This window comes from Candida oxycetoniae, assembly GCF_023343755.2.
Source record: "Candida oxycetoniae strain CBS 10844 chromosome Unknown scaffold25, whole genome shotgun sequence".
NCBI lineage: Eukaryota > Fungi > Ascomycota > Pichiomycetes > Serinales > Debaryomycetaceae > Lodderomyces > Lodderomyces oxycetoniae.
This window is the reverse complement of record NW_026055447.1, coordinates 1-103,025: the sequence shown is the minus strand read 5'-3', so window position 1 is coordinate 103,025 and position 103,025 is coordinate 1. Positions and strand designations below refer to the sequence as shown.

General features: G+C 37.5%; 36 protein-coding genes across 36 annotated transcripts; 16 read left to right on the top strand and 20 right to left on the bottom strand. All coding sequences in view use genetic code 12, as the record gives it.

Moving 5' to 3' along the window:
- Nucleotides 1-549: 549 nt before the first annotated feature.
- On the top strand, nt 550-3,441 carry ATG9 (autophagy protein; the record flags this gene model as incomplete). Its single annotated transcript, XM_049324207.1, has 1 exon — nt 550-3,441. The coding sequence occupies one exon, from the start codon at nt 550-552 to the stop codon at nt 3,439-3,441; it is 2,892 nt and encodes a 963-aa protein (XP_049180033.1).
- Nucleotides 3,442-3,680: 239 nt separating this feature from the next.
- Nucleotides 3,681-7,250, bottom strand: KGF56_002926 (SLN1; the record flags this gene model as incomplete). Its single annotated transcript, XM_049324206.1, has 1 exon — nt 3,681-7,250. The coding sequence occupies one exon, from the start codon at nt 7,248-7,250 to the stop codon at nt 3,681-3,683; it is 3,570 nt and encodes a 1,189-aa protein (XP_049180032.1).
- A 1,992-nt stretch (nt 7,251-9,242) lies between these two features.
- Nucleotides 9,243-11,699, top strand: NOP14 (snoRNA-binding rRNA-processing protein; the record flags this gene model as incomplete). Its single annotated transcript, XM_049324205.1, has 1 exon — nt 9,243-11,699. One exon carries the CDS (start codon nt 9,243-9,245, stop codon nt 11,697-11,699), a length of 2,457 nt encoding a protein of 818 aa, XP_049180031.1.
- Nucleotides 11,700-12,925: 1,226 nt separating this feature from the next.
- Nucleotides 12,926-13,441, bottom strand: NCE102 (Nce102p; the record flags this gene model as incomplete). Its single annotated transcript, XM_049324204.1, has 1 exon — nt 12,926-13,441. One exon carries the CDS (start codon nt 13,439-13,441, stop codon nt 12,926-12,928), a length of 516 nt encoding a protein of 171 aa, XP_049180030.1.
- Nucleotides 13,442-16,236: 2,795 nt separating this feature from the next.
- On the bottom strand, nt 16,237-16,962 carry KGF56_002923 (uncharacterized protein; the record flags this gene model as incomplete). Its single annotated transcript, XM_049324202.1, has 1 exon — nt 16,237-16,962. The coding sequence occupies one exon, from the start codon at nt 16,960-16,962 to the stop codon at nt 16,237-16,239; it is 726 nt and encodes a 241-aa protein (XP_049180029.1).
- Nucleotides 16,963-17,407: 445 nt separating this feature from the next.
- On the bottom strand, nt 17,408-19,624 carry HGT4 (glucose sensor; the record flags this gene model as incomplete). The annotated part of the gene is made up of 1 exon (XM_049324201.1): nt 17,408-19,624. The coding sequence occupies one exon, from the start codon at nt 19,622-19,624 to the stop codon at nt 17,408-17,410; it is 2,217 nt and encodes a 738-aa protein (XP_049180028.1).
- A 2,206-nt stretch (nt 19,625-21,830) lies between these two features.
- KGF56_002921 (ditrans,polycis-polyprenyl diphosphate synthase) lies at nt 21,831-22,907 on the top strand (the record flags this gene model as incomplete). The annotated part of the gene is made up of 1 exon (XM_049324200.1): nt 21,831-22,907. The coding sequence occupies one exon, from the start codon at nt 21,831-21,833 to the stop codon at nt 22,905-22,907; it is 1,077 nt and encodes a 358-aa protein (XP_049180027.1).
- A 1,823-nt stretch (nt 22,908-24,730) lies between these two features.
- ARF2 (Arf family GTPase) lies at nt 24,731-25,276 on the top strand (the record flags this gene model as incomplete). The annotated part of the gene is made up of 1 exon (XM_049324199.1): nt 24,731-25,276. The coding sequence occupies one exon, from the start codon at nt 24,731-24,733 to the stop codon at nt 25,274-25,276; it is 546 nt and encodes a 181-aa protein (XP_049180026.1).
- Nucleotides 25,277-26,419: 1,143 nt separating this feature from the next.
- Nucleotides 26,420-27,207, top strand: RPL35 (60S ribosomal protein uL29; the record flags this gene model as incomplete). The annotated part of the gene is made up of 2 exons (XM_049324198.1): nt 26,420-26,422; nt 26,848-27,207. 2 exons carry the CDS (start codon nt 26,420-26,422, stop codon nt 27,205-27,207), a joined length of 363 nt encoding a protein of 120 aa, XP_049180025.1.
- Nucleotides 27,208-27,439: 232 nt separating this feature from the next.
- KGF56_002918 (ubiquitin-ubiquitin ligase) lies at nt 27,440-30,632 on the bottom strand (the record flags this gene model as incomplete). Its single annotated transcript, XM_049324197.1, has 2 exons — nt 27,440-30,520; nt 30,615-30,632. 2 exons carry the CDS (start codon nt 30,630-30,632, stop codon nt 27,440-27,442), a joined length of 3,099 nt encoding a protein of 1,032 aa, XP_049180024.1.
- A 1,583-nt stretch (nt 30,633-32,215) lies between these two features.
- On the top strand, nt 32,216-33,859 carry FGR44 (Fgr44p; the record flags this gene model as incomplete). The annotated part of the gene is made up of 1 exon (XM_049324196.1): nt 32,216-33,859. One exon carries the CDS (start codon nt 32,216-32,218, stop codon nt 33,857-33,859), a length of 1,644 nt encoding a protein of 547 aa, XP_049180023.1.
- A 564-nt stretch (nt 33,860-34,423) lies between these two features.
- RDI1 (Rdi1p) lies at nt 34,424-35,032 on the top strand (the record flags this gene model as incomplete). The annotated part of the gene is made up of 1 exon (XM_049324195.1): nt 34,424-35,032. The coding sequence occupies one exon, from the start codon at nt 34,424-34,426 to the stop codon at nt 35,030-35,032; it is 609 nt and encodes a 202-aa protein (XP_049180022.1).
- Nucleotides 35,033-35,290: 258 nt separating this feature from the next.
- KGF56_002915 (DNA helicase) lies at nt 35,291-38,023 on the bottom strand (the record flags this gene model as incomplete). Its single annotated transcript, XM_049324194.1, has 1 exon — nt 35,291-38,023. One exon carries the CDS (start codon nt 38,021-38,023, stop codon nt 35,291-35,293), a length of 2,733 nt encoding a protein of 910 aa, XP_049180021.1.
- A 1,331-nt stretch (nt 38,024-39,354) lies between these two features.
- KGF56_002914 (uncharacterized protein) lies at nt 39,355-41,115 on the top strand (the record flags this gene model as incomplete). The annotated part of the gene is made up of 1 exon (XM_049324193.1): nt 39,355-41,115. One exon carries the CDS (start codon nt 39,355-39,357, stop codon nt 41,113-41,115), a length of 1,761 nt encoding a protein of 586 aa, XP_049180020.1.
- A 315-nt stretch (nt 41,116-41,430) lies between these two features.
- Nucleotides 41,431-42,342, top strand: PHB2 (prohibitin subunit; the record flags this gene model as incomplete). The annotated part of the gene is made up of 1 exon (XM_049324191.1): nt 41,431-42,342. One exon carries the CDS (start codon nt 41,431-41,433, stop codon nt 42,340-42,342), a length of 912 nt encoding a protein of 303 aa, XP_049180019.1.
- Nucleotides 42,343-42,548: 206 nt separating this feature from the next.
- PIN3 (Pin3p) lies at nt 42,549-43,415 on the bottom strand (the record flags this gene model as incomplete). Its single annotated transcript, XM_049324190.1, has 1 exon — nt 42,549-43,415. The coding sequence occupies one exon, from the start codon at nt 43,413-43,415 to the stop codon at nt 42,549-42,551; it is 867 nt and encodes a 288-aa protein (XP_049180018.1).
- Nucleotides 43,416-44,068: 653 nt separating this feature from the next.
- On the bottom strand, nt 44,069-45,696 carry KGF56_002911 (uncharacterized protein; the record flags this gene model as incomplete). Its single annotated transcript, XM_049324189.1, has 2 exons — nt 44,069-44,634; nt 44,766-45,696. 2 exons carry the CDS (start codon nt 45,694-45,696, stop codon nt 44,069-44,071), a joined length of 1,497 nt encoding a protein of 498 aa, XP_049180017.1.
- A 2,000-nt stretch (nt 45,697-47,696) lies between these two features.
- SMI1B (Smi1bp) lies at nt 47,697-49,433 on the bottom strand (the record flags this gene model as incomplete). The annotated part of the gene is made up of 1 exon (XM_049324188.1): nt 47,697-49,433. One exon carries the CDS (start codon nt 49,431-49,433, stop codon nt 47,697-47,699), a length of 1,737 nt encoding a protein of 578 aa, XP_049180016.1.
- Nucleotides 49,434-50,877: 1,444 nt separating this feature from the next.
- On the bottom strand, nt 50,878-51,663 carry YST1 (40S ribosomal protein uS2; the record flags this gene model as incomplete). Its single annotated transcript, XM_049324187.1, has 1 exon — nt 50,878-51,663. The coding sequence occupies one exon, from the start codon at nt 51,661-51,663 to the stop codon at nt 50,878-50,880; it is 786 nt and encodes a 261-aa protein (XP_049180015.1).
- Nucleotides 51,664-52,433: 770 nt separating this feature from the next.
- On the bottom strand, nt 52,434-54,657 carry GPI1 (phosphatidylinositol N-acetylglucosaminyltransferase; the record flags this gene model as incomplete). Its single annotated transcript, XM_049324186.1, has 2 exons — nt 52,434-54,380; nt 54,619-54,657. The coding sequence occupies 2 exons, from the start codon at nt 54,655-54,657 to the stop codon at nt 52,434-52,436; spliced, it is 1,986 nt and encodes a 661-aa protein (XP_049180014.1).
- Nucleotides 54,658-55,800: 1,143 nt separating this feature from the next.
- On the top strand, nt 55,801-58,149 carry KGF56_002907 (uncharacterized protein; the record flags this gene model as incomplete). Its single annotated transcript, XM_049324185.1, has 1 exon — nt 55,801-58,149. The coding sequence occupies one exon, from the start codon at nt 55,801-55,803 to the stop codon at nt 58,147-58,149; it is 2,349 nt and encodes a 782-aa protein (XP_049180013.1).
- A 1,200-nt stretch (nt 58,150-59,349) lies between these two features.
- Nucleotides 59,350-60,881, top strand: KGF56_002906 (uncharacterized protein; the record flags this gene model as incomplete). The annotated part of the gene is made up of 2 exons (XM_049324184.1): nt 59,350-60,496; nt 60,625-60,881. The coding sequence occupies 2 exons, from the start codon at nt 59,350-59,352 to the stop codon at nt 60,879-60,881; spliced, it is 1,404 nt and encodes a 467-aa protein (XP_049180012.1).
- Nucleotides 60,882-60,960: 79 nt separating this feature from the next.
- KGF56_002905 (uncharacterized protein) lies at nt 60,961-61,185 on the top strand (the record flags this gene model as incomplete). The annotated part of the gene is made up of 1 exon (XM_049324183.1): nt 60,961-61,185. The coding sequence occupies one exon, from the start codon at nt 60,961-60,963 to the stop codon at nt 61,183-61,185; it is 225 nt and encodes a 74-aa protein (XP_049180011.1).
- An 801-nt stretch (nt 61,186-61,986) lies between these two features.
- Nucleotides 61,987-63,273, top strand: KGF56_002904 (uncharacterized protein; the record flags this gene model as incomplete). Its single annotated transcript, XM_049324182.1, has 1 exon — nt 61,987-63,273. The coding sequence occupies one exon, from the start codon at nt 61,987-61,989 to the stop codon at nt 63,271-63,273; it is 1,287 nt and encodes a 428-aa protein (XP_049180010.1).
- A 98-nt stretch (nt 63,274-63,371) lies between these two features.
- Nucleotides 63,372-64,526, bottom strand: KGF56_002903 (uncharacterized protein; the record flags this gene model as incomplete). The annotated part of the gene is made up of 2 exons (XM_049324180.1): nt 63,372-64,371; nt 64,438-64,526. The coding sequence occupies 2 exons, from the start codon at nt 64,524-64,526 to the stop codon at nt 63,372-63,374; spliced, it is 1,089 nt and encodes a 362-aa protein (XP_049180009.1).
- Nucleotides 64,527-67,301: 2,775 nt separating this feature from the next.
- Nucleotides 67,302-68,177, bottom strand: KGF56_002902 (uncharacterized protein; the record flags this gene model as incomplete). Its single annotated transcript, XM_049324179.1, has 1 exon — nt 67,302-68,177. The coding sequence occupies one exon, from the start codon at nt 68,175-68,177 to the stop codon at nt 67,302-67,304; it is 876 nt and encodes a 291-aa protein (XP_049180008.1).
- Nucleotides 68,178-71,648: 3,471 nt separating this feature from the next.
- Nucleotides 71,649-77,162, top strand: KGF56_002901 (uncharacterized protein; the record flags this gene model as incomplete). The annotated part of the gene is made up of 3 exons (XM_049324178.1): nt 71,649-71,704; nt 72,085-74,108; nt 74,725-77,162. The coding sequence occupies 3 exons, from the start codon at nt 71,649-71,651 to the stop codon at nt 77,160-77,162; spliced, it is 4,518 nt and encodes a 1,505-aa protein (XP_049180007.1).
- Nucleotides 77,163-77,277: 115 nt separating this feature from the next.
- On the bottom strand, nt 77,278-79,020 carry KGF56_002900 (alpha-keto acid decarboxylase family protein; the record flags this gene model as incomplete). Its single annotated transcript, XM_049324177.1, has 1 exon — nt 77,278-79,020. One exon carries the CDS (start codon nt 79,018-79,020, stop codon nt 77,278-77,280), a length of 1,743 nt encoding a protein of 580 aa, XP_049180006.1.
- Nucleotides 79,021-80,086: 1,066 nt separating this feature from the next.
- ALG8 (dolichyl-P-Glc:Glc1Man(9)GlcNAc(2)-PP-dolichol alpha-1,3-glucosyltransferase) lies at nt 80,087-81,745 on the bottom strand (the record flags this gene model as incomplete). Its single annotated transcript, XM_049324176.1, has 1 exon — nt 80,087-81,745. The coding sequence occupies one exon, from the start codon at nt 81,743-81,745 to the stop codon at nt 80,087-80,089; it is 1,659 nt and encodes a 552-aa protein (XP_049180005.1).
- A 480-nt stretch (nt 81,746-82,225) lies between these two features.
- Nucleotides 82,226-87,636, bottom strand: REV3 (Rev3p; the record flags this gene model as incomplete). Its single annotated transcript, XM_049324175.1, has 3 exons — nt 82,226-86,591; nt 86,718-87,529; nt 87,625-87,636. 3 exons carry the CDS (start codon nt 87,634-87,636, stop codon nt 82,226-82,228), a joined length of 5,190 nt encoding a protein of 1,729 aa, XP_049180004.1.
- Nucleotides 87,637-87,916: 280 nt separating this feature from the next.
- KGF56_002897 (uncharacterized protein) lies at nt 87,917-89,092 on the bottom strand (the record flags this gene model as incomplete). Its single annotated transcript, XM_049324174.1, has 1 exon — nt 87,917-89,092. The coding sequence occupies one exon, from the start codon at nt 89,090-89,092 to the stop codon at nt 87,917-87,919; it is 1,176 nt and encodes a 391-aa protein (XP_049180003.1).
- A 1,862-nt stretch (nt 89,093-90,954) lies between these two features.
- On the top strand, nt 90,955-93,210 carry PBS2 (mitogen-activated protein kinase kinase; the record flags this gene model as incomplete). The annotated part of the gene is made up of 1 exon (XM_049324173.1): nt 90,955-93,210. The coding sequence occupies one exon, from the start codon at nt 90,955-90,957 to the stop codon at nt 93,208-93,210; it is 2,256 nt and encodes a 751-aa protein (XP_049180002.1).
- Nucleotides 93,211-93,313: 103 nt separating this feature from the next.
- On the bottom strand, nt 93,314-94,963 carry ELP3 (Elongator subunit; the record flags this gene model as incomplete). Its single annotated transcript, XM_049324172.1, has 1 exon — nt 93,314-94,963. One exon carries the CDS (start codon nt 94,961-94,963, stop codon nt 93,314-93,316), a length of 1,650 nt encoding a protein of 549 aa, XP_049180001.1.
- A 576-nt stretch (nt 94,964-95,539) lies between these two features.
- KGF56_002894 (uncharacterized protein) lies at nt 95,540-96,274 on the top strand (the record flags this gene model as incomplete). The annotated part of the gene is made up of 1 exon (XM_049324171.1): nt 95,540-96,274. One exon carries the CDS (start codon nt 95,540-95,542, stop codon nt 96,272-96,274), a length of 735 nt encoding a protein of 244 aa, XP_049180000.1.
- A 594-nt stretch (nt 96,275-96,868) lies between these two features.
- KGF56_002893 (uncharacterized protein) lies at nt 96,869-98,671 on the bottom strand (the record flags this gene model as incomplete). Its single annotated transcript, XM_049324169.1, has 1 exon — nt 96,869-98,671. The coding sequence occupies one exon, from the start codon at nt 98,669-98,671 to the stop codon at nt 96,869-96,871; it is 1,803 nt and encodes a 600-aa protein (XP_049179999.1).
- A 1,589-nt stretch (nt 98,672-100,260) lies between these two features.
- NOG1 (putative GTPase) lies at nt 100,261-102,216 on the bottom strand (the record flags this gene model as incomplete). Its single annotated transcript, XM_049324168.1, has 1 exon — nt 100,261-102,216. One exon carries the CDS (start codon nt 102,214-102,216, stop codon nt 100,261-100,263), a length of 1,956 nt encoding a protein of 651 aa, XP_049179998.1.
- Nucleotides 102,217-103,025: the final 809 nt, after the last annotated feature.

The window sequence follows — 103,025 nt, the reverse complement described above, 5'->3', positions numbered from 1 at the left end:
GATCTCCATTATTCAACAGGCATTGGAAGCAAAAGAGGTATAGCTCCTCGACAAAGGATCCCATTACTCAACAGGTATAGCTGCTCGACTAAGGATCTCCATTACTCAACAGGCATAGCTGCTCGACAAAGGATCCCATTACTCAACAGGCATTGGAAGCAAAAGAGGTATAGCTGCTCGACCAAGGATCCCATTACTCGACAGGCATTGGAAGCAAAAGAGGTATAGCTGCTCGACTAAGGATCACATCACTCAACAGACATTGGAAGCAAAAGAGGTATAGCTGCTCGATCAAGGATCCCATTACTCAACAGGCATAGCTGCTCGACCAAGGATCCCATTACTCAACAGGCATTGGAAGCAAAAGAGGTATAGCTGCTCGACAAAGAATCTCCATTATTCAACAGGCATTGGAAGCAAAAGAGGTATAGCTGCTCGACAAAGGATCCCATTACTCAACAGGTATAGCTGCTCGACTAAGGATTTCCATTATTCAACAGGCATTGGAAGCAAACGAGGTATAGCTGCTAAGGCCAATGAGTAGTTGTCATGTCTTCGAATCCATATGAAGGTTCTGATGCTGATGCTGGTGCTGGTGCTGGTATTGGTGCACCTTATGACAATGAAGCTAATGACAATATTCATAATCAAGATACATTTTTATCTCGCATATTTGGCTTAAACTCGATATATAACCAACTACAGGATAATTATCAATATTACGACCCTGAGTATGATAGTGCTTATCAACAGGGTCTTTCTAGGAGTATAAATCAACAGGAGGAGGAAGAGGAGCAAAGATTGGGAATGTTGATGCCAATGGTTAATGACCAAAAAGAAGGGTTGTTGTCTTCATCACCAAAGGAAACTTTTCCCTTGGAGAATTTGGTAAATAATGACGAGTCTAAAAGAAAAATGGATACCAACTCAACCAGTCTCCTTGACTCGGAGTCAGACTCAGATCTATCATCTAGCTCAGAGTCGTTGGTAACAAGAGCTAAGCTTCGTGATAAGCCACAGCTTGTAACAAAGCAACCCCAACTGCACTTGGATCCAGAGCCATTAGAGCTGCGACCGAGTATAAAGTTTCAAATCCCTCAACGGGCAAAATCTATAATGCACAAATTCAAAGATCCGGGTTTACCCTTGTACAACAAAACAGAACTGTACAGAAAACCACAACAGAAGCCATACGTGAATACAAATTATAAACCATCTACAACCCCAAGATCCGTAAGAGTGGTTATTCCGCCAAAGGAACGAGCATTATACCTTTGGGCAAATATAACAAATATGGATGAATTCTTATGTGATGTTTATTACTATTACCGTGGTCGAGGATTGTTGAATATTGTATTGACTAGAGTAGTTGATTTATTGATTCTTATATTCATTATCACTTTCACCATTTTCCTCAAATGGGGTATTGATTATTCCAAATTTGTTGAAAATTATCATGAAGAACATCACCTTGTATTATCAGATTTAATTATCCCACGATATTACCATACTGTTCCATTTTTGGTCAAGTTTTTGGTATTTGGGTTCTCCATATACGTTGTGCTACGATCAGTCCAATTATATTTTGATTACAACTACAAATTAAAAGAGATCAAGAATTTCTACCATTATTTGTTGAATGTTGGTGATACTGAATTAATGACAATTAGTTGGAAAACAATTGTTGAGAGACTCATGCTATTGAAAGATTACAATAGCCTAACATCAACTCATCCTATAGAAAATCACTACATTAATGATTTGTCGTCCAAAGTTAGATTGAATGCACATGACATTGCGAATAGGATAATGAGAAGAGAAAATTATATGATTTCATTAATAAACAAGGATATTTTAGACTTGTCAGTGTTATTTATGAATGAGAAATCGGTATTAACTAGAACACTTGAGTGGAACTTGAAATTGTGTATTGATAATTTTGTCTTCAACAAACAGGGACAAATCAACGGCAGTATTTTAAAAGATTACAATCGAAATCAGCTAGCTAGAGAACTCACATCTCGACTCAAACTAGCAGCAATGATAAATGTCGTGTTATGTCCCTTTATTGTCATCTACTTTGTCCTTTTATCCTTCTTTAGATACTTTAACGAGTATAAATCAAATCCAAGTTCACTTATTGGGTTGAGACAATATACGCCTTTTGCAAGATGGAAATTAAGAGAGTTCAATGAATTGCCACATTTTTTCAACAAAAGGCTACAAATGTCACAAGCTGCTGCAAATACGTATATTGACCAGTTCCCCAAGGGATTCTTTGTCATTAATGCAATGAAATTAGCCAATTTCATATCTGGGTCCATATTAGCCATTTTGGTTATCTTGGGATTATTATTGGAAAACGAACTGCACTCATTTTGGTCATTTGAAATCACCGACGGAAGGTCAACTTTATTTTATATTAGTATATTTGGTACTTTGTGGGCTATGACTTCGGCATCATCAAGTCCAGAACAGATACAACTGGGCCAAAATTATAATCAAAATACATACATATATGACCCTGAAGCTAACATTCGATATGTTTCTCAATTCACTCATTATTTACCAAGTTCATGGAATAAAAAGCTTCATACTATTCAAGTCAAGAATGAGTTTTGCCAATTGTACTCACTCAAAATAATCATTATCATGAATGAAATATTGAGTCTCATCTTGACTCCGTTCATACTTTGGTTTAAAGTATCCAAAAACAGCGGGGCCATTATTGATTTTTTTAGGGAGTACAGCATACATGTTGACGGACTAGGTTATGTTTGTTATTTTGCAATGTTCAATTTCGAAGAGAAAGATAAGAATATGATGCTGGGTAAACAGAGACGTCGTCGTCAAAAGAAGAAGAAGAATAAAAAGAGCAAGAAAACATTAAATAAAATATCTAGTAAACCAAAGAGTAAGGTCTCCAAGAGTGACGACGAAGAAGAGGAGCATGGTGATATTGGGGGAAAGTTCAACAATACAATACATTCTTTATCAGAAGATTCTAATTGCGATTCCGATTCCGATTCCGATTCAGATTCCGATTCAGATGACGCATTGGCATACTTGCAAAACGATGACAAGATGATAAAGTCGTACATGTACTTTCTTAAATCATATGGTGGAAGTGCCGAACAACCAACTGCGTCTTCCTCACATCATCACCGTATCCATCATCATCGTCGTACACCTCAAACACAGCCTGCTATATATCAACAATTATCCAAGGTGAACCAACAGCAAACTACCGATCTACTTTTATCTCAAGATGCAGCAAGTTTAAGTGATTCAATATATAAAGCCGATTACAAAATCGATGATTCAGAAATATTCAATACTGTGGATCCCAACTTTAAGGATAAATCTAAAAGGAAAGGTGGTGTTTTGGGAATGTTGAATCAATTTTACAAACAAGAAATTGGCCAAAACGCTCGTGTTTAGAGAACAACCTTAGAGGGCTAAAGAGAGATGTAGTTTTTCTATCAAATTAAATTATGTCTATAATGATACCCCCCCATTTAGTCTTTTTGTTTATTTTTTTTTATTCTTCCATTTGATTTTTGAAATAAAAATCTTGAATTTTTATAGTACAAATACGAAAGGAGTCAAGTCAAACTGTGGAAGCTTGGTTGTTTACGTTATTTGGTGATTCTTTTGCTTTCTTGTTAATGCTACTCCCGTTATTGTATCCATTCGACGTCTTTCCCCTTGTCAGTTATCGTCTCCTCCTTTTTATGCTTTAATATCTCATCCAATAAAATAGGCCCAAATTCCTGGAAAACCTTTTTCAAACCATTCCTCTTGATTGGCTTTGCTAAAAATCCATTCATACCTGAATTATAGCACTCTTTAACATTACTTTCATCTGCAAAAGCCGTGAGAGCAATTATCGGTCTAGTGTATTGCAAATCCTGCCTTATTATCTTTGTTGCTAATAGTCCATCAATCTGTGGCATTTGAACATCCATAAATATCATATCAAATGGTTGTTCTTCCGATTGAGCCTTTTTAAGGAGCTCAATTGCTTCAGCTCCATTACATGCCATGGTGGTATCGGTGAATCCTTCGAGTCGTAGCATTCTTTTGATGACTTCTTGATTCACCTTGTTGTCTTCTGCAACTAGTATCCTTGCACTTGTCAAGCAAAAAGAATTCTCGTCTGATGAAACTGTTGTGTTTTGGTTGGCTATTAGTCCAGGATCCGCAGTACCTGTTGAGGTTTGATGCAATAGTTCCGGCTTATCAATGAATGACGATTTCTTAAAACTCTTATTCACAGAGCCATTGGAATCAGATGAGAATAAAGATGCTCCCAGAGTTGGTATGGTCTTTTTATTGTCATCACCCAGGTTGACCATATTTTTCACTTTTATCTTGTCTGTTTCGGTATTAGTTTCACCAAGAACAACCACAGCATTATCATCAAAAGCAACTTTTCTATTTACCTTGGAATTGGGGTTAAATTCGTCATTACAAAACTCTTCAAAGTCTTGAGGAGGAACCACAATTTCTCCAGTCTGTGGTAATGGCAAAGTCAACGTAAATGTAGATCCTTGTCCGAGTTCCGATTTTAGTACTAGTGTTCCATTCATCATCTTCGCAAGTTGTCTACATATACTCAATCCCAATCCAGTACCTCCATAACTTCGACTCAAGGTTTGGTCTCCCTGTATAAACGGTTCAAATACTTTCTCTTGTAACAGAGGTTCTATTCCGGAACCCGTGTCCTTAACTTCTACTTGTATAACCCATGTTTTTGGCTCATACATGTTTCTAACCTTAAAAACTTTATCATTTTTGATGATTTCATTATTGGCTAAGCTAGAGTTAAGATCTAACTTTTTGTCTAAATTGGGGTACCCTTTGTATTCACTCGTAGATGGAGTTAACGTGAGTCTATTCACGCTTGATTGATCGTTATTTATCGTAGTCACCGATGATGTTCTGCTAACTTTAAGTGAAACCCCCTCCAGTAAAGTCCTGTAACACGCACTAAGTGTATTGGAATTTGGTTTTTTAAATTGAGATTCCTGTATTTTCTTTTCGTATTGTGCAGATGAAATGGTCGTCATACTTTGTGAATCGTAATCGTTATTGTTATTGTTATTGTTATTGCTATTGTTATTCTTATTCTTATTGTCACTGTCTTTGTTGTTTTTCTTGTTGTTCGTTAAGTCGTCAATGTTCTCTTGTTGTTTGGATGTTGGTGTAATGTTAGGTGCAAAATAATCTGTTCGTCGGTCAGACTCCAAAACAGGTGAGAGTGGTTCTGTTTTTGTTATGACTTTGTTGTTGTTGGTCGATGGCATCGCATAAACTTGTTCAAATTTACTTTTTTCAGATCTCACAGAATCATAATCACCCAATAGTCTAAACGATACATCAACAAATCCATCAACCGGGGTGAATTTAAGTGCATTTGAAACGAGATTCATTATGATTTGTATGATCCTATTGGAATCGCCATATAGAATCAACTTTCTAAAGATATTTGGTCTTACCAGGATCTTGAAATTTACTCTTTGGTCTTGTGCCAATTTGCTGAATATTGATTGTATTTGGTATGTGATTTCGAGAATTTGGAAATTCGATTTTTCCAATTTTGATCTATTTAATGTGTTTTTTGAATATGTCAATAATTCGGTCAAAATTTGTAACAACAATTCCCCTGACCGATAAATTAATTTCAAGGAATCCTTCATTCTATCCCGGTCGTTTTCCTCTATTGCTATAGACGCCATTCCCAAAATACCATTGAGTGGTGTTCGCAATTCATGAGATATGTTTGCAATAAATACTGTTTTCGCTTCATTTGCCGACTCTGCTTCAATTTTTGAAGCTTCAAGTTCTTTAGTTCTTAAGCGAACTCTATCTTCCAAGTGGGTGTACTGCTTCTCCAATTCTTCAGTCATTATGTTGAACGCTTCTGTCAATTCTGTTAATTCATCCTTGAAAAGCATCTTCGATGGCGGTATCCGTGGTGGCACCCGAAACCCAGTTGAATAAACAGATCCTGATCCTGTCGAGATAGAATGTACACTATTGCGTTTGTCAAACTTTTCCATAGTTGGCGTATCGTTCGAGGGTGAAGGACTAGTACCGCTCTCCATAGTTCTTCCCTTTTTGAATCGCGTTATTGATATGGTTGCCTCCTTCAACCTAGTAATCGGTCGAATAAACCAAAAGGCAAGGGAAAACGTCAACATACACATAAAAGCTCCAACTCCAATGACAACACCAATAATGATCTTTTTTAGTTTTGTTACAGGGGCATTAAAAGTTGACTTTTTTTGTACCGTTACGATTAACCAATTCCAATTACTAAATGTTGCTTTTCTATACCCAACCGCCAATTTATCACCATTTACCGACCTTACATTAGTCAGAACGCCATTTGATGCTTTGGAGTTGAATGCTTTTTTAACAAAACTATTTCGGTTAATTTGGTAGACTACACCAGGTCTAATAACGCCTCTATTGTTGAAAAACACTGTTTGGAATGCTGTTATGTTCAGCGTCTCATTTTTCAAATGATCTATTGCGTTTCCTTCATAAAAGGGTCTAATGGCCAATGTCCAATAGTCTGTTGTTGTAGTATTCAATGCCTGGTAGATTGAGTTAGCTGAGGATATAACAGATATGTATCCGATTAAAGTCCTGTTGGAACTTGGGTCATTTTGATCGTAAATGGCCGCAGTGGTTCCTGCAAAGTAGGACAGATTATAGCTATCGGTATTATTGGGGTAGGGCCCGGTATAATAAAATGAATCAGATGTGTATTCCTGTACTACGAATGGGAGTGGTCCTCCTGACGGAATCGGGTACAATCTATCTTTCAAACCTTGTGATAAAATTATTGGTTCGTTTTTAGTGGACATGACTATTTCTAGTTGACGGTTATATAGCCTTGCAGATAAAAAGATATCTGTTGATAAATACTGTTGAAACAAACTTTCGACATCCTTGTATAAGAGGGACAGGGTGTTCCCATTCAAGTCACTTTTCAATGGCGATATTATTGTATCCACTTGCGATAATGAGTCTACTGTTATATCTAGAAAAGCCATTGCTTGCTGTACTTGAACTATTTTCAATTGTGAAATCACCAGTAACCTTTCCGATCGTAGACTCTTTAAGTTATCACTAAAGTAGATACCTGTTACCAAGCCCAATATCAAAAGGGATACTAGACATGCAAACCCCACCAAGAATATCAATTGCGGTCGAATTCCAATTTTTAATCTTTTCATTTCAGAACAAGCTGTATTTGTTTATTCTTTGACGGGGGGGAGGGGGAGAAGGGAAACAACGGGTAAAGTAGTTGAATAGCTAGATACCACAATTGTACGATCCCAAATCTCACAAATTTGAACGGCTAAAATGGGGATGAGGGGAGGATAACACAGTTTCAATAATTATTAAAAGTCTTCAAGAAAATGTTTTGTTAGCCATATGAACTTTTTAGTGTATGTGTAAAGCCTGAGCTTCGGTATAGGAATATTATTCAATAAAAGAATCCTGTAGGAACGAAAATCCTTTAAAGACTGATATGTATATGGTTATGAAATTATAGTTGAAAAAAAAAAAAATAACCGAAAGAAGAGTTGTGCCTTCCTTCCTTAGATTTTAAATTGCTGGTATCTTTTACTATTGTTCTTATTGTTATGTTTGGCTATTGTTTCATACGTCAAATTTTCTCATTCACACATCCCATAGAAACTCACATATATCCACTCTTTTTTGGTAATCTCTCTGCATTTCTCTTTTCCTCTCCCTCGAATTTCTTTTCTTTTTAGATCTCAGATCTCAGTTAATCAATCACAGATTGGAAACTTAACCCTTGTCAAAAAATAAAAATTATAATAATAATTAAAAAAAATAGAACAAAAGTTCAACTAGGGCGGGGAGGGCAGGGATGAACTAAGCATTTTGAAGGCCCAGATTTGGTATTTGGTGTAAGGCGCTGAGCTTTTGTGTAGGCGTAGACTAAAACAATAAATTTTCAAAATAGCGGTTAGCCACGAATGGTGAATTGGCTCGTTTCTTAATAGTTTGGGTGCCTAGTTTTGTGAAACATATTTAGTTGCGGAGAAGATGATGGGGATGGTCTGGACTATTTTTGTTGTCAACTTTGAAATTAGCTGAATCAAACAAAACTAAAATTGGTCCTTGGGGCGGCACTATCGACACTATCGACACTATCGACACTATCGACACTATCGACACTATCGAGCGGAGCGAGATAGTGGAGCAGCACTTAGTAGCAACACTTAGTAGCAACACTGTCGACACTATCGATACTAGCGACACTATCTCGTTCTGTTCTGCTCGATAGTGTCGGACCTGACAATTCATTTACCTCCTCTTTACCAAGCTGGACGTGACAATTCACCTACCTCCTCTCTACCAAGATACTAGCTGGATCTGACAATTCACCCACCTCCTCTCTACCAAGCTGGACCTGACAATTCACCCACCACCTCTCTACCTATCAAGCAGTGCGACACAGTTTCGTTGGCAGCTAGTGTTGCTCCACTATCTCGCTCTGCTCGACAGTGTCGGACCTGACAATTCACACACCTCCTCTCTACCAAGATACTAGCTGGACCTGACAATTCACCCACCTCCTCTCTACCAAGCTGGACCTGACGGTTCACCCACCTCCTCTCTACCAAGATACCAGCTGGACCTGACGGTTCACTCACCTCTTCTCTACCTATCAAGCAGTGCGACACAGCTTCGTTGACAGTTAGTGTTGCTCCACTATCTCGCTCTGCTCGATAGTAGAGCGTTAGCAGCTAGTTTTGCTCCACTATCTCGCTCTGCTCGACAGTGTCGGACCTGACAATTCACCCACCTCCACTCTACCAAGCTGGACCTGACCGTTTACCTACCACCTCTCTACCTATCAAGCAGTGCGACACAGTTTCGTTGGCAGCTAGTGTTGCTCCACTATCTCGCTCTGCTCGATAGTAGAGCGTTAGCAGCTAATGTTGCTCCACTATCGAGCAGAGCGAGATAGTGGAGCAGTAGCTCGCTTCGCTCGCTAGTGTCCTCAATGTTTTGCAGCCGCTTGAAAAAGGCCAAAGTTGGCTCTTCGATGACACAGCCGCACAATATACCCCTTTAGGAAATTCAAGCGATGGCTGAAAAAAATGAAAAAAAAAATTAAAGATTGCAGAGATTTCCACCCATTTGAAGTTGAACAAGAAGGATTCTTTTGAGCTCTATTTTCATATGGGATGGCCGGGTCGCAGTTGAAACGGTTGAAGTTAGCTCTTAAGGAGAAAGGTTTGATAGGGCAAACCAACTCTGCTTCCAAAAAGGCCAAGAAATCTAAAACGAGTAGAAGGAATGAAGTAGATAGAGATGAGCGGCAAGCTAATCTTTCGGATATTAGGCTGCAGTTTAATACCTTTGACCTGAAAATCAATAGGACTAAGCATGATATAACTATTACACAAGGTGGTGAATTTGTCACTGTTGGTTCGAAGCAGCACAATGCTTATACGGCGAAAAATGGTGCGATGCAAAGGCAAATGAAGATGCAATATGATTTGGAAAAAAAGAAACGGAACAAGACTGGTGGGGTATTGGATAGACGATTTGGTGAGAATGATTCTCATTTGTCGCAGGAGGAGAAAATGTTGGCTCGGTTTACGCGGGAGAGACAAGCTGCGTTGGGCAAAAAACGCGGTTTATACTCATTAGAAAGTGATGATGATAATGATGAAGGTGAGGACAATGGGCAAGATTCTGGATTTCAACTAACACATAGTGGACAGGCATTGTCATTGGACGATGACAGTGATAATATTGTTAGGTACGTTGACGAGGATCAAGCTATAGAAGAGCCCAAGAGGAAGAAGAGTAAAAATGAAGTAATGAAGGAAATTATTGCAAAGTCCAAGTATTATAAACAACAGAGACAACAAAATCTTGCAAAAACACATGAACAAATAGACGAATTGAATGAGGATTTTGATAGTATCATGGATGATCTAAGGGAATCCCAGCCTAAGAAACTGCAGTTTTCTACAAAAACACCCGAAAATATCGAATATGATAGCAAGGTGAGGGAGTTGGTTTATGATAGAAGAGCCGTGCCCGCTGATAGGACCAAGACCGAGGAGGAACTACTCAAGGAACATGAAGAAAAGAAAAAGAAATTAGAACAGGATAGACTAAAGAGAATGGAAGGGTTTGTTACCGACCGAGACGCTGAAGGGGATGATTTGGATGATGTTGAGAAGGTGTTCTGGGGTAGTGGTGATAGTGAGGATGAAGGAGAAGGAGAAGGAGAAGGAGAAGACGAAGGCGAAGGATTTACTATTGAAGAGGATGGTGCAAAGAAGGAACTAGAAGAGGGAGGAAAGGTGGATACGGAAGGCCAAGCTAGGCCAGGATCTAAAAAAACACCTCCTATGATTATGCCAACATCCAGTGAGGAGTTCATAGGTCATATGTCTACTCTCCCATTTGAACAACAATTAACCTACATCAAAGGGATTTGTGATACGTATAAACCAAATTTGGCTATTGGCAACAAGGAGAAAATGAATCAATTTGTTAGTATATTATTTGAATATGTGCTTCATTTATCTAACCAATTCCAGCCATTTCAACCGATTTTGAAAATTTTGAAAAAATTGAGTTTGTCATATAATGAGCAATTGGTAGAAACAATGAGACAATATATACTGGAGATTGAATTGAGAACCAAAAGCGATTTGGATGCGTTGAGGCCATCAGATTTGGTATTTTTCTTAATTGTTGCTTACTTGTTCTCGACATCCGATCATTACCATTTGATAGTTACGCCTTGTCTTATCTTGATGAATCAAATCTTGAGTCACATCATGTATAATCTGGACATTCGTTTAGAGGACTTGGCAAAGGGAGTATTTTTAGTCGACGTACTACTCACGTACCAAAGGTTTAGTAAGAGATTTGATCCTGAAGTTGTCAACTATATTGAATTTTCCATGGTTAATTTAATTCCAGAACCAGAATTATTCAATTTTGAAGACTCTTTATCATTGCAAAAATCCACGGGGAAATTGAATATTGCCAAATCACATAAATATCAAGTAGGAGAAGGAGAAGGAGAAGACCACCAAATTTCACTTTCGGAAATCTTTAACAATTGCGACTCGCTTCAACTAAAATCCAAGCTCATTGTTAAACTTGTCACAATAATTGATAAATGCATATCATTGTGGCGAGACAAGAGTTCCTCGATTGAACTTCTTGAATCATTCATACAGCTTCTTAAACATTTTTCAAGATATACTTCACTAACATCGCCATTCCTCGTGAAGTCATCTAAGCTCCTCAAAGCAGCTCTTGACTCAAGACGTCCACTTGAATTACAACACCATAGATCTTTAGGTATTGCAACTTATGCGCCTAAATTCGAAGAGAATTTCAACCCCGACAAGAAATCTTATGATACTAATATCGAACGCCAACAACTCGCCAAAGTTAAGTCACAATTGAAGAAGGAACAGAAAGCAGCACTTAAGGATATACGATACGAGAACAGGTTTCTTGCAAGAGAACAAATTGAAGAGAAAAAATCAATGTATGATGAATATCATCGGAAAATGGCCAAGATTGTTAATTCTATTCAATCTGAAGAAGGAGCAGAAAGAAACCAATATGAAAGAGAAAAGAAACAGAGGAAGAATAAAAAGTAAATTTGTCATGGCCAGTGAAAACAACCAGTATCTTTTCGTTTCTGTACCACACTTGATATTGGTACTGGTATATCTGGAGTATGTAAGTTTTTTTTTAATAGCCACAGCTTGAAGAAAGACATTGTAGGTGATGGTAATGTCAGTATCTCTTTCTGTCTGTGTTTTTATTTTTCTTTTTCTTTTTTTTTTTTTTTTTTTTTTTTTTTTCTCTTTTTTTTTTTTTTTTTTTTTTTTTTTTGTTTTGTTTTTGAGAGAAGTAGGGGGTGAATACAGAAGGAGGAAACTAGAGTNTTTTTTTTTTTTTTTTTTTTTTTTTTTTTTTTTTTTTTTTTTTTTTTTTTGTCTGCCCTGTCTATTTATCTGTTTGTCTGCATTTGTCTGCCTGATTTTATCTCTTGTACCAAGTGAACATTGCTTTCCTGTTTTGAGAGGTAAAATCATTTAGAGAGGTGTCGATTCAAAGCACCCCCCGGTTTTAAAAATTCCGGAGTTCATGTTGCAAGCAAATAAAGAGGTTTTTTTACCAACCCTTACACAAAACTGGAAAACTCGGAACTGAAGTACATGGGCAGAATATACACCACTTGATAATTTGCAAGTGGTGTTGATGGTGATAATGATGCTAAGTAAGGCACTTGAAGAATTTGTTAAAGTATCAACTTATAGAGTGATAGTTACAAAGTGATAAAATCGTCAAAAAAAGCTTCAAAAACAAGAATTAAAAAAACGGTTAAATAGATAATACTAATAATAAATTATAAAGTAACAACACATATGCCAACATCACAAGCATCACAAACTTTTGTACATGAAAACACACACATATACTCATCCACCCTCTCTCTCTCTCTCTCTCTCGTTGCAAGTAATTGGGGTATCGGGAATGGCAGCAATGGCAGCCCTATTCATAGATGGTTAAAAATTAGATGGTTATTATTCTGGGTATAGTATACTTGACCTGAAATAAAAAATAAAAAAAAGACGTGTCAAATGTAGTTTAACTTTCATCGTGTGCGGTCAACAACAGGGGTAAGTGAAGAGCATTTCCCCATTGTTGGTTTCATATGGATTCTCATTAGTGTGATTAAATGATGAAGAACTCGAGTAATTAGGTATGAATGTAAAAACTTGTTTTTTATTTTTATTTTTATTTTTTTTTCTTCTTCTTCAATTTCCTTCGGTTAAACCAATAATGCTAGGGGTATTCAAAAAAAAACCTAATGGGTTTAAGCTTGAGACATTGATGGAACACCTGTTCTTGGAGCAGATCTTCTTGCCGATCCACCAAACAATCCACCTCTAACCAAACTAACCGCACTAAAGATACCTGAAAAGATGAAAATAAAAGCTGAAAAGTACAAGAATGCAGTTGAAGCTTGAGCTTTTCTACATCTTGCTCCTGAGCCTTGGTTAACCTTGTTTCTCTCAAGGTATTCATGGTTACCACATGAGTGAACTCTGATAGCTGCGGCTATAGCAGTTGCACCGGCAAATGTGAATACGAAATTCAAGAAATCAAAAGTGAACAAAATGAGCGGCCATGCCAAAGCTTCAATGAAAAAGGCAAAGATACCGTAAATTGATGAAGTTAACAAACCGAAAGCGGCTGCAAAAACGGCAAAGTTCACCTGTGGGTTGTGTTGACGAATAGTGGTTGCTGCTAGAGAGCCTGTCAAACCCAAGGCAACAGCCAAAAATACAAAATTGAAAGCTCTTAAAATAACGTCTCCAATAGCCAACATTGAAAATAGTAGATTATTTAATTATAGGGTTGTAGTAGTAACAGATACTGAGGGTATTTTAGATTATAGGTCACTTTTTGAATATATACTCCTCAAAACAAACAATTGAGTCAATATCAATTCAACTTTTTTCTCTCTTATATATATATATATATATTTATATAAAAATAAATAGAAAAGAAGCAGTATAGAAAAGAAGAAGAGAGCTTTAAAGGATTTTATATAGGTTATATACTTTGTCTTTTATAGCTAGTCTTAATAGTGAGAGAAAAAAAGTAATGAAAATTAAAGTCATCTATTTTATAGAGAGAAGAAATGACTGAAGGAAAGGAAGGTAAGAGGGGTGGCATTATGCCCAGTAGCAATTATATTGATTAAGGCTAAATGAAATCGGGTACTATAAGTGATGTCGATTTTTAGTATTGGTGTATTGGTTTTTTTTTGTGGAACATTTTCAAAACGCAATAGAATAAGGGAACGTGCACAATGGCCAAACTTTTCCGTTCCATCTTTGTTTTGGTTGAAAGCCAAAAGGGAAAGTAAAGCATTTCAAGAGGAAAAGCAGGACAATGGAAGAGTCGACAATAATAGAGGGACAGAAAGGGTAGAAGAAAGAGCAACGGATTATCTGTAATCAACTGTAGTCTAGCGAGCAAAGCGAGCTAGAGAGGAAGGCGGGAAAATGTCTAATAATATCGACATACATCAGATTACACCATACATGGCAATACTTTTCCCGTAGAGCTGCAGGGATAAGGAAGATGGAAAAGTGTCAAGAAAGGTGCCAAAGGAGGTGTGCAAGATAGGTGTGGAATGCGACTAGAGACAGATTCCCTCCAATTGTCACCTTTTTTCTTCTCTTTCCGCTATTGGCAGACGTGATACTTCCGAACTTAGGTCTTAGCTCGGTGAATCAACACAGGGATTTCTTTCCATAAGAAATGAGTCGGTTTTTTTTTTTTTTTTTTTTTTTTTTTTTTTTTTTTTTTTTTTTTTTTTTTATCTTTTTTTTTTATTGCCGTGTTAATCCAGGGAAAACGATCGAAAAAATAGAATAAATTAAAAACACTCATATTCCCGCCGTTTGTAATCATCCCTCAATTGATATTGTAGTCACGTCTCTAGCGAGAAAGGGGAAAAATGTCCGTCACGTCACTTGAATCTGCTATATCAGCTCTAATTGGGGATCTAGCTTCAATACTCGTTATCAAAGCTCATCTTGTTATCAAAGCTCATCTTGTTATCCTTTTACCTTTGCTTCCACTATTTTTACCTTTACTTCCTCACTATTTTTTCCTTTTATATTTGCTCTGTTCATTATCTAATCATCTCCATAGGAATATTTCTTGAAAGTCATTGGGGTCTAAAAACTGTGCATGGTTGGTATTTGTCAGTTATAGCTGTGAATAGGATACTTTGTGTCACCAAACACCAACGTCAAACCCGTGTCTAGGTCACTTTTGTTTTTATCTACTTTACTCCTTGTAAGTCTATTTAGTTTTCTCTCAAAAATTGTATTTACTTAATTACCTAGTTGGGATGAAATAGACCAAATTGGGAATGGAAAAATTTCACGACACAACAAATGTCCTACATTAACTACGTAAAATGTCGCTAGACAGAAAAGACATCTTAGTAATGCCACCTTCACAACAAAATACACACGGCTTAAGAGGTTCTTGTTATTCAAAACTCCCGTTGATTTGATGCCTGAACCATTTCCCAATCTACGAGGTTCAACATGTCCGCTCGCAATCTAAAAGTTGTTTCCATTCAAACAGCTCTTGTCTGAGACCACATTTTTTGCGTCATCTTTTTTTTCTAAACTTGCTTAATTTTTCTTAACCAATAGAAATAAATGATCCCCAGAATTTCCGACTATAGAAAAACTGAAATAATCATCAACTATGTCGTCTATTGGTAGCGTTTGTGACATGATATGGGGGGAGAGACCCGACACAATCGGTACCACAGTTTGTCACAATGCCATATCGCATGTTAGCCAAACTAGTTTCAATTGCGTTTTTATTCGTAAATTCTATTTTTCATCTAGTGACTGCACTTTTCATCCACGGCAAGAGCAGTAGCAACTTTAACTATATCAACAATAGCAACAGCAACAGCAATGAACAATCTCATGAATTTTGCTAATAAAACCGTTCTGCCCCATTTTGTGCTCTTCCTATCTAAATTAATTTTTTTTTCTTCCTTTCCTTTCCTTTAGAACACTATCGAGCAGAGCGAGATAGTGTTGTAACAAGCTACTGAGCTACTAAGTGTTGCTCCACTATCGACCAGAGCGGCCGCGATCCTAATCTTGAAGCTCACTATTCTCTCTTATCACTCCCACCAGAGAGATCTTCTCGAAACATATACATTTTACACCCCCTCCAAATGGGGCCAGTTCCAAAACAAAACAAAAAAAATATTCTCTGTCTGCACATCACAAACAAGTGTATTATAAGGGGGCGTATGTCGCTTATTCGATGCAATTAATTAATCAAGTTTGACAACTCCTCTCTTATCGGGAATACTTTTTCCACTTTTCATTTTAGAAAGGTTCTTGGAAACAGAATTCCTCTCCCTCCCCCCCCCCCCTTCTTTATACATTTAGCTCTTATCACATAAAGATCTCACGCAAACTTTCTTTTACAAGGAAGGGCTTACTTTTCAAAGAGAAAGCCTCGTTGAAACACTTCAAAGTTTATCTTCTTTTGTAACATTCAATTACACATATGTAATCTATCTCTTAAGATCTAAAGAGGTGTCTCTTTTTTTTCTTCTTCTTCTTCTTCTTACTGCTCAATCAGTTGTTTGAAGAACCTTGCAACTTTCTCATCAACACTTACTTGAATAGGCTTCAACCCTTCATTATTAACAACCAATGGATCTGCTTTGCCCACCTTGACTAGTAAAACAGCCACATCTCCATTCCCCTCGGCCAATGCGTGATGCAACGCAGTCCACCCTTCATTATCCTTGGCATTAACATTGACTAGTTTGCCCTTGGTGATTATCTCCCTGCACAGTCCCATCGACCCCATAGCTGCAGCACGATGAAGCGGCGTATACCCTAATTTATCCTTCTTTCTGCAATTTGCACCAAACTCTTCAATCAACACACGTACAAATGGCAAATGGTCTTTTGAAATCGACAAATGTAATGCCGTTGTCCCCAGATTAGTAGTTTGGTTCACATCAGGTATTGGATCACGATGCATTAATAAATTCAAAATCTCAACATTCCCTATTGAAGAAGCAATATGTATTGGTGTCCAGCCACTAGAATCTCTAACGTCATCGAGATCAATATTCGATGGCGTATGCGAGAGTATATATTCAACAAGGGCAATGTTGTTCATCGAACAGGCCCAATGCAATGGACTTCGTTCATCTTCATCCTTAGCATAAAGGAGGTTGGGTGACTCTGTTAGGAGTTGTTCGGCTAAATTTGACTTGTTTTCTTTGATGGCATCGTTTATCACTTGTAGTTTCTCATCACGAACTGACTCGGTGCTCATGACAATGTTATTACAGTTATATAAAACTTATCGTTTTAGGTTCTAGTTGGTTCTCGCTAGTTCCTTGTCCTAATTGGTATATATATATTTTATTTTTTTTGATGACGCAATAAACTTTTACGAAATTAGATTAAATCTCTACTGGACAAAGAGAATCTAAACCACCATCAAAAAAGGAGACCACTTTCACCAACCACCTAACTTCACTAATTGTAATGTATATTTATTTTTCTAAAAAAAAGGGAAAAGAAAAAAGAAATCGACCAATCTTGTCTTAGTCTTTTTTTTTTCATTTTCTTTCTCTTATTGTTTACGAAGAATTGAAAACTCGGTTGAACAACTAATGTCTCATCACTCATTTCTATGCCTCTCAAATGAAGACACACGGGTTTGAAAATAGTCTTTTTCCTCCTTAATAGTCTTTTTCCTTCCTTCTTTTCCTTTCTCATTCATTCTCGGTTATACCAGACCCAGAATCAGAATCGGAATCAGAAGGTGGTTCGTTAAAAAATGGAGCCGCAATAATTGTGGTAGGGATCTTATCAAGACCATCTTCACCCACATACACCTTCTCCTGTTGCTGCCGCTGCTGCTGCTGTTGCTGTTGCTGTTGTTGTTGTTGTTGTTGCTGCTGTAGATTATTCTGCTGAATCTCATCAACATATTCCAAACCTGGCTTGTACTCCTCCATCGGTATTTGACAGTCGCCTAAAATATTATTCTCCAGTGATCCATTCGACAATATATGCTCATTCATACATTGTGATTTATTGTAATTCTGAAAGTACTGCTGCTTAAGTGACTCAAGATAGATCTGGTAATCATTACTTACTTGAGACGTAGCTTGTTTTGTTGCATTTGATGAGTTGATGGATGTGATATTGGAGTTGAGCGACAGTTTGCGCCTCGATATACCCATACCTCCTCTGCGCTCTTCGTCGTCATCATCATCATCCAGTGAATACGTTGTGCTTGATGTTGGTGAGATATTATTATTATATGGTATTATCATTAAATCATTGGTATTATTGTCTTGGAAATTGATTCTTTCATTATGGATTGATGGGTTACTTTCTTCATGATCCTGGTCTTTTTCATTCGGCGATAAGTCATTTGACGAAGCGGACATGGGTGCAGGAGCTGGAGGAGGAACTGGGACAGGGATAATTGGATTGTAGTCAGCATCTAATTGGTTATAATTTATCTTTGTTGATTTGAACTTTGATGATGTTCTTGGATTATTACAATGTGCATACATGTAATCCACCTCCTCCAATTTCAAGCCCTTTGTTTCGTAAACTGTTAAATAAACAAATAAAGTACCAAAGATATTCAAGCCTCCCCACATGAAAAATATCTTGCTTCCCAATGCAGCAGTATGTGCTCCTGTATCAATCAAATAGGGAGTAATATATGCAAAAACAAAGTTGACCAACCAGTTCGTGGCAGCTGTAATGGAGACGGCTTTTTGTCTAATGGAAATACTGTAAATATCCGAACACAAGGCCCATGTACAACCACCCCAAGTGCTGGCAAAAAATAATATAAAGACACATGAAAATGAAACACACAATGCACCATTAACGTGTTTATTTTCGACACTTACTCCAGCAATGGCAATTATGAAGTTTGAGACTGCCATTCCTATACCACCCCAAAACAATAAAGGCCGTCGACCTACTGTATCAATTAGTATAATACCGGGAATCGTGAAAATCACATTTACAACATAAGTAATCAACGACATGATATAATAGTTCAGAATCCCCGTTGAACTAAAGAAGTTGACACCGTAATAAAAAATAAAATTAACTCCTGAACATTGCTGGAAGAACTGTACTCCCATTCCCGTCAACATTCGCAACTGTTGTTTATGTCGCCCACCTCCGTTTCGGAAACAGTCCCAAATTGTAGTCTTACCAAAGGATAGTTCATAATCATAGTTTGCCTTGATCTCAACTAACTCTTCGATCAAATCATCATCGTCTTCGGGTAATCGTCGTAGTTTGCTCAATGACTCTAACGCTTTTGGTATATTATTTTTTTGTGCAAAATATCGAGGACTTTCTGGTAAAAACAGCATACCAATAATCAAAGTTGAAGACCATAGAAATTGTACACCAATAGGTATCCTATATGACCCCGAGTTTGTCATTTTCCTAGTTCCCTGACAAATAGCACTTGCAATTAAAAAACCCCAAGTAATAGCCCACTGGTATGTGAAAACAACTGAACCTCTAACCCATTTCGGCGATGCCTCTGCTTGATACAACGGGACAATAGCAGATAGTATACCAACAGCAATACCGACAACAAATCTCCCCACACATAACAAGGTAATCTCACTCGAACATATCTGTAAAATACAACCAATATTGAAAATTATTCCTCCACTAATAATAATCGAGAATTTACGCCCATAATTATCTGAGGTCAAGGGCGCTATTAGTGCACCTATGAACGTGCCTAGCGATAGCGAGGCAACTGTGATGGCTCTCTCGTGTGTCGTGAAACTGTAACCATTGCGTGGGAAATTCGTATAGACATACTTCATTTCTAATAAATCATTGATGAGCCCCGTATCGTACCCGTACATGAACCCACCAACGGCTGCAACCAAACCGACAACAATAGCTGAGTTGGAAGAGCTCTTTTGTCGCATCTTGCGATAGTACTCTTCCTCTATTGTATTGTCATAAAATAGTTGATCTATATACGACCAGAGTCCCATGATGTTTCTCTCTCTCTCTCTCTCTCTCTCTCTCTCTCTCTCTCTTTCTCTCTCTTTTATTTGTCTCTGTGTGTGTGAAAAATATTACTGGTTTCTTCTAGATAGCATCAGATCTAGGGCTCGGGAATGTGCAGGCGTGGTAGATGTTAGATAAAATGCAAGATTCCCCTTTATATAGCGACTTCCTATCCCCAAAGAAGATGTATATTTGGGGTTTGGTAAATTTTATGATGCGTGGGTTTTTCCTTCTCCTCTTTAGTCCTTTATCAAATGCATAATAAAATTTTCACTTGGTCAAGCCACTTTATACGGGGCGTTTTTCAAGAAAAGTGGATCTACACACGGGTTTTACACGCTACAGCCTAGAAGTAAGATCGCTGAGTCCAAGCTCCTTTTGTAGAGAAACTACTATCTGCTGAAGGGGGGGGGGATTGGAAATACCCCATCAAGGATATCCTATTCTCGGATTTAGTTGTTCTTTTTGTTGGTTATCGCCTTGCCCCAGAAATGGAATTTTTTTTTTTAAAAAGACTCAACAGTACAATGGAAAAAGAAACGCTATTGTTAAATGAAATATGCTTTGCATTAGCTGACAATGTTAGACTATCGAGCACAGCGAGATAGTCTATATTGTTCCTATTGAGCACAGCAAGATGGTCTATATTGTTCCTATCGAGCACATCGAAATGGTCTATATTCTTTAGATGTAAAACAAATCTGAATCTTTTGATTATGGTGCTTATTTACTCAATTTCCAATCACATTTTATAATTTTGTTTTCGTTTGTTTTGTTCGTTGTAATTACGATACTCATTCATCGACACTATTGAGCACCACTATCGAGCAACACTATCGAGCAACACTATCGAGCAACACTATCGAGCAACACTATCGAGCAACACTATCGAGCAACACTATCGAGCAGAGCGAGATAGTGGAGCAGCACTAACTACTTTTTACTATTATCTGCTGGTCTCTTTCTCTACTCTCCTCTACTCTACTCTAATCTCTACTATATTCTACTAGACTCTACTTCATTGGATTCTACTCCATTGGATTCTACTCGATTAGATTCTACTCGATTAGATTCCACTCGATTAGATTCCACTCGATTAGATTCCACTCGGTTACTCTCTTTCACTAGTTTCTACTCTATTCTGTTATAATCTGCTATAATCTATACTGATTAGCCTGTTACAACACTATCGACACTAGCGAGCGAAGCGAGATAGTGGAGCACACTAGTTACAACACTATCGACACTAGCGAGCGAAGCGAGATAGTGGAGCACACTAGTTACAACACTATCGACACTAGCGAGCGAAGCGAGATAGTGGAGCACACTAGTTACAACACTATCGACACTAGCGAGCGAAGCGAGATAGTGGAGCACACTAGTTACAACACTATCTCGCTCTGCTCTCACTTTATTCCTATGCTATCACTCATTTCTATGCTATCACTCATTCCTATACTATCACTCTGCTCGAGCCGGTCTACATCTCACCGCGTACATCACATTGACCAATTCCATCTTACTCTTTCTAGTCTACGTCACCACCAGTCTACATCCCATCCCTTTGCAGCTCATCCTTTTGCAGCTTATTCCTCTACATCACATCCCTCTACATCACATCCCTTTGCAGCTCATCCCTCTACATCCCACTGTCTTAAACCACTCTATATCTAGCTTTACATCTAACCACTTACATCGCTCTGACCATTTCTGTACTGCTCTTACTACCCTACATCACCAGCCTACCTACATCACTCTCACCCTTCTACATCTCACCCTTCTACATCTCACCCTTCTACATCTCACCCTTCTACATCTCACCCTTCTACATTTCACTACACGACTCTACATTTCACCCCTTTACATTGGTCTCGCCACGCTAATTCAGTCTCGCTCTGCTCATTAATGGAGCAGCAACGCACGGGAAAGTTGATTGTCGGTGGCAGCTAGTGTGCTCCACTATCTCGCTCTTCTCGATAGTGTCGCCCACTTACAATTTACGCCACCTACCATCTCAGTCGCACTTGCTCATAAAGCACCCTGCTCATAAAGCACACTAAAAAACAAATTACCACACGCAATCATTTTCTCTTTTTTACAACCAAATAGAGGGGGGCCCCAATGACGGATATATTGAAATCACCTAGGATTGTTGAGGACGTGAGAATAAACAACGATGGAGAAGCTAAGCTAAAGAATATAACGCATGAGGTTCATCAGAGACAAAGAGCTTATGATAATAAGCCAACTAGCTCACCACCACACTCTACTCGTACTCTCAACATCTTGAGAATACTGCTACAATTATCACAAAGGTTATTTACCACAAAGGTCCAACCTGGTACCACTTCTATACCGGAAATGCTATTCTTCTTTATGAACCATCTAATATTGCTCAACTTGTTCTTTGTGATTGCTATTTACAAAAACTTTCTATTCATTTATCGCAAAAGTTATTTAAAGTTTCTTTCCTTAACTTATTATCCCAATAAATCGCCCCAGGTTATTAGAGATGACGTTAACAAATTGAGCAAGATTCCCAAGTCTGTGTCGTGCATTTTAGATTTGAAGGATGATGATGATGAGAATGGTGGTAAAGATGGATTTATCAACCAAATTAGTGAGTTGGCTGCATGGACTGTTAGTGCAGGCATTGGCAAATTGATTATTTACGAATATACTGGTGCATTAAACCAAAGCCATGAGATTTTGATTGACCTCAACAAATCTATAATTAAGAACCTAATTTCCTATTTTGGTACTGAAACAATACCGAAATTTTCCATCAAGGTGCCTCACAAGAACTTGATCTTGTATAGTCACGATGACAATTCGGTTGGTGAGGAAAACGGTACAAGAGACGAGATCAACTTGGAGATTGATTTGTTGAGTAGAGTCGATGGTAAGCCAACAATAATTGAATTAACCAAGACAATGAGTGAATTGGCGTGTAATGGAGAGTTATCAGTTGATGATATTACGATAGATTTGATCAATGAAGAGTTGATTGAGTTAGTAGGACCCGAACCTGATTTGTTGATTTGTTTTGCGCCATCTTTGAATTTAGAGGATTATCCTCCGTGGCACATTCGACTAACTGAGATATTCTATGAACCTGAAAATAAGGATGTCAGTTATGCTGTTTTTATTCGGGCATTGAAGCAATTTTCAAACAGTAAAGTTAATGTTGGTAGGTGATAACTTATCCAATAGAATGATTTAGAGAAGAAGAAGAAGAAGAAGAAGAGAGAGCATATATAAAGTAGAGAAACTACACACGGGTTTGCTAGCTTTTTAGAGATGTGATTGCATATTAAGTTGTATAAAATGTCTCTCACACTATCCAGCAGAGCGAGATAGGAGCACGCTGATTGACACTATCGACATTATCGACATTATCGACATTATCAACACTATCAAGCAGAGCGAGATAGTGGGGCGCGACATTATCGACACTATCGACACCATCTCGCTCTGCTCGATAGTGGGGCGCGCTGACCAGCTTATTACAACTCCATCTCGCTCTGCTCGATAGTGGAGCATTAAGCTCTAGTGCTAACGCTAGTGCCATTGAGTTACTAAGCTCTACTCCTATGGCTCTAGTGCTGTAGCTTTACTTATACAGGTATAGTCCTATTGCTAGTGCCACTGAGTTATTAAGCTTTACTCCTAGCCCTAGTACCAACACTATCAAGCAGAGTCAGATAGTGGAGCACGCTGAATGACACTATCGACACTATCGACACTATCGTTCTGCTCGAGATCACTACCTCCCTTTGCTCGATAGCGGTGCACAATTAAATATTAATAATATATAGTTAATATAGCTTACACTGACTAGCTGCCCGCTATCTCGCTCTGCTCAATAGTTGAGCAAGACTTTGTAGCCTTTTACAACACCATCTCGCTCTGGTCGATAGTGGAGCATTAAGCTCTAGTGCTAACGCTAGTGCCATTGAGTTACTAAGCTCTACTCCTATAGGTCTACTCCCATGGCTAGTGCTATTGAATTATTAAGCTTTACCTATATACATCTACTCCTATGGCTAACTAGCCTATTAAGAAGAGCGAGATAGTGTTGTAATAAACTAGTCAATGTGCTCCACTATTGAGCAGAGCGAGATTACTGAGATTATAGTAGTATTGCTGAGACTCGATTGGTATAGTAAAGACTAGATTACTTGGTTGTTATTGCCGAGAGAGACTAGAGTGGTATTGCTGAGGCTCGATTGCTGAGACTCGATTGGTATCAAGCAGAGCGATACAATACAGCTAGTGTTGCTCGATAGTGTTGCTCGATAGTGTTGTTCGATAGTGTTGTTCGATAGTGTTGTTCGATAGTGGAGCAGTGTCATAAATTTCAGGTAAAAAAAGACAATAGACAGCGGCGTTAAGGCGAATAAAAATTATCATCCAACAGCGTCAAGTGAATCAAAAGATTGAAAAGAAAGAGAAGGAAAAAAAAACTGATTTGTTGTTATTTTCTCCTATTTGATTTCACACCTCAAGAGCCTAGAGTACATAAGTTCGAGCAACGTTAATCGTATATATATCAGTCTTATCACTTATTACTTGAAATTGCTTTTTTACTGAAAAAAAAGCACCAAGAGAGAAGAAGTAACAAAAAAGAACTGATCCTGATCCATTGGATAGTTTAAAGAAAAAACTCGTGTTTTTTTTTCTTCCACTTTTAAATTTCACTGTCATTATATAATTTTGATCTAGAGTGGGTATATCTTCAATCAGAGTCTATATATCTACATTCAAGTAAGGCTGATCAATTAGGCATTAGAACCTGACACTTAATTTGCATTAGACTTCCCCCCCCCCCCCCCCAAATAAAAAAAAAAGTCTTTGGTAACTTAATTTATTTGTCAATTAAATATTTAAGTTCGATATTTTTTTTTTTCCTTTATCAACAAAATTACTACTACTACTACAACAACAACACTAACCAGGTAAAATTACCATAGCTATACCTCATATCCTTTAACTTTCACAGTTCATACAAAGTATATATCATGGGTTTATCATTTTCAAAACTATTCGCCAATCTCTTTGGTAATAAAGAGATGAGAATCTTAATGGTTGGTTTAGATGCCGCCGGTAAAACTACAATTTTATATAAGTTGAAATTGGGTGAAATCGTTACAACCATCCCAACAATTGGTTTCAACGTCGAAACAGTTGAATATAAGAATATTTCATTCACAGTCTGGGATGTTGGTGGACAAGACAAGATTAGACCATTATGGCGTTATTATTTCCAAAATACTCAAGGTATCATTTTCGTGGTTGACTCAAATGATAGAGACCGTATTGCTGAAGCAAGAGAAGAATTACAACAAATGCTTAATGAAGACGAGTTGAGAGACGCTTTATTGTTGGTTTTTGCTAATAAACAAGATTTGCCAAATGCTATGAATGCTGCTGAAATCACCGAAAAATTAGGTTTACATTCTATTAGACAAAGACCATGGTATATTCAAGCTACTTGTGCTACTACTGGTGATGGTTTATACGAAGGTTTAGAATGGTTATCTACCAATTTGAAAAATTCATCTTAAGAAGATAAGAATTGGAGGGTTTTTTTTAAACTTGTGAAAAGATGAACATAAATTAATAAATGAAATACTTTTCTTTTAGTAATTGCAAACTTGTACTCTAATTACGGGGGAGGGGAGTAAGAAAGGAGGCGAGGAAAAGAATGGAGAGGATGCAATCAAACCCGTGTTGCTAGTGTCGATGTAGTTAGAACTGCTCCACTATCGAGACAACACTATCGAGACAACACTATCGAGACAACACTATCGAGACAACACTATCGAGACAACACTATCGAGACAACACTATCGAGACAACACTATCGAGACAACACTATCGAGCAGAGCGAGATAGTGTTGCTAGTGTCGATGTAGTTAGAACTGCTTCACTATCTCGCTTCGCTCGATAGTGTCGATGTAGTCAGTATGCTCCACTATCTCGCTTCGCTCGATAGTGTCGATAGTGTCGATAGTGTCGATAGTGTCGATAGTGTCGATAGTGTCGAAGTACAATACATTACCCCAGAAATCTTTCCACTACAAAACACTTTTGTTCCAGAAAAAGGAGTGTATACGTAGTACATACATAGTAGTGTACTGGCAGCTAGTGTACTCCACTATCTCGCTTTGCTCAATGGTGTCGGCACATTTTTGGAAAACTACAATACCAAAGAAAGAGGTAGAACAAAATTTTGATATTCTTGCTTTGCAATTTACTACAACCCTCTCACAACATTCTTCAAACCCGTGTGTCAAGCTTCTCTCGAAAAATGCTTAATAGAGTTAAATTAAAGGCCCTTCATTTTTCTCGAGATTTCCTCATATGAAAGCAATCTGCACCCTATTAAACTACAATCCTCTCTTACTATCCTCGGGAAATAGATTCCATTCTTTATGCGGCTGTAAAAAAGAAAATGCAACTCACTAAAGAGAAAAGAAAAAAAAATAAAGTAAAATAAAAAGAAAATAAAATAAAAAAAGAAGTTATGTAAACTCAAAGTCACGTGTATATAAGTTGCATTGGGGGTATGCCCTACACGCACATCTCAATCAATTGCGCACCTCTTCACACCAAACTATGGAACCAAACAAAAATTCAAATTTTTCAGTCTAAGATTGTAAAACTAGTCTCTTATCAACGCTCAGTTCATTACATATACATACACAATGGTATGTTTGCTCTATAGATATATGTCAACGGTTTGCCAATATGATCATTTTAGTAGCATCAGAAAGAATAGAGGCGCAAGAAAATGCATTATAGAAGACAGGGACGATCAAGGCTATAAAAAAAAGCCATTTCCTTTATGAGACACGAACTGGGGTGCAGAGTTCCAAGATATACGTCCAGGGAGTCAGTATCGCTAGCGAGTCATACCCAGAATAAAAAATGTCTCTGGGAATGCCCGCTGCCAAACCTTATATTTTAGTGCTAAAAAAGTAGTTCAGTTCATTTGTGACTAGCTCATACCCCTATACTTTATGAGCTACTCAAACTTGTGCTCATACTCATGGATCAGACAAACCGGCTTGAATACCACATCTACTTCCCCCCCCCCCTTCCTGAATACTAACAATCAACTTTTTCTTTTTAGGTCGCTATCAAAACATACGAATTGAGAACTAAATCCAAGGAAGAGTTGGAAAACCAATTGGTTGAATTGAAAAAAGAGTTGGCCAACTTGAAAGTTCAAAAAATACAAAGACCAAGTTTACCAAGAATCCACATTGTTAGAAAAAATATTGCTAGAGTGTTGACCGTTATAAACTTGAACCAAAGAGACAATGTTAAAGCTTTCTACGAGGGTAAGAAATACCAACCAAAGGACTTGAGAGCTAAAAAGACCAGAGCATTGAGAAGAAGATTGACAAAATATGAAAGATCACAGGAAACTGATAAGGCCAGAAAACAAAGAATCAGTTTCCCACAAAGAAAATTCACCATCAAAGCTTAAAAGTAATATCTTCGAGTTGTTTGAAACATGAAAGTCAGCATGAAAAGTTTAGTGGTGTAATTTTTGTATAATAAAATATAATGTTTTTTTATTTCGATATCATACATATATATATATATATACTTTGTACTTTTTCGATGAAGAGGATTGAAACAAGTTCTTAAGGAAACAAAAAGTAATATGATGGAAAGAAAGAATATACCATGACATTTTCACATACTTACTTTTACCTTTAACTAGACATTGTTACATCCCCATTATTCTGTTTCGCTTCTTTCTTTTGCTTTTTGAATGCATTTATCTTCTCCTTTAATTCAACATCATCAATTACATTTTCCAATTTCAAAGGCATCCTGTTGAAAGGATCAGTTGCATCACTCAACAAATGGGCTTTTATGGTTGACCTATCAATACTAATCTTTGATGAAGGCAAGATGACAGGATCTTCCATTAATGTAAACATCAACGGGTCAAGGAATTCGTCGGGTACTTCTCCTAATTCCAATTCTTCATTCTCTTCAACTTTTCGGTTTTCCTCTGCCTTTTGAGAGAATTTCCTTAATCGGTCGATTATCTTATTATCAACAAACGTTCTTGTTGTTAAAATGTTTTCTGCTTTTTCAAAATATGAGATATTAAAAGATCTTCCATCTCTAGATACAGCAACAACAAACTCCTTTTGCGATGAAAGATTCACATAAACTTCACAAATGTCACTAAGAACCTTTTTTGGTTCAAAATCGTACTTCTCAGGAGCTTCAACTTTTAAATTTGAACATTTGGGACCAACCAAAACGGACAAATTAAAGTCCAACATACCTGCTAGTCTATCTACGAGTTCTGGCAATACAAAACCTTGGGGTACTTCTCTAGTAAACAATTTAAACAACTCAATTGTTTTGTTTGATAAGCTCATTAATGATTTGGCTCTTTTCTCCGCAGATTCCAAATTATTACTCAATTCCTCTGTGCTCCCCATCTCTTCGTTAGTTGGTTCTCCAACTAAACGACGCTTCATTTCAACTTGGTAGTCATGAATCGAATTCAACAAGTTGAACGATTCATCTAATAAGTAAGTTGTATCGTTGAGCATTCTCGCAATAAATCGAATGAAAAACTCAACATTATTCTCTGAGTAATCTTTTAGTTGAAATCTATAGTGTGGCGTTTTCCATAATTCCTCAAGAATTACTGAGATATAATACCTGCTATTAAACTTATCATAAAATTGAGATGATGCACCTGTTTTCTCAACCATAACGTAGAAATCGAGTAATGAATACAACAAATTGCTCAAAATTAGCTCATCACTACGGAATATGGATGCACTGAAACCTTCTTGACCATTTGGTCCTGGTAATGATCCAATAAACAAAATTTCAACCAAATTTGCTTTCATGTGGGGATTTCCTATTAGCTCTGGACACCTGAGCAATATAGTGGTGAATTCAACAAAATGAATCAACTTCTCCTCATTTCCAACTAATGGACATCCTCTGAAATTAACGGAAAACTTACAATAGTTGATAAGCCCTTCAAGTAGAAACTCGGGGTAATATTTCCACGGTTCTGGTGTCTTTGTCTTTAGGAAATCATGATCGTCCAATTGTGAAACATCTGTGATTCTAAAAATTGGAATGGACAACTTCTTTTGAGGATATGCGTGGTTTGGATCAATCATTCTGGTTATAAAAACAGTTGCGCCAATAACGAAATCAAAAATTTCCAACTGTAATCCCCGGAGACTGAAAATTGCTTGAATGGCGTATTTTTCAGAAATAAATTCTCCTACTGCCTTTTTCATTCTCGGCAACCCTGCTCTCAATGCATTTGCTTGTAATGGGGTCGTTCCCGGTAGCTCTCCGGACTCTATCATTGCTATCCTTTGCTCACTTTGTTTAATGTTTTGTTTGAGCCTATCAAATTTTATATATATCCCACCCATACCATAATGTACATAAGCTAAAGTTAAGTTGAAACAGTCGGAAATGAAATTTGGCTTAGAAATGGTACCGGAACCGTTTTCTTCCTGTTTCTGTTTACTATAGGTATTGGCTTCATCTATCAGCGAATTGACTCTTGCTTCTTCCAGGATATCCAATAATTTACTTTTTGCAAAATAATCAACGTCAATTTTGTTGATTTTGGCATAAACTGGATAATCCAAAAACGGCTGGCTTAATTTTATTAATATCACGGTAATATTCAACATTAGACCATCACTTGGAAGCTTTGTAAAATCAGCATGACTTCCTCTCCTCAAATGGCTTAGGTTTACTAGGTCAGCGAGCCACTTTAAGACATCCTCTCTGGTTTTTGTTGAGCCACGAATTAATTTATCAACAATGGTGAACAAATGGTCAATTATTATCCTGTACTCGCTTTGTGCTAACTCGAATGCACTATTAAGTTGCGGTTGTGACATTTCCTTTGGATTTGTACCAAAGTACTGTTCGGAAGAGGCATCTAAAGGAGAAAGTCTTAATACCGGCCCCAATAATGAGTGCCACTCAAACTCTAGTCCCGTTTGCTTCAGGCTTGGGAAAAATCCATCAACTTGTGAAAAAATAGCCGCAACTGGTTTCAACAGGACCAAAGCTTCAAACATCCTCATATAGCCAAGGTGTTTCCCACTAGTGATAGACTCTTTTCGTATCAACTTAACGCTAAGTGTTGGAAAAATCAAGTTCAACAAGGTTAACACGCCATCGTCTTCTATTGCCTCCTGAATAATTTGCATTAAAAACGGCGATATTTCAGAGAATTTTTCAATGAGGAAATTGACTGATTCCTTCAAATTGGACTTTGCAAACATATCGGGGAACTGTAAGGCCATATTTGCGTATCTTACAGCATGCTTTAGTATTGTTGATAGGAATGCAATCTTTTCATTGTAAAAATGTGACTTTACCGGCAATTCACGTTTTTCATAATATGCACGTTGATAGATGGGATATATATAGCTTAGTGGGTCTGGCTGAGTGTAGTCTGAGTTCAAGAGCTCCATGAACACCTCGTCAAGGTAGTTTTCATCAAGTTTGCCTATTTCATTTTCAGCAACTTGGTGAGCAGTAGTGACAATATCACTTGATGGTGGGAGATTGAAGATACTTGATACTTTATTTGCCGCCCAATCGAAATGTTCTTCATTTGGTTTGGGCCTAGGAGTGGGGGATGGAGCTGCCTCTGTATGTGCAGCTGCCCCTTTATTTGTAGCTTCCCCTTTATTTGTTTCTTTCTCTGTTGACGACAGTTTCTCAGTTGCATTACTAGAACTTAACGCGGCTAACTTTGCTAGCCTTTTGGACCTAATCTAATAAATTCCATTAGTATTCATCAAAGGAAAAAAGGTGCTTAAAAGCATAAAAGGACAAGCTTTATTTGAGTGAAGAGATGACTATACATACTTCATCTGCACTGGACATGGTGTTATACAAGACTTGAGCCTATATATTGTGTTTATGTCCTAATTGCCAGTTATTTTACACCCTTTAGAACTACTTGTAATGCACTGGTATAGTACAGTGGCAAGAATACTCTTTGTTGTTATAGTTGAATCAAGTTTACTTATTATCTTTTCTCTCAATACGAGAAAGCAAAAGCAAAGAAAAAAAATGTGTGTGTGCGAGAAAAAGACACAGACTATCGACCAGTGCAAGATAGTCTCTACTCGACAGCTCGACAGTTTCTAGTCTCTACTCTACTCTCTTTCGATTTCGCTCTGCTCGACAGTTTCTAGTCTCTACTCTACTCTCTTTCGATTTCGCTCTGCTCGACAGTTTCTAGTCTCTACTCTACTCTCGTTCTCGACAGTTTCTAGTCTCTACTCTACTCTCTTTCTCGACAGTTTCTAGTCTCTCCTCTACTCTCTTTCTCGACAGTTTCTAGTCTCTCCTCTACTCTCTTTCTCGACAGTTTCTAGTCTCTCCTCTACTCTCTTTCTCGACAGTTTCTAGTCTCGCTTTGCTCGATAGTGGAGCTATCATTGATATATATCCCATTTCCTCGAGACTAAAAAGGTTGAGAGGAAAAGAAAAAGGCGACACTATCGAGCAAAGCGAGATATTGATACACATCCCATTTCCTCGAGACTACTAGAGGGAATAAAATAGGAAAAGAAAAAGGTCAAGAGAAAAAGAAAACGAAAGCGACAAAACGGCAAAACGGTAAAGCGACAAGACGACAAGACGACAAAGCGACAAGACGACAAAACGGCAAAACGACAAAACGAGAGTAAGAAAAGTGTGAGAAAAGTGTGAGTGCGAGAAGTGTTAGTGCGAGAAAAGAGTGCGAGAGTGTGTGAGTAAATGTCAGATTAAGTGTCATAGAAATAGTACAAGTGTCATAGAAAAAACTACACCTGTTGGAAAAGACTACAACTGTTGGAAAAGACTACATTTGTTAGAAAAGACTACATTTGTGAGAAAAGAAAGCAAGCGATAAGCCAAGCCCATCAGTTTTTGACTACAACTGTGAGAAAAAACTTTTACTGTGAGAAAACAAACACTAAGAAAAGGTAAATCAAAGAAACAAGGTAAATCGAAACCGATTAACTTTCCATAGTATACAAATTTCGTGTTAACAAAATTTCCTTCACCTTTAATTTTTTATTTCACATTAAAAAAAAAAAATCCACTACTGGCGATTAGGATTATATACTTGTTATAAGAGGAAAGGAACACATAAAAGGAAAGAGTCACGGTGGGAATTTCATATTCTAAAGAGTTTTCGGTTTTAGTTTCCAGTTGGTGTGTTTCCTAGTCCCGTGCTTATTGGTGGTTTTTGGTTTATTGATATTGATTTGTTTTTCGAGTTTCATATTTTATTTATATACCAAAAAATTTTAATATCAGGATTAAAACATAATCCTGAAAAAGCAAGAAGAGATACAAAAGAGGACCCCTTAATTATTGAGGGAAGTGAATTGAGACTGTCGCCCATCTATACCATTGAGACTGTCGCCCATCTATTCCATTGACTGTCGCCCATCTATACCATCTAAAGCATAATGACGGAAATTCCTCAATCGATAATCACGGCTTTGAAAAAATATCAAGATCGACCATTCATCTTGTACCTTGAAAAAGACTTGATCAAGTTTATCAAAAACTCGATATTGGGCAATATCAAACAACCAGAGTATGTCATTCAGGCTCAATACTTGAAAAACTCATATTATAGGCTTTTAAGTCATCAATTATGTCAATATTATAGTCTACAGCATTGGAACAACCAGTCAAACGAAATAGTTGTAACCCCAAACGATAACTTTGATTACGAATCTTTGAGAAGAGAAATTGACGATGAGTCTAGTGGCTTTGTCAAAATTATTGATATAGCCCCTCAATATCAAGCTGAGCATTCCCCACCACCACCACCACAAGCACAACCACATTCTGCTCCCCTTCAACAACGGCTACAGCAGCAACATCAGCAACTCCATTCTCGAGATAACAACTGTTCAGAGTATGTTCACACGGAAAATACTCGACAAATAATAAAGCCAAAACTCATTGTAAAGAAAATCATTAATAAACTGTCAACGCCTGAAAGCGACATCGACGAGCAACTAGGCAAAGAGAATTTTTCAAAGCTAAAACTTGAGGAGATAACAACCGAGCTGCCAGCATCGGAGGCAGAGGCATCCGAATCGACAAGCACAACTGTTTCGTCATCAATTGAGAGCCAACGAGCCTCTAAAGAAGCTTTGTATAAGAAATTGAGAGAAGAGATATTTCTTAAGGAGGATGAAGATCAAGTAGAAGAAGGTGAAAAAGAGGAAGAAGAAGAAGAAGAAGAAGAAGAGGCAGAAGAAGAAGCAGAGGAGGGAAAGGAAGGGGAGGAAGAAGAAGAAAAAGAAGAAAAAGAAAAAGAAAAATTGGAGAATGGAACAATAGAAAGTGCAGATATGTACAGGCATAATTGGTCACTGAAACTTAAAGGTTACGATAGAGATTACAGAATGAAGTATAAGCCCCGTAATCATTACTATTATCATCAACAGCAGCAGCAGCAACAACAACAATTACAACCACAACCACAACTACCACATCATCATCATCATCAACAACAGAATATGCAACAATTTCAGCAATATGGTCTTCCCCAGCAAGTGCCAATGCAATTTTCTTATCAGCAAATGTACCCTCCAGGTGGTTTATCCCCAACGATTCCACAAACTGGCCCGGTTCCTGTGTTGTACAATCCTTACTACCCAAGCCAACCTCTCATTCCTCAAACTTATGGGTACTCCACGTATCCCGGAATTCCCATATACGATAAGGAGACCGAGAGAAGAATTTTGAATAATCCATATATTATTCTTCCTAGAGACAATGGGTATAATGAGAGGTATAAACCAGTAAAGCTGCAGAGGAACAAGAGGCAGTATAACAACAACAACAACAACAACAACAACTACAACAACAACAGCAGCAACTACAACAACTACAACAACAGTAACAACAACTACAACAACAGTAACAACAACTACAACAACAGTAACAACAACTACAACAACAGTAACAACAACTACAACAACAGTAACAACAACAGTAACAACAGTAACAGTAACAGTAACAACAATAATACTAATAACTTGAGAGGTGCATCGCCTCTGAATGGAAATGTCAAAGAGTCAAACAAACTGTAGCCCTAAGGCTAAAGAGTTTCAACCTGAGAGGTGCATCGCCTCTGAATGGAAATGTCAAAGAGTCAAACAAACTGTAGCCCTAAGGCTAAAGAGTTTCAACCTGAGAGGTGCATCGCCTCTGAATGGAAATGTCAAAGAGTCAAACAAATCTGTAGTCCTAAGACTAAAAAGTTTTATAAAAGTTTCACAAGAAGGAGAGGGGTTCAAATTAACATTTGTTATAAATTGGAAAAATGAAGATGCATAATAGAGATTTGTGGCTTAATCCTTGTCTAATTTCTTAGTTTCTCTTTCGTCAACCATGACCCTATTTTTTTTCCCTCTTTCGCTAAAACGTTCTCTCGCTCATTAGAACAAGTCTCTTACAACTAGTTGGTTAAACGAACCGAGTATATCACAGGGAACAAATTGCAATTTTTCTATTATATTCATTAATTTTTCCTTTTTTTTTTTTTTTTTTTTCTTCCATTTTGCCATGTAACATATTAACCCACACAGATCTTCACCCTTTCCCCCCCTTGCTTTTGTTACGTACCTCGAATTTTTTTTCAAATCAAGATAAAAATGTCAAACCAAGTTGATGATGACTTAGTGCCAGAAGAAGTAGAAGGATACAATGTGGGAGAGAAGAAGACAATTGAAGAATACAACAAATTAGACGCTGAGGATGAAAGTTTAGCGAAATGGAAAGCATCGTTGGGTTTAGCCACGGATTCGACCCCATACCCGGTGAAGCCAGGGGACAAACGTAAAGTAGTTGTTACCGAACTTGCATTGGAATTCCCAGAACAGCCAGAATTGGAACCTATAAGAATAAAATTAGAAGACGCGCACGGTAATACGATTGTCGATAAGGAAGTCAAGTTTAGTATAAAGGAGAAAAGCATTTACCAGCTCGTGGTCAAATTCAGAGTTCAACATGAGATAATCACTGGTTTGAAGTATTTGCACTCGGTTAAAAGAGGCGGTTTGAGAGTCGACAAAGTCGAAGAACCATTGGGCAGTTATGCTCCAAATACAATAGAAACCCCATTTTATGAAAGGAGATTTACCGAAGTAGAAGCTCCTTCTGGAATTCTTGCTCGAGGCACTTATTCTGCTCTCTCAAAATTCATCGATGACGATAAAACGGTCCACTTGACTGTTCCTTGGAGTTTTTCGATTGTCAAATAATAATATACAATCGTGATCTATAAGTAAATATTAAACAAAATATATATATATATATATATATAACAGTTTCTTTTTTTTTTCTTTGTTTTTTTTCCCCCCTTTTAAAGAAATATGGGGTAAGAAAGCCCACGATATAATCTTTTATTAAGGTGTAAGGTAAGGTAAGGTAATTATGACTCTTGTGGATTTTTATTATGGCTTTTGTCAATTTTTATTATGGCTTTTGTTAATTTTTATTATGGCTCTTGTAGGTTTTTATTATGGCTCTTGTAGGTTTTTATTGTATGGATGCTTATGTAGACTCTTGTGTAGAGGCTTAAACCTTTTCAGAGCGTGCTTCCTTTCTGGAAAATATGCTGGTGCTTTATTAGAGTTTCGGTGGTTGAGATTTGGTACTGCAGCAAACTTTTTAACTTCTTCTTTTCCCACCTTGTGAAATTTCCCAATATTCGCCTTTGGCGAATCCCCTAGTGGTGCACGGAAATGTATTCTATTTAGTTTGTTATTTTGAACACTTAAAGTATTGTTGATATCCAGAGCCCGTGAAAATGTCCCGCTTTGGCTCTTTGATGTTGTAGTTGTTGTATATGGTCCGCCGCGTTCATAGGATGGCCAGTTTTTCTCATAGGCATCAAAGTACTCATCTATATTAAAAGTACTCAAATCACCAGGGTTCTTGTCTAATTGTTTGTACAAACTTTCCAATTTCTCAACCTGTCTGAAATCAAATTTGGAACAGCTTGATAATGACCCCTCATTGTCATTGAAAACTTGCAAGAATCTGGAAACGCTATCTATATCTCTCTTCCAAAAATCGGTGGATTTCAGCTCCACAAAGGATGATATAAGTAACAATGTCTTTGCCCGAGTACTAGCAACATAAAAACACCTTCGCTCTTCATCTATTGCATTGGTATCCTCCTTATTGCCTAATGCAAACCCAGCAGGAAGCAAGCCTTCTGACAACCCTGGAATGAAAACAACGGGCCATTCCAATCCCTTAGAGCCATGAATGGTACTTATAGCTACTGCCAGTTTTTTTTTCTCGTTATCGTCTTCGCTTTTATCATCTGCGTCGTATAAACCAACCGACTCAACAAATTTGATTATAAAGTTGTCTCTTTCTGCCACTTCTTCTTCTTCTCCTTCCTCTGCTACTTTATCTTCTTCTTCTTCTTTTTCTTCTTCTTCTTCTTTTTCTTCTTCTTCTTTTTCTTCTTCATTTGCTTCCTCATCCGCCATAAACAAATCTTCCAGTGGTTGGAATTGGCAAAATTGACCTCCAACTTCTTCAACGTTGAGCCTCATCTCCTCCTCATTTTCAAACTCTTTCTTGAGGCCAGAGTCAGAATATACTTGGTCAAACAAGGTTCGCACGATAGGACTATTCTTTGTATTGGTATCGCTATCTGCTATCTGTGATAAAAACTTTTCGGCATTATCGATAATACTTACATACGCAGAAACACTTGCTTGCGCTTTGGAGGCCAATTTTAGGTGGTTACACGAACCCGTTGCCAACGACCGAAGAACGCCATGCGCGCTAAGGCCATCACTTTTCCCTCGAAGAATCTGCTCTTCAATTGCTTGCACCGTTTTTGGTCCCAATCCACGTTTAGGATAATTCAAGGTTCGAAGTATTGAAATCCTATCATTTTTATCACCACAAACTTTCAAGTAATCCATTATGGCCACGACTTCTTTACGTTCCCAAAACGCTCTACCGCGAACCATATGGTATGCAATTTTCCTCCTAACCAATTCCGTTTCAATTACTCTGGTCTGAAAGCCGGCTCTTACTAGGATAGCTATATCCTCAAGCTCTACCGGCGAATTAGGCAAATTTAATAGAAACTCAATTTGATAAGCAATCCATTTGGCCTCCTGTCCCGCTGATTCTAAATTCTTATAAATTGGTGCAAAAGATTCCTTGTATTGAGACGTTAAGTTTTTTGCAAGCCGGTCACTCTGTTGCTTCATGAGCCTCTCTGAAAATTCCAAAATGTCCGTTGTTGACCGGTAGTTCTCTGTGAGAGGAACTATTGTACACCCAACCCCAATCTTTGTATAGTAATCATGCATTTTCTGAAAGTTTTTGGATTGTGCTTCTCTAAAGGCGTATATGCTTTGGTCGGGATCTCCAACAATAGTGACATTATGTTGGTACTCAGGATAGGAGATGTGGCCCTTTGCAAACATGTACATCAATTGCAATTGAATCTCATTGGTATCTTGAAACTCATCCACTAGGACGTGTCTCATGTGGTGTAGAATGGGTACTTTTGTGATTAAATCGTAGCACAACAACAAGCAATCATCAAAATCGAGTTTCTGTTCATCTGCAAGCTTTTTCTGATATGCACGGTACAAATAGCCCAAACACGCATTATGATTAGGTTGTCGCAAATAATCCTCGGGAAGTATGCCCTGTGCCTTAAGTTTGCCTATTTGCCGTTTAAAGTTCTTAACGTTGATTCCGTGGTTTTTGTCACAACCAGGGCTATTCTCTTTGAAAAGGGACGTGTCTTGTTCTTTAGATGATGATTTCCAAAGCTTGTCGATAACTTCTTTAGATAAATCCTTATCAACCATCTCTTTTATCAATTGATCCTTATACCTTTCATCTGCAATGGTGTATCCTTCTAGTCCAACTTTACTGCCGTATTTTTTTATAATTCTATAACATATGCTATGAAATGTTCCAATTAATAATCGATTTACCGCGATCTCAGAAGTACCTAGTAATTGTTCCAACCTTTTATACATCTCCTGAGCCGCCTTTTTAGTGAACGTGGTGACTATGATATTCTCTGGCTTTATCTTTTCGTGTACTAGCAAGTAAGCTACTCGCGATACAAGTACTTTTGTTTTGCCAGTACCTGGACCTGCAATAATTTGCAATCGGCCATTACCAGGAAATGTGACTGCTTTGCATTGGTTCTCATTGAGACCTCGCAATATTAACTCTGTATTCAAAGCAGAAATTGACATCAATTGTTTTCTAATAGCAGAGGAAAGTAAACGCGCGTGTTTGGTGATAATCATTCATTGGGTAAGAGAGGAGAATGGGCGGATTTGAATCTATAATTTCAAGTTTTTTGCAATAATTTCAAAAGTTAAACAAGAAAAAAAAAAAAAAAAAAAAAAAGAAGAGGAAATTCTGAAAACACCATCGGGACATTTGGTAAAGAATAGGTTTACTATTGGTAAAAAACCATCCTATTCTTCTCTTTACGGTCTTCTCTTGCATCTAAGTACGAGGAGTAGCCATATATTTGATTTCTGAACCACGTTCAAAAATTCCAAATTGGCATTCTCTTTACCAAAAAAAAGAGATAAAGTGACGTAGAGAACCACAGACAAATGGGTCAGATTGCCAGTCGGTCGTTCTAAGTTATTCCGCAGAAGGTCAAGAGCTCCGATGATATATTTTAGCGAACGATTTTTCTTTCAAAAGTTTAATCCTGTAAGGAGGTTTATTGAACAAATTAACCGAAAAGCACGGGTCGCCTAGGCCAACAATAAAAAAAACACGAAAAGTTGCGAAAAAAAAAAAAAAATTTGCAACATATATCGCTACCAAACGTGCTCACTATGGAGCTGCCACCAACACTATCGAGCGAAGCGAGATAGTGGAGCAGTACTAACTACATTGACACTATCTGGCGAAGCGAGATAGTGGAGCAGTACTAACTACATCGACACTATCGAGCGAAGCGAGATAGTGGAGCAGTACTAACTACATCAACACTATCGAGCGAAGCGAGATAGTGGAGCAGTACTAACTACATCGACACTAGCAATACTATCTCGCTCTGCTCGATAGTATTGCTCTATAGTATTGCTCGATAGTATTGCTCGATAGTATTGTTCGATAGTATCGCACTAGAGGCAACCAGCATCCTAAATTCGTATCGACCGAAAAATTTAGTCACTAAGTTTGACTCTCATTTTCAGGCCTAAGATTTCAAATCGGTGTGTACTACGCATCGGTCTTTTTTAAAGAGTAGAAGAAGATATTTACAACTAGAAATCCATACTTTCTCTACTTATCCTCTTCTCCCTATTCACCTCAAATACCCCCCCTTTCTCCCAAGCCCTATCTTTCTTCTCTCTTTATACCATGTTTCCTATTGTAATTATTCACGTCAATTTTTAACTTAGCTTTTCTTTTTTTCTTTTTGTAAACTTTAACAAAACTACTTTTTCTACCCATATTATATTCCTTTATATCAGTGGTTTTGATAATTTTGTCTACACCAGACTTATTTTCTCAGACAAGAAGAGACAAAGAGAGACAAAGAGATAAAGAGAGATGCTAGATGCAAGTGTACATTAAGTTTTTACTTATATTGAGCTTTGCCTTGAATTTGGCTTTTTGTGATTTATCACCACAGGAAACAAGTACAACAAATCGATCGTTGGATATTGCATATAGAGCACAAAGAGATGTCTCGCGTCCAATACCCATAGATCAGCAATCATCTCCCGGGTTTTCATTAAATTCATTATTTGAAAATAAAGGCTATACGATGGAAAGCGTTTCTAATTTAACAGAGTTGCTTCAGTTGGGTGCAAGGACTATCTCAATCGATCTATACTGGAATGAGTTTACTTCAATATGGCAGCTCTGTCCAGCGCCGTTCCCCAAAAATATGACATATGATATGAACAATGTGATGAACTTGACTTGGGAGAATAAGACATACACATGCCAAGTAGGTCTCACGACGAACAATATCATGTCCAGTCTATACAACTTTATCTCATCAACAAACACAAAATTTGATGCCAACTTTTTCCACTTGATATTGAACTTAAAGTCGATTCACTATGAAAAATCAAACAGAACTATGGCCCTAGAGAACATCTATTTCCCTAATTCCGAAATCAATCTAATGGGTAATTCTACACTTGGTGATATATTAGCGCCAATTTCTTCCTACATTTTCACCCCGGAAGTCCTCGCATCTTATAGAGAGCGCAAGCTGGCAGAGGTAGACAATTCAGAATCCCAAGTATTTTATGCTCAATCGAACTTTACAATGCCATCATTGAACACTGTGCTATTTGGAGAATACAAACGACTTTTGGTGAATGTTTTATCAAACGAATTGGTCGATTCGCGCAGAGTATACAAGACAAATAGTCAAGATGAAAAAACAATTTTTCTAAAAGGCACCTTGCCTTCTACAGTTTTCAGTTCTGCAGAAGCGGACGCATTCTGTGCTAAAGTTTTACCGGACCACAATAGCAGGAGTGTAATCCCATTCAACGACACGATTTCCTTTTACAACAACATCTCATTATCTACACACTTTCGTTATGTGATTGACAGTGATGCAAAACCGTTTGCTTTGGAAGATTTGAGCCGTTATGTGAGGTGTGGGTTGTCGCCAATTTTGAATGCCAAATCATACCACACAACAGAGGAGACGTTGTTGGATGTTGAACATGTATATCGAGATTTCGCTTCGTACTTCTTTTGGTCATGGAAATCAGGCGAGCCAAGAATCCTGCTGGAATCTACTGACTTAAGCAGACTGTCAAGTGATGGAAGCAATGTGGCGTATAAGTGTGTCGTTTTGAACGTAGAAGGTTGGGATGTTGCAGATTGCTACACTGAGTATCAGATAGCATGCCAAAATCAAACAGGACCCAACGATTGGTATATTCCGCCTCACAATAGAAAGAACTATTTTGAAATAGACAAAGATGATTGTCCCCCGGGCTATTCCCTCGGCGTCCCGAGGCTGAGCTTTGAAATGGCAGCTTTGTACAGTGCGATTTTGGATCACGATGCGACTATACCAGTGTGGATTGACTTGAATGACATTACAGTTTCATCATGTTTTGTTTCTGGTGGACCCTATGCTCAGTGTCCTTACCAAAGAACAGTCACCACTACAAAGTTTGCAAGAATGATTGCACCGAGTTCGATAGTCAGCTTAGTGATATTAATCTTGATATTTTTAGAGAAGATTCTCCGCAAGAACACCCTTCAAACTAATCGAAAAAAGTATTGGAAGAAAGTAATAGCAGAACATTATCTGAAACATGAATATGAAGGAGTGCCGTCATAGAAAACAGGTTCTCCTTATATATATATATATATTCTCTTTCATAAATTATAGACAATTACATAGATTTGGTAAGGTTTCTTCTTTCTCTTTGGCAATTATTTCATAGAGAATGCAATTCCACTTCGAATCTCAGCTGGAGCAAAAAAAAAAAAAAAAGACGAATAAACCTAAAATCGCGACAGCTACCGCAATCTTTCATTAAAGGCTGGAATGAGGTTCTATGGGTTTTTTTTTTTCACTCTCTTTCCCATTATATTTGTCTTTCCAAGCCAAGGGATATCTTCATTACATTTATAGTATCAGCTTTATATCCAAATGAACAATCCTAACTGGAAGAGTTTATCCAATGAGTTGAGACGTAGGGCTCAACAAGCAGGTGGAAACAGAAGTCCCAAAAGTCCGCTTGCACTCTTTGGTGGTATTGGAGGGCTATTAGCTCTTGGTGGTGTTGTTCTTTTTGCCCAGAATGCATTGTTTAATGTGGAAGGTGGACAGAGAGGAATTTTGTACTCGAGAATTGGAGGAATTCAGGAGAAGATTTACCCCGAGGGTACCCATTTTGTGATTCCATGGTTACAAAGACCTATCATATATGATGTTCGTGCAAAGCCAAAAGAAATTGCATCGTTGACAGGAACCAAGGATTTGCAAATGGTCAATATTACGTGCAGAGTGTTGTACAAGCCAGATATTTTCAAATTGCCCAGAATCTTTGTAACTTTGGGACAAAATTATGAAGAAAGAGTTTTACCATCTATTGTGAATGAGGTGTTGAAATCGGTTGTGGCACAATTCAATGCGGCACAATTAATAACCCAGAGAGAAAAAGTTTCGAGATTGGTGCGTGAGAACTTGGTACGTCGTGCTGCTAAATTTGACATTGCTTTGGATGATGTCTCCTTGACCTATATGACATTTTCACCCGAGTTTAGCGCTGCAGTTGAAGCCAAGCAGATTGCTCAGCAAGACGCACAAAGAGCTGCATTCATTGTAGATAAAGCAATACAGGAGAAACAACAATTGGTGGTAAAGGCTCAGGGTGAAGCCAAATCTGCGGAATTGATTGGTGAAGCCATTAAGAAATCAAGAGATTACGTAGAATTGAAAAGATTAGATACCGCAAGAGAGATTGCAAACATTTTATCATCATCTCCAAATAGAATTTTATTGGACAATGATACCTTGTTATTGAACACCGTGATTGACAGCCGTAATAGCCGTAAATAGGGTTAAGTTTATCAGATTATGTTTTTCTTCTTCTTCTTCTTCTTCTTCTTTTCTTTCTTAGATGTATATATATAGTTGAAGAGAATAAAATATAGTTTTTGAAAACACTTTTGGGGCATGACAGGGCAAGTTGAAGAGTACAAATAAACATTATAATTCAAATCCAATAAACATTTATCAAAAAATCCAATACGTTAAAAATTAAACTAGAAAATAGAGTTTACAATATTTGCACCCACCGAGGCACCAGCACCAAATAATGCCGCCTCACCAAAACGACTACCAAACTTTTTCACCTTTTCATGCCCTGACGAGTGTGGCTGCTGCTGCTGTACAACAGCTTGTGGTTGTGGTTCTACTACTTGGTACTGTTGAGGGGGCTGGTAAGTGGAGCTTGGAGGAGGGAATTGTGCATAGCCACCACCGTAAGAGGGCTGTTGTTGAATAGGGGCTTGACCGTATTGAGCTTGTGGTCCATATGAGGCATACGAATTTTGTGACGATAAAGATGGAGCTGCCGGCACACGCGTTGTTTCACTAAACTCCTGTTCGGATATAATTTCCACATAATTTGATGGGAATACTCCCATCTTATCACGGCTCTCTCCTGACTTGAAGCCTTTCCACCAATCTTCTGATAAATGTTCCACAACTCCTAGTTTATCTCCCTTATAAAGAGTCAAATCGTCTGCTTCCTGGGCTTTATAGTCATACATTGCAACACAGTAACCAACTAGTGGTTCTTCTTTGCGAACAGGTGTGGGCGGGTACGCTGGAGGTTTTAGTGATGTGTTGGCAAAAGCTTCAGTTAATTTATTCGTTTTTTCCTCATAAGAAGAAGGGTTTCGGTTTGGTTGTGAAACTTTCACATCATTGCTTGCATAGTTGACGGGACCTTTCTTGGAGGGGTTCAATACATCTATACCCCATGGCTCTTTGTCTTTTTGGTATTTCAAAGGTATGGCCTGGACAAGTGCATCATATAGTTCTTCGGTTATAACATCAGAGTCCTTTAAAAATTCCAACTCTGTTCTCACCGTGGTCAAGGAGCGATTAACTAAAGCCGCCGACATTTTCAGATATACTATTCAGTTCCTTATAAAATTCTTCCGTATCAGCGTCTCTTTTTATCTAGCCTGATCTAATGACAATAATCGGTTACTGAAAAATCTGTGAAAGGAAAGAATTACTTAAAGGGGGAAGGAAGGATATCACCTTCTTTTTCTTTTTTCCTTCACGCTACCACAGCCTATATGATCTACAAAAAAGAATAAGAAAAATAATACGGGTTATGCGATGAACAATCGACACTATCGAGCGACACTATCGAGCAGAGCGAGATAGTGGAGCACACTACCTGCCACAGACACTATCGAGCACACTACCTGCTACAGACACTATCGAGCACACTACCTGCTACAGACACTATCGAGCACACTACCTGCCACAGACACTATCGGGCACACTACCTGCCACAGACACTATCTCGCTTCGCTCGATAGTGCCTATAACTGTAGAGCACTGCTTAATTTGCACACTAGTATTCACAACTTGCCTTTACGAATAATTTGACAACTATTCCGAATATTAACCGGATAAGGAGTATGCCAAACTCAAAAAAAAAAAAAAAAAAAAAAAAAAAAAAACTGTGCAACCCTCTTTTTATCTCTTTGATCTTTTTTCTTAAATTTTCGCAGTCATTTCATCAAAAGAAACATGTTGTTTTTCATCTTATTATAGGGCACGATTTCTGTATTCCTTCAACTAACTCAATTATATCGCTTCCAAATGCACCTGCAAGTCTGCAACTTGGATTTGAAGCAATCTCCGAAGAAATGTGCCATAGTTCGTAAATTCTAATAGTTGAATCATTCGAAGCAACGCAAATTGAACAAAAATCCGGACTCGTAGCAGCGCTAAGAATCCTTAAATTACAAGCAGAGTTTACCTCAACTGTAGGAGTCATATCGGGATAGGAATAAACGCGCATCAAATTGGATTTTGTTGAACCGCCGAAACCAAAGGTGGCCACTATTTCCTTTTTGTATTTAGACCAAATTAATGATGTGATTTGACCATCGGTGTAAAATTCATTTAGTAAGGTACCGCTTGTAGTGTGCCAAAATCTTATCTTACGGTCCTTGGAACCACCACCAGTAGCTAGCAACGAGTTTGTCCATGGACAATAAGAAAGTGCTTTTATGGCGGCATTGTGAGGCAAAACAAACTTAAGTACAGGCGCTTTCAAATCCTGCAAGTTCCAAATCGTGCAACAATTATCATTTGCACCCACTGCAACTTCATTATTCTGCATATTCAATGCGAGGCCTATTGTAGATACATATAATAGAAAGAAAAAGAAAAAGAAAAAGGTTAGCAAAAGTTCTTTTCATCAAAGGAGAAGCAGTTTATCTTGTACTTACCACATATTTGTTGTTGGTGACATTTGAAACTGTTTACCACTTCTATTTTGACGCCGCCGTATGTTAGTACTGTGATTTTGAAAATGAATACTTCGCCGCTGTCGTCGCCACCTAAAAAATGTCGTTCGTTATCAAACCATGCAAAACAAAACAAGCATTTACCATCGCCTAATTGGTATTCCCCAACAACCTTATTTCTATCGTTTTTTTGATCAACTACAAATATCTTGCCATTTGCCGTGCCAACCAAGACCAAGAATCCAACTGGACCACAGCTGATTGCCGTTATGAGCTCATCATTATCGCAACTGACTAACTTGACGTAATCGTCGCCTCCCCAAACGTATATTTTTGTGCTAAGCCCAACAATGACTCTATTTGTTCTGCTTGACCAACTTACTAAATTTGAATAATAATCATTTCTTAATCCTGGAGCTTGCAAGATATCGTTTGCTAAAATAGAACGCACCCACGGCTCCTTTTTTTTACCTCCATTCAATTTGTTTATCAATTTAGAAATTTGGTCTGAGTCTTGGCGAGGTTTGGTGGGTCTGTTACCGAGTTGCTTCTTATAGGTATAGTGGGTGTTAAATTTCAACACGCTTGAGGAATACTTGAAATCCAATGCTTCAGCAACTACTTCTTGATGTAGATCCATAGGACTCCAAAATGACGACGAGTTTGCATTTTTCACAGACGAACACGCCGAATTCTGCGATGCTAGGGAAGAGTTGGGATCCGGTTGCAAAATTGACCTCCCGTAGAAGGAATCGTCTCGAAGTGACAAGTCAACTTGGCTCACTTCTAGAAGGTCTAAGTTAGTAGTATTCATCACTGTGTTTGATGCATTCGAGCTCACTTTATAAGCCAGTAATGAAGATGAAATTGGGATAAACCTATCCCCCATGAACGCAGCACCAGTAACTGCCATTTTTTTCCACCTAATCTTCTTTAATTCACAGGCACTGGAATATATGTCTACTGGAAACCCCCCTAAAAGACTCTCACAACAACTTTCAAATAAAGTTTTTTTTATTGAATAACTAGCAATAAATTAGTTTAGCAGAAAAAGCCTAACTAACTTCCCTTTTTCAACTTGCTGAACCTTCTTCTTCTTCTTCTTCTTCTTCTTTTTCTTCTTCTTCTTCTTCTCCTTCTTCTTCTTCCTCTTTAATTTTTTTTTTAATTATGCTGTGTTATTTGTGTGATGGATCTTTATCTTTCCCCGTGTTCTGAAATACCGCTTCCTTGGCTGGCCCCACTTGACGTCCCTTTCTCGCTGTGTGTGCCCCTCTCCCCCTCGCCGTTTTCCGTTTTCTGTTTCTTTTTGCAACCAAACAAAAGAATGCGCGCATACCATCGATTTGCAAAAACTGCTACCAAGTGTTTATTAGAATTTAGTGAACAATTATCATCATTATCATTACTATCATAATCAATGTCATTAGAGGAGGTAAAAAGGTTTGTATGGTTTTGTTGGTATTGACCCGTGAAGCGTATATGAAGGGCATAGTAAAATACACAAGTGGAATACTTTTTTACACTTTTTCAGGTGTCGTGTTCTACAACATTGTCAAACACGTCAAAGACCCATTTATTGATGAAATCTTTCATCTTCGACAGTGTCAAGTGTATTGTTCTTTGAACTTCAAGCACTGGGACAATAAGATAACCACGCCGCCAGGACTATATATTTTGGGGTTTTTGTACTCAAAGCTTTTAGATTTCATTACTGCCCAAAAGAACCTTTGCCAAAGCTATAATGTATTGCGTTCATTGAATTTATTTGGCGGATTGATTATCTTACCAATTGTGCTAAAAAATTTCAAACGGTCAAATTACAATCAGTTTTGGACTGTAAACGTCATTGCTCAGCCATTGATATTTACATACTATTTTTTGTTTTACACCGATACTTGGTCTGCTATCTTTGTGTTGATTTCACTCACGTTGATAAATACAAGATCAAGCCAAAGACCGTACTGGAGTGCAGGTTTTGGATTCCTAAGTCTATGGATGAGACAAACAAATATAATTTGGCTTGCATTTATCGCTGCTGTCTACATCGATCGTCAAATCCTTAGAGACAGTGGCGTCCCCAACAGGATATCTCAATTTGTTAAAAAATGTTTCCAGAACTGGACCAATATGTCAGGATATATTACCTGCTTTGGTATTTTTGCTGTTTTCCTTGTAGTCAACAAAGGAATTACTTTCGGCGACAAGGACAATCATCAAATGCAGTTGCATCTTGTTCAATTATTCTATTGTTTTGCATTTATCAACTTTTTTACATGGCCCGTTTGGCTTACTAAACGATCCGTTCAAAGCTACATACGCTTTTGGAAAACAAATCATGGCGTGAATTTTGCAATAAATGGTTTGTGCTTAGGTTGTATCTACTACATTATTCAAAACTATACCGTTGTGCACCCTTTCTTACTTGCAGATAATAGGCACTACACTTTTTATATCTTCAAGAGACTCCTTCTGCACAAATTGAGCGCAATAATAGCTGCACCAGTGTATCATTTTTCAATATGTAATATGGTCAGGTCATTTTATAGAACCAAAAAACTAAACCTATCGCCAATAACAATACTTGCTTATTTCACCGCTGCAGTATTAACACTTGTCCCATCACCACTATTTGAACCAAGATATTACCTCATCCCATTGCTTGTTTTCAGGTTGCATATCCATTCTGCGTATGAATATGCCAACTTGATTGAATTTTTTTGGCTAAACATAATAAACTTAACTACCAGCTATATTTTCTTCCATTACGAATTCACCTGGTTAAGTGAGCCAAATAGAATACAAAGGATTATCTGGTGAAAGTAAAAAAAGAAAAGAAAAGAAAAGAAAAAATACTATAGGTATAAAGCCGTAATGTTGTATATGTAAAGTATATGTAAAATGTCATATATTTTAATCCTTGATGTCTATATCTTGAAGCTCCCGGATGGGGTTTTCTGACGCCAGGCCCTGTTCTTTTTTCTCCTCCTCCTCCTCCTCCTCCTCCTCCTGCTTCCCATCGTCATCATTAACCTCTTTTTCTTTGGCTTCTCTCTCCTCTTCTTCCCTGTCCTCCCTCTCTCCCTCCTCCTCCTCCTCCTCTTCCTCCTCCTCATCTTCTTCTTCCCTTCCTGTCACCACTTGTGACAATGGGCTTTTGTTTGAAACTTTTCCTGTTCTTTTTGGCAATAGTGAGGACTTGCTGTCATTCACGCTTTTCGGTAGTGATGTTGTCCGCCCATTTTTAACAACAATCTTTTCCAGACCCTTTAGACTATCAATAAGGTTCAAATTGTTTGTTATGAAAGTATCAATAGATTGCGAACTTTTGTTCTGCAACAGGAGAATGGAGACTTGATTACTTTTCAACTCAGCAAGTAAATCTTGATTGATTGTGTCTTTATTTTCCTCGGATTCTAAAGTGAGCATCCATTTCTTTAGAGCTCTTCTTTTCAACATTTCCAAATATGGTATTTCCAAAGTAGACTCCTTATCAACAAATACCAACTCTCCTTCATTACCAATGAATAAATCTCCGTCATTATTCTTTTTGTTTAGTTTAATGTCCCAATTACCGATTTCCAAGTCATTAGCAAAAATAAGCAAAAAATCTCCCCATGTTTCAGCAATTCGAAATTTAAAATCAAAATCCCTTCCAAATAGTATAACTTGTCCCCAAGTTCCTTCAGAAGCGGGCGAGAGATCAATACCAATGTAATTTCCAACTTCATCGGTGATCATAGGAATCCACATTGGGTGAGCAAATGTCTCATGTATGGTGCCTGGCGGAATAGACCTTTGTTTGGGCATCTTGTGATAACTTGAAACATGGTGGTGGTGGTGGTTGTGATGGTGGTTGCTGCTACTGGATGACGATTCATATGAAGATATGGAGGCTTTTCTTGCAAACATGTCTTCTGTTATATCAAAAGATGTTTTCTCGGGTGAAATGTTGTTGGCTACATTTACACCCAAGCCAAGGGTTTTCTTGTGCTGGATCATATTTGCATGCGATATAGGCAATTTATCTAGCTCATTTGTCTTATAGTTTTGTTGCCTTATTTCATTGTTTATGAAATCCGAGACTTTTCTCCAATTCTCTGTTTGTATCATTATTTCATCAAGAGACATCAACTTTAATCCAAATATCAATCCGTTTGTTTCCATGTTTAAACTGCTACTAAAGTTCAGCTGTCCGTCTGTAATCTTAAAGAACTCAGAAACACAAAGCGGTAACCTTATATTCAAATCTTTTTGAAAATCCACCAAGTCATCTGATGTGCATTTACTAAGTAGCGAACTATTCATATCTGGGGCATTTTTAATTAGCCAATGTTTAATATGTCTCCAGGCTAGTTTCATCTCATGAACACCGGCAATAGAGCTTATTTGATCACTACTACTACTGCTGCTGCTACCACTAGGACCACCGCCGATGTCATTCATTCGGTTACTCCCATTAGTATTTGTATAATTGTGATTAGTGACCATTTCCAATGAAGACTGATTATGGTGAGTGTAAACACCGAGTAAATTCTCGGTATCTGGTTTATTCACTCTATTGAAGGACTTTCTAGAGTCGTATTCCGAGTACTTATCATCTGTACTAAGCAAGTAAATAAATTCTTGCAACTTTTGTCCTAGTTTCATCAGTTTCCAGTCCAGCTTTCTCCAACTTTTTGGAAGTATCGGGTTAAAAAAAAAAAAAAAAAAAAAAAAAAAAAAAATTTGGGAGAAACTGGGGCTTAAACAGGTGTCAATGCTAGCCTGTTCTGTAAAAGCAATGCCTTTAACGAAAGTGGGTAAGATTTTATGAAACCGGCAGATGGCGCAATAGTGCAATGTCTTACAAGTGTTCTCAGCTTACAAACAGTAACCATAAATGTATTGTAAACCCATTAAAGTTTTACAATTGATTCGTATTCTACTTTTTCTAGCCGATGCAAGTGGAGTAAGGAAGATCAATGTCAAAAACAAAGCTAAAAAAATTACGCGACTAGAAAAGAGTGCTAGACTTCCGTATGGGGAAATATACGGCAATAAAAGGCTATATAAAATTAAAGAAAAGAGAATACTGAGAAACTAATAAGAGAAGAGAATACTGAGAAACAAGTATAAGAGAAGAGAATACTGAGAATATAAGAGAAAATCAATAAAGACTATAAAGAGAGTGAGAAATATAAAGGGTGAGAAATATAAAGGGTGAGAATCTAGTATAAGAAAAAAATTATAGAGGGTGAAAAAAATTATAGAGGGGAAAAAACTAGAGTGAGAAACTAGTGAGAAACTAGTGAGAACTAGTGAGAAACTATAGAGGGTGAGGAAAACTATAGATAGAATGAGTGCAATTCAGCATTCAAGTGAGAGACTGCAAATAGCGTGAGTGCAATTCAGCATCAAAGTGCAAATCGAGTGCAACTTGATCTGCAACATGCCTCACAAAATGTAACCAGTGCATGAAGTACAGATCTCATCAAAAAAAATGGAGAAAATGTACGATATAAAAACTGGTTCTTTTCGCTTTGGAAAGGGCTATCATATAGTGATGAACGTCGAGGCAAGTAAACCTAAAACAGGAAATTTGACTGTTTTCATAAGAATCCAGTCGTTGCTCACCATCAAAAGTAATGATAACCACGATTCGTGGTAAACAAATTAAAGAAAAGAAGAAGAAGTAAAAAGTGAAAAATTTAAATTGGAAAAAAAAAATATTTGTACTCTATGAAAAATTATCGCGAACTACAATGCTAGGGATTAGGTTGGACTTTTTTTCTACAAATCTAAGGATTAAGTAGGGACTTTTTTAACCAGCTTTTATCATGGACAAACTTGCAAGTGTACGGGAGCATTTACAAATCTAGATCGTATGATTTGATATTATTGAAAATATACGTAAAATACACTTTACCCCCCTAAAATATATAAACACACTTTTATATACCTTTGCCATTTGATGCATCACCCAATAGTATATACATCTCCGACTTCTTTATGAATTGTTTTCTTTATTAAAAAATTTATCCCTTCATTCATTCTTTCATTCTTTCTTCCATTCTTTCTCTCCTTCTCTCTTATTTTAGAGTTCAAAACAGCATTACCAATTCGAAGCAGCAGCATCTTCAGCAGCTGGGGTAACTCCTGATTCAGCCCAGTCAACTTCTTCAGTTTCACCATTCCATTCAGTTTCACCTTCAGTAGCTTGAACTTCTTCAACTTCTTCACCCTTTTGTTCCTCATTAGCATTTTGCTCAATCTCTTCTGGATCTCTGTAAAAGTATAAATCTGGCATAACTGACCATTCGGTTGTTCTGTCAGCAATGATACCTCTCAATCTCAAGACTTCTCTGGCCAATAACCACCAAATCAAACCAATAGAGTGTTTACCCTTGTTATTACATGGGATAGCAACATCCACATATTCAGATGGTGAATCCATATCGGTTAATGCAATAACTGGAATGTTGACGTATGATGATTCTTTGATAGCTTGAGAATCGGTTCTTGGGTCAGTAACAATAACTAATCTTGGCTCCTTGAATGAACGGGTGATATAATTGGTAAAGTTACCAGGAGTGAATCTACCAGCAATGGCAGTGGCTCCAGTGTGAGCAGCAAATTTCAAAACGGCTCTTTGACCAAAAGTTCTCGATGAACAAACAGCAACATCTGATGGGTTTGGTACTGCGGCAATGATTCTTGCTGCCAAAACAATTTTTTCCCAAGTCTTACCAATGTTGATAATGTTAACACCGTCTGGTCTAGTCTTGTAAACGTATGGCTTGTTGTGTACTTGAACATTCTTTGATCCCAAATGAACATTGGCTGCTAACAATAACTTAGCATCTTCTGGAGTTAAGTCAAATGAGGCTGGTAATGACATCTTGAATGAAACTGTATGACCTTGTTCGTTATTAAGTATATATCAAGAGACTGAGTTTTTTCAGAAAAATTTGAAAAATTGGTTTTTTTTTTTTTTCCTCCTCCTATAGAAGAAAATAAAAAAAAATTGTATAGAGCTTGTAGTATTGACTTGTACTACGAAGAGGAAAAAAAAAAATCCGTGGGCAGGGGAAGAAATGTAGAGTTGTACTAGACTTTTGCGCGACCACGTCGCACTGCTCGGGACGAGGTCCGTCTTTTTCGCACGACGATGGCATTAAAATCGACAGTTTAAGGTCGTCCCTAGTAGTTTTTCAGTTGTGAGAAAGAATGAAAAAATGAAATTACATTCTTGAATTTTGCACTACTTTAGAAATTGTACATAGGTGTGAGGAAAGCCCTATCCTTATACACGTGATACACTATCGAACAGAACGACACTATCAAGCGACACGAGATAGTGGAGCACACTAGCTGCCACCAATACTTACAAATATACTTAAATTTGTATAGTATACGGCACTGGCACTATCAAGCGACGCTATCAAGCGACACGAGATAGTGGCGCACACTAGCTGCCACCGACACTTACAAATATACTTAAATTTGGTTTTTCTTCTAATATGTGTATAAGTTAGTAACTACCAAACTCTGGTAAGACCTAGTTGTGTAGATTGATAAATCTATTTAGATGTTGTCTGCGGTTGCACCCTTTATTCGTGTGTCGGTGGCAGTCAATGCTCCACTATCTCGCTTCGCTCGATAGTGTATCTATATATACTTCCAAACATTGATGGTTTCTCTATACTCTTCGGGAAGCATCAAATATAAAAACTTCAAACTGTGGTCGTACCTAATCAAAATAATATCACCACTTATAAAGTTCCATATGATGGAATCTCGAAAATTCTTTGCCCTTTTGGTCAACGTAACAAAATTGACAAAAATCTCCGTATATGTGAGCGACTTGTTAGACATGCAAACTTCTGTTACTTTACTTTCCTTGTTATACTTGACAAATTCAAAAGTTATACCACCTTGTAGCCGTCGAGAATTTTTCAATTTTAGTAAACAAACAAATATTGGAGTGAAATTAAGCACAATCTGTAAGTTTTCCAACAAGTTGTGAACCATCAATGTTGAGATATGAAGTGTAGAAAACGTTATGTAAAATGCAAATACTGTTGGAAGTAGGAGAATCATAATCATGAACAAAAGGGTTCCTACTAGCAACTGGTCAACTTCAAAACCATCAGCACAAGACTCCTCTTCGTAGTTATTCAAGTTGTCTATTCTTTGACGTAACACATTATACTTTTTGCCTCTAAAAAGCTGAAACAATGATTTAATGACTAGTACTTGGCGCTTGTATACCTTGGCTGCACAATAATAAAATGCATAAATGTGAAAAGTGAGTATATTGATTATATCGAGAACAAAACTGATAAGAAAAGAACACCCTCCAAAAGTAGATAAAATTCGAACAATGCAAAGTATAAGGTTTCTGTTCTCAGTTAGTTGTAACTTGTCCATCATCGACTTCCAAAACACTACCGTCCACACGTATAAATCTCCGAGAAACCTCCCCAAATCAGTGTTCAATTTGAATCCCGCTGGATGCTTGGTTGAAACCCAATTGATCAATGATACCATATCTGAAAAAAGATACTTTTCTAAAAGCAGAGATTGAATAAAATCAAATATTCGATATTGATTATTTGCAATAATTGAATGAATGGTGATTCCTATAAGAATGTCATTGAAAATGAGCCAAATTGAGTTGTATAAATTGATGTAGTTTGAGTTGTTTATATTGAGATTGCTGTTGAATATAGGCAATTTCAAGTCATGTACAATAAGCGAGTTGTTCTCCTGGTACAATATGCTTTTATTGTAATAGCACAAAAACTGGATTGGAAAGTAATTCAACTGTTTTAGTCGTAAATCTAGTTGACGACATACTTTCGACATCTTGACTAGTGAATAACTGTACACATCATAATTGATAATGTCAATGAAAAGAATGAGCACTTTTTGAAATATTTGGATAAAAGGAACGAGCCAATAGATAATGGCAGGTTTCACAAAGCTCTTGATTGTTCTTGCAAATGGAAGCATTGATGTTGGCTCCCTATATTTCAATCGCGTTCTATATATTTGATTAATCTTTTCCAACACTGTATCATTAGATATGCACATCTGAACTGACTGGGAGTCAAAATGTGGCTTATAGTACTCCTCCATTTTAAGACTGAGACTCAATACTTTCAGTTTTCGCCCTATTGGTCCCATTGATTGTAACAAGATAGGTTCAATTGAAAAATATTCCAAATTGGTGAAATTGGGTGGATTAAAGTAGATGATAGTAGCAGTTCTACCGCACTTGATATCACCTGTCTTTGTGTCAACATGTAAATTCAACATCTGGGAAGATTCACTCGTGCTGTTGCTGCTGTTGCTGTTGCTGCTGTTGCTGCTGTTGCAGTTAAGCGTACCTATTTCTTGCAAACCTGGAAACTCAGCGCTCGGTAATTTGACGTCCTTGCTTTTCAAGTCAAAGATAATCAATATATTTGACATCTTGTAACCTAGGAGAACAACATTATTGCTCCTGAACCTGCTCTTCAAATCAATAGGAATGAATATTTGAATGTGAAGCGGCTCTTCATGCTGATGCTGATGCTGTTGCTGATTATGACGATTGTGGTCTAGACTCATCTATTAGGAACGAGTCGCGTCTCAAGTATTGGGAGCTATTGTTCAATTGCTTATAGAATGCTTTATCCTTATAAAGCCGGATTGTTGTTTGCTTCCCCAATTGAGAAATCTTGGTAGACGGCTGAGCGACAAAGGAGCCGTCGATAAATGGATATGTTTGAACCACTAGTTTGTCAACCAACCAGAATACCAAAACAAAGAGAGACGTGGCTAATACGAGAACTATAGACAATCTTACCAGAACAAGATCAGGCCATTGGAATGAATCTAATGCCATAAACTTTAATGATGGTGTAAAGAGTTAATTTGTAAGGAGAAGAGTTTTTGTTAGATACTTGATGATAATTTGGTAGCGACACTATCGAGCAGAACGACACTATCGAGCAGAGCGAGATAGTGGAGCAGCACACTAGCTGCCACCACTAGCTGCCATCACCAGCTATAGTAATTTTGCAAGCGACACCTTCCCTATAGTCTCCTCCTCCTCCTCCTCCTCCTTCTTCTTCTTCTTCTTCTTTTTCTTCTTCTTCTCCTCCTTCTTCTCCTTCTTCTCAATCGACACTTCTGCCACCTACTTCTTCCCAATTGGCTCCTCCTCCTTCTTCTTCTTTACTTCACAACCACGCAGCCAAATTCCTTATCTAGTGACTTAAACGTAGACTTTTTTTACACCAAGTTGAAAATTTTAAACGAAATGGATTAGAATGGTTCAGAATGGTTCAGAATGGTTACGGTTCAGAATGGTTCAGAATGGTTACGGTTCAGAATGGTTCAGAATGGTTACGGTTCAGAATGGTTCAGAGATGGATCATTTAAAGGGAAACACCTTGTGCAAATCATCGTCAGTGTTGTAACAAGCTACAAAGTATCGCTCCACTATCTCGCTCTCGACAGTGTTGTAGCTAGTGCTGCAACAAGCTACAAAGTATCGCTCCACTATCTCGCTCTCGACAGTGTTGTAGCTAGTGCTGCAACAAGCTACAAAGTATCGCTCCACTATCTCGCTCTCGACAGTGTTGTAGCTAGTGTCGCTCGATAGTGCTGTAACAACCTACAAAGTATCGCGACACTATGGAGCGGAGCGAGATAGTGTCGCTCGGTAGTGTCGCTCGGTAGTGTAGCTCTCGATGTCTTGGCGGGGTGGCGCAGTCGCGGGGGAGGGGAAAAAAAATAATCGTTTCGGCCCTGCCCTTAAAACGTGCAAAGGAAAAAGTTGGGCGGTGGCTCAAAGGAAGCTCTCTCTTTTGCGTCTCGCAGCTGTTAACAAAATTGAGAAAGACACATTCTTTTCAATTTTTCCAATCCATTATCATTAAACTTTTTCATTAACTCCTATTTACTAATAAGAAGCCGAATTCCAGAATAGACGTTGGACGTTATTTTTTTTTTTTCCTCCTATACAGGTGTTTCATAAACATATATGACAAAAAGCAAACTATCCTTAAAAAGGAATTATGGTACTACCGTCTCTTTAAATGCTGCTAATAATAATGCAATAACTAAGGTTATCTTGGTTATCACCAATTTGGTCAAATTAGTGCAATCTATCCCTATCAACGGGGCGCGTCGCGATGACAACAATTACTATTCTTCACAGGGTGAACGAAGCGAGCTCACTCCAAGAGAGTATTACTTGAATTTGTTTGTTTCCATGTTGCTAGTATTGGCAGGTGGTGTTTTTGCAGGTTTAACCTTGGGTTTGATGGGCCAAGACGAAGTTTATCTCAAAGTCATCTCAACTAGTGGTGACCGCAATGAGCGCAAATACGCTAAAAAGGTGTTGAGTTTGATTGGAAGAGGAAAACATTGGGTCTTGGTCACTTTGCTTCTATCAAACGTTATCACAAATGAAACTTTGCCTATCGTTTTGGACCGTTGTCTTGGTGGTGGCTGGCCTGCCGTTGTTACTTCAACTGTTTCTATTGTTATTTTTGGTGAGATCATCCCCCAATCAATCTGTGTCAGATACGGATTACAAGTCGGTGCTTTGTTTGCTCCATTTGTGTTGGTGTTGATGTACATTATGTACCCCGTGGCATTTCCCTGTGCTATGTTATTGGACCACATCTTGGGTGAAGATCATGGTACAGTTTATAAGAAATCGGGGCTAAAAACATTGGTTACATTGCATAAGACAATGGGTGTCGAGAGGTTGAATCAAGATGAAGTTACAATCATTAGTGCAGTTTTAGACTTGAAAGAAAAGTCCGTTAGTAGTATCATGACACCAATGGATAGAGTCTACACCATGAGTGCAGATACTTTGCTAGATGAGAAAACAGTTGAAGAAATTTTTAACGCTGGTTTTTCACGAATCCCAATTCACTTACCTAAGGAACCAAACAACTTTATTGGAATGTTGTTGGTGAGAGTATTGATCAGCTATGATCCCGAAGATGCCTTACCAGTGGCGTCTTTCCCATTAGCTACTCTTCCGGAAACAGGCGTTGATACTTCTTGTTTGAACATTTTGAACTATTTTCAAGAAGGTAAGTCTCACATGATCATAGTTAGTGAAACGCCGGGCGAGCCAACTGGTGCACTTGGTGTCTTGACGTTGGAGGATGTTATTGAAGAGTTAATTGGGGAAGAAATTGTTGATGAATCGGATGTGTATATTGATATTAACAAAAATATCAAGAGAAAACATCCGGGCCCTTTATCAAAAAGAAACTTGACTGCATACTTGCACAGTTTATACCAGAGATCCGGCGATGCTCCTTCTAATAGAAACTCCTTGGAGTCGGCTGAACCTCCCGCAGATTTAAGAGAAAGGTTGATAGGTCACAATGGTGAAGCTACAATTATTTCCTCGACGCCAAACAATTGCAACTCAAAGAATGACACTGTTGCGGAAGCTCGCACTGGAGGTGGAGGTGGCGGTGGAGGACATGGTGTACCGAGTGGCACAACTACAAAATGGAAGATTAAAAATCCTGCATTGAATCCACTAGAAACATCTAAGAAATTCGTTACTATAAAAAGACCCGATCAAGGCGCTATTGATTCATTTACAAAAGCTGTTTCACCAACTCCTAATCATTCTGACCACGTAGAACGTGAACCATCTCAACAAATTGGAGAGGTTTTTCCAACCGAGCAGGGTGCTATTGATGAAGCACAAAGAAGATCAAGTGAGATGAAATCTCCATCACCATTATCACCGCAATATCATTTTCATCATTATCATCAACAACATCATCATCATCAACAACATCATCAACATCATCAACAACAAAAGGAAGCTGATGTTTCTGAAATTCAAGGTGGTGAATCATACTACCATACAGGTGACCATGGAGCTATTTCTATACCGTCAAGAAAGTCTGACTTGATCCAAGGACCGGGATCCGAGGGAGCTCTTGATATAGAGCATCAGGAATCTAGATCCTATAGAACTGGTGGTATCATTGAATCGGTTGTAAATGTTGATGGAGTTCATAAAACTATTATTGAAAATGTCAGTGATGGAGATGATGGGGATGAAGACGACGATCAATTGCTAGTTGACGGGACGGTACTGAGTAAAGATAAACACAAGAAAAAGAAGAAGAAAAAGACAACGACGATGATGATGAAGAAAAACGGTAAGCACAAAACTAAGAGGGCAGAATCGTTTAGTATGAACAAAATGAGTGACGAAGAAAGTGAAGAAAGTAGACCATTGTTGAATGGATCTGGTTCGAAGCATTCTTCAATTAGTAGTGCCACTTCAAAAAGAAAGTCAAGCGTTACTACTGGTAGAAATAAGCAGCCCATTGGCAAGTAGCTTCTTTTTTTTTTTTCCGCTTTTTTTCAAAATTGTTTTGTCGTTGTAACAAATTGAAATTGTAGTTTGATATAAAGTTTTACAATTATATATATATAAATACCTGAAACTGCATGGTTGTCTATTGTTCTAGGATGAAAAATACCACCAGAAAGGAAAAAGAATAGTTGGTGCAAGGAGAGAATAGTTGGTGCAAGGAAAAAGAATAGTTGGTCCAAGGAATTACACATTTTAACAGCTTTTCTTATCGAGTAATGAAACTGTGTCTCTGGGTAACAAAACCTTAAACTTAAATTTGTCCTTTTTTAGTATTTTAAATAAAGTTTCGGTAATAAAGAGAAAAAAGCCTTTGAGCCGATTCCACTGATACCACACTACACCGTCACTTTCCTTTGCCCCTCTCCCGCCTTGTCTTTCTTCTAGTACTATTTCTACATTCCCCGCGTTTTAAAACCAGGCCCCTCAGTGACAATTAATGCGTCAGTGGCAATTAATCCCTAATCAAATTCTTCTTGGACAAAGTCATGTTCTCTGCGGTTCTGTAACGGTTATAGGGGTTTTTATCGGAAATATAGATGGGAAGAAAAACCCGAGACTATGACACTATGACACTATCGAGCGAAGCGAGATGGTGGGGCATTGACTGCTACGACACTATGACACTATGACACTATCTCGCTTCGCTCGATAGTGGTTTCGATAGTGGGTCTCTCTTTATTATCTGCGCACGATGGTTTTGCGCACTACAGTTGAAATTACAAGAGGGATTTAGGCACCGAGACATTGATATTAAGGCATTAGGGCATTAAGGCACTGAGGCATTGAGGCATTGAGGCATTGAAATCATGCTGTAATAAATTATTTCCGATAGCAACTCTTTTTGTCTATAGACCAGTTCTTGTTCCCTCGAGTGAATCTTTGCAGAACTTTGCACTTTGAAACTCGCTCAAAATTGCACGATATTATACATCAAAATTTTAATACAACACGAGGCACAGAACTGTTATTTGATATATTCAAACATACGCTGAAAAATTGACAGATTCAATTTCACACTACATACAAGACTAAAAAATAAACTACTACTTTTACTTACAAAAAGTTTCAATAAAAAAACTTTGCTTTGAGGGTACCCAGCATCAAGTTAAGTGACTGCTTTTCCTTTATAGCTTACCATACACTCCTTCGCTCCATTTCTCCATGCCGTTCAAGAACTTGTTTAGCTCATCCTCGTCGCTAGCAGATGATCGACATTCTTCAACGTCACATCGATCTTTTTTGAAGAAGAAGGATTCACCAAGGCTGATGTCTTCACTGCTGACTACTAGCTCATTGAATTCTAAAAGAGCGTTACAAAATGGACAAGCAGCAGCAATAGCAGCATCTCCACAGCAGCAGCAGCCTGTACCGCAGCAACATGTCAATAACGGTATTAGTGCCGCCTCCCCCGCAGTCACAGCCGCTAGTACCGAAAGTAAACCCAAGTCGCCAATTCCCAATACGTCGCCAATTTCTTCCATCAGTGATGTGTCAAGTCAAAAAGAGCATCATCATTCCCTATCACTTACAAGGTTTCTCAAAAAGTTCAAAAATAGCGGCTCGTCGTCAAAAAAACTCAGGCAAATAAGTGCTGGTCGGCCAGACCCCATTAACGCAACTGCCGACTTGTTTAAGAAATACGGAGAGCCAGGTAAGTTGTTGGGAACAGGTGCAAGCGGCTCGGTCAATTTACTTTCGTCAAAGAGCGATCCACTGAAAATATATGCGGTAAAAAAATTTAGAAGTAGACTACCATCAGAACAAGAAGCTGATTATAAAACTAAAGTTCAAAATGAATACAAAGTTGGAGACTATTTGACACATGTTAATATAATCCACACTTATGAGCTCATAAAGGACTATTCAAACACAAATTCCAAGGTTGTAGATCCTGATTATTTCATTGTTATGGAGTATTGTCCATATGATTTTTTCAATTTAGTAATGAGTGAATTGATGGACCAAAATGAAGTGTACTGTTATTTTAAGCAGATTGTTCAAGGTGTTGCTTTTTTGCACGAGAATGGGTTAGCTCATCGTGACTTGAAATTGGACAATTGTGTGGTTACTAGTCATGGGATATTGAAGTTGATTGATTTTGGCTCTGCAGTACAATTTAGAAAAGAAGTTCCACTGGGCTATTTTGTTACTGAAGACGATATAATGTTGAGTCCGAAGCACAAATTGATCAAAGCTAGAGGTGTTGTTGGCTCTGATCCTTATTTATCGCCAGAAGTATTTGAGCCCATGGGTCTTGGCTACGACCCAAGAGTAGCTGATGTTTGGTCGATTGCAATCATCTATTGTTGTATGATACTAAGACGATTTCCTTGGAAAATCCCAAAGATGACCGATCCCTCATATAAATCATTTGCCGGTCCTCAATTGGATGGATCAATAGAGGACGGTGTGAGCAATATGCACATAGATGGACAGTCTCAGCACCTGCAAAAGCAAAAGCAAAAGCAAAAGCACCAGGACCTGAACCTGAACCTGAACCTGAACCTGAACCTGGACCTGAACTTGAACCTGAACCTGGACCTGAACTTGAACCTGGACCTGAACCAGAACCAGAACCAGCACCAACATCAGCACCAGCACCAACACCAACACCAACACCAACACCAACACCAGCACCAGCACCAGCACCAGCACCAGCACCAGCACCAGCACCAGCACCAGCACCAAGATAGACACTCGCACCATCCTTCTTCTGGTCCAGAGAAATTATTCCGCTTACTACCACTGAGTTCACGCCCATTGATCAAAAATATGTTGATCTTGGATCCCAAGAAAAGGTATCTAATGCCAGATGTTGTCAATGATCCATTCATGCAATCTATAAAAAACTGTACTGTTATAAATCTACATCAACCTGATGAACAATCCGTTCCTGGTGATGACCATCAACATCATTTGGTTTCAGAACAAGATTTGAAGAAAATATCCCAGGAAAAAGATCGAGTAAAGAGATTGAAAGAAGCAGGAATTGCTTGAGAGTGAAAGCGACACTATCGAGCAGCACATTGACTAGCCCCACCCCTGCTCTCTCTCTCTCTCTCTCTCTCCCTTCCTCTTCATTTATAAGTAACTTAAAACATTGTAAAAATTCAATTCATTTCCATTTTAGTATTCAACTCCGCTCTATGAATAACAACAATACAGTGAGGCACACAAACGAAAAAAAAAAAAAAAACAAAGATGTATGGAATTACGATTAAACATAGTTATCTTTTCCTTTTAGGCCAACAGTAGGAAAGAACGGCCCGCCGCTTGAAGCAGGTAAATTCGACCGATTTAGCTCACGCGGGGTTGGGAACAACATTTCAACACGCTATAAGGCTTTGTTGTTTCTTTTTTTTTGCACGGTTATACATGCTATAGAGAGTGATGTTTACTGATGCTTTTACCAGCAATGGCCACAACAACAACAATAACGGTAGCTATTTGAGGAGCGTTTTTCTTCAAAATGAAGGCGCCACGCCCATTCCAAAACTTCCAACTTGGGTGATCACCGTGTCATTCTATTGTTCCTTGACATCGGCGATAATTATCTTTTTGAGCATCTTGCTTCATTTATTCAACTATAGAAAACCGTTTCAGCAGAGATTAATGATTCGTATTCAATTGATTGTGCCGCTTTTTGCAATTTCTTGCTACTCGATGTTGGTTAATCAAAAGTCCCTTTTTAACAGATTTGTCTTGGAACCGTTGAGGGAAGTATACGAGGCATTTGTTATTTATACTTTTTTTTCTTTATTGACAGATATGCTTGGTGGAGAAAGGAATATAATTATCATGACAAGTGGGCGCAGGCCAGTGCAACATCCGGGAATAATGAAGTATATCATGCCTCCATTAGACATCTCTGATTCAAGGACATTTCTTAACATTAAAAGGGGTATATTACAATATGTGTGGCTCAAGCCAATCATATGTTTTGCTACTTTATTTTTTGAAATAATCGGTTGGTACAATGTAAATGATATGACATGGGGATCAATTTACTTGTGGTTGACTTTGATTTACAATGCCAGTGTTACTTTATCATTATACAGCTTGGCTATATTTTGGAAAGTATTATGGGATGATTTGAAGCCGTTTAAACCAGGTGGAAAATTTCTTTGTGTTAAATTGATAATTTTTGCATCTTATTGGCAAGGTGTCATATTGGCAATTTTAAATTTCTTTCAAGTATTACCTGGAAGTGGCGACGATACAAACGAAGGGGGCAGTATTGGAGTCTCGATTCAGAGTGCGCTACTTTGTATTGAGTTGATTGCATTTGCTATTGGTCACTGGTACTCTTTTTCTTATCATCCATTTACCGTATCGCAATTGCCCTGGGGAAGATATAAGTTCAAATATGCATTAAAAGATTGGCTTGGCTTTAAAGATTTAATAATTGATTTTCAAAAGACATTCGATGGTGAACATTACAAAGATTATCGACAATTTGACTCTGTTGAAGCTATGGTTGCACATCCTGATTCCAAGGGGAGGATGAGTAGAATCCACCAAGGATTAAGGTATCATTATGATGGAAAACATAAGCACTGGTTGCCCGATAGTCTGAGTGTTGTTACCTCACCAGGTGTAATACCGAGTACATCTGAGATCCATGCACTTCAACCTGATAACGCCTCTATATTGTCGAACAATACATCAATGCGAGCAATGTATTCCACGTCGCCAAAAAATTCACCTCCGGGGTCACCCATTTTTGAAGAGGAAACTAGGTCAATTACATCAACTGCCTCGCTTTCTATCAAGGAGCAAATCAATAATGATTTATTATTGTCAACAATAGATTACTCCGACGAGCGATTTGATGAGGATGAAGTAATTTATCAAGAAGCGATTGATACAATAGGGAACTATACTTTAGAAGATCCTCACACAAAGAGTATTTTAAACTATCCTATTATTGATGGTGTCTTGGACAGTCATGCCTATGGATTCAAAGTACAAAAATTGAGACAGCGACAGCAAAACATGAGACAACAAAATTTACAAAAGCGTAGCAATAACATAGATAAAATACAACTGTCGAATCAAAGTTACCGATATGGAAGCATTGTATAGAAGTTTGTTTGTTTGTTGTTTTTTTTTTTTTTTGTTTTTTTATTTATTGTCCTATTTACAATAATTTAATACTCTTTGGGGTCCTCCTTCTTAAGATTTTAATCCTCTATTTTAATCGAGTACAATGCATCGAGATCTTCTTCGTTCACTTTCTCCTTCCTCGACTTATTTTCTATTTTGTTTGTCTTTTTCTCTGATGAGGTGTTGACTGCTTTTGGTGTGTTCTTTTGCTTTTCTGGCACGTTAGCTGCAGATATGTTGTAGACCAATTTTGTTCGTAATGACCCTTCACAATTCCATTTCCAGTCCAAGTCCTCTTCATCCAACAACAGCTCAACACTTGATTTGACCAACTCGCGCCTCTTCATTTCCAAATCCAACGATTCCTTATCTTTATAAATTTCATCCACTTTGAGGTTCATTTTTCTTTTATCATAAACTATATACAAGTTTAACTTCTCACCTTTAGATAATCTTGTCTTTAATTCATTAAACTTTTGCAATTTCAAATCACGAAGTGATATCCCCCACGTAATGAAGATTGTCTTTTCCATTGATTGTTTCTGTTTGGCTTTTAGTTTCTGATCAAGCATCTTGATGGTTTTTCTTGATCCCAAATTAAGTAACTCTAGTTCTTTACGCAGAGCTAATTCTTCATTATATGATCTAATCATTTCTTCAGTCTTACATTTTTTAACGAGCGGGAGAATCAAAGAGCGACCTCCACGGTCGCTACTTGAATTCCGTTGAATAAGCTGGATACCTTCGTTGGATAAATTCAAATCTTTTAAAATCTCCTGTAAGTGAACCTTGACCAACCCCGACGGTGTAACTGTTTCGACTTGGTAATTAGGTGATGCTTGAGAAATTTTAGAAAGAACGGATATAAAAGCATCTTGTACTTTTTCTGAACCCTTTTCGAGTATTTTTTGAAGATCAAATCCATTTCGAGATTGACGTTGATATTTTTGTTGGCGTTGCTGCTGTTGCTGCTGCTGCTGCTGCAATGATGATGATGAAGATCTCTTATAGTTGCCATTGTTATTTCGAGCTGTGAAACTGTTATAGTCGTACTGTTTTCGAGACTGGTTTGGCAATCTGTTTGATGTGTTATTATTGTTAGTTTCATTTGCCCTGGTGGTTGGGGGACTAAATTGCACATACTCCCTCAGTCCACATATTTTTGAACTCTTGGAAATTAGCCTCTTAGGTAGTAGCAGTAGCAGTAGTAATCTATTGACAGGTAGCGTCATCAAACTTTTGGTTAATCCTTTAACAAAAACTCAACTTTGGGTTTATCCTTAACAATCGTTTCCTTTTAGCAAATGCTGCGAAGATTTTGATAAATTTTTCAGTTGTGTCACGTGAGACAAAAATAACATTGATTGTGCAAGTCATGATGAAAGGTGTTGCAAGGCTAAACAATACCACTTTAGTGACATCGAGACTTGAATAACAGATTTAGTGACATCGACTTGAATAACAGATTTAGTGACATCGACTTGAATAACAAATTTCAACAAATTGAATTGAATTGTTAAAAGTCTGAAAAATCAATAAACGGTCACACTACTTGATTACTCTTTTTCCTTTCCTTTGGCGAACAACACTTGCTGGGTAAATGATTTTCCGTCGAAAACTTTACAAAAAAAGAAAAAAGGATATGACTGATAAAGCTTATATCAGCTCGGGAAAATATTTAACAAGAAATAATGGCGTTTCAAAAAGGGACTCTCATATGCCTAAAGTAACAAACAATTCTTCTCTAAAAGCGCCATTAACAACATTTCCTACAGGTTTCAAAGTAGAGTTTAACATGGAATACAGATAGCACTTGTTTACATTTCTTATCTTTTCGCAACAATTTTCTATATACATTTATTTTTTTTTTCCATTTATTTGGAACAATTGTAGCTGAGTTTGGATACCTGGTATCAAGAGTTGACTCAAATATGCAACTGTTGGCTAGTTCATCTCTTTTGTCTAGCATATGTGATAACCCTAAAGAATGTGAAAAATACAATAAAATTAAATAAAATAATACGAAATAGAATTAAATAAGACAAAATAAAAATCAAATAGAACAAATTATCTGGGGGATTGGTAGTTGCAGCCCCTTAAAAAAAAGGACAAGTGGAAATAATATTAAGGACAAGTGGAAATAAAATTAAGGACAAGTGGAAATAATGTTAAGGAAGCGGAAACATGTTAAGGAAGCGGAAATTGACTAATTGGTAAACTATTACCCCCCCCCCCCAATATTATATTTTCTTACTATGAGACTTGATTTTTTTTTTGTTCTATCTTTGAATGTGGTGGCAGCTAGTGTTCACACATGAGTTTACTTGAATTTGCTTTTTCACTAGGATTCAAGCTGTGTGTATTAATTCAGCAAAGGTCAATTCATAAGTAGTAAAACACGTTCCATGGGTAAATAAAAAGATTTTACCCGTGTGGAAATGCATCGGAAAAATGCGCTACTAACAATAAAAAAAAAATAATCAAACCCGTACATGAAAAATTGCAGGTCCTTTTTCTTTGTACATTTCCATAATTTGTACATTGTTATATATTGCAATTGTTATATATTGCAATTGTTATATATTGCAATTGTTAACATTTCACCAATAGAGAGAGAGGTGGAGGCTGAAAAAATAATTCATATTTTCTTTGACTTATTTTGGGATCAAGCGGCTCACGACCTCCACGGCAAGTCACGTGTACGTCTCGCTTCGCTCGATAGTGGAGCACTGACTGCCACTGACAGGATTTAGTTGGAAAACAATCGAATTGGTCTAGATGTGTTTAATACTTTTAACATTACACGTTACAACATAGCAACTATCACGATAGGAAAAGCAATCTCTCTTTCTTTAATCCTTCTTCCTTCAATTCATCCTTTAATCCTTCTCCCTTCTTAACAAAAAAAACGTACTAGATTGGTTGCTATGTTGTATAGATTCTTTTTATTTATTTTTTTACTGCGTATTGTCTTTGAGGTTCACATGCCATACCTTAGGGGAAGGGGGGTCATAACTTAGAGTGTTTTTAATTTCAGATCTAGCCTTTCTGTTGTGACAAAGTGTTCTCCTTTAGTAGAGCGAATATCTATATAGAAGGAAGAGGAGGAGAGAGAGAGCATCTTCATAGTTTACATCTGTTACAATTTCTAAAATTTAGTCTCTAGTTATTTGGAAGGAGGGGAAAAAATTGCGATACTATCAAGTAGAGCGAGATAGCGGAGCAGCACTGACTGACACTATTGAGCGACACTATATTCATTCCGCCCTTCTCAACCCCCTCTACCAATCACTTCTTTTTCAAAAACGTATTACACATTATCGTCACTGCAACTGCTGTGTAAATTGAATATGGTCTTTTTTTTTTGACTTTTGTAACCTTCTTACATCAACTATCTTAGCCATGCTGTATACGGCATTAAGACTTGAAACAATTGCAAAAAAAAAAAGGATAAATAAAAAAATAAAAAAAAAAGGCAATACTTGTTGAGAAAGTCAAAGTTCTATGTTTTGATTAAAAATGACGGACTGAATTGAATAATTGGTATACATGTTTGGCATTTTTTTTTTAAACGTCAGAAAAATTTCAAATTTTGATACAAGCAGAAGAATAATCCACTAGTGGGAAGTGAAAAAGCCTTTTTATTCTAAACCTTAAACCAACCAAAATATTAATAGTAACTTTTTTTTTTTTCAAAATATATTTTTCTATGTAAACTCTAGGATTATTTAATTACCGATTCTCTACCTCGCGGTATATATTTCTTTTAAATGTGTGTTTATGTGTAATTGAAAAGTGTCTATGTGTTAATGATAAAGATGTAGGCCTGCTATATCTATAACTTTTGTGCCAGGAAAAAAAAAAACCAACTAAATTAACTCAAGGGAAATCTATGCAACAGGAAAATGTGATACCCTGTGGTAGTACTGATAGCTAATACTTTTTGTCTATCCATTTTGAACCCTCTTTTCCTCTCCTCTCTCTTTCTCCCACTCTCTCTTTCTACCTCAGATACAGTTTTTATCCAAAAAGTTATAATCTAGTGATATGTTATCAATAATCTCTCGCGTATTTATAATATAATTAAAGGAAACTACTTTTTTTTGTTCCTTCTTACTCTTGATGGCTCCTCCGTCATCACTGATGTTTGTGCTCTGTTTCTTCAATATTGACTTCACGGCGGGAACTGTTATTTCATCCACAGGTTGTTTTTCTTCGTCATCTTCTACTTCTTCTTCAAAATACGATGATGTTATAGAACAACTTGAATCTTTTCTAATTGGAAGAGAAGCTGCTGAAGTGTGGATGAAATCTTGGCTATATTGTGAATCCATTGATGAATCTGAATCATAAGACGATACAGATATTTTATCCTCGTCTTCATCTTCATTATTAGCTTTAACCGATTTTTGTATTGGAATGTGTTGTTGTAGAGAATATTGATTTTGGCTTTTTGTAGTTATAAATGTTTTCCCCTCTTGTTTTGAAGATTTGGCTAGCGATGATGCTGCTGACGTTGCTACTGCCGGTAAGTCAAGTTCTACTCTTGGACCAAATAACCAAGTAATATCAGAATTCTTATCCCAATTTATAATCAATGGATTCAAGTCAGGTAAGTTCTTATGATTCTTGAAAATTCTTCGCCAGCATATATTTTGTAATCTAGTGTAAAGAAACTGATTGCCATACTTGTAATCAGGATCTGAGTTTATATATTTAATGAAATTTATTAGATTTGAGTTATCCTGTAAATAGTGTTCTGTTGTTGAAGAAGATATCTGAGGTACATATTCCAAATAATCTATATTTTGGTCGAATTTTGTATTGATATAAGATGTATAGAAAGAAGAGCCTAAGATCATATCATCTAGAAAGTGCAACATCTGTTATAAATAAATGAGTGGGAGACAAAAAGTATAGTAGTATGAGATTTCAACACTTTGTAGGAAGGAAGCTGAAGAAGATAGGCGGAAACCTAGTACATATATATATATATATATTAAATATTAATAAGTGTATCTCCAAATCTCTAGATATAGAGAGTAACAAAATCTGGATGAGCCATTTACATTAAGTTTAATTATAATATACAATAAAATACTCTTGTAAATAAATGTGTGTATGCGTATGTTTGCCTGTAAAGTCTGTAAGTCTGTAGCTTGTAAGCCTGTAGCTTGTAGTATTAAAGCACTACCAAATACCACCAATAGCAGTTGCAGTAGCAGAAGCAAAAAATACCATCGGCTAAACTTAAAAGAATGATTTTTTTTTATTATTAATTATTTTTAAAAGTGCTTTTATGCAGAACCTATGTCTATGTGGACTTAAGCGCGTGAAATTTTACAATCAATACATTATTTTTAGTTTTTTTTTCTTTTGTGTTACTCTCACAAAAATACTATACTGTTCGGGAAGAGTATGGGGTAAAGAATTCCTTCTATACAGTTTAAAAAAGATAATAAGATTGGGAAAAAAAAAAAAAACATTTCAATATCGATTACCCGGATATAGCCACTTTATGCTAGGTTGGATAATCGATTATCCAGTTCAACGTCAATGCCCTCTATGCTATATTCCTCTAGTCGATCTTAACACTCTTGCTACTACTGTCAACCCCTCTTGTAACTATTGCTCACTACTCCTCTTGCAACTATTGCTCATTAACTCCTCTTGCAACTACTGGTCATATTGTATCAAGTCTCTTGCTACAAGTTATATCCCCATTATCCTTGTCAAAACAATAGTTTCAAAAAAAAAAAAAAAAAAAAAAAAACAACACTTATAGAATATTTATGGGCGAAAAGCGTCGAGATCGAAGATTTACATCAAATTCAAATAATCAATGACCCAAATAACTCAAGTGACCAAACTTGGACACATTTTTCTATTATATTTTTTTAAAAAAACAACATATATATCTAGATAATAAGTGAAGCTGTGTTTGTAGTTTTTTTATCATATTGCGGGGGAAAGGCGATCTCGTTTCTATTATTTCTCTCGCTTGATTGATAGATCAAAAAAAGAGAGATTAGTGGTCATTCTCTATGTCTCTGTCTCACATTCCTTTTGGTTCACATGAAAAAGAGAAAGAGGAGGAGGTGGTGGTGGTGGCAAAACACATAACTGGTATGGATGTTTGAAATATTCAGTACAAAGAGTACATTTACTACTATTTGATCGCTACACTTTTACATATTTTCGACAAACAAAACCTTAGTTACATATACTTTATTGCCATCTTTCCTTGTACTCAATGCAACTCTTCTTTGGTTCGCTATTGATTCTCTTTACTATATCCTAAATAGCTTTTAATGACACTTGATCCAAGATCTATGTCAATTTTTCCTCTATTTTTTTCTTTTCTTTTCTTTTCTTTTTTTTTTTTTTTTTTTTTTTTTTTTTTTTTTTTTTTTTTTTTTTTTTTTTTTCTTGCTTCGGCATATATATCAGGTTAAGCCTTCGAGTTTAACATTGTGTAGAACAAATGGAACACAGGTAAAATAAATATGAAAAACAAAATTCTGAAACATTCTCTGTTCTATCTGAGACAAAAGAAGAAGAAAAAAAGTACGAGGATGCAACATAGTGAGAGTGAGTTATCTGGTTCTAGCAGGTGATCAAAACTATCTCCACATTTTGTGAGACAACGGGGGTGGTTGAAGAGCCGATACACAAGAGGGCATGGTTTCCAGGCTATATTTCAATTACTACACAGTTGCATCTAACTAACGCATGCAATAACGTCCAATTTTCGTCCTGCAAAATGTATGTAAGTGTCTTTCCTCATCATCTATTTTGCATATTTAAAAGAAAAGAAACCTGTTAATTATGTATATTCTTGCTATTAACGGAAAAAAAGGCAATAATGTAGCAGCATCGTCGATATATGAATGTAACGGTATAGTGACCTATCCTTGTTGCTTCAATATCCATTAAGATCGAAGCTAGAGGCACAATATATCGAAAATAAATGAATGAAAAAAAAACCACTGCTAGTATTGCCTAGTGTAGTATCAATTTTTAGTGCATTTACGATGCACTTAGTGACATCGAACTCGTCTAATACAGATTTGTGGTCCTCGGGAAACAATCAATTTCCCTGAAGTTTTGATTTTGTGAATGTTTCGATCATAGCCCATCATCTCTTGAAACCGGAATTCGAAAAAGAACTTGTGGCAACAAGGAATTATCCAGTATATTATTACCAAAAATGCAGAGTCATTACAAACGGAACCTTAGGAATGGTTGTTGTTTTTTTTAATTGGGTACCGCTGTTCATTCTATGGGTATACATTTATGCGATGATGACCTTCGTCGTTAAGTGAAACCCAGTTGGACCAAACTATAAAAGTAGAAAAGGGCACACTAAAACGATGGAAAAAGATTTTCCGGAACTAAGTTTATTTTAGTGTCACAAAAAATAAATTGAAAAAAAAAGCTACCTAAATATATAGGCTTAAAACCTTCCTTTTAAATTCCGAATAGAGAATATGCCGCCTTAAGCTCATAACGCCTCTTTTTCAAGCTCATAACGCTCTCTATTCTTAACTAACAACAATTCTGCTTCAAATTGCAATGTCTCTTCTTTCACTCTCCGTTTGTTTTTTTTGTTTTTCTTTGTTTTTTTTTTCACCTTCCCTTGATTTTCTCTTCCCATCTGAAATTACAGTCCGAGGAACAATACAATACTACTGAATGTTCATTTAACAAACTAACCAACAAGACAACGTACCTGTTACTAACCAGCATTATATACTTGAAAGTTACAAAACCTGGTTGTTTTTGAAAATTGTTCCTTTTTTTCTCATTTAAGGGAAAACAATAACCCATAGAGAGTGAGAAGTGTGGGGGAAAACCGAACAAGGCGGAAGGAAGTAAGCCTATAGTAACGTTTACATTTCTACTTGTAGAAAGAGAAGAAGAAGAAGAAGAAGCATAGTCTAAAGTCGCAAAAATATCTACCTCGTCTTTTTCTCCGCTCTTTATCTTCCCCTTTTATTGCTTCTCCAAAAAAAGTAAAAATTTTGAGTTTTTCCATTTAATACTTGTGATCAGTACTTCCGCCTATAGCCTATTAGTATTTCCATACTGAGTGCAAGATCCATCAAAGCACAGCTCTTTTTTTTTTTCTTTTTCGGAATAAGTACAAATTTTGTTGGCTACATATACGGTTTATGCTTTTTGCATCTATTCTCGGGTAAATCACAAAACTGTTTTTTTACTAATAGGGTAATAAGAAATTGACACTATCAACGACACTATCAACGACACTATCAACGACACTATCGAGCGAAGCGAGATAGTGTCGATGACATCTATGGTGCTCCACTATCTCGCTTCGCTCGATAGTGTCGATGGCATCTATGGTGTCGATGCCAGTTAGTAATGTTCCACTATCTCGCTTCGCTCGGTAGTGTCTACTAAGTGTTGCTCCACTATCTCGCTTCGCTCGATAGTGTCGATAGTGTCGATAGTGTCGATAGTGTCGATAACAGCTTATCCAATACCATGGCTCAAGAATGTCATCATTGTCACATTGATAATGAATCTCGTTCTATATGCACACCACAGTTTCTAAATTTTTTTTTTATTTTTTCCATTGCATCCACAAATGCACACGATTTTATATACATCAAAAGTTAGATTAGTTGTTAGATAATAGTTGCTTTACTCTTCAAGGTATATGGTATAGGTCAGATCATAAGGGAGAGAGAGAAATATAAAGTAAAAAAGAAGAAAAAAAAAAAGGATGGCTCTGTCCAATTCACATTCGGTATTTCACAAAAATAGCGGGTCGACTCAGAATAATAGCGAAAGTGCTCATGATAATGATGCAGATACTACAGCTTCTGCTACTAATGGTGCATCCCTGTCTTCTGCTACTAATGGTGCATCTCCATCTTCTATGAGAATGGTCTCATCTTCAAATTCAACTCCGCCAGTTGGCCAGCCGCACCACCACCACCCATTTCTCAACTCAAACTCAAACTCAAATTCAAATTCAAACTCGGTTTCGAATCTAACCTCAATCGCGGAAGCGGCGCATTCTCAAAATTCCTCGTCTTCTTTTGCACAAAGTTACGATGACCATGTTTCCCAATTCAATAACCCCTTGTCTTTGAAAAATATAGATTTGAAAACAATTGGAAAACATCTAGTTAGTCCCGAAGAGAGCTTAAAGCAACAAGGTGGCGATATAACGCGCAGATTATATCATCAGATGGAAAACGTTTCTGATCTGCCTGGCGATGACCATCATGCAACAAGTGGTGGCATTGCTATAGGTAAGCCAAAAAAAATTCGTGCAAGAAGTACCTCGTTTTCATATTTGGAAGACGTGAGAAGAGGCTCAACCGCAAGTGATATTAATGTTCCCGGGGGATTTCGAAGAGAATTTATAGTTCAAAAATCACTCAAAGAAAACCAAAAGCCTCCAGATTTCTTAACCAAGAATTTTATGGAGTTTTTGAGCATTTATGGACACTTTGCTGGTGAAGATTTCAGTGATGAAGATGGTGAAGAAGATCTGGAAAAGGAAGATGAAGAAAGCATAAGTGATAGAGGCGGAAGTACTGATGATTACGAAGATGTGTTTGATGAAGAGTCTAATTTGCTAGTGCTACCGCCTAATGAAAGAAGAGGTTATGGCACAACAATGCCCCAGTTACCCAAACAATTGCCACCAAGGAAAAAAGCACCAATGCCACGAGGAACAGCAACCGTTGCCAAGACATTCTTCTTGGTGTTTAAAGCACTAGTTGGATCGGGAGTACTATTCTTACCAAAAGCTTTCTACAATGGTGGGTTGTTATTTTCAATAATCGTGCTTACACTATTTGGATTACTCACATATTTCTGTTACGTGGTATTAATACAATCCAAACAAGTTTTGAAATTGACATCGTTTGGTGAATTGGGTTATAGGACATATGGGAAACCTTTAAAATATTCAATATTAGTATCTATCCTTCTAAGTCAAGTGGGATTCGTTGCCACATATATCTTATTTACCTCGGAGAATATGATTGCATTTATTGATCAGTTTGTCCTGGTTAGGCCCGAATGGTTGAACCGAGCAAACGCCGTCATTGTACAATGTTGCTTAATGATTCCTTTAGTCTTGATTAGAAACTTGACAAAGCTATCAGTGGTCTCCTTAATTTCATCGTTTTTTATTGTATTGGGATTGTTGATAATCTTTTACTTTTCGGGCTTGAAGATATATCTTGATGGAATTGGACCTAATATAGAAAATTTTAATCCAAATAGTTGGACAATGTTAATTGGTGTTGCAGTGACTTCTTTTGAGGGTATTGGATTGATACTCCCTATAGAAGCATCAATGGCGCAACCTGAGAAATTCCCCATGGTATTATCAGTTAGTATGGCTGTAATTACTGCGATATTCGTGGCAATTGGAACAATTGGATATACTGCATTTGGAGACAAAGTCAAGTCTATAGTTATATTAAACTTGCCCCAAGGAAGTATTGCAGTACAGTCGATTCTATTACTTTATTCTATTGCTGTGTTCTTATCAGGCCCGTTGCAATTATTCCCTGCGATAAAGATTGGAGAATCTATACTATTCAGACATCGCGGTAAAAGTAACGCAAACGCCAACGGGAACGGAAACTTGGTATCTTCTTCTTCTTCTGATGGGAAATTGTACCATCATTCAGGAAAGCATAATCCACATGTCAAGTGGCTCAAAAACGGATTCAGAGCATTGGCAGTAATGTTTATTTGTCTCATTGCTTATTTGAATGCCGACAATATCGACAAGTTTGTTTCATTCAACGGTTGCTTTGCATGTATTCCGTTGGTATACATCTATCCACCGATGATCCACCTAAAATCTATGGAAAAGAAGGGGATATCAACAAAATTCGATCACTGGGTACTGTTATGTGACTATCTATTGATTGTGGTGGGTATATGTACTGTTATTTATTCAAGTTATCAAATCATAATTCTAAATTAGAGGGAAAAGGACTTTTTTAGACTCGAGTTTTTTATTTTTTAGTATATATATATATATATATATATATTTATTTATAGAAGCTATTTAGACTGAAACACTACGTTATTAAGGTGACTAACATGACAATTGACAAGTCAACTGACTCGTTTGCATTCTGTTGCTCAACTGACAAGTCGGCTGACACATTTGCATCCTATTGCTCAACTGACAAGTCAACTGACTCATTTGAATTCTATTGCAGTTTGTTTTATTCTTTTTCTGCCCCTGGTTGCAAAACGAAAAGAGGGGAGAGAGACGGAAAAATTAAAATAAAAAATAAAAACAAAATAAAAAATAAAAAATAAAAAATAAAAAAAATAAAAAATAAAAATAGAAAAACCATTGGTGCATATATATAAAACAATGCATTACTTCCGAAGGGTACTACTTTTCGTCTTGAGGATAAGACCGAATGCCCATTGAGAAGAAGAGACCGTTCAAAGAGCAGGATGAGTCTGTACTAATTTTCGATGAGGAATGCACCAGATCCAATGCTGATACCGAACGCAAGCTCAAGCCTAAAGCAGCTGTCAAGAAACTAAGTTGTCAAAGATGTCGTATACGCAAGATGCGATGTGATTTCAATAATCCGTGCTTCAACTGTAAAAATTTGGGAGTTGATTGTATTGAAACGACCCAGGATATGAGGAAAAAAAGGCCGCCTGCTACATACGTTAGAAAGTTGGAAACGCAAATTTCCAATATTCGACAGTTTATTGAAGATTTCCAGAAAATAAAAAATGTTGAGGACCAAGTGAAATTTCTACAACACGTTGATTTATCAGGATTGGTTGGTGGTGATGGTGATGGTGATAATAACGGGAGTGGCGGGGTTGCTAGCTCACTTCCGTCGCACCATAATCAAAGCGACCATCATGATGATGTAGACGAAAATAAGGCTATTTATGGACCAACCTCGGTTTACGATGATATCATCATCACTAACAACAACAACACCAACAACACAGCTAGCCTAATAACAAGGAAAGATGATGAAGTTCTGATAATTAATCATATGAACAAAGATCCAGAAATTCTAGAGTGTCTTCGTTTATTCTTCACCTGGCAATACCCCGATCACAACATGTTCATATTCCGGGAATCTTTTCTTATTGATTTCTTTAATCCATCATCCACCAGCCGGTATTGCTCGAAAATTTTGGTTTTGAGCATTTGTGCACTTGGATCACGCATGTCCTTGGATGATAAAATATATCGCAAGTCAAGGCAGTTTTATAAAGAGCTGAAACAACTTCTACTTAACTCCATGAACCAGCCTTCAATCACATCTTTTCAGAGCTTTTTATTGCTAGCGTTTTTTGACATTTGCAATGGAGCAAACTCGAGCGGTTGGATGTTATCTGGGAATGCAATGAGAATGGGGTTCGATATAGGATTTCAGTTGAATCCGGAGGTTTGGTTTGTTAAATCAAAGGAAAGCATTAGCAAAGTAGATGTTGAAATCCGATCACGGATTTACTGGGGCTGCTATATGGCTGATCATTTCATCAGTATGATTTTGGGGCGACCTTCCATTTTGAAGTTCTCTGATGCTTCTATTCCAGAAACTAAGGATTTGCCTGATTTGGAATGGATTGACGACTACACATATAGTGGATACTTGAAAAAGAAAAAGGAGAATGAGAAAGGTAAGAAAAAGAAGAAAATGGAGGAGGTAACAACAACAGCAGTAGCAGCAAAAACAACAACAACAACAACAACTCCCTCTTCTGCTGCTGCTGCTGCTGCTTCTTCTTCTTCTTCTTCGTCTTCTTCTTCGTCGTCTTCTTCTTCTTCTTATTCTTCTTCATCATCATCGACCACTAGTGCTGTCTCTTCAGAAACACCTTCATACATTGGAGATCCTTTGAACCAAATTATAAACCTCATCAACATAAGCGATAACATGTTAAATGACATTTTCACAAAGTCAGAATTGGGAAGTAACCATCATAGTACCGAGGACTTAGACCTTACATCAAGATTAGGCAAAGTGTTTGATTACAACTGGCAAATTATGAGGTGGAAAGAAGATTTGCCTGCAAATTTACAATGGAATAGGAAGACCTTAATTAACACGGGCGAAAATCCAACATATTCTGGTATACGATATTACTACTACATATTGATACTATGTCTTAATCGACCATTTATTGGACTAGAAACAGAGAGTTTCCCCACAAATAATCATTTATCCCCATTACCTATCTGCCTAAATGCGATTGATGATCTTTACGGATCTATAAATAAGTTTGAAACGGAATATGGATTGAAACGAGCCTCTATATTCATCGTTTATGCGTCAATCCTTTCCATTTCAATTATTTTGCTAACCAATTCAACCATATCTCAATCGAATGAGCACAGTAAAAGATTACGATTCTTTATGGGTGTCTTACGTGGATGCTCAAGGACTTGGAAATTAGCTGAAAAATCATACAATTTAATTAAAGAAAAATTAAAGCAAAGTGTTCAATTGGAAGAGCTGAAAGATATTAGGAATCAAAAAGAAAAGTTACTTGGCTCAAGTACCAAGTTTGAATTTTCTACAGTAGAATCCAAATCAAAAATCAAAAACAACCCCATTGCTTTTACAACTGCTCTTCCTAATAGTGCTAGTGGTGGTGGTGGTGGTGGCGACGGCGGCGACGGCGGTGCTAAGGCAACGGCAATCAGACCATCACCCATCTCAAGTGTCGACTCACAAAACTTCTCCACTGCAGAACTAGTACTAGAAGACAATATAGATTTCCTAGGCGGTCCACCTGTACTTATGACTTCCGATTTATTCAATGAAGATTGGGAATCATTGTTCCCGGATTACATCTTTCATTCCAAAAACTAAAATTAAAAAAAAAAAATTGAAGAACAAAGAAAGGGTAGTTGCTTTTTAAAATGCATCCTGATATATATATATACAAACAAATATATATATATTATAGGGAATAGATTTTTTTTTTTTAGTCGTCGTTGGTCTTAGACGATATTTCGGCTTGTTTGATTAAATTCTCTGGTGCATCAAAAGTGTCTAATTTGACTTCTACCAATTTAATTTTGTCATTTTTTGCAAAAGCTTCATCTTTAAACAATTTCGAGAGCTCGCCAACGTTACCAACAGTGAATGCTTCATAATTAGTAGATTTAAAAGTCTTCAAAATGTCAGTGTACTCCCATTCTTGAATATTATTATACCCAGCCTCTCTTCCGTGAATCAATTTCTCAATAGTGAAACCACTATTGTTCAAAACAAAAATGTAGGTATTGTTATGATGTCTAGCCATTGTCGATATCTCTTGCACGGTTAATTGCAATGATCCATCACCAACAAATAATATAACTCTTCTTGAGGGGTCAAGTTCTTCAGCTGCAATTACAGCACCTGATGCAGCCCCTACTGAATAGCCAATTGAACCCCACAAAACTTGTGAAATACCAATCACATTCTTTGGGTATTTTGTTTGCACAATTCCGAAACTGGAGGTTCCTGTTTCCGTTACAACAACATCACCTTCTCTCAACCAAGAGCTCAAATTAGACCAGAGCCAAGCTTGAGTAATCTTGTGATCATCGGGTAATTTAATTGGTTGGATCAAGTCTAATGGTGTAGTGTCACGAGGTTTGTTATTAGCCACAAGTTCCTTCAATTTGGCACTCTCAAGTAACTTCTGCAACAACTCTTTCATTCTAATACCAGGATATTGTGCATTTCTAATTTTAGTATAATCGGAGTGAAACTCAACCACTCTGGAAGTAGGAAGAGCATAAGAGAATGCCCCGGTATTGAAATCAGATAAAACTGCACCTAATGACAAGACTAAGTCCGATTGTTCAACCAATTCTTTTGATTTTGGATATGACAAGTCACCGAGGTAAACGCCAACATATTTCGGATCGTTTTCATCGATATCTCTAGAACCTTTAGCCATGGGTGTTACGGCGAACTTGAAATTGGTCAACTGTATCAATTTGTTAGCCTCAAATGTAGAGTTGTGTCTAGAACAACAGGCATCAATAATAATAACAGGATCTTTTGCTTTTGAAATCATTGAAAGAATTTCATTCAACACTTCTTCTTGAACCTCATGATTATTTGGTGGTGGCGACAAATTCAAAGGTTTATCCAATTTGCTTCTTGGTACTTTTTTATCAAAGAAGTTTGAAGGAAATGCAAGGTAAGTTGGTCTTTGGTTTATAAACGCTGATTCAATAACTCTATCAATTTCAGCTGTTGCATTGGCCAAGTCGTTCAAGGCTGATGTAGTAACACTAATAAGCGACGAGATCTTGTGGAAAACAGTAAAATCTCCATTTCCCAATGTGTGGTGCAACAACAACTCCTTCTTTTGTGACTCTGTCGATGGAATACCAACAACATGAAGCAAGCCCACATGTTCCGAATAAGCACCAGCAATCGCATTCACAGCCAGTAGCTCGCCAACACCAAAAGTTGTAACCAAGCAACCAATTGAAGACCCATCAGCAGAAAATGCATTCTTGACTCTTGAATAACCATCGGCAGCGTAACCTGCATTCAACTCATTGACATTACCAACCCAATTCATCCCTTCTACCTCTTGGATTTTATCTAATAACACGAGGTTAAAGTCTCCTGGAACGCCAAAGACATTCTTGATGCCAATTGGTTTCTGGTTTAATCTCTCAAATAAGTAGCGACCTAAAGTAATGGTTTCTTCTCCGGACATTGCTTTTATTGTAGGATGATAAAGCTTTAAATGATCGTTCAAAGAAAAGAGAAGGAGAAAAAGAGGGGGGTGGGAGATGTAAGATAAAAAGAGAGGGGGGAGATGTAAGAGATTGGAGAGATGGGACTTGTTTTTATAGTAAACTCCGTGAAAATGGGTGAGATGGGAGAGATGGGACTTGAAGGGGGGGAGTTATAGCAAACTCCGTGAAAATGCTGCTACTGCTGTACTGCCGCCTATCTTTCTTAATGTTTTAAAGTTTAGATTTTCCGGTTGCTACAATTGCTATAATGGGGAAAGACAAGAACAAAAGATAGAAAAATTTTAGACCAAGAGTTAACTTAGGCCATATGAGTTTAGATAGTATATAACGTCATTTCTGTTACTAACCCGGCCCAACCGCTAATGATCAAAATTGGCACCGACTACAACTTGTTTTTCGTTGGTCCTTCTCCTATTTCATATTTTTCTTTTTTTTTCTTTTTTTTTTTTTTTTTGCAATCTTTTAAATTACTCAAAACGGAACTGTAACGGGGAACCAACCTGAATTGGAAGGGGAAAAAAAATTGATAAGGGATCATTGATAATTGATGCAAAAAAATGATTCCGCCCAGGATCGAACTGGGGACGTTATGCGTGTTAAGCATATGCCATAACCGACTAGACCACGGAACCTGTTTCATATGTTAAATTCTATTTTGGGATCTTTTGCTATTGACTAATCTATAAAATGGCGGGGAAGATTAGTCTATCAGTTAAAAGTTTCAAAAGTGATAAAGGCAAGTGCATTTCAAAGTTGTTTCTCCCATCCAATTGACTCATCTTCTATGTGATTGAAGAGTGTAAAAGAGAAAGAAAAGTAGTAGTACCAATCGAGAAAATATGTAATGGATCTTGAGGTTACAAAAAAAGACAGTACCACTATGATAGTCGTTGGTTATTATAAATATATATCATTATAGTTTACAATTTTTTTTTTGCACCAAAATAAGACCAAATTTTTTTTTAAAAAAAAGGGCCAAAAGTTTGAATATTTTTTACTTTCTATTTTCCATTTATGAAAATACTACTCTTTATCCTCTATCCAAATGGTATCGTCCACAAAATATAGCCACGAGAATGCATTCCAACTACTGACGACACCAACTCCACAATATACACTGTAAATCATCAAATTGGCAAATTCAAAATTTTTCAAAACCGCATATCTATTTTTTAAAACATCAATTATTGTTGTTACTATTACAACTGCAATAAAAATCAAAATATAGCCGTTTACCATTCGATCAACTAGGACACCGCGTGCCGTTGATTTTGGCACTTTAGCTATTTTTCTGAAATTAAAGTAAAAAATAATGTACCACAACAAAGTAAAGACTACTTTCACCAACCATTCATTTGGTGTGAAAATCAAAGGAAATAAAGACCCATAACCGCAAATAACAAGTAAATTGTATACCGGAAGCATAGTTCTATCTTCCGATACAATCAATGTCATTGGAAAAATCACTAACAAAATCGCCTTTTCATGAACGTGCCATCCAAATAAAAAAGATGCATATCCACATAGGGTTATTGCACCTACGAACCGTTTATAAGTTGGCTGGAAAAACAATGGTATCAATGCCATAATTTGGTAAAATAATGTCAATAAAAATGTGAGCTTGGGGGTTATTGTTGGTAGTATAAAATATTCGATATCACCGACTATTCCTCTAGTTGACGTCTGTAACAATTTCTCATTGCTTAATAGTGTTGTGTCAAACTGGAAAATCTTTTGTAGAAAAAAGCGTGATACTGGAATGCGCTTGTAGATTTGAATGAACACTCTATCGAAAAAGGAGTATAATGCCCACATGTTAGGTGCCCAGTATGCGTGAGTTAAGCCTCGACTAAAGGGAAAAAGACGACTCACCATCTCAGGTAGAGTACAGTAAAATGGAGCAAATGCAATTGTAAAAACTGAGGTAACAACAAATCCTAATTTGAACAAATTTTGCCATTGCACAAGAGCAACCATATTGCCAAAGTAACTCTTTCTCTTATCCCAATGAGGGTTCAAACAATAAGCACGGAGCAAAAAGACAAATACCGCCGGGGCCAAGTATAAGTAAATGTGCTTGAAACATAATAGAACAGCAAACCAGAATCCGCATAGAAGGTACCTCTTTAGTCTTGCACTATTTAAGCAAAATAACAAAATTCCATACATCATGCCGTTGTATTGGAAATGTATATGATCAATCAATAATAAACCTGGGGACAATGCAAGACTTGCAGTTGCAACATACATTCTTCTTTTTACCGCATAAGTTGGAGAAGTGTCAATTATCCATTGAAATGCCATAAACAAAACAAATTCACTCAAAATAACAGTCAATCGCTGAAAATAAATCGTTGGTAGACCATATTGGCCAATCTCTACAATGTCCAAACATCCATCTGCTTTCACAAAAGAGGGCACAAATTGAGATAAAAACCACTCAAATATTGCAAAAAAGGGAGGGTAGTCTAAAGTCCATTGCGATGTGTTTTCAGTATACCACTTGGAAAGTGGTAGGTTGTGAGTTATCGCTAACCAGTTTCTGTGAACGTCGAAATCTGTTGAATGGTAGCCTACCATCAAAAGAAGCTTTAGAGTTAATGAAACAACCCATATATTTAAAAGTGTATATTTCTTGACACCTTGGGGTGTCTCGTTGTCTGCTGTCTCATGTTTTGACATCGATGAAGTGAACAGGAGACAAATTGAGCAGATAAAGCAAATAGGCTGCGTCTTGAGGCCAAATGGTTTGAGTCTAAAGCTCCTTCACATTGTGGGCTCAGATGAAATAGGTGAAAAAAAAAAAAAAAAAAAAAAAAAAAGATTATATATACATACATACATACAAAGACTAAAACGACGTGTATGCGATGAGGAGTAGTAGAGCTGGTATGCTCTATGGTGTAGATGCTCTATTCACGCTGGGACTTGGACTCTACCAAAGTAAGGAAACAGAACTAAACTGAATAGTGTCGGTGAAGTCAGTGCGACACTATCGAACTATCAAGCGGAGCGAGATAGTGGAGCACACTGACAGTAGCTTGTTAGTGTCGGTGAAGTCAGTACTGCTCCACTATCTCGCTCCGCTCGATAGCGTCGATAGCGTCGATAGTGTCGTGATCTGAAAGCTATGCATGTGTAGACCCCCATTTTTTGTGTAGCTCATGCTTGTTTAGTGGGCTCATATTGGAAGAGTTCCCAATCTTCCGACACTTGCAACATTTCCAATTCTTTCAATACTTTATCCTTCTTGTAAGTTAGTTGCATTGTCTCCTGTTCGACCTTCACTTTATTAAAATACACAGAACAATCACGATTTGTACAATTATTCCTATACAGAGACAAAGATCCTCCATTGAGAAGCATATTGTGCCCACAATTTGTACAGGTATTCTCAATCATTAGCCGTTTGCGTTCTGCATTCTTGCTCGTCAATATAATATCAGTAGCCAACTGCTGTGGATCTCCCAAGCATTTTAGACAAGCACATTGATTGCCATCCAATTTACTGCCACAAACCAAACAGGAGTCGTCATACGGATTTGTGATATTGTTCTTGGTCGATTTTCGCATCGTGTTATACCAATCCTTAACATCGGCGCCCATTAAGTTGAATATCCTTTCCAATGGCGGAATTAGGACTCTTGTGATGTAATACTCGTAGTCAAGCATCATTGGTCTTGACGTACCAAGAGAGTTGATGAAATCCTCTGGAAACATCACACGATCCTTGATTCGTACCTTTGACGTGTCGCGCACTACAACATAGGGTATTCGCTCTCTGTATTGCGGCACCTTTCTCGGATCGTCCTCTACTGCTTTGCTTGCAAGTAATGCACCAGGCGGCAAATATCTCTCATCCTTGTAGGTTCCATACCTTACCTCTTTGGCAAAGCAAAAGTCATTTATCGAAATTTTGTTCTCCATAATCTTTTGGAACTGCTTCAATGTGTACTCTTTAACTTTTGACAAGTTCTGCGTTTCAAACAATATTCGCAATGACCTTTCGGTAATCTTCTGCTGTGCTGGTATACCATCTCTCCTCACAGTTTCAATACCCTTTGCATCAAACTTTGGTCTTTTTTGATCCTCTGACTCATAGGAATACCCAGCATATCTCTTTTTGGCAAGTAAAACACATGGATGGTACACCTTTTCAAATTGGAGTCGTATAGGATCAGGAAAATAGTCAGTAACAAGTTTAGCCATTTCTCTACTCAGCTTGAATGCTTCAGCTCGGGATTGGCCCGGAAAGTAAACAAATAAAGAATCCGTATCACCATAAACCACTTTTGCGCCATATCCACCTCCCTCGATCAAATCAATCGACTTGTCCAAGATTTCTCTCCCACTCGACACAATCGCATCAGCAATGTCTGAATTGGGCATCCGTCCACTAAAACTAGCAGATGTATAGCCATACGTCACATTGGCTATTAATTTTAGTGCAGTTTGTCTCGCATTGTATAGCTTTCTCAACTCAGCATCATCGTCAAACATTTTCAGTACAAATTTCGTCTTTATACGAATGTTTAAAATTTCTTCCAACATCTTGGCCAAAATTGATTTTCTGATACTGCTCTTTACAAATACAAAACCATTGGGAGATACATTGATCGCATCGTCTTTCCTTAACAAGTCTACTAAGCCTGGCTGTAACTGTAAATTTCTCAAATATCCAATATTATTCTTCTTGGATTTGAAGTTGTGTAGTTTCCCTACCAATGTTGAATAGCAGTAGTTATAAGCAATCATAACCGAAGGGTATAATGATTGAAAGTCCAAGACAGCCAAGGGCGATTTATAAAAATTTGATTTCGGCTCCATAATCAATGGAATACATTCAATTGGTCTCATTTGATGAACTTGATCTTTGGAAGGTGAGTTTAATAGTAAATTCTCCGACTTTGCTATTCTTGCCAAAATGGACTCCACTTTGTACTGAGAGCCACGATAGAAATTTGAGTTGAAATCAATTCCAATTAATCGCGAATGCTCTACATTTCTCGTAATTAGTTCCTGGACTTCAATTACCTTCATGGTTAGCTCAATTCGTTTGAGATAGTATGAAACAACAACGTATAAACTTTGAAAGTCTCCAATTTGTAGCCATACGGATAATTGATGGTGCAGAAATCTGGGCAATGTTTTATGTAACAAATGGTAACAAACATTTTCTAAAGTATAGCTGGTTAAATTTATATCAGATTTCAAGATCCTCCACACATTTAGAATATGCCTACCATTGATCTCGATGTTAGATGTATGTGTATAGCCCCATCTATCTCCAAGCTTCCCATTACTTTTATGCGTACCTCTACTCAAATCACTCATGATGTTGGTATCAAAGACTGCTCTCGATCTTTCCACAATATAACCCCAAGATAAAGAATTTACCTCATAACCTGATAGAATATCTGGATCGAAAATCTCAACTAATTCAACAAATTTATTTATCATGCTTTGTTCGTCGTCAAAAATATCAATATATTGACCCAACAGTTTACCCAAGCGCCGTAGCAAATCGGTGTTATACTTTTGATGACGGTTGTAGACTAATATACCTGATTTGAAAGAGCATGCTCGAAACATTTCATTAGCGTCGTCATAGGAGTAAAAAATAAATAATATCGGGTCACACAAGGGATTCACAGCAAGTTTTGAATCTGGAGGACTTGCATGGACTTCCATATGTAAGCTAGTTATTTGATTGAATTCATCAGGTTTTCGATAAACTTTTTCGAGACTATGACCGAATTTAATGTCGTTGGATTGTGTGGTGGCACCTGCTTCCAATTGGGACTTGTATTCCTGTTGCTTTTTTAGATGTTTCTTTTCCTCTTCCTTCAACCAAAAAAGTACACTTTGTTTTGATGGAGGCTCGGTAAGATATTGCCAATTGCATGAATAGCTAGATTCTAATGGCCAATTTGTTGGTTGGGTGTGTATTGGCCTAATAACATCCAACGACGGAATGGTCTGCTCATTTCGAACTGGTACGGTAATTTTTTGATTTGCAAAGATAAAAGGTTTGTTAGGAACATCAAAGATTGTGTTATAAAATGGATCTTTGTAGTTGATGTTTGAAATTCCACAAGATTCAAAAATACTCTTCCAATTTTCCTTCTTCAATTCAGGAGGAATTACTACTTCGTAAGTGTGGGATTCTGCCTCAATAATTCCAAGAGAGTAAACACCTTGCAGGGGAGTAAAACTGGTTGAGCTAAGATCTTTATCTTCACTCGGCTTTGTAGCAAATTTGTTTTGAGATCTTGCCTGTGTCATTGACCTTATGATCATTTCATCAAACTCTTGAACTGAATTGTAATAATGATTTTCCATTTCGTCGCAATCACTAGTTTGTTGTTGTTGTTGTTGTTGTTGTTGTTGTTGTTGTTGTTGTTGTTGAGAATTATCATGAGAAAATGCCACCTTGTTACTGTCGTTTCCCATAGGGTCTTTTTCTTGTTTCTTGGTCTCTTTTTGTACTTTGTCATTCTCACTACCTGGTGTTATCCTATCCATTACATTAGTCTTGCTACAGAAAGCATCCTGCTTTTTATGACCATCCAGACTTTCGTTTTCTTCCCCTTCGTCTTCCTTCCCCTCTTCCTCACCCTCTTCCTCATTTTCATCCTCGTCCTCTTCTTCATCCTCGTCCTCTTCTTCATCTTCGTCCTCTTCTTCATCTTCGTCCTCATTTTCATCCTCATCTCCTTCTTTTAAGCTTTGCATATTTCGAAATCGATTAGTAAGAGGAGACGACGATGACTCAATTACCAGCTGCAGCATTTTGAACAAGTTCATGTAGTCTCCCCACATTACAATGTCCTCAACAAAATTCATTCTGTGAGAATGGTACTGCAATTTTTTCTCAACATCAATAGCGTCGAAAGAAGTTGGGAAGCTGTTCATAATATCACTTTTGCGAGGAGGATACCTATTTTTGAAAAATCGGTTTGCAAAAGTGTCAAAGTTTGTCGTTGTCAGTTTTCCATTGATGAGAACCATATACTCCAATAACTCGTTTAATTGGTCTTGATTTGACCATGGGGTAGACCCCGTACCAAAGTAGCACCTACTTGAGGATTCTAAAATATCCACCGCAACATCAAACTTGGAATCCTTTAAACGAGATTGGTACTTCAAATCGTTATATATATGCTTTAAGGATGACAAGTAAATTTTTGGAGTGCCGTCCGACTCGTATTTATAACCATGCCTTGGATATCCAAGAAGTTTCAAGTCAGTTTGATAATCAATATAAGTTTTACGTTCTGTGAAATCATCGTGCAATTCTCTTGCGGTAAGCCAACTGCGATTAACTATGCTACTCGTTGTAATATCCAACTCCAAAATTGATTTCCCAATCCTTTTGAAGCCCCAGAAATTACCAGTCTTGCCGCCGCCACCATTACCATCCACCAAAACATTATCGGGAAGGATGTATGGCTGCAAAAAACTCACGAGGCAACTTAGCTGCGCTTTATTATATGTCCGCTTGTGAAGCTCGGTGAAGAGCGGTGTTCTAAAGTATAAGCCACGTGTTTGTGGCCCTTCATTGATTGTGTCTTTATCAATATACAACCACCCGCATCCAAATAAATTATAATCTGTCAAAAATTGTAAAAGAAAAGGAATGTGTATTTCATACGTGTACGAATATGGCTTATACGTGTCGTTTTCAAGTGGCAGTTTGTCAAAGTTAACTAAACTGATCTCATTTTTCTGAAACATTCTGGCAAGCCTACCCTTGTACAACGATGATAGTAATGAGATTTTATAAAACAATTTATAACCCAATTGAAATCCATAAATAGGCAAGCCTTTGCATATTGAGACATTTGCAATGTATCTTCGCAAATTCGGAGTTGTTCCATTCTTATTGGACCCGGTTTCCTCAACGTGATCATCATTATCATCATCATCATCATTGTTATTATTATTGTCGCTTTCTAGTTCTTGTGCTTCCGTTCCTTTCCTAGCTTTACGCGACTTGAATGAATGTTCCATGATTCTTTCGAGGTAGTTGGTCACCTTGACAATATACTCTGGGGATTGCAATTTTTCGTAATCGGTGTCATAACAATCAACGTAGAAATAGGGATAGAAATTGTGAACATGGATAACAACATTAAACACCAGGGAATGCAGCAGCCGCAACCTCTCATCGCCATCTGTTTCCGGTTTGATCTCTTTCTTCAAGGGAGAGTTACTCACAGTGGTGGCTTGATGTGCGACTGTTAATGAACCGTATATCCTTATAATAGGCACTTGTGATACTTTACTATATAGTTGATCAAGTTTTGTAGGAGGTGATTGGTAGCTGTCGTAGGCATTAATTTGGACTTTCAAATGGGATGGACAAGTGGCGCCACGATGAGACCAGTCTATCGAACTTACATCAGATACAACATTGTGAAAATCCTTTTCGATGCTCATAAAGGTGCTCTCATTGGCCGATCTCTATGAAGAAAGTAAAGCAACAGACAGACAAGGTTCCTTATTGCCCAAAGGCACTGATAACAGAATCTCTTGAGTAAGGCAAAAAAAAAAAAGACACATGGTAGCATTAATTGGTATTTTGGTGATGAGAAGGTATAGTAAGGAAAGAGGTATAGTAAGGAAAGAGGTATAGTAAGGAAAGAGGTATAGTAAGGAAAGAGGTATAGTAAGGAAAGAGGTATAGTAAGGAAAGAGGTATAGTAAGGAAAGAGGTATACTTAGGAAATAGGTATATAGCAACAACAACGACAACGAGGAGAATATTTTATACGTCTAGTCTCTCTCCACTATCTCGCTCTGCTCGATAGTGTCGATAGTGTCGATAATGTCGATAGTGTCGATAGTCAACTATGTATGTGTTGTGGGTTGTGTGTTTTGTGCTTTACCCTTTTGTTTTCTTTTGAGATGTTTGTTCCAAAGGGAGATGGCGAGAGCACCTTTGGTAGTTGCGCCACCAGCTTTGTTGGTGGTGCTTGTAGAAAGACTTCTTTTCCTCTCAACATAGATACGAGACGTGTCTATATCTCTTTGTGATACACCCTTAAAATGATTGAGTAATGTATTTGGGTCTATATCGTATGGGTGTAAATTTAAAGGAAATTCCTTTTCCTTAGAGGCTCTGTTTATAATCTGTAGCGAAACTCTAAAAAGAGTCTTGCTACCATTATAAAATAGGCAATCCCAAATGCGCAAGGTTGTTTCTAAAGGTAGGGAAGTGATGAAAAGGGTCATGAACCAAGGGGTTGCAGCTAGTACACCACTACCAACGGCAACGCCAGCGCCAACTGTGGTGGCTGTCCCCGGGGAAGAAGGAGCATGGGCATTACTTATAGTGCTGTCCGTGGGGGCGTTGCCGCCACTAAGTAATGGATACACATCCGGCAAGTACCGTTTCACGCAGAGGAGCAATACCTCCAAGTCAGTTGTAAGCCCCAGTAAGTTTCTGTTGTGCACATTAGGCACTATTCTAGTAGTAATAATGTTCAACATCCAAAAGGCGTGTTCTTCATTCATGAATAGGAGGAGTAATGCTGCGATAAAGTTAAGGGACTGGCAGTAACCAATGGAAGGAGAATGCAAAGAGAAGCAAAGGAGTAAACGACGTAGACGTTGTATCAAGAGTGGTTCTTGTGTCAATGGCGGCAAGGCTACACACGGGTTTGTATCCTCACCTCTTCTCTCAAACGCCAGCTCAACAGGATGGTTATTGTTGTTGTTGTTGTTCAATCCAGTATCTCTAGTATTGGGATTGTAGTGAATATTATCAGGAAAGGTTCTATACAAGTCTCTTTCAATTAGATCAGCATCATTGCCAATAGTCTTGAGATCTCCTTGAGTAACTCTTTCGACTAGCTGGGGGTAGACCTCTGCGTTTCTCATCAGTAGGTCATAAGCACCCAGATAAAAAAGCCAACAGTTCCCACGCCACTCTGGAGGTACTCCTTTCTGAATAAGTCTCTTCACCTTGTTACACTTTGGTGGGAACCGTCTAGGTGAACTATAGTCTAGCCCTGATAGTTTCATTAGTTTTTCCCATTTCCTTTTAGTGTTGAGTTGGTGGTGTAAATATTGATCAGTGCAGGATGAGAGTTCCTGCTGTTTGAATCCGTACCTATCCTGATAAGGTGGAGGTGGTGTCGATAGGGGAACCACATATGGCGAACTCATCCTAAGGAATCGAGCTCATTACAGAAACAAAAATAGAATTTTGAAAAAAGAGGAGCTCTAAAAAGGAAGAGCGCTTAAAAAAGAAGAGCAGATATTAATTTTGGCTCGATTTGGGGGGAGGGGGAAAGGGGAAAAGAAAAAGAGAAAGAGAGAAAGAGAAAGAGAGAAAGAGAAAGAGAGAAAGAGAAAGAGAGGCTGGGCTGGGGCTGGGCTGGGGGAGAGGGAAAGAGAGGCTGCGTTGGGGATGGGCTGGGGGAGAGGGAAAGAGAGGCTGCGTTGGGGATGGGCTGGGGATGAGGGGGGAGCGGCAAAATTGTACAAAAATGGGGCTCTAAATAAGAAGCACTGATAAACAACAGGGCTACTAGAGTAATGCATTAAAACAATAAGGTGCAACGTTGTAGTAAAAGGGTTTATGGATCAAACAGAAAATAAAACGAGCATTTTTTAAATTTTCAATTGAGTTTCAAGCAAAAATTTACTTGAAAAATTCGACACTATTGAGCAGAGCGAAATTATAGTGTCCTTCACTATTGGGAAAAGCGAGATATAGTGTTGAGAAAAGCAAGATATAATGTCTTATTGTGTGATCCACTATCTCGCTCTGCTTGATAGTGTCTTATAGTGTCTTATAGTGTCTTATAGTGCTTATAGTGTCTATTACACGACACGGTAGCGCCAAAAGTACAACAACTCATTTTCCAATATTATATAGTATAAAAGTCAAATACTGAATTAGTCAGACCTCCTGATACTGTTAAACAGAAATAGCCATCTGTTTAGAAGAAAAATCTATATTCATGCAAATCCTGCTTGCTTTAGGAAAGTTAACCCCTTAATTTTTTTTTTTTAAAAAAGGGATACAACAATACCCGTGTATTAATTATAGCAATGGAATTCCATTTGTATTATTGTTTTTCATCTTCCACAGTTGCTGTCAGAAAAATAAAAATTTTGCAGCTTAACAAATTTTTTTTTTTTTCTTTTCTTTTCTTTTTTTTCCAAGGCGGTTTTGCAAAAAAAAAAAAAAAAAAAGGGTGAATCCAAGCACACAAACATGAAAAGGCTTATCCTCTATCTCATCATTGCCTTCTTTTCAGCGTTGCTAAGACAATAGTCTCCCTTTTACAGCTTGTAAGGCAATAGTAAACGTAAAATATTCCTGTATTGAAATTATCCTCTTTCTAAATTATCCTCTTTTTGAATTAACACTATAGAATTGTTCTTTGTGAAATTATTGTTTGTGAAATTTGTCACTTTGTAATTTTTTTTTTTGTTTAGTAGTAACAACGGCGTTTGGATCGATCTAAAAGATTAGGTTAGGTACACAACTGTTTGTGCTTAACCTGGTTGTTACTTACATCTTCTAGGCTCATCTTAACTTATCTTGACCCATTTTTATCATCTTCTTAACCCATATTTTTATTCTTTTTTTTCTTCATTCTTTTCTGTTTCTTCCCCCCCCTCACCCCTATAACTCATTACATTTCATCTCATCTAAACCTGGCCCTTTGATAACAAGTTGAAAAAAGTACTGGGAAAAAAAATACACAAGAAGAAGAAAAGTAGATTTTTCATTTACATCTTTTTGTTTCAAGTAATAAATGGACAAAGAGGAGGTATTCATTAAAAGCAAGCCCTTAAAATAAAGTGTTTTTTTTCCTTGATAGAAACGGTATATTTGACAAGTCGTTCCTTGCTAGACCCACCCACCAACGATGTCTTCTGATGGTAATAATACAAAGCAGTGTTTCCTGGATATAGACACACAGTTTCATGGTTTACGTCTAGACCAGCTTCCAAAGGATGCTGATTGCCAGCAATTGGAGTCTGCACCTCCACACATTGTATCCTCGCCAGTACTCAACAACGACTCACTTTCAACAGCATCAGCAGCAGCAACAGCAACAGCAGCAGCATCCACATTGACTCCAAAACACACCCCTCTAAATAGCGATATTCAAGCTAGGCTAATGGCCTTTCAGCAAAAACGGTCTAAGCCTGCATCTGAACCTGTCAACTTGTATAATCCACAAAATGTACAATCGACACCACCAACCACCGTATCTTCAAATAGTGATTCTATTATAGAAACTATAAAGCTAGCGACAGTACCTACACCGGAGTCGGCGCATACATCTGCTAGTGAGTGCAAGATTGAAGACACAATCATTGCTAATGACACCAAAGCAGATTTTCTTCATTCAACAGCATTAACATCAGCATCAGCATCAGCATCAGAATCAGCATTAACATCAGCATCAGCCATAGCCACAGCCACAGCCACAGCCACAGCATCAGCATCAGCATCAGCATCTTCAATACCACCACCACAACTAGCTGGAAATGGTCGAAGTCGAGCATATTCCATGTCACCAAGATTTGGCTCTTTGGGAGGAGGAGGAGGAGGAGGAGAAGGAGGAGCAAATACACCGGAGCTCAAGAAAAAGCCTTCGTTATCGCAAAGAAGAGGCATGAAACTAAACACCGAGTCCCTTCCACTAGGCGCCAGTCCTATAAACACTCCGTCATCATCGTGTTCTCCAACTACACTTAATTCTGCAATAAAATTTGAAAACAAAAATAATAAATCACCAGGAGAAGAGCTAAACTCTCCATTTGCTTTATCTATGGGGAAGAAACTCGGAACGCCTAATGAATTGTCTAGGCGATTATCAGAACGTAAAAACAAACCTAACTTTAAGTTAAATCTTGATGAATCAAATAGCAATGTGCCGTCTCGAAGCAACAGTGTGTCAAGGTCTGCAAGATCATCTAATGGTAGTCAAGATTCGCAAGATTTAGAAAGCAGAGGTGAGCCTCAACTACAAGGTTTATTTGCAAACTACTCAAAATATATTGATATAAAATCGGGACAGCTCAACTTTGCTGGGAAGGCATCTTTGCATTCTAAAGGTATTGATTTTCTGTCGGGATCATCATTTAGAGTCTCTCTTGAAGAGTTTGAATATTTAGAAGAACTCGGACATGGAAACTATGGATCAGTGCTGAAGGTATTACATAAACCAACCGGTGTGTTGATGGCTATGAAAGAGGTGAGGTTGGAGTTGGATGAGACCAAGTTCACCCAAATCTTGATGGAATTGGACATACTACATAAATGTGACTCCTCCTACATTGTTGATTTCTATGGCGCATTTTTTGTTGAAGGAGCAGTTTACATGTGTATTGAGTATATGGATGGCGGGTCATTGGATCAAAACTTTGGCAACACTGGTGTAAAAGACGAAGCTGTGTTGGCTTACATAACCGAGTCGGTGATTAGAGGCTTAAAAGAATTGAAGGATGTTCATAACATTATCCATCGCGATGTTAAGCCAACAAACATATTGGTGAATTCATCGGGTAAGGTGAAGCTTTGTGATTTTGGTGTTTCGGGTAATTTAGTAGCGTCTATGGCTAAAACCAACATTGGGTGTCAGTCATACATGGCACCAGAAAGAATCAAGAGCACGAGACCAGATGAAGCGACATATTCGGTGCAATCTGATATCTGGTCTCTTGGTTTGACGATATTGGAGATTGCAGCTGGTCATTACCCTTATCCGCCAGAAACATATGGTAACATATTTTCACAATTGAGTGCCATAGTTGATGGCGAGCCTCCAAAACTAGATCCCACAATTTTCTCAAAACAGGCACAGTATTTTGTGAAATCGTGTCTCAACAAGAACCCCGACCTTCGACCATCGTACGGTGCTTTATTGCAACATCCCTGGTTACTAAAATACAGAGGTGTGGAAACTCACCTCGATAAAATGGTGCAGAAAAGATTAAGCGAGTTGAAAGAGGATACAAAGAATAAACTTTCAACCAAAAGGACAGTGGCAGTACCTCGACCACCCGCTAACGTTGAAAGTGTTCATTCTTTGTTGAAAGGTAAAGTTAGCAGAGCTCCGGCATTACATAGAGGAGGTTTTCTGACAGCCAACAAGAACTTTATCAATCGTTAAAATAATAAAGGATGAAAACGACTTCATCTCAAAAATGTTTTTCCCTTTTTTTTTTTTTTTTTTTTCTCTACAAGTAATGAATATAAATAATATTGTATTTCAATCAAAGCATCTTTGACATGAATGGACCATCTAATTCGTATCCTAATTTTGCATAATAATTTCTCACACCTACACCAGAAATAACACTAATCTTTTTAGAACCGTGCTCTTCCTTGGCTATTCTTGCAGCTTCTTCCATCAACAATGTACCAAAACCTTGATGCTGAAATTTTCTTGGGTCTCTTGAATGTAATGGCACTACTGATCCATAAACATGCAATTCTCGCACTATTGATGTTTGTTGCTTAGTGAACTCTTTTCTGTAAGTGTATTTTTTACTGGCTTTCCTTAATCTTAATAATCCAATCAAGATATCTTGTTTGGGATCCTCATAGCTTAAAAATGTTTCCCATCCTCCATTTGCATAGTAATCACGTCTAATCAATTCCACTTGATCCGGTACAACCTTGTGATGTACTTCTTGTATACCAACTTCTCTGGTTCTTACATCCCTGCATGAAGTTCCAAAATCTTTCATTCTTGCCAATGCCAATTCTCTTAAATTACCATTCTCAACTCCAGACGTAACCAAGGGCATAGGTATGTCTCTTTGAACACGGTAAATACGTGTCCAAGGTGGTACCAACGCCAAAATTCTCGCAACCAAATCAATCAACGCGTTAGCATTATATGACTTGTATAGACCTTGTTTCCATAGTTCGTATAATCCGGTACCTCTAATAACCAAAGTGGGATACAATTTCAACCCATCGGTTCTGAAAGCGGGATTTTCGAAATACTCTTTAAATTGTTCCAAGTCCCTTTCCATTCCAACATTAGGTAGATCGGGCATCATGTGACTAACGACTTTATACCCCGCATCTTTAGCTACAGCAAATGTTTCACATACAGCCTTCACCGTATGGCCTCTATTTGTGTCTCTTGCCACATCTTCGTATACCGATTGCACACCGATTTCCAACCGCGTACATCCATATTTCAACATATCACTTAAATGGGTCTCTGTGCAATAATCAGGTCTGGTTTCAATAGTGATACCAACACATTTCGTTTGAGACTGTTGAGAAAACTCAATAGCCTCATCTATGTTTTTCCCATTAAATCCGGTAAGAGCGTTGTGCAACTGCGTTATGAAGTTTTCTCTATACTCGATAGGTAATGACATAAACGTACCACCCATGATGATATACTCGACTTTATCTATTGAATGACCCAATTTCCTCAATTGATCAACACGGCCTCTAGCTTGCTCATACGGGTCGTATCTTGCTCGAATCGCCCTCATCGAGGTAGGCTCGTATCCAGTATACGACTGTGTAGAATACTCGAAATCCGAATCGGGCCCACCTGGACAATAAACACAAATGTTCCCGGTATATGCAATATGAGGACATCGATGAGGTTTGCACATTACTGCCACAACGGCGATACCAGAAGCAGTACGTATTGGTTTGGCTTTTAGTTTGGGGATAAGGTATTTCTTGTGTTGGTCCGGTATTGACGAAATGATATCGGTTAATCTTGGTTGACTTTTAAGCTTATGCTTTTTGGCATACCTGATGATGAGCCCATTCAAGTTTATATCTTTTGACGACTTGAGCGAAGCCACTAGCTCAAGTGATATATCTGCACAGCACTGTATAAACCTCTCCTTCTCAGGGACCTGTTTAGCCTTGTTTCGCGAAGGCATTCTACACGGGTTTGGTACTCTTTCAAAAAGAAGGGTTAAAGAGATTTATCTATAACTTATCCAAATCAAAGTCATCTTGAATAGTTTTTTTCTTTCCAATGTCTCTAACTGATAAGAGAATAATTAGCGACAATAAAATACGACAATGGCATCTTTCTTTTTTTTCAAATTTTTCAAATCACAATTGGGCTATTACTAAAGAGAGAGAGAGAGAGAAAGAGAGAGAGAAAGAGAGAGAGAAAGAGGAAAAAAAGATATATATATATAGAAGGGACAAGTTTAATAACAAGTGAATAAGTGAGTGGGGGTTTATTCGCCGTGTACGTATTTTCTGACGCTCCTTTTCTCGCCATTATGATGCTCGGTATTCGAAGATCTATTGGAGTAATTCCAAAACGATATGGCAAGTTGGAGAAAGCGTGGCTCACTTTCCACCAATGCTATTCTACAAATACAGAAAAAACGAGGAATCCCAATGTAAACAAGATAATGTCGTCGACGACGACGACGACGACTAAAAAAAAGAAAAAGAATAGCACAAGTATAGCAAAAATCCCCATTTCATATATAGGTGTAATGGCGGACCATTATATCTCGCCTAAACTCTTGCGCACCTCCATTATCAAATGGCCAAAACTCATTTTGAATAAACTTTTAGTGTTTGGTTTCAACACATACAATATCCTCAAATTCAAACGAGAGATTAGCAAACCTTTGCAGTTCAATGAGTGGAAGGACACATCTATAGAATGCTATGTGCGAACCAATAAGATCTTTGCTCAGGCATGTAACAATCTCGGTTTATCTCCAACAAAGGAGGTTTTCAATTTAATAAATTTGAAATTAAATCAATCCTGCGGAAATCATTTGATTGGTGCGCTTTGCACTAGAGTCTTGAACTTTCAAAGTCAAACAGATAAGAAAGTAGCATGGGATTTGATTTCCATTGACGCCAATCCCAAAGTGGTTACATTTAACGTCATCCCGGACGAAGACGGGGTTGGTATGTATGTTCAATATGTGATGAATTTGAAAACTACCCAAAAGTTGACCATAGCAGATAGGTTGAACCCTAATAAGATCATCACAGAAACCGAGTCTAAAGTAGATGATTATTTGGTGTACACAATGAACCCATGGGATGGGCGGATTTTGCTAGTTGGGAAGTTGTTCGAAAGTGATGCAAGTAGAGGTATGAAATCTGACTTGGATGTTTTCAACAACCTGGTAATGGAAAAGTTCCTTACTGAGTCAGCTGATATTTACCGTGAGGATCCAAGGAAAAAGCAATTGAATGGGGAAGCAACTTGAAATAGATGCAAAAAACCAGATGAACTAGTCCTAGACGAAGAACAATTAAAAAAATAAGAAGAAAAGAAGAAGAAACAAGAAAGAAGAAAGAAGAAGAAACAAGAAAGAAGAAAGAAGAAGAAACAAGAAAGAAGAAAGAAGAAGAAACAAGAAAGAAGAAAGAAGAAGAAACAAGAAAGAAGAAAGAAGAAGAAACAAGAAAGAAGAAAGAAGAAGAAAACAAGAAAGAAGAAAGAAGAAAGAAGAAAAGAAGATGGCCTGGACAAGTGTTGATAAGAAGAAATAGAAACTGTATATAATTCAACCATTAATTAATCTTAAAAACAATTTTTTTATCCATTCAATCTATAAAACGATTTAAATCTAAGGCAATAAAGAAAAGAAATAACCAATAAACAGAAGTAAAAACTCGGTTTTCACCAACCTCACCAATATTTTTTGTTTTAAAAAAATCTCATTATTAAACCAACCAACAAAAGCTTAATAAGATTTACTCTAAATGTGCAAACAGCTTTCTATTTTTATATTGAAAATTGATGACTAAGTCCCTGAAAATTTCGCAGCCAGTTTTTTTTTTTTTCTCCTTTGCTTTTTCTACTCCATCAAAAAGACATCTTCATGGTGTGATAATAATTGTTCTTTGCCTCTGTCACTAAGAAGAAACCTAGAGTCATGCGATTGAAACCCATCAAAAGTGGGACGAATACTTAGAGTACCACTCTGAGATCGGGAGTCACGATGTTTCAATTCTTGAGGCGTCAAAATTACATCAGCCAACGAGCTAGGTAAAAAATCTTCCTCAAACACAACCTGATTGCAATTCGTTTGATCAATACAGGCTTCCTCAAGAAGATCAGAATTATTCGTAACACCTCCGTTTTTCTCCCTATCTTCTTCTTCTTCGTCGTCATCATCAAAAACTTTTGAAGACAATAGTTTCCGATACTGATAATATTGGAAAGTATCTCTTGGAACAGACTCGAAATTCTGATAAAATGGCGAATGTAATGCTGAAAGCTTTGATCCAAAGGGCAACTTAGAGGTTGGTGTAGCTGATGTTGAGTTGACTGGTTGAAAGTTTGCAGCAAATAGTGACTGGGGAGGTGACAAGCTCGAGCTCGCCAAAGGGATATTAAACCCAGTGTGTGAATAAGACGTGTTTACCCAAGACTGTGTCTGGAAACTACTGGGCTGTTTATAGTCTGAAACAAATGGAATGGCGCTGCTATTGTAATAAGAATTTGTTGGACCTAGCTTAAGGGTCTGGTGGTTGTTCTGTTGATGATGATGTTGATGATGATGTTTATGATGATGTTGATGATGATGATGATGTGAGTACAGCAGCAGCAGTGAATCTAGTGATTTATGCATATCCTGATGCTGGCCGATTGACTGTTTTATTTGCTCAATAGGGGAGGAGTTTTGAGAGTCAAATCTCTGTGGAGGCGACTGCCAATAATTACGTTGATTTAACGAGTTTGATCTGGCAAGGCTTTCGCTTTGAACTGAGTTTAGAGATATTGGGATTTGGAGTTGCGGCTTTATAATTCGTTGTGATTGTTGCTGTTGTTGCAAATCGAAAGGATTAAAGGCAGTTTTGGAATTGACAATAGCAGCTGTATCTGATACCATGTTGTTTTGGTAAAGTGCTCTGCCTTCATACTCGGAGAAATCATCAAAATTTTCCATCAAGTATTGATTATGACCAGAGTTTTGTGTTTGGTAAGACGAATAGCCGCGGTTCTTGTTCCCGTTACCAATATTATCGTAAGCGTAACTATCATTATTCTCCTGTAATATATTTTTTGCATTTACTTTTGTTCCATCAGGCAAATAGTGAGCTAAAGCACATTTCATGCCAAATTTGCAATTTCCTTTTAAGAAATACTTACAGGGTAGTTTATCGGCGGATAAAGCACCTTCAACCTGGTGACTAAATGGACAAGAGTCGCCTGCTTGACATATTCCCTGTTTAAAAAACTTACAAGGAACATGGCTCAAACTCTTGCCACTATTGTTGCTGTTGCTGTTGCTGTTGCTGGCACCATTAGTAGTGCCTGTTGGATGTGAGCTATTTGTTACTAAAACTGTACCCAAAGGACCGGAGTTTGGTGGAAAAAAAGCACTGATTTCACTTGAATCTATTGACCTTGTGGCTTTATGTTGGTTTGTATTAGCAGGTTGTTGTTGTTGTTGTTGCTGGTGTTGGTGTTGGTGCTGCAGGTGCTGCAGCATCAAAGTCTTTGAGGTTTTGCAAGTTTTGTTGAGCTTGTGTGAATTAGACTTGGTAAAAGTGGATTGGTGTTTTTGTGGCTTTGTTGAATTGGGTAGATCTAATATTGCAATTGGCTCAAAGTTTAAATTTTCTTGTTGATAAGGGGTTGTAGGTGCATTCATTGCTAGTAATTAGATAAAAAAGCAAGAATGTGTGAGCAGGGATGCGTGAGTGGGGATGTGTGAGTGGGGATGTGTGAGCAGGAATGTATGAGCAGGAATGTATGGGCAGGAATGTATGGGCAAAGAATATATGAGCAAAGAATATATGAGCAATTTGAAAGAAAAAAGTGTACTTTATATCAAATGAATCAAAGGGAATGGTCGGACTTTCGAGTTCGTCTTGCTGTCTTTGCTGTTTTGTTCCCTCTGTCGTTATCTCAAAATCAATCTTCTTACTTTTGCCGAAATCCCCTCAATCCTTCCCCCCTATCTTTTTCTCGCCTATCTTTTTCCCCTCTGTTTGATTTTAATCGATCTTCTTCCTGTTTCCGATGACTGGAAGACGAGCAATTAACAATTAACAATTAACAATTAGCAATTAGCAACAAGCGATTCGTAGTGAGTAGGTCTGCAAAGAGTATAAGCTTACAAATCGAGAAAGAATAAAGCATGGGAAACCCTAAAAGCTTAGATTAAGTTAATCTAATATATAAAAAAATACCCCCTTGTCAATAAGAAGCGAGATATAGCCACAGGAAAAAAAAAAAAATTAAAAAAGGGTAAAAAAAAAACCGTTGATTAGAAATCTAATATATTATATGGAAAAGCAAAGAAAGTGTAAGATCTGCTGCGCATCATGGTGTATAATCTGCTGCGCATTATGGTGTATGATTCTGTATGATACACCAAGCAAAATGTAATTCATTAATCTCTATCGGCTGCACAGATTCATTTGGTATTACGGTGTCCAAACTTCACCCTCTTGTTTAGGGCAAATACAAGGGAAAAAAAAAACCTCTGATTGTTTTACTGATAAGAAAAATAGATCACCTTTTATCTACAGTTTTGAGCGCACACACGGAATTTATGAGCCTTATTATTTTATCTTCAATAGTATCTCAACAAGGTGAATATATCTACAGCTGGAGCCGTACTTGAAAAAACTAAACTTTCTAGAGTATAAACTTGAGGGAAGGAAGATCAGTGTAAATTATTTATAGATTCATTAGAGGAAAAAGCTATTGTTGCAGAATAAGAGGGGGGCTCTTATCTTAAAAGCTTGTTCACTCTCTAATAAAAAAAAAAAACCTACATTAAACTGATTAAATTTCATGGAAAAAAAAAATGTGTAGATGTGACAATTGCTTATCAGCATGACCACAGTAGTGTATACTCCACCAAAACAGAAAACAACCCCTCCTGTCACTATGGAGCAACACTACAACACTATCTCGCTCTGCTCGATAGTGTTGATAGTGTAGGTGACAGCTAGTATGCTCCACTATCTCGCTCTGCTCGATAGTGTCGTATCACCTCGTTGTGAAACATCGAACAATGTTGTGATAGAGCGAGACGAGCTTAGCGTTGCTAGTGTTGCTAGTGTCGGTCCTCTTTTACAGAAAACGAAAAATTAACTTGTTAAAAAGTATACAAATTGTCTCCCCCTCCACACGGGTTTGATTGCATCTCTACTCTCTACATACTGCTCCACTAGTTTGCTTCGCTCACTAGCGTCGCTACACATATAATATATATATCCACCAAATTAATCAACGACGATCACTAGACCCAATACCTCTTTTACCACTAAACAAATGTTTAGGTAAAGCAGCAGTCGAATGTCTATCACCTTCACCTTGTCTAGCCATTCTATTTCTCTCTCTTCTTTGTATCTTGGCTAATCTTTCAGCTTGCGATCTCATTGCACCATCAGAAACACCATTATTTAATCTATCGGATTGAGTAAGAGCTTGTTTCTTCTTGGCCAATTTCCTGGCTTTAATCTCTTGATTATGTCTAAGAACATCAACACCTGAAAGAGAACCATCGTTATCATCTCTTTTCTTTTTCCCAATCTTTTGTCTCAATTTGTCCGTATCGTGTCCAATGTTATACATGTGTTCTTCCATATCGCTGAATGTCTTTTTTACTTGGTCCCTGGGCATTATTGCTTTATTCTTTAACGATTTCCTATTTCTCCCCTCTATTATCATTGTCTTTTGCTTATTTCTGATCCATTGTGCTTTGGCTCTGATATCAGCTATCTCCTCCTTACTCTCCTCCATGTCTTCATCGTCTTCATCAGAATCATCAGAATCATAAAATCCTTCCCTTTCCAATCTTTCTTCCTCTTCTTCCAAAGCTTGCAATTTAGCAGCAATATCTGGATCCAAATAATCATACACATTCTTACCGTCTAAAAACTCTGGCATCGTGTCCTGTTTCCATTCTTCTTCATCCAAAATATACTTGTCTTTCAAATCAATATTGTAGACACCGGCACCTCCATTTTCCGCTTCATAATCCCTGCTTAATTTTCTCCTCTCAGGATCCTCGGGATCGTATTTAACCAGTCCTTTGACCCCTTCAGGTATATATGGTAATCTAGCAACATCGTCTCTTTTCTGAGGTTTGGCAACATGGATCTTGTTCAAAACGTTATTGACCCTTGCGGAACCTTTTAATTTCTGTTCAATCCTTGCCGTCAATAATTTCTCACAGGCATGGTTACGCACTTGCATCACACCCTCTTCCTCATAACACGATGTTTCCATAATTTCAACACCAGGAACAACCTTTAAAGTATCAATCAAATCTTGTTGCTCTTTGTTCAAATCTTCGATTTTAATAATATCTGATTTATTCATAACAACCAAAACTGACTTATTAGCAAATAGTGGCTTTATAGAATGGAATAACTTAACTTGTGCCTCGATTGAAAACCCACACTGTTCACTAAGATCCATGAAATACAAAACACAGGACCTCAAATGTGCAATGGCATATATACTTTGCATTTCAATATTATTCATCTCTTCTGTTGGACGGTCCAATATACCAGGAGTATCAATCGCCTGAAAACGTAAATATTTATAGTCAAAATGACCAACATATAACGATTTTGTAGTAAATGCATACGGCTGAACCTCAACATCTGCTTTAGTGATACTCTTCAAAAAGGAAGACTTACCGACATTTGGGTAACCACAAATAACCAATGTTCTCGTATTTGGGTCAATACTGGGCAATCTACCTAAATGTTGTCTAACCTGCTCCAAATAAATAAAAGGATCCTTCAATTTCTTGGTAATTGTAGCCATACGACCCAATGCGGCTCTTTTCAACTGTTTACATTGATATAATGACTGACCAAACTTTAAAAGACGTACATAATCTCTAGCAACTTGTTCAATCAATGTCTTTGCTTTCGAAACAGCTGCTAATGAAATTTTATAGTGGTTCTTTTCATACAACGTATCCATCAAGTCACGATGGAAAGGGTGAATATCATTGATATTAGGAAATCCGCTAAGTAAGTCGTTAAATTTCTCAACAAAACCTTCAGCTGTGAATTTGACTTTCCTCATATAAAATGCTCGAATACGGGTGATTTTAAACCCAGGACGTATCACCGTAGGCGTCTTTCTCTGGGTTCTGTTTAAGATTATGTCCAACATGTCATTCGACGTTGGTACTGGCGGTATATCCTTCCACGACAACTGCATCTTATTACGGTCTTTGGTGCTTGTTATTTGCTGTTACTGGGGGGCAGAGGGAGGAAGACGAGAGATGAGATGAGATGAGTTTAGAAATAATTTTTTTTTTTTTTTCGGTGTTAGCTCATCGCGCACATACTACAAATCTGATAAGGGAAGGGAAGGGAAGGGAAAGGAAAGGAAAGGGAAAGGGAAGGAAATTTGTTTCCCTCTCATGACACCACCTAGTCATATACATCTCTGAAGACGAGCAGCAAAAGTTTACATGTAAGGCACTTTAAAGGCCAAACATGCTCAATAAATGAGTATTGCAGTGAGGGAAAATAGAGATAAAGAGAGAGAGAGAGATGGCCTTAAAGTAAGTCGTCTTGAGTGTTGTAACAAGCTAGTAAGTGCTCCACTAGCTCGCTTCGCTCGCTAGTAAAACAAATCTTGACGACTTTTTGTCTTCTTGTATTACTACTTAGTCCTCGTATACCGATCGATTACTTGAACTGTTATAGTTTTACATAAACTTACCTACTAGTAATTCCGAACGTCATATCAAGTTAAAATCACGTACTCTTTTTATAGGTCACAGTGCTGTTGCCTTATACTATCACAGTTGTCAACTTCTCTTACCCAGTGAACTACTTAATATCTTTTTATTTGCATAATTACCAAAAAAAAAAAAAGGTATCTTTAGGCGAACATGAAGGATCAGTCATTAAATGACAAGCAACGGCTATACATGTTAGCCAATACAAGTTATTACTATACAGAGTCAAAAAGCCAAAGAGAATCTCTAGGCTTGGAATTGGACTAGATGAACTATTTTA